Genomic DNA, 144,179 nt, shown 5'->3' on the forward strand with positions numbered 1-144,179 from the left:
ATAGCCTGAAGTCAATTCTGGGGGGGCAGTGAAGGGGGGGGGGGGGGGTGGGGGATAGTGGGAGAGGGTACAATGAACCAAAAACTTTCAGGTAGTCATTTCGGCTGACTTGTATTCCTTGTTAAGGGTAAAATCATTCATAACTTTTAAAGTTAGTAGTTTATTACATTCTTTTGTATTTATTTGAAGTAATTCAGACATGTGCAGTAAAAACGTGACTACTGGGACAAATCTTCAACAGTGAAGGAGGTGTTGTTGGAATGGATTATCGAATTGAACATTTCGGAACCTCCACCCTCCACAACCCCCCCCTCCCCCACCTCTTTCCACCAGTCTGCATAGTAGCAATCACCCACTTCAGCATAACTTCCTTATCATTGTTAGTATTTTATGAGTCACAAATGTGTTTTCTACGCATTGACGTCTGTCATAACTGATATAAAAGACATCGCGAGTCCCCCTCTCGAGGAAGAAATCCTCAACAATTTAATGTTTTTTAGTCGGGTGTTGAAAGGTGGTGAAGTGAAGAAGGAATTGATTAATATTTCATGCATGTCACAGATAATGTTTAAATAATTGTGTTTTTTATGAATAAATAGAAATGAAAAACAAAGTATGTTGTCTCTTTGCAATTCTCTGATGTGATAAGGCTAGCACCCCTTATATTTCCCAAAAGTAGTGTCTATAGTTTTGTCCCTACAGGGCACCCCTAATATTTCCCAATAGTAGTGTCTATAGTTTTGTCCCTACAGAGCATCCCTAATATCTCCCAAAAGCAGTGTCTATAGTTTTGTCCCTACAGGGCACCCCTAATATTTCCCAATAGTAGTGTCTATAGTTTTGTCCCTACAGGGCACCCCTAATATTTCCCAATAGTAGTGTCTATAGTTTTGTCCCTACAGAGCATCCCTAATATCTCCCAAAAGCAGTGTCTATAGTTTTGTCCCTATAGGGTACCCCTATTAGTTATCAATAGTAGTGTCTATAGTTTCGTCCCTACAGATCATCCCTAATATTTCCCGATAGTAGTGTCTATAGTTTTGCCCCTACAGGGCACCCCTAATATCTCCCAAAAGTAGTGTCTATAGTTTTGTCCCTACAGGGCACCCCTAATATTTCCCAATAGTAGTGTCTATAGTTTTGTCCCTACAGGGCACCCCTAATATTTCCCAATAGTAGTGTCTATAGTTTTGTCCCTACAGAGCATCCCTAATATCTCCCAAAAGCAGTGTCTATAGTTTTGTCCCTACAGGGCACCCCTAATATTTCCCAATAGTAGTGTCTATAGTTTTGTCCCTATAGGGTTCCCCTATTATTTATCAATAGTAGTGTCTATAGTTTCATCCCTACAGATCATCCCTAATATTTCCCGATAGTAGTGTCTATAGTTTTGCCCCTACAGGGCACCCCTAATATCTCCCAAAAGTAGTGTCTATAGTTTTGTCCCTACAGGGCACCCCTAATATTTCCCAATAGTAGTGTCTATAGTTTTGTCCCTATAGGGTACCCCTATTATTTATCAATAGTAGTGTCTATAGTTTCGTCCCTACAGATCATCCCTAATATTTCCCGATAGTAGTGTCTATAGTTTTGCCCCTACAGGGCACCCCTAATATTTCCCAATAGTAGTGTCTATAGTTTTGTCCCTATAGGGTACCCCTATTATTTATCCATAGTAGTGTCTATAGTTTTGTCCCTACAAGGCACCCCTAATATTTCTTCCATTACCTCTGACTTGTTGTGAACTTGCATGGGTGTCAAACCTCGCCTTGATCCCCTCTTCCCAAGTTTGACACAATCAAGAACCATTTCTTGAAACCTGATGGTAATTTATTTTCACTTACTGAGAGCGCTTGAAGCTTAGTTTTGTCAGTTGCACAGCCCCCTCATATCAAATGTTGCCTACGTCATGGGATTAATTTGACTATACATAAAAAGTAGCCTTTCACACCAGAGGCATCCAGAAATGCGTTCTCCCATCTCGCCAGGCATATTAATCACCCGATTTGATGACGAGGAAGAACACGAAGAAGAATAAACACACAATGCATACGGATTCAGATTCATAATATAATTTTAATAGTCTTTAATGCAAGAACCAAAATTGAAAATATTGATGTTTATAGAGCAACGGAAAAGCTACTTCGAAAGGAATTCTGCTTGCCTAAAGATAAATTTGGCAAATAAAGAGAGTGAACGACTAATTTGTACCATGACTTAAAACAGGTTTACAATACATAACAGCATCTGGAATAAATTTGGAGAAGACTCATAAAATGCCAGAATATGAGTTCCGACACAATCACATGGACCAGCCAGCCGGGCGATGCCGTTGCGCGTATACAACTGTATGCTCATCTATTCTGTGTTGGTCTGTCACGTGTACGGAGAGAGGTAATGATAGCTGTCCAGCAAGTGACACTTTTGTGAAATTTCCTGCTCCACAGTTTACCTAACAAACTGCAGTGTATTCAGGGCCCTATCGATCTTGAATGACGACAACAGCGGGCTGATACCATATGGGACCATGTTGTACGAACGCAACAGCCGTGTGTTAGTAGTGTGATCATATTTCAGCCCTGTTGCACGAGTACATGAGTGTTGAGAACACATTCTGAACTACAGTATGTTGTGTGAATACCAAAGTGGTGTGAATATATTTTCAGCCCCATTGTATGAATACATGAGTGTTGTGACGACATTCTGAGCCATGTTGTGTGAATACAACAGTGGTGTAATCACATTCTCAGTCATGTTGTATGGATACAAGAGTGTTGTGGGGATGTTCTGAGTGCTGTTGTGTGAATACAAGTGGTTTGATTATATTCTCAGCTCTGCTGTTTGAGTACATGAGTTTGTGACCACATTCATGGCCATGCTGTGTGAATGAATAAAAACAAGAGGTGTGATCACATTCTCAGTCCTATTGTATGATTACAAGAGTGTTGTGACAATCTTATGTGTGCAGTTGTGTGAATACAACAGTGGTGTGATCACATTCTCAGTCCTATAGTATGAATACAAGAGTGTTGTGACAATCTTCTGTGTGCTGTTGTGTGATTACAACAGTGGTGTAATTATATTATCAGCCCGGCTGTTAGAGTACACGAGTGATGTGACCACATTCTGAGCCATGTTGTGTGAATATAAGAGCAATGTAATCACATTCTCAGCCCTGTTGTTTGAGTACAACAGCAATGTATTCATGTCAGAGCATTTAGCCATTTGAGTAATTTTACTTCAACTACTCAATTGCAAGGCGATCTTTTACATTAGCCATCGTGGTGAAACAGTAGGTAAATAGACACATTTGACCATCATCACCTAAATGCAATTCACTTAATATTTCCTACAAAAACAAATTTTCAATTGAAATTATTTAGAACTACATAGTAGCAAAGTATGCCATCAATATCATGAAATTAACAATTTAAATATATTACATTAACAAAAGGTCAAATTCAATATGAATTGTGATCAGTAGAAAGATCAATCCACAGCAAAGAAATAAGAAATGTACATTTTAATATGAAAATAGAATAATTTAAAATGCCAACAAGAAACCCAAAGGATATGCTGCCAATTGAAGGGATTAAAAATCCCTTTCAAGATAACTGTCTCAACAACATTGAATCATTCTTAATTCGGAAGTAAAATAAACATTCCCAAGGGCAGTCATGAAAAGTTGCCAATATCTCCTACAACCTGGTGAACTCCTACCCTCCCTGACCCTCTGCCAACCCTACCAACCCCTCACCTTCCCCTCAATTTCATGCTTACACTCTTCTTTTTACATTAGTAATCATCTTACCTCTGTAAATGGATTTCTTTGTACAATCATAGGTATTACACATCCTCCAATCTCTATTTCTTTTGCCAATCGTCTCTTAGATTCCCCATCCTCACAATTACATTTATGGATTCACAACTCTTTCTGTTTCAACTGAAGACTTTAAGAAACACCTCCCTTCTGTTTGATCTATTGCACTATTGAGGAACATGTCTACCAATTGTTCTTTTCTCTTTTGTTATTTTTCTATTGTTCCTTTTCTATTGTTCATTTTCTATTGTTCCTTTTCTATTGTTCCTATTTCTCTACCAGTGCCAAGGTGTCTTTCAATCATATCTGTTGGGGTTTGTTTTCCCCTCCTTTGACCAACAGTTTTCCTATCTATACCATCTCTTTCTCTGTCCTTCCAATCAGCTAATCATAGTCAAAACATTCGGATCTTGTCCTTGTGCTGCATATTAGAGGGGAACAAAGTATAAACTTATCCAATGTTTATCAACAACAAAGGCATATCAGCCATGCAGACTTCTCCATTGAAGACCAATTCCAATATGTATTATGACAACATCTGCAAACTTGAATTCCACTATGGTCAGAGTGGACGAGGGCTTAACGTCTTCTTTTGTGCTTAACACCCTTTTCAAACCACTTCATGAAAACACCATGTCTTTTACCCACAATTAACAAAACATCAGCTTCTCTTCCAGAAATCAAACTTGGTCACAAACTATGCAAATTTTGGTCCCAAAGTCCATTCCCATTGGACGAGGAATGTGGTCAAGAATTCGTCGATAGGATTTTCATGTCCTTCGAAAATGGCGTCTGGTACATGAAACCCCTCATAAAAAAACCTTCTGTGGTTATACAGATTAAGCGCAGGAAGAAAAAAAATAACCGGGTATACAACACTAACGAGCAAAGGATGCTAGAAATGGTGCATTTTTAAATGACAAACGGCAACGATGGTTCTCAGGTCTTGCATCACCTGGAAGTAAGACACTGCAAAAAACTTGAGTACAGAAAGCAGCTTGCCATAAATAGCCATTATATTCATTTCTATTGTTATGTATAAACATGAAAAGACCTCACAGTGGTATCAACTTTATGGGAATCAATATTGCCAACAGTTGTCCCAGAAATAACTATCACAGGAACATGTAATTACTGAAGACCGACATCCTTCTCTTATTGCTATCTTTAGTAACTTTTATTTTGTCTATTACTAACACTGAGAAATTGTGTTTCCGTTCTCTTTTTGTGAGTGGGAGTAGTGATGGAGATGAAGTTGGTCCAACAGAAATCCTTGATAACGCTTTATTTGTTTTTTTTTTGGGGGGGGGGAACAAGTCAAAATTGATCCATAATAATAATCTAAACCACTATCGGGCTAAGGACATCCCAATAAGCGATTTGATGCACAGCGCTCAAAAAGTTAAAAAAGTTTGAAATTTCAGATTGATTAAAGATGTTACATGTGAATAGTCACAGATATGAAACCTTGATGGCCGAGAAGCCCCCAAATTAGTGACCAACGAAATGTGAACGGTAAATACCAGCTTGGCTCACAAATGTTACACTATTTGGCATCGCATGGATGCTTATAGATATAAAAACAATCGGCAGTATGCTCACATGACCAAAGGGATGTATAAACTAACACAAACTTATCATAAAGTCACAAAAGGTAGAAATTATCAAAGATATAAATGCTATGACATTGTTCATATCATGCCATAAACTGAAATAGCTCGGACACTTTGAATGTTTAGGAGGATTGAAGAGGGGGTAATTCAATATTTGGAATGGTTTAGCAGTCAGGTAGATATACGGGAATCGTCCTAGCCTGCAGACCTATTGCACACGATCATCAATCGTCCGCTTTCTCCTCTTTGTCCACAAACGCCTTGTCAATCAGAACCGGAGGCGTGAAGGTCTTTCCGTTGCAGTATTTCTCAAGTCCCTGCAGAGGAAGAAACACGATTAGATGGCTTAGCTGGTTTATTAACTGATGCTATGATCATATTCTTAAAGAATTGATTTTTGTCTTAGCTTAGAAACATTTTATCTGAGCCTTATGTGGCATTACTAGTAGATAATATAGCGAGTTTTAGTATTAAAGCAGGTACCAAGTATTTGTTTTCTAGCTTAGTTACCTCTACTCTTACTTGCCCTTGTGGATTTGTATTCCTAATTGGTGGATTTTGAATAGTAAGTAGTAAATGGGTTCTAGAACAAGACAATGTACTTGTAGCCATGTTTGAACCTTGCACTCATAGCAATGGGGAACTCTACTAGTCTACACTGTTGTAACTACAAGCCTGTGGCTCACAAGGTAGGCTGTGATCATATTCCTAAAGAATTGATTTTTGTCTTAGCTTAGTACCATTTTATCTGAGCCTTATGTGGCATTACTAGTAGATAATATAGCGAGTTTTAGTATTAAAGCAGGTACCAAGTATTTGTTTTCTAGCTTAGTTACCTCTACTCTTACTTGTGGATTTGTATTCCTAATTGGTGCACTTTTGAATAGTAAGTAGTAAATGGATACTAGAACAAGACAATGTACTTGTACCCATGTAAGAACCTTGCACTCATAGCAATGGGGGAACTCTAATAGTCTACACTGTTGTACTACAAGTCTGTGGCTCACAAGGTAGACTGCGATTATCTTCTTAAAGATTGATTTTTGTCTTAACTTAGCGTTATGTAACTTTTACTGATAGATAACGTAGCGAGTTGTAGTAAACTGAGTATTTGTATACTAACTTAGTTACCTGTACCCCCCTTCCTTACTTGCCCTTGTGGATTTGTTTTCCTACTCACAGGATTTTGCTACTCCATGCTTAGAACCAACGGGGGAATTCTACTACTACACCGAAGTTTGTGGCTCACTACGAACACTCTATGACAAATTAGCAAACAGAAGCTTTCCACAAAATACTAGTAAAATTATCCTCCACCAAACAATGGTAGACAATGCTTACGCTTAAAAGTGAAATTCAAGGCAGCATTCCTTTAAAATGAATCTCCTTTTTCACTTGAATAGCAGAATAAAGATGTAATGTCATGATATATTATAGGCCTATCATTGATTTATGATGGCGGTTATATGTCCTTTCATATTAATATAAAACAAAAGGAAAAAAGTAAATAGAAACTGGAACAAGAAAATGGACTTTTACATCATTCTTAGAACCTTGCACTCATACCAATGGGTCCAAGAATCGTTCTGGTCAATGGCAATAACAAGCAAATTCTCAATTGAATATGTATATATATATATATATATATATATATGTATGTATGTATACATGACCTACCTCACCAGCATAGGATACCAATGGTGACACTTCACAGACTACTGGATAGCTTTCTGTATCATTTTCTCGGCGACTAAAAAGTGAAACGGAAAAATGAAAGATGTGGTAGTAAATCAAGCATTTACATCAGAGATGGCACTGTTAGAAATTCCAGTCTATTTCATTACTTCATTCTGAAAAATGTCACAATATAAGCACAACTAGTGCTGTAAAACATGCTTTACGAATCACAAATATCAACGCTTTGCAAGAGACTAACAGGACGTACCAAGGAAGTATATCTAGCTTATGAAAGAGAAGATATTTAAGTATCATTTAACAGGTTACAGCTTATTATCTACCTGCAGAAGATAATTGCCATGTTTTTGTTTCTTCTCTTTTTCCCCAAATTATGCTGTACTAATTACACAGACAAATAAGGTGAAAAAAGGGACAATTTCTCACCCCGGTAATATTTTAATGCAACTTTATCTTAGTAATATAAAAACTAGTCCTAAGAAGTGATAAAGAAGAAATCCTTATAGAAGAATGTTACTCATCACATCACAGATATTATAGTAACATATATCATAGACTTTTAGAGTAGTAATATCGTTCTAAACAGAGGAAACATTGAATCTGTGTTGCATATCAGCATCATAGTATCACCAGAGCGCTGTCATTAATCCTGTTATTACTCTCTCAATGGCAAAGTTATCACCACTTTTGGGCCTCTAATATATACCTTTTAAGAAAAAGTCGCCCAGTAAAGAACCTGGGCACGACAACCAAACTACCAAACGACTGATCCGCTCTCAATCCCAGTCCCCTTGCATCGGAACTGTGACTGTTAAATCATCGTCAGGTGTGCATCACAATTCCCCTCGAAAGGGAACAGATACTACACAAGATCTTAGCCAAAAGGTCTCTATTATAAATTGACTATTGGACAGGGTGCAACCATGTAAACATATAACTGCAGGACAAAAAACTATGGGAGTACAACAACATCCCACCCACTCAAACCCCCACTTACAGACAGAACCAATGTTACCAAACAACACAGTGTACAGTATCAAACAAACATAAAATGTCTGTGTCATACAACCCGTAGAAAAGCCAATAACATGGTTTCAAAAGTTGCAAAAATATTGCACCATTTTGGATCTTAGCAGCCTCCATTTTATCCTTCCTTTTACATCTCTCCTTGATGACACTGTAGCACCTTACCCACCCCCCCATCCCCCACTCCACGCAAGTGCAAAAATGTTGATTTAACTCCTACTTTTGGACCTATTGCTTTTCCTAACACTGCACTAGTAACTTGAATGAATGGATTTGGAAAAAAGAAGAGAGAAAAAGAATAACTTGGAAATGAAATGAAATGAAACTAACTGTTTCCTTAAGTCACTTTTTCTTGTCAAAAATTCAAAATAGGTAATGCGAATAATCATTTGTCTTAAACTTCTACTGCTTGAAGACAACAAGCTGATCTCATATTTCCACTCATAGTGCTACTACTATCTGGTTATTTACGATTGTTTTATTTCTGGCTAGGGTTCTATTGTCATTCCATTATCCTATGAAACTAGATATTTCCAATGGGGACTTGCAAGCTAACTTGAAAATATAGTTGCGTGCGCCGGTTTGTGGCTGCCCTATGGGACATCCGGGGGGAAAGGGGGGGACACATGGATGTGGTGTCCCAGGAGAGATTGATTGGATTGTGCACACTTTGGTGTGTAGGTGTGACAAGTTACCAATGACCAAGGTTAAGTTGTAAAGTCGTGTGGGAGCGGGCCTTGGCCTTGAACAAGACTGTAAACCCCCAAAAATATATATATTGCAATGGCTTCGATATACACACTGGGCACACAGTAAACTTTACTCTAAGACATATCAATGTCATTGCTCTGATCTTCAAAAAAATCAAAGTAGAAGATTTTTAAGTACTAATGACCCTATCCTGTGGGTGTTTTGTATGGGGGTGGGTGGTTGAATCCACTGGTCATCAGTTTGTTTTGAAACCGGTTTGAAGTGACACACAATGGTTGCATTACGAAACACAACACTGCAAAGAATCTGCGTGTTAAAGAGAGTAAGAAACATCCTAATGTAGTCTGTAAGCGGATGTCAAAGCTCTGTCGGAAAACATAATCGTTTCTGTAGAGTAAGATATCACTGGGGCTGTGACATCCCGGTTAATTCACAAACCGGATAACCATTTCTATCCAACTTGAGAGCTGAAAATTATTGCTGGAAATCCAGTCTTGGCAACTTTTGACATGCAGGATTTGAAATCAAATTGCGGTAATCGCCCAAAGCAACCATTAATGCGAATCCTGACTGGTAATTATCCCCTTCAATCGTACCACAGATCTTAAAAAACTTTTGTATGGATGCATGATAAACTTTTGCCATTGTTACATGATTTCCGGCAAGCAGCTGTTAAGGTCTATTTCGGGAAATATTTGATTTGGTGCTTGAGTAATTGGCTTTGTACAAAAACGGTTAAACTTTACGATGTACCGCGGACGTTTAGCTGGCCGTTGGGTCGTTTAACCGGTACAGCCCGGATACTACCAATCTATTTTTTTTTGTTTACTATCGAACTAATAATGTTGTCATTATGACGACGAAAGAGCGAGCATGAGATATTTAACCAAACTACACCTACGATATAACTGGCAGTATACATCGATATCACAGAGAGGAGAAGCAGGCACAAAAAGAATTAAGAAATTAAGCCAAGAAATCAAGAAAGAACATGGAATTGAACATTTAATTACAGTACTGTTGCATTTTGGTCTCTTTGCAATGCCCTGTCCATAATCAAATATAGCTTACTCCTTTCTTAAACCTTGTTTTAATCCATTCTGGGCAATGCTTCAATCATATAACGTCACACTAAGTGACATTCCTTGAAATAGCTACATACTTTCAAACAATCTTTTCCCTTAATTTTTTTACCCCTAGGACCTAGATTTACCACTACGTTACCTCCTTTCAACCTAAACCTTCACTTTTGTACGTAAATTCTAACTCTCAGTGTCTGTACTGTTGGTTTCCAAGATCCCCAGTTAAATGATACAGTAAACAGTTAAATCTTTGTAACCACATGTTTAAAATCTCAGCTTTAAAAAAAAACAAAAAAAACGGGGCAAATTTTTTAATGGTGATCTGAGACGGCCAAATTTTCTGTTCGGAGGTTGTCCCACAGACAACTAGTAACTTATATCAAATTATGATTATATTGTAACTAAATTTATTGAAAAAAAAATGGAAAACCTCCATCACTTTTGGAGATACAAATGTCTGGTGGTAGGCCTACGATCAAACCAAAGGTGGAATTTAATTGGTCCAATGCTGGCTGGCATTTTAGCCACCAAACCTACACATCTATCATACAGTGTGCATCTACATTGGTCGTTCTTAATGAGTTCGCTACATCTTTTCAGACAACCAAAGGAAGGAATCTTGATCGTCCAAGGGACGACCAGAGTAACTCTTTAGAATCTTACTCCGAGTACCGATGGGTTGAGTAAACCACCTGGAATATTATGTATGTATGTATTTTAGATCCTCCTGCATGCAAGAACACACTAAGAAGCCATCATTGGCTTATCAAAGCCGCAAGCTGACTGAAGTCAGTCTCTTAGATTAATATTTAACGTCCATGATTATGAATTGTCAACAACTCTGTAACTGGACGACATACATTAATCTTGGAGTGACTCGAACTCGGGACCTTATGATTGGAAGGCACCGGCGTTAACCACTGAGCTAACACTCCTATAACTATAACACTCCTATTATGACTGACCTACAGTAGTGGGAACAGATCATGTTAGCTGACTGAACATAAACATTTATGGTTGAACAATTGATTTGATTTTAAAGATGTGTATGGTATTAACTAGTTCAGATAGTCACTGAATCAGAAATGCACTTCGTTTTGATTGAATTGCAATAAAAAAAATAAGGAATGTAATATTGAATACTTGAAGAAAAATGCAAAGATAGACTGAAAAAAAAAAAGTTTGAAAAAATTTGGAAACATTTTTGAGAGTGAAAGTGGACAAAACTCTTGATCAGAAATTTTACCTGAGATTGACGGGGGAATTCCAACTGTGATCAAAATATGACATAATTCAAAGAAGAAAAAAAAATTGGTGAACTGAGAGTAATTTTCCTTTCTCAAAGAATATTTAAGAGTACGAATAGTACCCTAGACAGTCTATAATGTCCCCCTTTACACTTACAATACTGTTGACACTCTGTAGTGTTCCTTCTACCCTAACTGTAGAAATTCTGTAATGTCCCCTCTATACTTACTAGACAATCTATAATGTCCCCTCCCTTTTAACTGTAGACATTCTGTAATGTCCCCTCTATACTTTCTGTTGACACTCTGTAATGTCCCCTCTCCACTAACTGTAGACCCTCCGTAATGTCCCCACTACACTAACTAAACACTCTAACTGTAGACCCTCCATAATGTCCCCACTACACTAACTAAACACTCTGTAATGTCCCCTCTCCACTAACTGTAGAAAAAATGTAATGTGCCTTCTACACTTACAGTAGACACTCTGTAATGTCCCCTCTACACTTAATAAACACTCTATAATGTCCCCTCTCCACTAATTGTAGACCAAATGTAAAGTCCCTCTACACTCACTGTAGACACTCTGTAATGTCCCATCTACACAAATTGTAGACACTCGTTAGATATGCTGCCATTTCACTTTGATCACAAATCATGTATCTGAATCAAACTAGGGTTCCTGCTATAACCATTTAAGGGAACACAAACCCAGCCATCATCTTTGTGAAGAACAATGACCCACAATAACTAAGAAAAATCCTATTCCATTTTGGAGAAATCCTAGCTTCAAAGTCCTGTGAAGTCAAAGTGAAACTAGGATATGAAACCTTTCACTTTATTTTCCTTTCCATATTTTCAAGGTAGAATGTTATTTATCATTAACACTGAAACCAAAGCCATCACTGAATCATTTCAAAGAGCTTCACTATTTCACATTCTCCATTTACAAAACCAATCTCCTTTATCTTAAATAAAATATTGTTATAAATAAAGAAAAAACATACAGAACTAAAGCAAAACTGTGGCCCCAATGTTGTCATATCTAGAGTAAGTGATCAAATCCTTCAGCCCTGTACTTGAAGAGAAAGTTACCATTTTTTTTCTTAACCGTTTGTGGGGAAGTTGTTCTTTAATCTCCATCACATAGACCACTAATGATGGTTGGGATTTGGTCTCTAGCTACTACAAACAGAATCCTTGATAGATTTTACCTCGGTATGGCAGGTATTGGGGTTCCGTCACGGTCTACGAACTTGCCGCCCGCGTTCAGGACCCACCGATGGTGAAGCGAGAGCACAGAATGGCGGGACGTGATGGGGTTATCCTTCTCGGCCTTGAGGCTGTTCTTCAGGGGTGAAAATTCGTCTTCACGGAGGACCTCGAAAACCACAAAATCTCTGATGATTTCAAAAGTGTTTGATGCATTTTAATACAACTATGTACAAATGTGTGCTGATAAATAAAAAATGTTACAGATTTGTAGATACAAAATATGTTAGTTATTACAGGCCTTGCTACTCTCACCTCCTCATCTCCAATTCATGGTTGGAAAGGAGATCATGAAATACATTAGAAGCTGTTAGTGGAATTAGCTAACCATTTTTTAAAATTTATATCGTTATTTTTTAATTCTAAAGTTAATGCTCCACGAATATACCGTAATTCCTCTCTGCTTTCGTTTGGACACACATGAAGTTGATATCATATTTGTCATCAATCCTGGCACAAGTTTTGTGTAATAAAGTAACATATCAAGCTGCCCAGTACCTTAAGTGTCTTCCAACCTTGCACTAAGGTACCATATATATTTGCTTTTTTATGTAGCACTTAATACCAAGGATAGGTCTCAAAGCGCTTTACAGACATTATCTTACCCCTGGTCAATGATAACCTGTCCCAGAGACAATCCCTCCAGTCGGCAGCAGTTATATACTGCGCCCAATGACAAGTTACCTAACAGGTACCCATTTAACCTCTGGGTGGAGAGAGGCAAGTGAGATAAAGCATCTTGCCCAAGGACACAGCGTAATGAACTAGGCAGGAATCGAACCAGCAATCCTTGGATCACGAGTCTGACGCCTTAGCCAATTGGCCACCACCACCAGTATTATAGAGACCAACCCAACTCAAGTTACAACAGTTTACTGATCAATGCCATGTTTCGTTCATACAACACCTGATTGAAGTAGATGGATATTTTTCATCACTCCTGGTACAAGTTTTGTGTTTCCAAGTACCTCAATCTTCTTCCAACCTTGTGCTAAGTTAGCTTGTCATATATATTCAGACAAAACCAGCTCAAGTTACAACAGTTTACTGATCAATGCCATGTTTTGTTCATACAACACCTGATGGAAGTCCTTATCCTCAAGGAAGAGGAAAGATACAATTTTTTTTCCCCTATAATCTTGGAATATATGAAGCATTTTTCAGGCAAGATTTTTCCATTTCAAGGTTACTGGGAAGGTATGTATGTGTCGTTTCCCAATGCATGCGGTCTAAATCTTGTGACGGTCTTGGTCGTAAAACTACCTAGACTGACCGTTATATTTGAGACTGTCGGCAATGCTACAAATAATCAACCTGAAACCAGATTATGAATAATCTCTTTTGGAACTCAAACCTCACTCACTTTATCTCTTTAGTACATAATAATAATTATTATATAATAAAAATAATAATAATAATAATAATAACAACAATAATAATAATAATAATAATAATAATAATATATGAGACTTATATAGTGCCAAATCAGTAGAGAAAAGTCACTGCTCAAGGTGCTTTACAAAGAAAGTAAATTAACTTACAAAAGAACAAGTGAAAAGATGGGTCTTAAGTAGACTTTTGAATGTAGAAAGTTTAGAGCATGTTCGAATGTGATCTGGTAACTTGTTCCAGAGATAAGAGCCAGAGTATTCAAAGCTTCTGTATACAAAACTTAATGGGATGACCCAAAATGGCCAAATGATTCAGTGTGAGAGAAACAAAAACATTTTCATCAAATGGTCTTGGTGATTAATGGCAAGGCTAATTACCACAAATAGAGCCCACACACATTGGGACAAGCTGCTTCTAGGCCAAATCTAGCAGGCTGTTTGCTACAATTCCAGCTTATTAACTGGCTCACTTACTTTGTAAAAGTGAAGACATCGAAGACAAATTTCTCCATTTTGATGCCGTTGGGTTTCTCTGGGGTGTGCCTGGTTCCATTGTCATCAATGAAGGGGATCTTCTTCTTAGCGATGTGGTGACCGAGGAATGGTTCGTGTTTCCTACAGAAAGACATAATCCATGAAATTCAGCCAAGCTGTCTCTTTCCTCTATTCAATCTAATCACAGGGCAAACTTTCCAAAGAATATATGACCCATTTCAATTTTCATTTCAAATTTCAATTTTCAAAAGATAACCAACAGCTAGCTGTTTATTTCAACATTTCTTTTTGGAAAAAATTTCATGCTACTTCCTGGCCAAGAGATAATCCATGGATTATGCAGATGATGTACCCCTTAAATTCCAAACCTGCTTTAAAAGGGGTTACAGGATTTGCATAATCCATGGATTAACTCTTGGGCAGGAAGTAGCATGAAATTTTTCCAAAATAGATGTTGCAATTACAGTTCTGTGTTACATTTTATTACTTTCATGATATTTCCAGCCAAGAGATAATCCATGGATTATGCAAATGATGTACCCCTTTAAACCATTTTTGGATTTAAAGGACTGTGTTGCATTATATTATTTGATATCAAAATGGCACTTAACCAAAGCAGGTCACTCACTACCTGGACCAGTCTTACTTCTATGCAAACAATGCCTGTGATTCATACAAATATCAAAGTGTCTGAATGATGAAATTTCAAAAAGCAAGAGTAAGCTTAACTAAATACTTGCTGGTTCATAATATGTCGTAGGTTTCCTTATGAGACCCACAATTGCAGATTTGAAGTGCCAGTGTATGACAAAAGTGCAAATTTTACACAGACAAAAAAAAGCATCACAGCGGTTCATCACTTCTAATACATTCCGCAAAATTTCACGACATATTCTGGCCAAGAACTTTCTTTTTATTTCTCATGAGGAGGGACAGGATGGAAACAGCTCACAGAGCTCTACCCATTCAATGATAAAACAAATAAATTAGTTTTATCGCAAGCTTATAGATCTCAAATAACACAGGTTAATTCCCCCTTGCATATCTACAAATAATATTTCATGATTCATTTCTGGACTCTGCATAAATTTGCATGATTGCTTTTACGTTCCCATCATTCACTGGGGTCCGAATCACGACTGGAGTATGCCTCGCGGGTTATGGGGACAGACAAAGCCTCACCTTACAACGTCTCCAAGAAACTGGACCGAAAAGAAGTGATTACATATACTGCCGGCATTGAATGTCAATCTACCATCTTCACTGCGTCTCTCTGCTGTCTTGAGGGTGATCTCGCTGTACTCTACCACCTGGAACTGTCCGTCCACCCGACACACCACCCCGACCTGTTCCGTGGGATGGGATTTCTCACAGACCTGTGACGTCACAGAAGAGAAAACGAGAATGGTAATCGGCCACCAATCACCAGATCAAAGGATTGCGATTGGATGAAATTTGACGTTACTAAATGTTATACTGACTGCATTACACAGGGAAATGTCATTCTAGATGAGACTATTTTCCAAAGGAAAAGGTTACACACTAAAGCAGATATATAACAATGCAAAAGCAGCCTGCTTTTTTGTCACAAATAAATGTACACATACCTAGTGCTAACCTCAAGCTGATCTAAATCTGTCTTTCCTTAAATGTCAAATCTATACTAGCGATAAAATCTTTTCTTTGCCTTTTTAATAGTTGCTGTTGGTTTCTTACACTGATTTCCCCCGATTTGACCCCAAAAAATTAAGATTCATGGTAGATCCAAGATTTGAAATGGTGCGACCCTGTTTTTTCTTATAACCAATTCCCCATGTAGGGGGTCTGGAAGAATCTTCCCCATGTACAGGATCTGGAAGAATCTTCCCCATGTACGGGGTCTGGAAAAATCTTCCCCATGTACGGGGTCTGGAAAAATCTTCCCCATGTACGGGGTCTGGAAAAATCTTCCCCATGTACGGGGTCTGGAAAAATCTTCCCCATGTACGGGGTCTGGAAAAATCTTCCCCATGTACGGGGTCTGGAAGAATCCTCCCCATGAATGGGGTGTGATGTGGAAGTATCCTGCCCCAGGTCAAGTGCAAAGTCATGCTAATATGACCTCAGTTACTCCAACAGACGACAACTTCCCAGAGTTTTCTGCATCACACAAACATTCATTAATAGGTTAAACTGTAACCATTTCTAAACAAAACAGTTGAGACACTGTCTTCAAACCAAGGGTCATTTTTTCATTTTCACAGATAAGTTATGATTAAACATCTGTCAATGTTTGATGCAGTTTAAAAGCAGTTCCACTGGAGGAACTGCTGCTATGATTACTCAGTTCTTCAAGCACTCTCGAAACTCACTAACTTTCCATCCGTCTTGGAACACCTTAAACAATTAATCTTAGAGACTTTTAAAATTCCCTGGCTTCTGCTATGGGCGAACCTTGCAGTTTTACAAAAGGAAGGGGCAGAGGGCATTAAGTGCCCCACCGGGGTGGGGGTGGATCAAACAATACATGAGATGGACAAATACGACCTCGATGTTGCTGTTTTTCCCTGAATCCAGATTAAACAATTGAATTGAACTTGAAAAACTTACCCATATGAACAATAGGGTGGGTTTCTTGCATTCCAGGAGGGATGGTTGGGTTTAGGGAACCATTTACCATACCAATCACCATCCACTCATCCCCATTCATCCTATACTGACCAACTCATCCTGTGTCAATCAAGTTTAACTCTCCCTATGCCAATCACGTTCAACTCACCCTATACCAATCACCTTCCACTCACCCTATACCAACCACCTTCCACTCCCCCTATACCAATCACCCTCCCACTCACCCAATACCAATCACCTTCCACTCACCCTATTCCAATCACCTTCAACTCACCCTATACCAATCACCTCCCACTCTCCCTATACCAACCACCTTCCACTCCCCATGTACCAATCACCTCCCACTCACTCAATACCATTCACCTCCCACTCTCCCTATACCAACCACCTTCCACTCCCCCTATACCAATCACCTCCCACTCACCCAATACCATTCACCTTCCACTCACCCTATACCAATCATCTTCCACTCATCTTCTTCACCCAGCCTTAGCTTAGACCTTTACCGTAGTATATACATATCACTTGCCTTTGCTCCGCACTCTGCGTTTTTAGAAACGCAGAATCCTACAAATGAAGGGTCAGCCATGGTAACCAGGATGTTATCCACTCCGTAGACGTGAACGTACTTGACACCCCGCCTCTCCATGTCATCCAGAATTCCGTGTTTACCCAGGGCCCTGTACAGACCACCGTTACCATCTAGAAACAAAGATGAAATATCCTAATATCTTATTGAACACTTCTCAATGACTGTTATTCATGGGCCCTGCACAGACCACCAGCTCAAATTTAACTATTGTCCAAGACGACCAAACCTCACTTCGGACAACCAAACACACTGCTAATGTTGTCCGGCAGACGACTAACGTATCCCAGCAACCAGAAGTTTTAAAAAGTTTTTTTGCCCAATTTCATCCTTTGAGCCATGTGGCAAGACACCAACCATATCAATTTCAGGCTATTCTGAGAGGGTCGACGTGGGATCCACCTAATAATCTGTTCATTTGGAATGTATTGACCTAGCTGGAGTACAACGTGTATGCAGTTCTATACTGTGCATGTGGGCATACCACATGCTCATTTATGTTGCTGCAATGTACTTGCTGTATACCCTGGACTCGATCCTACTGTCTCTGTATTTTACAGAGACGGTAATCAGAGTTTTAATCAGAAACGATTATGGAAATCATTTTTCACTACCAGAGAATTCCTACAACCCGACATGATTAATCATGAACAGTGTCATACACCACATACTCTACTCATCAATGTTACTAGGATTTTTAAGGAAGCTAAAAGGTATGAACAATGTTTGCATCTGCTGAGAAAAACTTGCATCCCTACAGTCCTCCATGAGAACATGAACTTTAAAGTACCTCTACAGGAACGCACAATACTTAGTTATAATGATGACCCTTGGCAAACATTGACTTGTGTGCAACAGAAGCCTACAGTGCTATGTCTATAATGCACACAAACGAATCAAATGACTAAAGCTGTAACTAGCATACATACAGTGCATACAACAACAAAATTACTGTCAAATTCTGGAAGTTTGCCATAGACTAGTTACAAGTACTTTACATTTCAACAACATCCTTTGTATTCATTGAGAACTATAGGCACAAGAATGCTTGCAGACAATGGTAAGGTCTATCAGCCAATCAATACCACAGGATATTTGGAATCCACCATAGACTATTTTTAGCATGAAAAGCTCTGTACTTGCGGGTTGATTGTTATGGTTCATTAGTTTTCAAACAAATTCAATCATCTGTACAAAGGATTGGAATTTTGGTTCTTTTTAAACAGAAGAAGTTGTGGTTTTTTGAAAAGAAAGGAAGATATTAAAGATATTCATTCAAAAAATTGTTTGTTATGTTTTTAATAGACCTAGCTGTGAGTGTGTGTACTTGGGGATTGTTTCCCAAAAACTGTTTGCCGGACGAAAGCAATTTGAAGGTTTTGCATACCTGGCCAAAACATTGCGTCCCAGATACAGAATCCTGCGCTAGTGACATTGCTGTACTGTACACTACACTTCTGTCCAAAATGTTTGCAATGTTGATCTCCGTAAGACTAGTCACTAAGAGTAAGACTTAAGCCTCAGGCTGATAGACTAGGCCTGCATAGCCTAACGTTACGGTACTCACCTACAAGGCTAAATCAAAACATTTTATCTTAAGTACTGTACAGCTCTCACGCCATTTTAAAAATCCAAGTCTTGGAAAATTGCAGATCCTACGTAACTAACATAATAGTCCCTGGTCATATATTTATTAACTTTAATGCACACAACGTGCACTTTTCTGATTTAAAAAAAACATGCAAATTTGGTACAACTAGCCTATCCCTATAATTACTGTTATTGTTGGAGCTGTGTTCTTTTAGGAGAACAAACCATGGCAAAGACAGATGAAACAACAAAGAAGAAATGATGAATGAAGCAATGGGGCCTTTATGGTATCATTATTAGTTGTTATACCCAAGACTTTGGTAATATTGCATAGAAACTGTGACATCATACAAGTGGAACACAACGAGCTATACTGCTGAGAAGAATTATGTTATAAACTAGCATCTCTATCACTCTTCAAGGTTGTGCTTGCAACTCCATTAATTTGTCCACTCTCTGTCTCCTTATTCTAGCCTCATTATCATCTTATGTCGCCTCTCCTCTTCCCCCACCCCCCCCCCCCCCCCTGTTGGTTTCTTTCTTCTCTCCATCCCTTGTCTTCTATAAATCCTCTTACATGTATCTCTTTTGTGTTCACCCTGCTCAATATCATATCTGTATTCTGTGCCTGTATTTTGTCCCTTCTGTTACTGTTACTTGTCATTTAGCCTTTGAAGAAGATCCTGCTAGGATCGAAACGTCAGGCCAACATACTTTTACACATTCTCTTACACATGCTCTTTAGTGGAAAAGCAGTTTGCTAACAGTTTTTATTAAAATGTTTAATTCTAATTTTCATCATTTCAAGGTTATTAAAAAAATCCAGTATAAATATATGAAAGTATGTTTATTTATAAATAGGATATAAATAAGATATATCTCACCTGGCGCCCTTGAAATCTTCCATTTCTGATCTAGAATGATTTTCCCATCAAACGTCAAGCAGGGTATCATATTCTGTTCAAAGAAGACGATATTCTCCTCCTTCAGTCCAAAGAAGTCATGTTTCTTGAAGAACTCTTTGGTCTGTTCCTTTGTATATTCACTGGTCATGATGTACCTGTTACAAAGCAAGACATACATAAGACATGTACTGTATGTGTTGTGCAAGGGTTAAGAGCCAAGACAGGCTTACACTAAATGCATTATAACATTCCAACTGGTGTAATTTGTGGGTTTTTTTTTTTTTTTTTGGGGGGGGCAGAGTGATTGGTGGGGCTGGGGGGAAGGGGAGGTTTGAAATGGTTGGTATGGGGAAATAGGTGACCAACTCACTTGTACACGGCGGGGGCCGTGGTGGGGGAAGGGTTGGGAAAATAGGTGACCAACTACAGTTGTACACCACATGATATTCTTTCCATCAACGGACCATCCAGTAGATTCTACTCGTTGAGTATTCTCCATTCTTTGCATTGGTTGCCTGTTGAATTCAGAATTAAGTTCAAAGTACTGCTCCTGGTGTATAAGTGCATTCATGGAATGGCACCCGCCTATTTGTCAGACGATCTGTCCTTCCAGGTCAATACTCGTTATACCTTGCGTTCTAGCAATACACTCACTCTTCCCAGAGCTAAACTGAAAACCTATGGCGACCGTGCCTTTCCATCAGCCGGGCCCAAGCTCTGGAATGGTCTGCCCATATCTGTGCGGAGTTCTCCCACTCTTAGTCAGTTGAAGTCTTGCTTGAAGACTCATTTTTTCAAGTTGGCGTTCTATTAGGGTTGTACAGTGCTATTGAATACTTCGTAGATTTAAGCCCTTTATAAGTTAATTTATTATTATTATTATTATTAAATTACACAGCATTTTAAGCAAACTATCTTTCCTAAGGCCTCTATCATGTATAGTACTGGTATACTTCATACAACAGTGAATTCTACACAGCACTCCAGAAAACTCTGGATCAAACACCAATATATCAATGCCACCACTTGTAATTTCTTAACAGTATATAACATTTTTCATCCATTTATCCTCCCCCCTTGTTTTTATAGTTTATTTGGGGGTGGGGGGGCGCATTAGTAACACACAGAGTGACAATGTTTGTTCAATGTGTCCACAGTTTATTATACTGTGCTTATATATCACAAGTTCTTACTGTAGTTTCCATACTGCTTGATGTTAACAGGTTTTTAGTACTTGGTTCCTGTACAATGTTGCAATGACAACAATTTATCAGACTTTGTTCAAATCTAATGAATATTCATAGATTGTGACAATTTGACCCCAGTGACTTCTATCTAGGGTAATCTGTAAACATTTCCTGTATATACTGTAAATTGGCAGTGCTATCCAACAATATATCTAGGAATGCCAATTATCAGCAAACCATACATGTCATGATTAGAACAATGGCTTAGAACCCTACATCATAACAATTACAATATGACCTTCACAGTTCACGTGACAAAGAGAACCATTTTATTTCACAATATTGTTATTTCAAGAACTATTCTGAACTTGAATTGTAGTCTACATGTGAGTCTGACACAATGTATGGAATATTCTGCACTTGATAGCAGGTCAATATGAATAGACTTATCCAACGTATAGAGTATTCTGCACTTGATAGCTAGTGTACATGTTAGACTTATCCAATGTATAGAGTATTCTACATATGGTAGCTACTGTAGTCTATTTGTGACACTTATCCAATGTATAGAGTATTCTGCACTTGATAGCTACAGTATATGATAGACTTATCCAATGTATATATAGAGTATTCTGCACTTGATAGCTACAGTAGTCTATATGATAGACTTATCCAATGAATATATAGAGTATTCTGCACTTGATAGAGACAGTAGTCTATATGATAGACTTATCCAATGTTTATAGAGTATTCTGCACTTGATAGCTACAGTAGTCTATATGTAAGACTTATCCAATGTATAGAGTATTCTGCACTTGATAGCTAGTGTACATGTTAGACTTATCCAATGTATAGAGTATTCTACATATGGTAGCTACTGTAGTCTATTTGTGACACTTATCCAATGTATAGAGTATTCTGCACTTGATAGCTACAGTATATGATAGACTTATCCAATGTATATATAGAGTATTCTGCACTTGATAGCTACAGTAGTCTATATGATAGACTTATCCAATGAATATATAGAGTATTCTGCACTTGATAGAGACAGTAGTCTATATGATAGACTTATCCAATGTTTATAGAGTATTCTGCACTTGATAGCTACAGTAGTCTATATGTAAGACTTATCCAATGTATAGAGTATTCTGCACTTGATAGCTAGTGTACAAGTTAGACTTATCCAATGTATAGAGTATTCTACATATGGTAGCTACTGTAGTCTATTTGTGACACTTATCCAATGTATAGAGTATTCTGCACTTGATAGCTACAGTATATGATAGACTTATCCAATGTATATATTCTGCACTTGATAGCTACAGTAGTCTATATGATAGACTTATCCAATGTATATATAGAGTATTCTGCACTTGATAGAGACAGTAGTCTATATGATAGACTTATCCAATGTTTATAGAGTATTCTGCACTTGAGCTCTACAGTAGTCTATGTGTAAGACTTATCCAATGTATAGAGTATTCTACATGTGGTAGCTACTGTAGTCTATTTGTGACACTTATCCAATATTTAGTATTCTGCACTTGATAGCTAGTCTACATGTAATAGTCTCACCCAATGTGTGTCCATTCTGCAGTTATGACAAAACAAAAAATTTGCCAAAATTGAGCAAAGTAAACACAAACTTCATCTGTGCTGCCATCTAATGAACCTACCATGGAACAGTTCCCAATTCTCCAGCATAGGCTTCCGAAAGCTGCTGGACCCGGAATATCTTTTCGGCTTGTAGTTGATACAGGGTCTTCTGCGATGGCAATCCAACATTGTACATCCCCTTGGGACTGTTAACACCCAGTCTGGTACCCTGACCCCCGGCCATGAGAAGTACACCTACGTGACCCTTAGAAATCTCTTTCAGACCTGAAATTGTAAGTGTTTAAGTTGATCCACCTATTCTACAGTTGCGAAAGATTAATTAGTATATGTTTGACATGTGGCCAGAAAAAAAACATTAATGTCCAAGAAAATTAGAAATAATTAGGTCTTGTTGCAAAATCAAATTGGAAACTATTTATTAAGTTCTGTTCTATTGATCTATTACTGTACATACTTAATGATGAACGATTTTGGTGTGAAAAGGACACAATGAATTGGATAAACTCAAAGATGCATAACAAATTAAAAAGTTCCATTTTATTTTGTTTTTTTAACCATGACATACTGTACTGTACTTAGTCTGTATGATATACGAATACAATATATTGCACTTAGGTTTCATATGTACAGTAATATTTACACATTGAAATTACCTAAATCTGCAAGTAGAATTGAATTTAACCAAGAAATATTATTGGCAATCTATAAACACACTGCAAAATTGGTAACAATTTTGATAAAGACAGAACTTTTGCAAATGAATGAAGTGAGATCCATGGTATAATAATGTAACTAATAATTGAACTAAAAATGTTACAAGAGAATATTATCGTCTCATCAGATTAAAAAAAAAATAAAAAAGGCCTCAATGAAAGTACATAATAGAGCCCTATGGTATTTACTTCCCTGCCTGCAGATGTTAATGAAGACTTTAAAGTAAACTTGAGTTCACCTTCTCATATCCAGAGATCATAAACAAATTGGGTCATTCCACTTTGGTTATATGGGATGGTTGCTTTTAGTCATTTATACTGTCGATTAATCTAAAAAAAGCTTAGTTTTTCAGCAATCTGTATGAATTGTAAAATGTCACTTCTTTTCTTAGAATTAAATAACGTACACGTATTTAAATCAAAACGAGTATTATATTTAACTTTGAGAGCAACAACCTCGTGAACAAGACTGGTATATGACCCTCCACCATTCCCTACCATGTAATCACCACTTTAACGGTATCTTTAATTCTCACCTTGATTGTACCAGTCCTTTAGTTTCTTTCCTGACCTTGTGACCGAGCCAAGCAATTCTGGTGGTACAGGCTCCATCTTTTCATCAACTTTCCGTGTGGCATTTTTCACATTTTTTGTGGCATTTTGGTAGAACTCAATGATCTCGGGTATGTTCGTTCCTTCGATGTCATCATAGAGAAATTGCCTTTGCTCTTCTGAAAGCTCCTGCCAATAGTCCAGTAGATGCTCCTGACCCAGGGAAGAGAGCTTGTTTCTTAGGCTGTCTACATCCATTATGGTTAGCTGACTTTACTACGTACGGTACCTGAAACAAGGTCACAACTTTTATGAGTATACATACGTGTGTCAAAAGTTTTCAGGTACTGAGGACATACCTGTGTGATTCAAAACTTCTGCCTATAACATTTGGTCAAAAATGAAACAAATTTTTATGAAATAATACCTAGGAGTAGGAAAGGCTCAATACTTGCATTAAAGTTTACTAGTGTAATTCAGCTCTTGTGAGAAAAATCACAAAAGGGTCTTGCAATACAAAATTAAATTATGTTTCTCATTGAATTTTGATCGTTTTCGTTAAGGCTTTGTAGATTAAAATTGCGATTGCAAAGTGGTAACAATTTGACTAACGAATACACCAACTACCGCGCAGCATGGCCAAAACCTAAATTAGCCTACATGAATGATGAAATTAGCAACCACAATGCTGCAGTACAAAAAATACCAAACTAGCCTAAAGACTAAGCGCAAATTTTTCCAGATTTGCGGATTCCAATTTCGCCAAAGCTTTTGCAGGGAAAAAGAATCACAAGTCAGCTCAACTAGGCCTAGGCTTGTACTTGGTGATCCAGGTCCGTTCGCCCTATCCTACTAAGGCCTCGATACACGTACTGACGTTAGGCCTGAATTAACGAATTAGCCTAGCCTGTCCTAGGACAAACGGAAGGCTTATAATGCTAGTAGGCATCCTAGCCTAATTTAGATTTCCACCCGATCATGCAACCGAAAGATTGGATACTACTACTGCTTTCAAAATCCCACACTGCTATGAAATATTTCATTTTCATATCAAACACACTTACGAAATCAAGTTTTACATGAGTTCCTTATTTCGTTACTGCTCCTTGAGCCTGACTGGCGTTTCGGGCAATTTCAATTTGTAAAGCGTACGGTTGATGTATAATTTTTTTGTATAGTCCGGTTATGCTACGATTTTGTGTCTACTCAACAGGACACGTAGTTAAGAGAGGGCGTGACTCCTAAATTTGAGAAAGCACAATATTTGGGTTTACTGCACCTTGTAATACATTCAGCTTGCGCTGTTGTAGGAGGGGAATTCATTGACGCTTCAGTCGTGTTCAAGTTGACCGACTGTCAAATCGTCCGACTGGAGGTCCATGGTGGGCCCTAGTCGGGCTTGTGTCTAGCCAATTCACTTGCCGATCCACTGAGGGATTCATGTGACCCAATAACAGTAGGCCTACCTATATCACAATCCACTCCCCAGTAAGAATAAATATATCATAACATGCCTCTCATAACGCAATCAACAGTCGTAAGTTTTTGTAGACGTACTATAAGATTAAAACAGGAGCAAAATAGTTTTACGTCGACAAATACAGGCACATCCTAGATTTTCAAAACGATTGTATGTCACTTATCTGCTTCCGTAGGAAAGAACCTACGGCTCTGGTTCAACTTGTACATGTCTCCCTCTATCGACCTTTCTTTACAACTGCTTCAACATGGCGGAACAGGTTAGACCTATGAGAAACAAAAAGAAAGAAAATTACTAACTTTTCAAATTTTGCTTTCAATCCTCTGCACAATTAATCGCAAGTTATCTATAAATTACTCAATCTCCATAACGGAGGGAAGAATAATAAGGGTTTCCCCCACATATTCTTAGCTTTGTGTCTCACAAAAATCTGTGACCACATGCATCGGCTGTAATAACCACAGCTTTCCACGTTAGGCTGCACGAAGTTCACCGTGTACTAGTGTTGTGACTTGTTAGGCTAGGTTTAGTGATAGTGGCCAGTGTTCGTGTAAGTGACAGCGAGCTGAGTTGCCCAGTTGTTGTACATTGTGTAGAGTTTACAGGCCGTGATGCCTATAACACCATAAACGCTATGGCTCATAACCTTGTTTCTGTTTGGTTGTTAATTTGCTCTTATCAGATTCTGCTCTTAATGTACCTTTAGGCTATGTCAATAAGTGATGGCTTAATAAAAGTCCAAACATGGATTGTCGTTATTATAACTTGTTTAATTCAATTTATAATAATTTACACTGCACAATGTCTTATACATCAAGGTACAGCATGTTTACAAAACAGACAGTAGACTGAACTTTTAGGAGTTGAATGGGCCTAGCCAAATTCGGTCTTGAGATTAATACACTTTACCTCAACCCAGTCCTGGTTGAACGACGATTTTTAAATGGTACAATTATAGAATACAGGGCCATTCATTAACTCTTCCCAGCATCCGGATGCGCGGTGTGTCTGTACATGTCCGTACACGTATGACGCCCTCTAAAATTCCATCACGTATTTCATTTTGACTCCGCATCCGCGCATCCACCCCGGGAGTACTAGGAAAGGACTTAGATCATTTGCGAAAGTTTCCCCATATACGATATACCATCACGTATTTCATTTGACTCCGCATCCGCGCATCCACCCCGGGAGTACTAGGAATGGACTTAAATAATTTTCGAAAAGTTTCGACATACCATCACGTATTTCCAATACTGAAAGTCCCGTATGTACGAAGATATTCCACATCAATAGTGTGTCGTTCTTAAAAGGCATCCGTACATGTGTGACGCCCTCTAAAATTCCACCACAGAAGTACTAGGAAAGGACTTAGGAAATTTTTGACTCCGCATCCGTGCATCCACTCAAAAAGAAAGAACTGGGACTTTGACATTTTATACTCACATACGTACTGGGGTGAGACTGAGCATCCGCGCATCCGGATTCTCAGATAGTATCATCGAGTGGCCCTGTATTCTATAATTACTCCTTTTAAATTTCAAGTAAAGTTTTCACTGAAGGCCATAAGCTGTCCTGTTAGTAGTATTTTAGTATCAAAGTTGCAGAATACTTTTAAAAATACGTCATGTATCCTGGTATCTTATCATACTTTCAGAACGAGAGGGCTTATCAAAAGCAGCCGACAGTATTCCAAAACAAGAAGCGGATCCTTCTTGGGACTGGCAAAGTCAGAGACCAGCGACTCGTCAGAAATATCGGATTGGGTTTCAAAACACCCAAAGAGGTATATGGGTCAATCCATGCCAAATCAACAGTGGCCTCCACGTCGACCCTCTCAGAATCGCCTGAAATTGATATGGTGTCTTGCCATATGTCTCAAAGGATGAAATTCGGCACAAAAAAAATTTAAAAATTTTTCGTTGCTAGGATACGGCCCCGCCTAGCAACCAAATCCAGATTGCATTTTAAGAGCCCTAAATTTGTGTCAAGTTTGGAGGCATTTTTTGCATAAATGTAAAGTATTTTATGTCTGATATTGCAGATATTGTGGAAGACATGTGGCCAGTCTTCGAATTTAGCTAATTTTGAGGAAAATTTACGGTCTCAATTTTTCGTAACAAGTAATTAAAATGGCAGAAAATGAGTTTGGGGTCTTTTCTGGCCCTACTTTGAGTGTGCTCTATATTCACAAGCAAAGGCATGTTTGAGTTTTAATTTCCATAGGATCCTTGTCCGGTGGTAGTACTACGGGAAAAGTGCGAAAAAAAAGTCAAGCGGGTCGTACGTTTTACGAACAGCGCCCTCAAACTTAAGAAATCTCACTTCTGGCCCTAATTGGGGGTCCATTTTGGGCCTGTGGGTATTTTTTTTTTTTTTTTTAAATAGCATTTTTCAGGAGCGTATTGACCCTATTTTTAAAAACTCAAGTCAAAAAGTTGTGTATTTTGTGTTATCTACTCAAATTTACGACTCGAAAATTGCAAAAATCACTTCGTTCATATGTATGAATATGCTTGCACAAGCCGATTTGAGTAATTCAAATGACAACAACTTCTTAGCATTAGCATACAGGTGCTTAAAAATTAAGATGGTGGTCCACTAGCATAAGGACTACAAATAAACTGCATTTTCAGGGTCATATGCCCAACGATGCCTGTGAACAGCGCCCTCAAACATGACATTTTACCAATATTTCAATGTCTTTTTAAATATTTGCAATGTAGTGTATGCATTTGCTAATTCACTAAATTAAAAGACTTTTAATAATTTAAAAGAAATGTTTAACCAGTACATACATGTACAGAGTGTATACTGTACATGATTTTGGACAGTGTGTATTTAATACTACTTGGTGTAAAATAACACTGTACTCTGAACATATACACACATATAGTGCACACTGTATGTATGCACTGGTTCACATTCATTTTCTATTGTGATATAGGGTTGGGTAGAGGATGTGGGTGGGAGGGGTGGGTTACATGCATACAGACAATTTGAAGCAGAAGATTACCATACCAAAAAATTCAGTATATATACCTTAAATGCATGTTTATGCAGTCTCTATGCACAGTAAAAGTCAGTCACATACTGTATGTTTACAAATCTGCATAGTGCACTATGGGGAGGGTGTTGGGGGGGGTGGGGGGTGAGAGGGAGTCAAAGAGTATTAGACAGAACACTTTTAATAAATACATTTCAATAGTTTCTAATGTTGTTTAACATCTCCTTGACCTTGAATGAAGATACAATGTTACCACTGTTTGCCCTCGCAAGCATGTTTCTGTAGAGCTGATGTAACTCTCATATATGCCACTTTAAGCTGCTCATCAGAGCATTAATAACTAATATTAAAGATGTTTTAGCTCATTCTTTGCATCATAACTATACATATCTTACTAGTTTTGTATTAAAAACCAAAAATAAAACTTTTAATTGTGACCAAATTTGACCTTGAAATGCCCAAAATAGCCCAAAATATTGGTAAAATGTGATGTTTGAGGGCGCTGTTCACAGGCATCGTTGGGCATATGACCCTGAAAATGCAGTTTATTTGTAGTCCTTATGCTAGTGGACCACCATCTTAATTTTTAAGCACCTGTATGCTAATGCTAAGAAGTTGTTGTCATTTGAATTACTCAAATCGGCTTGTGCAAGCATTTTCATACATATGAACGAAGTGATTTTTGCAATTTTCGAGTCGTCAATTTGAGTAGATAACACAAAATACACAACTTTTTGACTTGAGTTTTTAAAAATAGGGTCAATACGCTCCTGAAAAATGCTATTTAAAAAAAAAAAAAAAATACCCACAGGCCCAAAATGGACCCCCAATTAGGGCCAGAAGTGAGATTTCTTAAGTTTGAGGGCGCTGTTCGTAAAACGTACGACCCGCTTGACTTTTTTTTCGCACTTTTCCCGTAGTACTACCACCGGACAAGGATCCTATGGAAATTAAAACTCAAACATGCCTTTGCTTGTGAATATAGAGCACACTCAAAGTAGGGCCAGAAAAGACCCCAAACTCATTTTCTGCCATTTTAATTACTTGTTACGAAAAATTGAGACCGTAAATTTTCCTCAAAATTAGCTAACTTCGAAGACTGGCCACATGTCTTCCACAATATCTGCAATATCAGACATAAAATACTTTACATTTATGCAAAAAATGCCTCCAAACTTGACACAAATTTAGGGCTCTTAAAATGCAATCTGGATTTGGTTGCTAGGCGGGGCCGTATCCTAGCAACGAAAAATTTTGAATTTTTTTTGTGCCGAATTTCATCCTTTGAGACATATGGCAAGACACCATATCAATTTCAGGCGATTCTGAGAGGGTCGACGTGGAATCGACCCAAAAATCTGTTGATTTGGCATGGATTGACCCATATATTTAACATATAAATTTTAAAGGCGTTTGGATTGGCTTTAAAGGGGTGAGAGTAACTTCTGTTCAATGATAGAGTATGTCGTCGATTTTGAAAAGAACATCCAAAGGAGACAGCATTTGTGATAAAAATAAATTTGTAACAAGTAGAGATAACATGTCATGGAAGCACAAGAAAAGTTGGTTTTTTCCCCTTCAAAAGTCAAAAATCCATTTTTCTTCCATCACAATTAGTTTGTATCCCTATAGGAATACACAACATACATCTTGGTTTATTTAGGTTAAGTTGGAACCCTATCTAATCCAACCTTGGTGAAAACAATTTTACAGCAAGTAATAAAGCAATTTACAATTACAAAAAAGATTACTCTGATATTACAACTATGACAACATGCCTGTCTCATCGGAGGTCACCCATGGAATAAACTGGGACAGCCTCGGTCATGAATATTTATCTATCGAATATGCTATATTTGAATTGCATGCCAACTCTCACCACAATGCGAACAGCGTGTACCTCGTTCATCTAGCAACCATGACAAATTTCCCGTGTAACACGCACTCTGTTAACATTTGAAACATGTCTTTAAGTTATAGCAGCATTGTTATGGTCACTGGTACTATTGTATCAGTAGTTTGTCCCACAAAATTTTCTAGTGTGGTATGTTTTCATATAATGATAGCTCTTAAAGAAGAAAAGTTCAAATAACAGCAATTAAACTGATGAAGAGGCTGAATCATGTGAAAGCACAGGCCAAGATGCCTAGTAGGGATCGTGAATCAGTTACATAGCCAACATCTCCATTATAACAAGAGCTGTGGTACATGTGAAAGATGCATTTAAGAGTAATAGTAACTGAGTAAGAATAACTAAATATTAATCCTTAAAAAGGCAACTACAGTGCTCGCAAGGCGCTAAAACATGAAACAAAATAAAATAAAACTGTAAGCAAACTGCTTATCCACTAGAGAGCCTGTGTAGGAGAATGTGTAAAAGTAAGTTGGCCTGACGGTTTGATCCTAGCAGGATCTTCTTCAGAGGATAAATGACAAGTAACAGTAACAGAAGCGATAAAAACATGCACATAATACAGAAAGGATAATGAGCATGGTGAACACAAAGAGATAGATGTAAGGGGATTAGTAGACATGGGATGGAGAGAAGAAAGCAACAGGGATCGAAACGTCAGGCCAACTTACTTTTACACAAAACATGGAACAGAAAGAACTAAGAAATAAAACTACAAAGAATGAAAACATGAAGAAGCAGCAGGCTGTACAGAAATGGCAAGAAAGGCAATCTAACATATAACATTAAAATAATGAGTTTTCATGCAGGCTTGGTATCACCATGGTGCCACTTTTAACACCACTAAATAAAACATTGGTCTGACTCCTCCCTTCCCCTTCGTCTCTTAATTTCAATTTTTAGGCATCATTGGAATAAAGCCATGAAATGCAAGAGTCGCTACTTTCACTGGTTAATGTTAAGCTCTCCTTCTCTACAGATTCTCTACACCTGGAGATTTCTCTTTTGTTTCTGTTGTTTTCCCCTTGAGAATCTGGACTTTTCATGTACATGGTACTTTTGAGGAAGTAGCCTATAAACTTGGCTGAAGATGATTAACAATATATATCGTATGAACGGGATCTTACTTGATGCCAATTTGGCTCGCAATGTTCTTAGCACCCTGGTTCCCACTCACCGTTGATTCGTGTCAGTATCTCAAATGATTTCATTTGAAAAAAACCCCCAAAAAACAAGAGAATGATCCTCACTTTGTGTTCTTTTCATTCAATCCGCAGGCCAAGCTCGGTACATACATTGACAAGAAATGTCCCTTCACCGGTAACGTCCACATCCGTGGGAGGATCCTGAACGGGATCGTGGTTCGCATGAAGATGCAGAGGAGTATCGTAATCCGCAGGGACTACCTCCACTACATCCCAAAGTACAAGAGGTTCGAGAAGAGACACAAGAACATGTCCGTTCATATCTCGCCGTGCTTCAGGTTAGCCAGTGAATTCCTACATTAACAACTTCAGTACGGTCATTGGGTAAACTGATATGTAGAAGCACTGATATACATGGATGCAATAATAGTTAATGGGGAGGGAATGACCAGTTTATTAGGTTTGGCAGAAAAGGTGAATGGAGTTCAAAGGACTTGGGTGGTAAGAGGGAGGCCACTAGCACGGAATAATATATCATGTATACATCATGTATAGGTCATGTATACATCATGGATACATCATGGATATATATATTACAAATAACAACCTAATGAACTTCCTAATTAGGGAACACAATAAATTAAATTACATGCAATCATGTTTTTGTTGTTGAAAAAGTATAAGAAACGTGCCCTCCCACACTCATCCTCGCCACGCCCTAGCACCCCTTCTTCCCAATTGCTTGAAATTCCACTTAATGCCTTGTGTCCAAATTCGCTGAGTAGTTGGAATTTCTTAGTTGTCATTCATCAACTGTTGTCCGTCCACATTTTTGATGATCCGAACTCTGTAATTTATGTATAATTCCCTAATGAATTTCTCCTTTAGGAAATAAATCAATTTAATAACATTTGCTTCATTTGATAAGTATAAAATTAATAAATAACTTACTTATTTTGCAAACGTTCAAATATTTTTGAAAAAGTGATGTTACCTCATAGTGATCAGTGTGTAGTGATCACGGCATTATCCTTATCATAGAATGTAGTGGTGGGCAGGCAGGGATGTGCTCAGGATTATTCGAGTTGTGGGCGGATTTGTGCCATAGTGTGTTCAACATCCTGGGTGAGGGGGTCTTAAGAGTAGGAGTTCCCCCCTCCCCTTTTGAATATGTTTGCAAATGAGGTATGCTTAGATTGCAAATGGTGCAATCTTTACCTTATTCTGGAGTTAACTTCTGCGGCAACTATTCACCCATATTCTGGTATCGGTAAAATTTGTCAAATTAATCATCACAAAAAGTGTCGGGCAGATATGTTTAAAATACATACTGGACGGCATTCAGAACTGCCGGTCGCAGCCACCCACTGCTGCCCGGTTTGAGCACATCCCTGGTCAGTTAGTTATTCTCGCAGGGCGCAGTACAGTTTTTGTAAACAATCAGCAGGCCTTATCCCCTTTTGGGAAGTTTCTTTTTCCTGTGACAAAATGGAAATATTATACTCAATGGATAATGTGGAAGTTTTTACAAACATTGTTCATCTGTTACTTGGATTATCCTATCTCATGAAGGCACATTTTGCATGTATGTCTATTACATGTTGATTCCTTTCAGCCGTTCAGTGAATTAATATCTTGTAATGTATTTATGGTTGAGTTTCATTAATATTCCCAAACTGGTTTAGCTTACCAAAGAAATAGAGTTTTATAAAACCTGTGGGCAGTTTGAAATTGATGTTTGAGGGGTAGTATGTCTATATGATGATTTGCCCTGTCAGGTTTTCTTACATACTCTCTGTTTTAATTTACAGGGATGTCAACCTTGGAGATTCAGTGACCGTCGGTGAATGCAGGCCTCTCAGCAAGACCATCAGGTTTAACGTTCTGAAAGTCAACAAGGCACCCGGGTCAGAGAAGAAACAATTCCAAAAGTTTTAATGGGAATGTTTTTCGGTTTAAGATGAGTCTTTGTAGAAATGTTTTCTGTGTAAGATGAGTCGGTAGAAAGTGAGAAATAAACGAAAAAGCGATACATTGCCTTGTCATCATCTTTGGATCATTATTTTCTTTTTTTTTACAGAAATTATTGAGAAATCAATATATTTTATTGAAGGATAATTAAACTGCTCTTGAAGTACAATGGACCCCCAACTAATTCAAAACAGTCTTTTTGGTGTGGCTGTAAACTCATTCAAAATCTGTTGAAAGTTTTCGAGAAGCTCCTTTCGTTTGGGAAAGCCTGGGAAATTCATGAAATAAGTGCAAACTGTGACGTGAAGTGTTGCGCTCATCAAAATGTTAGCCCTTAATAAGTAAACCCCTAATTACAAGCCCACATATCTCATTTGAATAATGTGATGTTCCTCCTTTCAAAGAAAGCAATAAGATATTTCACAAAATTGTCTTAGGCCACAAACCTGTGTTTATCTCTGTGAAATGAAGGTTGTAAAGACAAAGGAATAACAAACAACATTAATCAGTCACCCCCTTTACAGTACATAATCAGTGTGCATAATTAGCCAATGTTTATTCATAAATAACACTAGAAGTTAGGAAAGACTTGTAAAATGTTCAATCTTTGATGGAATTTTTTGAGGGAGTTGCAGCTAGTTTCATGATATCTGATGCCCATTACAGTGATTAGGACAATTTTGTCCATAGGTGTCCATAGACCTTTAAAGTTTACAGCTCCACACTTTAGTTTCAAGCACCAAGTTGCCATTACAAATAAGGAAAAATACAAGAAAATATGGAAACGTGACTCCATATTTGGTGTTTTGTTTGAGTAGAGAATTTGAGTACAAATGGAAATGAGCAAAGAAAAATTACAACTGCTGGAAAGGGATTCAAACTTTGACCTCTGGGTTGCAACCCCAGAGCTTTACCAACAGAGCTATTCAGTGCTTGATGAGGTGTTGATCCCCTATGTAGCCATTTCTTAGCTGGGAAGGGTGGGGGGGGGGCGATGAAGCCATTGTACCTTGCATGCTGTGATACCAGAGCTCATGCTCTAGTTTCAGGAAAGAAATTTCAAGAGAAATTAGGTATATGAGTCATAGAAACCTGATAGAAATGTTAGAAAATGAATCTTTGGCTAGAAAGTAGTTTTAAGCAGTGACCTCTGGGTTACAAGCTAGAATCAGGCGCGTAGCCAGGAATTTGCCAAGGGAGGGGCCAATCTGTAGATTCGGCATTGCAAACTATCTAAGCGTAGAAAATTTTGGCGGAACATGCCTCCCAGATCGCTGGAAATGGCACTTCCCGGGCCTTGTTAGTTGCATCTTAGCATTTTCTCTTTTGAAAATACTAGCGATATCATAAAATCATTAATTTTTTTTTTTAAATATGCTCAAGGGAGGGCGGCTGCCCCCTTCACCCCCCTTCACCCCCCCCCCCCCCTTGGCTACGCGCCTGGCAAGAATGTCTGGTGTTGTACTCATTCTCATGTAAAGAAATTAGAGGAGTTACGTATTAGGCCTTTGGGCTGCTGAGGAGGTGTGGAGAAATTGACAATCCTGGACAGATGAAGGTAAATATATTGGGATTGGAAATACTACTACAGTTTCCTTCCAACAACCAAAAATAAACTGACCTTGGTTCAGTGCTTGAAATGGAAAAATGCAAAACAGTATAACTGATTTCTGAAGAATACAACAAGTTCCCATACATACCCTGTCCCCTCCAAGCATCCTCACCCACCCCTACCCCATCAAAGCAGGCAGGGTTGGGATGATCAACCTGCACTTCGGAATTTGTCAATAACATTCAGTTTAATTTCACATTAGGGCTGTACTACCCAGACGGTTGCCAAACTTTACAATGGGTGAATAATTACGTCGAGAATAAAAAATTAATATATTATAAAAAGAGAATAGGGCATGTTGTCTAGGCATACCCGAGGAAGTTGCAAACTCTAGCAACTGGGTACCTAAAGTGGGCAGCTCAGAACCCTACTGCGTACCTTGGTATGAAACACGTGGATTATAAGCACGAAATAACTCCATATACATTCCGAGCACTAGCAGCGCAGGGTGATTCGTCACGCACGTACTGGAGTTTTTGTACATGCTATACCGATTTTGTGTTAGTTTAAGCTGAACAGAAGCGAAAGGGTGTTTTGTAGGCAGGTATATTCATCTATATTATAACTGGTTCATCGGTTACGTATCAGCAATACTTGTTTACCGTTTGATACTACTACTGTAGAAAAGTGGCCATATCTAACACAGCTAACACTGTACAATATCTTGACTAGGTCTTAGTCGATTATATGTACTCTAGCACAATATCTGTTTTGTTACTACTTACTACTAGTACTAGCCGTGGCCGTGGGAAAGACCGGGGGCATAATTTCAACTGCTAAATGTACTGACATTATGTACAGCATGTACCAGTTCCACTACTGTGATTCGCGCTGGGAAGTCGTATTGATTAATATAACCAAAAGCCTTTGAACTTTTTAAATTTGAGACCTTAGCTTAGGAAAATTAAGCGAGGTGAAGTAAAATCAGCAGAGATCGCAACAGGCATTTATTGAAGATTCTTTACTCATGGCTAAATAGTTAGGCTAGGACAAGTTGTTGTACTGTCTACTGTGTAACACTAGTAACAGATGGTCAAGGTTGGTGTAGGTCTAACTTTTACTTAAACTTACAGTGCTTAGGGTTGAAAATGTCTCCCCATTGCAGTGGTAAATGGACAGTTTAAACTTGATGCAGGGGCAATACTGTCAACATAACTGGCTAACCAATACCATGATTGAGTTAAGTGCCAAAGCTGAAACTTGGTAAGGGAGTAATTATAGAATACAGGGCCACTCGATGATTCTATCTGAGCATCTAGATGCGCGGATGCTCAGTCTCACCCCAGTACATATGTGAGTAAAAAATGTCAAAATCCAAGTCCTTTTTTTCTGGATGCTTGGATGCGGAGTCACAAATTTCCTAAGTCCTTTCCTAGTACTTCTGTGTTGGAATTTTAGAGGGCGTCACACATGTACGGATGCCTTTTAAGAACGACACACTATTGATGTGGAATATCTTCGTACATGCGGGACTTTCAGTATTGGAAATAAGTGATGGTATATGGGAAAACTTACGAAATGTATCTAAGTCCATTCCTAGTACTCCCGGGGTGGATGCGCGGATGCGGAGTCAAAATGAAATATGTGATGGTATATGGGGAGACTTTCGAAAATTTTCTGAAGTCCTTTCCTAGTACTCCCGTAGTGGATGCGCGGATGGGGAGTCAAAATGAAATACGTGATGGAATTTTAGAGGGCGTCATACGTGTACGGACATGTACAGACACACCGCGCATCCGCTCATCCGGATGCTGTGAAGAGTTAATGAATGGCCCTGTATTCTATAATTGTACCGGTTTAAGTAGATATGTTATAATATGGGAGTAATTATAGAATACAGGGCCACTCGATGATTCTATCTGAGCATCCGGATGCGCGGATGCTCAGTCTCACCCCAGTACGTATGTGAGTAAGAAATGTCAAAATCCAAGTCCTTTCTTTCTGGATGCGCGGATGCTTGGATGCGGAGTCACAAATTTCCTAAGTCCTTTCCTAGTACTTCTGTGGTGGAATTTTAGAGGGCGTCACACATGTACGGATGCCTTTTAAGAACGGCACACTATTGATGTGGAATATCTTCGTACATGCGGGACTTTCAGTATTGGAAATACGTGATGGTATGTTGGTGTAAATTTGCGAAAAAAATGTTTCAATTGATTGCAGGGTCAAGACAGGAGGGGTCTTTTTCACCTTTTTCTGGCTATCACAAACATGAAACATCTGTTTCACATACATAGCTGTAATTTGTTTATCTATAAATATGGTAGAAAAGTTTCTTTATTCCCAAGGCCAAGTCCTTCCATTTTAAAGGAAAGCTACCAGTCCTTTTCTGCCTTTACTGTATAGATACATTCAGTAAATGGACTGTTTTTTCTACCATACGTGTACTTACATTCATGGACAGTATTGTCAACCATATATTTATCTACATTCAGTAAATGGACAGTGTATTGTTTACCATACATGTATCTACATGCATGGACTGTATTGTGTACCATATATCTACATACAGTACATGGAGAGAAATGTCTGCCATGCATTTGGAGCTTAAAGGTTAAATGATTGTGATAAAAGTTCAATGCCATGTCGTTTATGAATAATTTTCAACAGATCCATGAGTAATTGTTCATATCATTTAGGCATTTTTTGTTTTCTTTTTCAGTGGCTTTGAGGTAAGAGGTTATATAACATCATGTCCAGGCATCTACGGTTTGTTGCTAGGACTGTGTTTGTGAAGAATGGTGATGTGGATGGAGCCTACAGGACACTCAACAAGTAAGGTTTTATCTTGGCTTAAAAATAGTTGGTTTTGTGCTAGTACTGTAGATTAACATACTTTTCTATACACTAGCATTCAAAACCATTGGTTGGCCTGTTAGACCCGGCGAATGGAATATGACCTCTAACCCTCACTATACAGTAGGAAACATACCAATCATGGAGGGTCATGTGACATGCTCACAGGTACTACTACGTAGTACTATATTATTTAACTCTTTGTCAGGTTCATGAGGTAATGTAATATTGTGACGAGCCCGGCTCCTCTGATAGTAATACTATATCGGGACTCGCGATAGAAAGGTACTGGGGTTATCTTGATGCCATATTTATGCTTCTTCAGGAGATGTCTCGAATGGGAGAAAACAATGAGTTCACAGAAAAACAATTTGACGAGATAGCATTTGATTAATGATTCGGTATAATTTCTTCTGTCGATTCTCTTACAAATAAAACAAAATTACAATGATTTGACGCCATCAATTACGCATTTAGAAGGAGTTATGAAATGGTGACGAAGCAATGACGAAGCGACGAACTGATGACGGAGTCACAAACTTATGACGGAGTGATAAACTTGCGGCACCATGCCCCCTTTTATACCTTACTCTACCGAAATCCCGCTGCGCACAATCAGTAGGCAGCCAATAACCTGACCATCCTGTATTAACTTAACGATATAAAAATAAGTGCGCTGGCACTGATCTGCCCTGATTGGTTGGAAGTTTGGAAGTCAACCCCTTTTCTATGGAAACTTCCATAACACGTGAGAAGAACCTTCTCGAATGTTCCACAGACATAATGGAATCTATTTTGGGAAAAGGCCCTGTAACAAGATTCAATAAGATAGTTAAAACTTCTCGTGGGAAAACTGAATCCATGACCTAGATAAATATATAAGGGGCCTGTAAGGTGTCTCGATGGAGTTTTTCGGTAACATCAAAGAGATGGTATCACTGTTTCATAACAGTAAGCGTTCCGTAGACAACACTACTATAACAAGCATTTATGGTAAATTTGGTGCCAAGAAACTTTCTTTGGTTTGGGTGATAAATCTTGATAAATAAATAAATAAATCTTGATCTGCATTGGCCCTGACTACTAATATAACTATTAGAACCGTATTGCTTACGGCGGTCACTCCTTTCATATCATACGTGGTTGCTTGAGTGAAAAAAGGGCAAGGCTCCTTGTGTTGCTAAAGGAGCAACAAATCCTTTGTCTGCTATTCGTTTCTATGTACATTTGGGCATTGTCCTGATAAGATGCGTGCGTTTCCAACTTTTTGAAAGAAAATACTCAAAATGAAAACTTTGGAATTGAAAATTGCGGTGAGCAGTGGGAAAATGTACCACTTAGCTAGATTCCATTGTTCAAGTTCGGTTGTTTTCTGTTCATTCATATTGTCTAGTTATGCAAGGAATGTCTTTTTTTACACAGGAATAGGTTCATCTGTGGTACAGAGGTTGGGTAGACAATTTCACGTGGGACACAGGGACAGTGCCATAAATTCCCCCTGCTTGTAGAAAAATTGGGAGAATCAGACAATTACAGTAGCCTAACATTGGTTTAAAGGGGCAGGCTTACGGGACCTGTGTATTTTCCTATAGAGCCTATTTAGTGTTAGAAGGTGATTTCACTCGGTCTAGCCACAATCACTGCAGGACAGTCTAGTTATTTTGTTCCTTATTTAAGGTTTCAGGTGTTACAGTTGTTATTTCCAGTACTTACACTATTGCTTACATCAAGCATACCGAACTAATATCAGTTGAGTGCATACAACAGTTTGCTTTTGTAAGGAACCTGTGTTTGTTAGGTCACGTGGACAATTATTGATCATTACAACGCGACTTGATTTTTATTATGGCAGAGAATCAAGGATCCATTTTGTTGACAGCGTCAGTGACTATTGACAGGAATTAAGGGTTTCGGACCTGAGTTTATAGCAATAAGTTTTATGCGTAGTCTCTTTGTTTGGTTCCCATCCTAATATTCGTTTGTTCAGAAAAATGGTGAGGAATGCTGGAACTGTCCTTTGTCTACAGAAACAGTGGGGAGTTCATGCATTTACCTCGATCTCTACAAAACAATGATTGTATGAAGCCATGTTTGTTTGTTTTACAAGTGTAAAATTGGAAATTTTAGATGGTCGTTCTGTACAGTAACTTGTTAACTTGTAATCTAACTTCAAGAATGATAATATTGGTTTAAAAGAATAATTGCAAATTCTTGATAATCTGTTATATTTTGATGAAAGATGACCATTTGGTTTGCTTTCTTAAAAGCTCTCTGTCAAGGGACAACATCATCGATGACGTCAAGAGAAGAAGGTACTTTGAGAAACCATTCCAGAAGAGGAGAAGATTGGAATACGAAGAAATGAGATCTATATATAACAAGGAGATGGCCAGAAGGATTCAGTTTTTGATGAGGAAAAACAGAGAGGAACCTTGGCCTTTGTGATCATCTGAACCAGGTTTGTGAAGCTTTATCCCAGGGTTGTCCAACCTTTTGCAGAGGAGGGCCACGTGGAAAGATTATGATGAAGGAGTGGGCCGCATGAACCCTACGCTTGATTTTTCTATTTTTTGCCCGAAGCCCAAGGCAACAAAATGTGAGCACTGTGCGCGGAGCGCACTGATTTATTTTCCTTCCTGATAAAACAGATTAATAAAGTTCAGCCGCCCCCCTCCGCTGAGAGTGTCACACAAACTGGCCTGTATGCAGTTTTTTTTACCCAGAAGATTCAAATGATTGATTATAGCTTCAAATTGTTATCAATAAATCTGCTCACTAAAATTTCGCACCGTAGAGCATCTCTGGCGGGCCGGATGCAACCCTGCGGCGGGCCGGACTGTGGCCCGCAGGCCGTAGGTTGGACAACCCTGCTTTATCCCATTTATAAACATGTCTGCTCATTCATGATCAATATTAATAAAACTATAGTAGATTACCACATGGTTATAATAATTCTTGACTAATACTAGCGTCCATGAAATGGGATGATATTTAATCCTTATTTAAAATACGAACACTAAATAATTGGTGTGTTGTACAATTCCCGCTAGACTTCATTAAAATATTAGCCAGATAAATACTGTTGGTCTGTTTAGGACTGTTGACTGTTTGTGACCTTAGTTGATAGTTGTCGATCGCAATGAGCTTTTAACGGACCCTAACACATTGAATAACTGATGAGTGCAAATGGCTATTTTCTTTTAAACACTGGCGTTTGTTTAGGTCACTCGTAAAATTGTTTTCATGTTATTGGTTCCATTCGTGAATCAGGTAAGTTTAGTTGTGAATCTACAAACACTGCTGACTGCCAGTCAAGAAAATGCTACATATTTTGTTTCACAACAGAATCGGAACTTAAACCAACCAAATTTTCATCACTCATCTCTATAAATGTTTAGATATGTTGCAGACTTGATTTATGTTGAATTTCCATACATTTCAAATTGTTGGTCTGGTACAAACTTCAGCTTTCAATCTCACAGTCTCAACTTTTCCAATTTAAGTTTTCTTCTTGTTCATATATCCTTTGCAGATATGGTATTTCCTTCAAATGTTCAGAGATGCAACTGCTGGTTTGATGCTTGCAGAGGAAACCGTGTGAATGTGAAAGAGAAGTTTCCTCTGATGTCGCAAGAAAGGTTGTAATTCCCTACAACAGGATGGCATGGAATGGAACATTTCAAAAAAAAATGGAACAAATAAACAGTTTTTTTTTCTTCTCAAATCCTAGCATTGGATTGATGGACAGTACGCTGGAGAGCCAGACTAATATTATCAATAGAAATTTTCATCTTAGGAGATCAATTACCTTTTGTGTTTGTATAGGTTGTGATGAAGAGACTTGGCCTAGAAGAGACTGCATAAGTATGTATTGGAAGGGCTTGATCCACTTATGTCACAATTTCACTTTATTACCCTTAGTAAGAGAAAACATTTCAATATATGTATATTTTCTTCTTACTTTGCAAGGTACAGGTAGGGGTGTGAGCATGTGGAGTAAGATTGTTTTGTCCTCTACGTCCATAAACTCAATATGAGGAGCACTGTATGGTTAAGTATTGAATGGTGGAGTAACAGAAGGTGGTCAGGTTGGTAGTATGGGGTGGCGCGGACGGGATGTTGAGAAAGAATATACTACTTTAGGTACTGATGTCTTTATTCTGTGATGAAATAGTATTGAAAGAGATACCCACTCCAGGTGTCAAATCAGTTCTTATTCCTGTTATCTGGTTATATTTCTATCATATTACAACCATGTCTCAAGCATGTTGGAAGCATGCCTTAACCATGCCTAGACCATGTGGCAATTATATCCAGGGTATGTAGGTACAGTCATTGATCATTTTCACATGTGCTATCAATTTTAATTTCACTCTGGAAGGTTAATCTGTGCCTGCTGTAAATGCAGCCACATAATTATAGGCTGGTTGAAGGAATATACTTTTTTCTGAGAATGTTGCAACAAGCTGATAATATATTTCACACTGTTTAAATAATCCGTCTCATTTTGTTATTCTTTTATTAGTCTTTCCTGACTTGAGTGGAATCAGTGAAACATATCACTGCATTCATCTCTAACGTGTCGAAATTATTGATTTAATTTTTATAAACAATATAACAGATGGAGACACAAGCTGGTAGTGAACACAACAATGGTCATTGTAGTTTTGGAAACCATTGACTGAATGCGATACTTCTTCACAGCTGGTTGGTTCTTCTTATGTACACATATCTATCAGCGAACAATACCAGAATTAAAACATTTTTAGAGGGAGAACTTTTAATTTAAGTGAAATTGTTTTGTCATCATTTTATGCGATGGTTAGATAAATTATGATTGTCAGGATTTATGCTAGTATTCCAATGCAAATGTGACTATTGTTATGAGTTACAGACCGGTCAACTCTCCCGGTTTTACCGGGAGATTCCCTGTTTTCACCCGAATCTCCTGGTTTCATATTCTATTCTCCCGTTTTTTAATGTTTTATCACTTGCAACATTTCTGAAAATAGCCAACAGTTAGTCCTATGCTAATTCGCGTAATAAGTGTAATAAAAAAATAGATTGATTGTTTACAAACACGTTACGACTGACAGTGCGGGACGCAATTTTTTCCCCAAACTGAACTTACACTGAATTATTTCCTCGATTCTGATTGGCTCTCAGCGAGCACGTGATATACTTAAGTATTCAACATGGATCCCTCCATACTCTGTCGATATCAGTATGATCAACATGAACAAATTCAAGATATTCACATTAGCAACTTTCCAGCACATTTGGTAGGTTTATATGAACGAAAGTATATAGTGTTCTTAACACATTTCATTACATTCGAAGTTGCGATACTTTGTTTTATAACCATAAATTCAAAATGTATTCACTCAATGAATCACAATAGGCCTAGTCGAATATGCAGTGGCCATCAAGACGGCGAGCAAGTGTGTGCCAACCATTGAGTGTATACAAAACAGGATTCATTGATAAAGGCAGACTACCATTCCGGTTTGGATCAGCCAATCAGAATCGAGGAAATAATTTCAGCGCCAGTTCAGTTTGGGGGAAAAAAATGCGTGCGGGACTCTCAACCAATAGCAGGCTGCTTTGTAAGTTCTCGGACTTCGCGCAAGGTTGTTATTGTACGTTGGCCTAGCCCTTGGTCGAGTCCTGAATAGTAATGTTCGCATACATGCTATTTGTATACGACCGATCAAGGAAAGTATCATCATAACTGCCGACGTTTCGTGAGGGAATTGTTTTTTGTGGATTTCTAACTTGGTTTATGGAAAAAAAAAACATAACTTGATATATAATGGATTACTCACGTGGGACATACTAATCTCCCGTGATCAGTGCCAATACAGGGACAAACTAAAACGAATGACAGCGAATGACAATTGACTTTGTACAGGGTTAATTATCATTTACGAATGACAACGAAGGACAGTGTTGAGTGGAGATAGAATGATTAACGGAGTGGAGTAAATGCGGTTATTGGAATGAAAAAAAAATGATTTGAGGAAAATCGCATGTTACGTGGTTGCAGGGTTTTGGTGTAATTTACGGATAGAAACCACAGGGAAAGTTTTTGTGTGAGAATGCGCTTGAGTGCTGTGCTTTTTACCTCTGTAGATTTATATAGAAAGATAACTGAAGCCGTTTCAAGGTTATAGTATTGTTAGTTTCTAACAATTAATATCGGAAAAATTACGTTAAATTTACTTTTTTTAAATCAGACTTACAATTTCGCTTACTATAAGGTGCGTTTTTTTCTTGTCCGTACTTTAGTAGATCTAGATACCCACGAAGTCTGAACTGTGATGTCCGGTTGAAGCAAATGGCTGTGCTGTCATTACTGTCATTTGTTTTAGTCAACGAAATTTTTTAGTGTGTACAACATATTGTCATTCGTTATGTGTAACGCAATTGTCATTTGTTTTAGTAACACCCCCAATACAATTGGAGACCTTTTTCGTGCCGCGATTGAACAGCCTTGCCTAATGTTACAGCCCCGTACTGGAGTTGTGTGTAGGCCCAACTACAGTAGTCAGTACTAAGCCTGGCTACGCATGACAATCGGTCCCAGTTTTAGGCTTGCTGTAGAGAGACTGAGAGCCAAATTTTTGTCAAGCTGATCTAGAGTAGACCGAGGTAGATCTTGGATGGTAAGAAAGTGACCGCCCAGGATAATGGCAGAGGATCAGAAACGACCAATCGAACAACCTAACACTGATGAGGAAGATGAACAAGTTAATCCCATTCAGCCCAGTACTAGCTGCAGTGGGTGGCAATTTGAATAGCAACGTCAGAAACAAGGCTACATCATCATCAGGCTCAACTAAGTATAAAGTTTCAGATAAATTCGCTTGGACTAGTTCATACCCTATACGGTCTGTATCGAATGACCCGCACAAGTTCCATTATATTCCTCGTGGTAGGAATGTGTCATGTGGTCACCAAGGACTAACTGATGTGGAAATTTATTGTTGCAGAGCAAGTCATAAAACAAAGGTGGATTCTTGAAAGAAACAAAATACTTTTTTTTTTCAAGTGTGAGGAATATGTCACATGACAAAAACGTGTTGAAGGCTGAAGTATAGTGACTAATTTTCTTGTTCATCATAATTTACCTCTAGCAACTGCAGATCATCTTGGCCCATGTTTAAAGAGGCCTTCCCAGACAGCAAAATTATAAAATCTTATGCATGCGCCAAGACCAAAACAACCGCAATCCTCAATGAGGTGCTTGCGCCAGAATGCCATGAGTGTATTGTTCGGCAATGCAAAGTGAATGCATATAGTGTTGGGACAGATGGATATAATGACACTAGAGTTAGGAAAATGAATCCTTTTAGTTTACAAATTGTTGATGTGAATCGATCCAAGATTGTCATTAACCAGTTTTTTGACATGTGTTTAACGGAAGGAGGGCACAGTGCTAAATCTACAGTACGCACCATCTTTAGTGCAATTGAGGACCGCTTTGCCCAAGATATGATGCCGTGGAATAACTGTGTCGCTCTTAGCATTGACGATACTAATGCTATGATTGGCAAGAATAATTCTATTGCTTCTCGCTCCACGAACAAAAATCCACAAATATTTGTTGGTGGGTGCCTATGTCATCTTGCCCACATCGCTGCTAGTCATGCCAACGATTATTTCAGTGATACTTTGGGGCTAAATGAAGAAAAGAAAAAGTTTGCATAGACTGTTACTACTGGTTTGATAAAAGCTCAAAACGCAAAGGAAAGCTCTTAGAGTACTTCGAGTTTTGAGACCAGGAGTAGCGATCCATTTTGAAACACCTGTCAGTGAGATGGCTATCCCTGGAATGCTGTGTGTCAAGAATTCTGAAGAAGTACCCAAGCCTAAAGTCATAATTTTTAAGTGAACATTTTGTTGATGCAAGATTCCAAAGACTGCATGACTGTTTTTCAAACCCCGTGTTAGAACCTGCTCTGCTGGTTCATTGCAGCAACAATGCCCCTGTTTACAAGTTTCAATATGCTGCTTCAGATGGATGAACCCACAATCCACATCTTCAAAAATTCAATGAAGAGTCTGGGGCGCAAATTGGCGAACCGTATTGTCCAGCCAGAAGTCATGAAAAAAGTGCAATCGGTCACTGAACTAGACCTGGATGATGAAACAATCTTCAGAAACACAAAGGACATATTCCTAGGTGGCACAACCAAGTTCACTTTAACCAGTCTACTTAATGATGGAGGATATAAGTAACATTGAATATACAAAGTTCACAGATGCAGCTCAGAGTTTCTTCAAATACTTTCTCAAGTATATTCACTCGAAGTTCCCACTAGATAACCAAGTGATTAATAACGCTTTATGGGAAGATGTAGAACGGTTCACGGATATCAACTGGGGCCACATTGCGTGTTTTCTGCAAAACTTTTCGTCAACAACAATAGTACAGGATACGAACGTTGAATTTGATGATCTCTATGATGAATACTGTGATTATGAAACTCTCAGTGATGAGGACATTGGTGACGCCGCTTGGGAGGAAGCTAAGGTTATTGATTGCGCGGTTTGAAGATGGCCCTGATACAGTGCATTACAGAATGGATGTTTTGTGTTGGTATCTCGCACAAATGAACATGCCTAAAACCTCAGAGAAAAAAATTCAAAATCCTTGCAAAGATGGTCAGCATCGTATTAGCAATTCCCGATGCAGTAACGCTGAACAGGAAAGGCATTTGAACAGTGTAGTTCGCAAGAACAAGACAGACAGTCGGTCAAGTCTCAAGCTTGATGGGACTATATCTAGCATACTAGCCATGAAGTCACAGTACCCATAGTCCACTGTTCCCTGTTTCAAATGGAAGCTTACTAAAGACACCCTGGAGAAAGCGAAGCGAGCTGCTGTAAACTACAACACGAAACACTGATTGGATGATTCTCTCACTGTATTGCCTAAGTAAACTATACTTATTTATATCCTTTCAGTTGAAAATTACCAACTTCCCTATTTTCCCCTTATTCTCCCTATTTTTTGGGCCCTGAAAAATGTTATTCTCCCTATTTTGGGGTCAAACAGGTTGACAGGTCTAAAATTTTCACAGATATTTTCAAAATCTGCATGAATTAGCAGTGAGCAGAAACTAGGTCCTCTTTGGAAGCATAATAAGAAATTTGTAAAGCGCTCTTATCCAGAACGTGGAATTGGCTCAAGACGCTGTTCAATGTAAAATGAAAACAAAATATATCTCCTGATCAAAAGCAAAGTTTGAGAGGGTGAGCCTTTAGTCTTTCTTTAAAAGAGTATTCCGGGGTAGCAATTTTATTATGCTGAACCAATGAGTTTCAAGTCTCGGAGCAGACAATGTAAAGGATGAGTCAGCATGGTAAGACTTTGTTGCAGGTTGAACAAGATTAAGACTGTGAGGAGAGTAGACTGCGACCAGGTGGTGTGTAGACGGAAGTAAGACTAGATAGATATAATCAGGGGCAGTATAGCATGCAAACACCGTTATGTCAGAAGTAGGTTTAAACGATGCACGGTATCTTAAACGAGTATCTTAAATGATACACAGTATCTTAAACTATACACAGTATTTTATTGGTAACCAGTGCATACCTCGATATAAGTGTTATTATGTGATCATCCATTTGGTAGTTCCACTCATGACAGTCGCGATTTGCACGGTTAGACTTAGTTAATGATGATAAAAATCTTTTGAACATGATTGTCGTAATCGAGTCGAGTAGAGAGGTGATAAAAACATTGACACAATTGAATAAGCACTGAATGAAGTACACAGTTCTATATTTAAAAAAATAGTCCGTACAAGAAAGTAGGGCTTTTTTTAATGATAAGTAGTTAATATGTGACTTCACAGAAATGTTTCGGTCGACAGTAATAGCCAGGTCTAATTGTGTACCCCTGTTTGATTGAATACGATGTATTCATCGCAGCATCACATCACAGAAAGTGAAGCTTCAATTGATCTGTAGGGACCCTCATTTAACCTGATTAATATATCATGGTTTATTAATTTGAGACGATTAAGTAGTTCATGTTTGTCGTATCTAATGCATTTACATTTCACCTCTACCCCTCTCTTACCCCCACCCCCAAACACCCCATGTCTAATATTAATAGACAAGAAGTCATACTCATTAAGTCAGCTTGTGATATATACAATATTGTATGCTTTATTAAATTGATGTCACATGACTTATTCACATCTTAACTCTACCTTAATATACCCCATCAGTCTCTCTCTTCCTTCCAATGATATTGTGGCGGTTGATATAACTATTTCAATGCCTTCCACCATTTAGGATGGTTTTCTTTCTTTAACATTCTACATTACTTTAAGAACAAGTATTTCACATTTCCCTACCACCCCACCCCTTCCTTCCCCAAACCCACATGTCTATAATATCAATAGACAAGTAGTCATATTTAAATAATAATCATCACCTCCCCCCCCCCCCCCGCTCTGCTAAGATTGTATATAGTTGACATAACTTTTTGAATTTCCTTCTAAGAACCCCCCTTTCCCCACTTGTGTTATTCCTCCCCATTCCGTCCTATCAAAACATATACTATGATCATTAAATACTAATATCACTTACTTTTGTAGTAATATTTGAATGATCAACATTTAATGACGTAACAATAATGATTACAATATCAACCCCATAAGAATATACAGATGGTCCATCCTTTATACACAATGATATACACAGTAGGTTTCCAATAAAGCAAAGCCAGTTTGCAAAATAATTACATTAATGTACCAAAGTAGTTACATAAAAAAAGGAAATAACCTAACGTAGGTATAAATCCATGTACATTATTTCACATGACATAGTATATTCAAGCTCCGACTGTTCATGATGAATCCTCATTGACGGTAAGCACTCACATATGTTGTCATTCATCTGGCCATGTATGTCATTGTATTGTGTATCCCAGAGAGAGTATTTCTAGATACAGATAATGAAAGCTGCAGTAATCACAGTTATGTGATGTTTGTTTGACCCTCAAACTATTTACAATCATGACGGCAGTTGCTGCAACTTCCTTAGTTATGTTGTTGATAAAGCAATTTACATTAGACGCTCATGTGTCTTCTATATACCGAGAGTATTTTCAAGGACAGGAGAACCAGGATTGAGGTTGTCTTCAATAACCTGTGTATGCCGTGTATTCACCTATCATGATCATTGCTTCTGTAGAAAGTAAAGAAAAAACAATAATACAAAATATGAGCTTAACTATTCTATGATATAAATATTGACGGGGATATCTTTCCAACAAACTTTGTCTGTGTCTTAATTGTGACATGGGATTAATAATTATAGATGAATTTGTTTCACAACAATCTACGCATATAAAGTCATTACTAGAAATAGGCGAATAGGTACCATGTGCATACTACAGATTTGGTGGTTATAACTATTTGTTTAAAGTTGTTGATTTACCAATATAGTGGGATCCAAAATGAAGTAAATGTTGAAAGGAACATGCATTTTACATTGCTGTAAAACTTCATTTGGGTTATTAATCATATACGCAAATTAACTCGGGGAAAACTAACGGGTTAATTATAACAATGGAATAGAGCGAATTGGTTTATGACTAGAACAAGATTCAAACCAGTGACGGTTGAGTTAAAACTCGCTGGTTCGACCTGTTTTAGTGATCAAGTTGTTACTTCCCATTATTTATAATTTTACAGTGCTATAGATATCCGCTGTTCATCCACTTGCATAGTTTTACTTGAGAAACCGAACTTATCTTGAAATCCCCTCCCTGCCGGTTTCTAGGTTGCATTGCGTGAAGCTAAGGGGGGGGGGGGGTGGTGGGGGTGGGGGGTTGATCCATGTTTACACGGTATGGAAAGTAAATTGACATCCCTACTGTAATATATCCATTGTATGTCTACTGATATTTATCTACTACATATTTTAATCTACAATGTCCTTGCAGTTTGTTTATTTATGACATTTATGTGACATTTATTGTAACTTACAGCTGTCTCCATCTCACTGAGTATATCATTCCACGCTAGGGTCACAGTCCTCTCAATAAACATTTATTACCATTATGATAATAATACTACTACTACTACTACTAATAATAATAATCATAATAATAATCATAATAATAATAATGAGGGCTTATAAGCACATCATGACTCTAACTTTAATATTTTCCTGTTATTTTTCTTAGTGAGTTAAATCACTGATGTCTTCCCAAATAGTACCTACTAAATACGTGGTACTTACCAGCCAACCACCAGATTCTTGATCGAGCAGATATTGCTGATCCCACTTACTGGTGTCAGGAATCCAGAACACTGAAAGAAAAGAAATCGGTATGTCAATGAAATAATATATGCACTGTATATGATGAATGAAACAATATTATTTCATTATTGACGGCTGACGTTAATTGTGCGTAACGATCTACAAACACAAACTTGAGCATATCAACACTTATACGAGTAATTGTATGCCTAATAATCACAGAAACCCCATCAGAAGCCAAATTGACTATATCATAGCCCCATTAAACTTCAAATCTATTAATATCGAAGCTCGAGCTTATGATGGCCTTCATATTAACACTGATCACAAAATCATTATAAGTAGTTTCACCCTAAATAACTCAACAAGAAGACAAATTTATCCAGTCAATAAGACTGTTGAAAGTAGTAACTCCTGCTATCTTAAATCAAACAAAATTGACTATAATAAAAACGTAAGTAAGACATTAAACGAAACCACTTTTTCCCAATCACCAGCTACTTATTTGAATGAACAGTCAACACTTTGTTTAGACAATGCCCAAAACTTAAATCCACCCACTAAAGGTACGTTTTAATAATACTAACATAGCAAACTTATCCAAGAAACAAAAAGAGCTTAGACTCCAAATTGATGACTGTAAAGATATTGATCAAAAGAGAAAGTTAAAAACTAAAATGAACAAAATATTTAAACAACAACATTCTCTAGTCAAAACTGTACATGAAGAAAAATTAATTGACGAAATTTCCGAAATTGAAAATTGTAAGGATGACTCCCACCTTTTCTTTAAAACAATAGGAGTAGTACAGCAAAAACAAGTAAGAGAGACCCCATTACCGTTAAAATTGGCGATAAACACATAGGAGATACCGACGCAAAAATTAAAGAAATCAGCAAACATTTCGGAAAGACTTTAAACTGCAATATCCCAGATCCCAAACCAAACGTGTTTCCAGAAAAACTAAACACGCCATTTGATGAAGTTGAAATTAAACGAGCAGTCTCATCCTTAAAAAATAATAAAACCTCAGGTTGTGACAAGGTCACATCCGAACATCTCAAATATGCCCCATGCACACTCAAACACATAGCAAATATCTTAAATAGTAAAGCCGAATCAGGAGAATTACCAAATTGAAATTAAACAAGGAATCCTAACTCCTATCCAAAAACCGGGAAAGACTAAAGGTCCACCAGAAAACTTAAGACCAGTCATTTTCTTATCAACACTAAGGAGAATGCTTGCGGTTTGTGTGGCCAGGAGGATTCGTCCGTTAATTGATGAGCATGTCCTGCCAATTACTCAGACTGCCTACACTTCAGGACGTTGCACAGCTGAACTCGTCTTCGCTTTCAAAGAGCTAGCAAAAAAAGCTATAGCATCCGTAGGTTACATTATAAATCTATTGATGCTAGAAATGAGCAAGGCGTTCGACACAATTCAAAGATGAACCTTTCTTAATGACCTAGATCAGGTTCTTGACAACGACGAACTTCATCTGATATCACTGCCAATCAATAACGTCTCCTACACCGTCAAACTAGAGGACAAATTCGGACTTCTTTTTAACACTAACATTGATTCACCACAAGGATAACTTATCTAGCCAACTCTTTAAAATAAGATGATAATGATATCGATGCAGTTATCCTGCCATCTGATCATGATTACAGCACAACCACCATTTTAGTTTTCAAATTAGACCAACAATACGCTGATGATATCTCTTGGGCATCAACTGGTCAGCATATACTGCAAGATATCGAAAAACGAGTTTCTGAGAAACTGGCAGGACGGAATCTGAAAATCAGTTGCACAAAAACTGAGATATTTTCAATCACAAGAAAAGGAAATGAAAGTTGGAAGAAGTGTAAATATATTGGAAGCTTGCTGGGAAGAAGATATTACCGAAGAATTGGTATAACCAACGGCGCTTTCAACACACTGTCAAGTATTTTCAAAAGCAAGAACATAAGCCGAAACATTAAGCTTAGAATTTTCGAGGCTTTATTGAAGAGTATTTTTTTTTGTACAATTGCGAACTGTGGGCACAACGAAGGATCTTGATCACAAAATTGACACTTTTTAAAGGAGAATACTTCGTAATATTCTCAACATTAGATGAACCAAATAACAATTGGTTATTAAAAGATGAGCTATACCAAATCAAACACCAACCAAACACCTTGGTCATCCATAGTCGCACATAGAAGATTGATATTTTTCGGTCATGTAGCAAGACTCCAGGAGGACGCTCCAGCAAAGGTTGCTCTAAGAGAAGCATTGAGACATACTGCTAAACCAGTAGGAAGGCCCGTGACTACCTTGCTTGGAAAAATAAAGTCGCAATTTAAGGACGTTAACATTAACAATTTCGAGGAAGCAATAAACCTTGCGCAAGATCGTGATACGTGGCGGAGGTTAATCACTGAGCATGTCTGATAGACGAGATTCAACTTACTACTTACTACTACGTTAATCAATCCAACGAGAAACCGACGTGAAGTTATATTGGAACCTGGTGTATACATCTAACATGTAAAAGTGATGTCATAGCTTTGGGACTAAGCAGGTCTTGATTTATACTCGTGAACAAGAAATGTCAAGTGAAAAATATACTTGAAGTATATAAGCAAAGTAATAATAATAAAAAGAAAAATAATATTAAAACAACAGCAATTGTTCAATGTATACTAATTATATAAGAGTTATCCCCAAATAAATAGTTGGAGAGGATAATATAAAGTTTGAAAATATAATTGAACGTCCCTAAATACTGTACATATTCACACACTGCCCAGGAGTCGGGCATTCCTTACAATGTAAACGGACATTGCACAGGTGTACGGCAATGCCTGTGTACCTAACACATCTCGGGTGTCGGGCACTTCACCGAGGTCGGTCTCTGCACGGGTGTTAGGCACGCTTTACATGTAATCCTAACAATGGTTCTACATTTTTAATACAAAAAAAAATATGTTTATGGCTGGCTGTTTCACTTGACCACAACGCCTGGTATATATATACCTGCAGTTAAGATCTGACCAATCAACAGTCATTATTTAACCTGTCTGAATCGTGACCAAAAGGGGTCAATTCTTCAATCTATACGTCGTGCATGTCTTAACATGTCCCAAATGCATGTACAGGCTATTATCAGGGAGTTATTTTCCGTAACAACTCCCTGCTATAAACCACGTACTCTAAGAATAGATACGTTGTCTCAATACGAGCTAAATAGAAAGGTTCCATCTAAAATTAGCTTTGGTGATAACATATAAAAAAAGAGGTAATTCCCGCTACAATATGATTAAAGGTTCGTCATCTCATTTCAAGTACACGTTGTTCACTCTCTAAATGCCTTGATTGTTAACTTTTGCGGGGATTTCGCAGAATTCATTTTAGTTTTGTTTTTCTCTATTCAAGTGTAAGATGTGCTAATTCTGTTTCATATTTATTAACAAATATTCCTGATGATGAAACCGTACTTTAACTAATAACTACAAGCGTCAAATTGTAGAACATTTCTAAAATAATTTTGCCAAATCAATAATTGTTCACATTTTTTTAAATATTATTAAATGATGATTCGTCGCATTTCAATGCAGATGGTTCACTCTCTATAAATTACTTAATTTTAACTTTATTCTACCGAATTCTGTATTTATTGGCCAATCTAAGTGCAGATTTGCAAATTAATGTTCATAAATATTAATTAAATTTCAATTCAGACTTGCATTGGAAGTAGAATATTTCAAAGCATTGTTTTAGTTATTCTTAATTTCAGACTAGTAACAAATGTCGCTTCCGTTCATTTCAGTTATTTCGGTGTATCATAATTCTAAAGCAATGTTCAGCTCGCAAACTACAGAACTTGATGAACCGCGATCGTGACTTTACGGAAAAATGGATGATTTTCTCTAATAAATGGAGGGCGCATGTGTGCAACACACATCTGACTATGGTCGTCGTTGTTCCCTATACTACATACATAAGTAACTCTCACACTCAATCACGGCAGAATAGTTGCTATAAGCCTTAGTTATCTCTCATATATACTGATTAGAAACATATTTTGTCAATTAAAATCGCTAATCTACTGCGATTATCATTTGATTATTACGGTGGGGGGGGGGGAGGGGGGTGATAACTTGTATAAGATCTAGTAATTTCTTGCGACTTTGAGAAATTTGCAAAACAAATGAGGTAAATATTAATTGTTTTGCAAACTTTCTTATATTTCTGTCCTTGTGCAAACGTCAAAAACGCATCAAGCGGAAATTAGTCATTTACTAAAAATAACTGGCTCAATAAAAGAAATATCTCAATTACACCCTAGTTTGTTCCCATTTATCATAATCCATTTCGAAACGATGTGTGATTGTAGTTGCTACTCTTATCCACAAGAGATGACGACACGTGTAAACAAAATACTGTACCATGCATACTGAGCAAAAGATAGTATTCTTTGCTGGATTCGCTCGTTATAAATGATTATCCTTAGTTTGTCAGTTTCATTGTATTTTATATTTACGTATGTGAGTAGTCTTTGATGATATCCGTGTTTAACTTTCCATATTTGATGAAATCACGTTGAAGCCTTTTCTTTGTCGTACAGGTATATACGTCACATATTTTTGTATGTTATCTACAAACAGTAGAGATGCTTTTACTCCCAGTAATTAAAAAAAAAATACCAATATAAACTAATTTGATCAAAATGTAAAATATACCACACCTTCAACACCTCGATATTTCAATGCGGATAAAGATGGTCCAATAGATATAGACGAGGGCAGCAGACAATCAAATATACTGAAAATCACAGAAAGAAAAGAATCATACAGTAAAACCGTTCAGCTTATAATATAATACTTGAAAACTTTAAATGAAAATGAAGAACAGACATATTCTCGTGTATCGTATCATAAATTAAATTAAATAATAACCTCTCAAATTTGAGATCGATGATCATAAACAATACGGCAGTATCAACAGGTTAGTTCTGCTACGTACGTACATGGGTGGAAAGTGTCTTTTTTATTTCCTCTGAAAAAGACCAAAGACAAAGCCTACGATATTTGTAAAAGTATGTTAATTGTTCAAATATAAAAATAAAAAGTATATATTCTTTAACAAGGTTACAGATTATGCGTAGCTTCTTCGTTCTTGACAGTTTTAATGTCGGAGTACTAACATTGGGAATATCATAATACAATGATTGATATTATTAACAATGGAACTTCCATTAAAGAAGCCTCCATCGAAACCAACGCTAACGTCGATGGAAAACTCAAACTATGAACATGGATGTAATTTCTCATGGATTGAGACCTGTTCTAATACTGTGAACAGATAATCCCCCAACACCCCCACCGGACCTTTGATGAATTATGAATAAGTAGTTCCGTCCGTCATTACGTGATCTGTCTTTTGTCATACATATCATGAACCTATGTACAGAAAAGTATCTACATCTTGTTCATTGTTCTACGTCAGGAGACGGAAGGATACTAAGGGGAACTGGGTGATGACCCGGAAGTCGGTCAGCAGGGGAGCTGTGCTTAATGCTACCAATGTTAGCATGTTAGGTAGATGGTGAAATGTACGATTTGAGAGGAGAGAGGTAAAAGAGAAATAACTAAATTTAAAATGCTCTCCAAATTATACTATAGCATTATTAATAGACACATTCATAATTGAAAATGAAAAAGTTTTTAAATTTCCTTGATGAAAGTTAAGTATCAATCTTTTAACGTAAACAATGTTAATGGAAGTTTGTTGTGTTTCCCCTAATCATCACTTCTATAATTTGACAGTTTTAAGTATATTATCTCATAACAAATATCGGTTAATATGGGAAATATGCCTTAACTTTCTCATAGGGCTTAAACAACGTTTCGCCTTATAAACAGTCTATTCACAACGCGACACTGTTTTCATCAGATTAAAAATGAAAATATTTACATTTAAATAAGATTCAAACAAGCGTGAATGAAACTCTAATCATCGAAGTAACGAAAACTGGATTGATACCTTTTAGCTAACATAGTTGTAAAACAGAGATACCCGTTTATCGATTGCCAAGTTGACCTTCAGAGCTGCATTTCTTTGATGTATTTCTTTGACAAATACCCCCCCGGGAGATTACCCCCCAGTCAATAACCCCCCGGACGATTACCCACCGGACAATTACCCTCCGGACAAATAGCACCCGGACAACTACCCCCAGGACAACTACCGCCCGGACAGATACCCCCGGACATATACCCCCGAGGACAAAAAACCCCCAGACAACTACCCACCCGGACAACTACCTCCTCGGACGAATACCAACTAGACAATTACCCCCCCCCCCCACCCCCCGGATAAAAACCCCCGGACGAATATCCCCCTGGACATATGCCGTTAACTATAGGGGGCGGATGCAGTGACGGATACGCAGGTCTTTTTCGAGTTTAGTTTCCCGCGGGCCTCAACATATACCCAGGTCCCTCTGGCAACTGCGACAGCATATTTACAATTGGGTCAGGGTGCCGGTTAAACTGGCACCACTAGGGTCGTCGTGTGCATTGGTCCTTTTAACCCCCTCCCGAATTTTTAAAAAGATTCGAGCTTTTCATATATAAGCCCCCAAAACTCCTGGTTAGGGTTTGACAATGGACCGAGGCCCGGGTCAAGATAGGTGGGGACGGCGGTTGAAGAAGCACGAGGGGGGGTGGGTTGGGTATAGGTCACTGATGGTAGTAACTATTAATTTACTATCATTTATAGTGACACTATTCCACTCTGCTTGTAAGTCAGACAAGCACGCATGATTTCGCCATGGGGGTCGAATTCACAATACTGATCTGTATCCTGTGGGAGGAGTCTTAGGGGAGGGGTGGCCCCTTAATTTTCAATATTTGATGGTGCCAAGTGGGAAATGATGGTCGTCGGAACCATCATACCCCCACCCCCAGCGTATGGGCCGGTATATCTCATTTTTCGAAATGCCCTTGGATGCAAATCGATGCAATCAGTTACACATCCATGTACTAAATAGTTTTTGATCCCTCGTTCTTTTCACAGTCGCTTTTTGCGATCCGAAAATTTCTGATGGTATTATTTCCTCTGTCCCCCGTATGCTACGGCCAGTAGTCTTTCCCTTATATTGGTAGAAAGAGAGAGAGGATTTGTTGATTTGTTAAGGTTTTACGGCTTAGTTTCTAACCAATTGGTTTAAGTTGCGCCGGCCACGGCCTTTTTTCAGTTGTGGCTCACTGGCTTGTTTTCCCTACTCCATTGCTTGGGCACCAAGCACAATAGCAGTAGGTTCCATTTCGGTATGACCAGGCCAGGAGTCGAACCCCTAATTTACCCCGGCTGCAAGTCGGATGCTCTAACCACTTGACCATGCAGTCGGTCTGAGAGAGAGAGAGAGAGGGGAAGGGGGGAAGGGCGGAGTACAACTAACGACAAATGTAAAGAGGTTGTCGGAACAATTTGCTTTTGCTATTTACAAGCGTGTTACTCATATAAGTCAACGTGGAAGAAAAACAACACCGAGTTTTGAACTACTAAATGTTTGAACGTCTATTAGCCCATACTATGAAACGTTTTGGATTACTAAATAAGATTCTAACGATTTGTTGATGTTGAAACTGAAACTTAAATGTAAACATAAACACACGAAATTATCGAAAGCGGCAAAATTATACTTGTCAAGTTACATATGAAAGAAATGACAATATCTAAGGTTCTTTGCCAAGACATTACAGCAAAATATATAACTTTTGATAAGGGTGTCTAACCAGGTCTCTTACCAACATTACTGGTAACACAGATATTTATATTTGATGGAATTCACTTTAAGCCCGGCCTACTTATTAATATGAATGAGATTGAACAAAAGAAATAGGGTACATCAATTCACTATGTGAAATCTACCTTCTAAGTCTGAGAATAATCCCACTTACCAATTCTGAGTTTGCCTCATTAAAAGTTCATTTTTATTAAAATAGTGTTTAAGCCCCGCCCCTTATGAATAGGAATGAGGCCGTAGTCATGTCACATATGGACATATATATTCGTACTACGGGGTTCACCAGCTAAAGGTCCACCTGGTTCACGGGCTCGGGGGGGGGGGGACTGGGCGTATTCTGGTTTAGTTCGGGTAGTAACCTGGGGCGGTATCTGTGCCGGTGTATTTGGCGGGTGGAGTTTTCCCGGAGGTAATTGCCGGGGGTGGGGGTAATTGTCCTCGGGGTAATTGTCTGGGGGGGGGGGGGTACTTATCATCTTGGTTAGTTGTCCCGGGGGTAGTTGTCCTCGGAGGTATTCGTCCTCGGGGTTTTTTGTTAAGGACTGTTATATGATTGACAGGTTATACACAAAGGAAACAATGAACTTGATGTAGTAAAGACAATAATGAAATGTTAATATTCTTGAATTCATCTCAGGTACAGACATAATGATAAATGTAAACAGTGATATAATGTAGCCTACGCTGTTATAATTACAACACTATGTATATATGATAGACGGCGACATAGGTAGGGTACGGTCGTATGTGCAAGGAATATGGAAGGGAGCAGGCAGGATTAACAGAACAAAGTACATTTTGAGAAGGGTGAGATATGAGAGAGGGGGGGGGGGAAGAGGGGAGGGGAGAGAGCGGTAAGAAGGGAGAGAGCGGAGGGCGAGGGCAGAAGGGAGAGGTATGAGCAGAGTTGAAGGAACCCCGTTGAAGCAGCGTTGAGATCAAATACATGGGTACTATTCGAAACAATTAAGTTACAAGAATCGTTCATTTATCGGACAATGAGTTAAGACCCACCACAAGAGGAGCAGGGTAAGGTGAGGGGGGGGGTGCGTATGGGTTTAGGAAACTGGTTCTAGTATGAGAGGTTCGAATGCATAAATGTGTGAGTGGGACACAAAAAAAAGGTTTTGATAAGGCAGCAGTTATAGGGTGTAGGGGAAAAGCTGTGCTAAATAGGGTTGTTGTTTAACGCAAAGGGGTTTGTAGGGTTGATGGGTACATGTTATGGTAACAGATTAAGATAAACAGGGCTTCAAAACAAAGGTAACATTTTTGTTAATGTGTGTTTTTATGTTGCTATGATTTGTTTGGTGAATTTGAGATGAAGTAGGTTTTTAATTGTTAATATGCATTGACAGCAATTATTTCTTTCTTCCAAAATATTTTTTTTTTGTTTTTTTTTTTGGCCAAACCATCTACAGATAATAGTTAAACAAATAAGCGATTTATATTTCGTTCACGGATTTGTAATATTCTTTCTTTGTTTTTGCCAGTTTCGAAAAGTTTTTAAACTGGCAGGTGAGGGTAATTTATCTTTGCTGGCTTATTTTTAGTCTCTTATTTTCTTTCGTAGTTTCTTTTTATTATTTATTAATTTGGTTTAACCTAATACATTAGGTGGCTCCGCTTCTCACTATCTCTTATTTTATCTGGTTTATCGTTTCAAACGTTGATGATCAATTATTTGTCTTAATTATAAAACAAATCTTTATTTTCATTGTCTACAAATATTCTAAATACGAATTAAGTAAATGCCTTATCATATTCAATAAATCATTTGTCGATAATTTATATTTTTGACACAACAGTAATTTAATTTCAATCTCTTATTTTTTATTCATATATTTTATTTCAATAACTTTAACTCAATAAACTAAATATTCAGAAAATTCACACACCAGTTATTACTGTATTCATCATAACTATATATATAGGTATATTTCAAGATATTATATTTTATAGAAATATATTAACATCTTTATTAATTATACTTACTAAAGTTTCTTGAATCTTTGAGAGTATTGCACATAGTTTAATATTCCATTAACGTCATGTTTATTCAATTCTCTCCCAGTCTCTGTCTGTATGTACATCCTCTCTATTGATGTTAGGATTGGTAGAGAGAGACCAGAGGAGAGGATAATGTTCCCATCTTCATCAATCTTACTAAAGGACCAGTCTAGACTCACCTCGTATATGGGAATCTGAAGAAAGGAAAATAATAAATATAATTAATATCATAATGTTTGTTTACATGATTGATATATGGAAGTAATAAGTTATTCTTTTGTGAATATTTATTTTACTTTTTGATTTTGATTTTTACAATAACAGTGTGTTTATTTTACTCATTTTTTGGATAGTTTGTGTTATTTTCATGTTATTCCTATATATCCAGTCAGGTTAAATAGTTAATAATGTTAAATTATGTTTAATACAGAGTCCGGATGAATTTATTTTAGTTTGGTTGGGTCGAGATAAGTTGTTCTATTATTGGTTTATATAATGAAAGTAAATAAACATCATTCACAGTAGTTGTATTATTTAATTCACTAAAACAGTGTAATATGGGTGAGGGAGGGATGAACATACTGGTTTATAGGGGTACAGAGGGGTTTGTTGAGGTGCAGAAAAACGTTTTATGGTTAAGAAAGGGTGTGTAGTTTCGTTGGAGTGTGCATACACGGTTATTTTCTCAAGGGTTATTTGGTTCCTAAAAGTATTTATCGAGCACAAGTTAATTTTTACACTAATGTTTTTAATATATCCATGTGATTAGATTGATTAGATGGGTGTGGATAGGGTGATGACATATTTAACATGTTTACCAAAACGAAGCATCTTTCGTTTTATTTTAAACGGAGTATGGGGCTAATAGTTAACTTTATCCATATGAATCTTTCTCATTTTTGGTGGCCATTTTCTATGAAATTGGATTTAATTTAATTTATTTTTTAATTGTTTCATTTGGCTGAATATGTAAATGGTCGAAGGGGTTGATGGGTATGCTGGAAATGTTGAGTTTGGTGTTTTCATCATTTTTAAAAGTTATATAGTTGCATAGATGATATATTAACTTCATTGTGCTTAATGTTATTCTTGCTTTCTTATGAAAATATGATAGATAAGCAATGTGTCACAACTTTTAAGTTTAAGCCCTTGAGTTTCTCCATTATGTATTGAAAACATAGTATTAATATTGTCCCTCCTTTCGGTAGAGGGCTTCGTTCTAACATATTATATACCCTTTTAAATAATCATTGACACAAATTAGAGTTGAGTTGAAAAATAAATTTCTTAGTTCACAACATTTGGAAATATGTTCAAAACTCATTATTGATTATTATCCTACACACAAGAGGCTCAGTACTTTATTATTGTTTTCATATTTATTGTTAGTCTTTAGGTGGTATTTTAATGTTAAATTCATAAACACGTAAACATCTATTGATTGATGTATTTATTCTATATATCACTTTATTTTTTACTTACGTCATGATTGGATGCTTCCACCAGGAGCTTTATGACTGAACTCTGTACAGAATCACTGGTGTCTCTGTGGATGACCAAAGTATCTGAACACATCTCTGTAATAGTCTGGATGTCATCGGGCTATTGAAATAAATAAATAGTAATTATTTCATAGAACAATATTAATTAACAAAACATGCGTCAATGAATATCAGAGTGAGCGCTGTCACTATGACCATTAGAGGATTGCACAGTTTAAAAAGGAAACCATTCATCCAGAAAGAAAGACAACCGTTCATCGATTACAGGGACGTAGCCGGGGTTTGGGGGAGGGGGTTGACAATGGGAGCGATCGCTCCTCCCCACTTTGAGTACACCCGAAAAGTAAAATATCATTATTAAAAAGCCATTTTTCAGGTTTAAGGATCTTTCCCCTGAAAGTTCGTCTGCCTCGTAATAAAATATTCCTATTATTGTTTATTTCATGCAACATGGGAAGCATTTTGGATAAAAAAGTTTCTTTGTTCATCATTGTGCTCCGTTAAGTGCAATAATGCTCCCTTTGTGAGAATTGCCCATCTTAAAGTTCTGCACCCGCTCTTTCTTTTTCATGTCCCAGGTATCATTACATCTACTGGAGCATTTAAATTGAATTGAATTCAAACTTACAAAAAAACATTAAAGGAAACAGTTTCAAGCACATGTGCTATAAGGAAATTGCATATTTCTATAATTATATGATTAATTTAAAGAAGTAAAAATGGTTAATCTGGCAAAAAATACATCACCTTCACACAATTATATCTACTATAGGGTAAGGAGCAAGATATCGGAGATAAGAAATATGGCATCATTTTTTATTTACTGTAAGTATCACATTTTCTGCCTCTGGAATATTCCATTCCGTGAGACAATATACATGGTGACCATACAGGTTGCTGGCTTTACTTTGATAATTGGCCACACCTTTTTCTGTACCCTAATTCAACTTTACATCTTACTACATAATGCAACGAATACAACATTACATTTTTCAACACCAAACAATACCAACCTTTCTCCATTTACCAGATGTTAAATCAAGATAAAAGGCGTCACGTGATGATATAACTGTATAAGAAAATATGGATACCAAAAAAAAAAAAAAATTAAAAGCATAAGCATATAGAAATAAGTAACATGTTATTTCAATATTGCTATATATTTCATATTTCATTTCTCATAAGCGTTTCAGTTAACAGTAACAGACAGTGAAACTGTACTAGAGGGATTTTCTCTCATCAACTAACTTAGACTTATGGTGTGTGTGGGTAATAACTCACACTGAATTTAATCCACTGATAGCCAAGAAGGGGTGTAGTTGTGGGGGGGGGGGGGTAATCATTCTAATAATGTGTTCTCTTTGTTTCCTAGGCTAATACCTTTAGCTCCTTATTTTTATTTAAATTTTAACATTTTAGAGTAACTAATAGTATTTCAAATATATAATGAGATTGGTTTTTATACGTAGTTTTTTTCTCAATAGCCTGTACAGTAACTAATGTTTGTGGACATTCAGGAAAATGTCATTGGGAACTTGATGTTAGACAATCGAGTTTTCAAGTACTTGTGTGTTTTGACAAGTGACTAACGTTTACAATTCTAGGCCTTTGTATCACAGCTTAGATTACGATTCGAAGGTTATTTCTGCAGATAAAAGCACGAAAATCAACCCTTCCTACATAACCGTTGCAAACTCATGATAAATATAGTGAAACATTTTGTTTCAAAATAAATTACCTAAATGATTAGTAAATGCTAATATAAAACCAGACCTTTGATATTCCTTGATCTTGATTCTTCTGGAATGATATCTGGCTTGATCGATAACGGCAGTTTATAGTTGTAAAGCCTTCAAAGGAAAAGAAAAGAATGAGGTTAATAAATACATTTACATGTTATGAACTGAAAGAATATGTCTTGTCATCACGGTAATGAATGAGCTGGATATTAATGTAATTAATTGCATCCTTTCAGTTGTGAAGAGAGGTGTTTGTCAGGTATGGATGTATCGGCCCACTATTGGTGATGATTAATCGAGAACAAACTCGTGATAGTACACAAAAGGTTATATAAATCCGCCATGCGTAAACTTACAGAATATTTTAATAATACAAACAATCCGTCATTATGCCTCATTCCAGTAATATGATATATTAACACACAGTGCAGTTAAATAGAGATTCATACGCGACCCTGACTATTTTACTAATATAAAACACAGGTATCTAGACCAAAAACTGAATAACCCTCATTGATAACATGGACGCTCCTCTCAATGGATTTAAGTAAAACAACGCACGTCATTCCCACGCTGCCTTAACTATTTTACTTTTATAAAAAAAAAACAGGTATATGGACCCAAAAAAAAATGGACAAAATGGACAAAGTTACAACGTGTTGTAAAATGCACATTAACTATTGTAAAATTATGAGTAGCAAATCAACATTTTAAGGTATTTCCTATACTGAACAATTCCTTCAAAATAGCGTAACAATATAAGCTACGCGTTTCAAATATGACTTGATAAACTCAACAGGTGTAGAACATGACTGCACGGGCCATGTTCCTAGTCCCCTCATATATGTACCTTTATCGTCAACCCTCTCACTTACCCGACCCCTCATCCCACGAAAGGCAAGCATTGTGATTTACCACCTACCATAGTTCTTTGAATATTGGTGATTTTATTGCATAGTTTATTAATCGGATCACTTCTTCCTCTGTAATTTCTTGCGTCTCTTCTGCATTGATGGATATCTTCTCTACTGATGATAGGCTTGATAAACAAAGACCGGACTCAAGTCTGATATCTTCACCGTCAAATCCACTGAAGGACCATTGTAGGTTTAGATGAGATATTGGTATCTGAAGAATAGGAAAGAAAGATCACAGTTTTATTATGTTTCCTTCATAATAGACAAATTCATGGTAAGCCTTTAGCGAACAGTTCATATGTATGAAACAAATGACGAAATAATCAACGAACAGCTATACATTTAAGTTAGCAAGTAAAAAACAAATACATGTCTTGTATTAAACAAATTATCTACGTTTTCACAGAATAAACTTCAATTTAATGATAACTTTATTCTGAAATGGCAGTTAAGTTGTACGCACGTTTCATTCAATTCAATGCAAAAAACTTAAAACTGAAACGCTCAGCACTGTATCCACGTTTGATACTAACTGTAATGTAACCAAATAATGATGTTAGCATAATGTTTTATGCCATTTAACGTAACAATATAAAAGCGCATTTATGTCTAAAATCTTATCATTTAATCCATATAAATAATTAAGACCCCGTACCAATGTTATTCTTCCTACAGTTATAATAGTTGATCCTGTCAACAGATACATGTATTACTACAGCCAAACCAGCCGAGGCTAGACAGCATTCCTGCCGTGAATGACCTGCTACAATCGACTTCTCTTCCCGATAGCTGCAGTTCATCATTTATAACTAAACTGAAATTACTGATAGCAACGATGTCGGTTATAACACTCACATTGTACCCAGTGTTACAACATTCACAATATAAAATTGTAGGCACCAAATATGTTGTATGACAACATGTTTTTATTCAGTAAATCTAGCAACCCCCAAAAATAACAATAATAATTATGTTCATGAATACATTAGCTCCCTCCCTCTGGTTATTGTTTCAGTGCGTTTTAATCGATTTCCACTTTGCATATTAGTATAATATTACAGATACGGCTATTCCGGGCGTTGTGAGTTGCCCGCGACAATGGATCCGTTCCCGGGAGTCAAAATGCTTAGAATGATTGTAAGTTGGCCTATTTTAATTATTCATCTCATATTTCCTTTACTTGGTACTTTGTTGGTGTTACTGTATCTGTTATCAATCAGCCAGCACCCATTCACGCTTTCCAGCCTTACAGTGATCTAATATAGATCCCCGTTACTTTAATGGTATATGTCACAGTATTTAGTAGAGCGAATAACATCAATATTGGCCAAGGCAGACAGTTATAACAATAATTTTTTTCTCGGATTAAAACAAATCAAAACGACATTTTAAATGCAGTTAGGCCAACTGTATCATTCTGACAGAAAATAATCTACTCGTTGAACCATGTATTTATTTGAAAGAAATTGACCTAGCCTACGTCTAATTGTCGTCCATAAGTTAGAGTCAGTAATCGAAGCTATATTGCAACCCCTAGTGATCAAATATAAACAAAATTACCGTTGCTGATAATCTCGCTTTCCAAGTGATTTATACTACAATCGTATTTATAAGGCACCAGGCCTACATCGTTCACTTTAATTACACCTACTTTCAGTTTTTTTTCTTCTAAAATCAGCAAACCATAAAAAATATTCTCGCTAAAAAGACGTAAATCCAGTTGTATGTCAAAGGGAACGACTGACACACTAGCTAAACATACATACTGAGTGTTACAATGCTAACACAATATGTACGTACGTAGATCACTGTATACGGCAGGATTGCGTGTGCTTTGAAAACAGGTGTATATGATCGGAATGTAAAGATAAAAGGAAGCTTCCTGGAATGTTTTATTTTTGTTTTAACTGTATATTTGTTTTATGATAGCAAATAATAGATGGCCCGCTTCCCAAACACGAAACTTCCTCAGAAATATGTATTGACAAAACTACAATCCTTATTTATATGAAGTTGTTAAATGAATATAGTTAAAAACTTGTGTTGAATCCGCGTGATAGAGAAATGAAATCTCTGAATCACGATTTTTTCCTCTAGTCGTATAGAAGGACATTGTAAATGGTCGTGTTTGAACTTTACACAAGTATAACAACTAGTTATTCAAACTGTTTATAACAGACTGAAAGCTTTAGAGATGAGCACTCAAAAGTATTAAGAAGTACATTTCCGTCAACAAATCACATACTAACAACTGACACTTTATTCGTTAAAAAAAAGCTATGAACATGCCGATATAGACTTTAACATTTCCCGGCGTCCAAATAACGTCCGAACACGGGCACAACCAAGTTTACTCGTGCTAAACCCCCAGAATAACATCAAGAGGGGCTTACCTTTTCATCCTCCTCCGTACGTCCCCTTACTGAGAAACAAACACTTATTAGAATGAGGGGGGTGGGGGTTGTTAAGGTTCAATGGCGGTCCAGCGAGTGTTATTTTTACCTTAAAGGTTGTCTTTTTGGTTATTTTTTTGGAGGTTCATAATTATTTTATGACATCTAAGATAAAATTTGGACACTGTTGCAGTTCATTACATACAATAATCACATATTCCCTTATACTAGTTTTATATTTGAAAGGTAACGTCAAGTCAAAGGTAACGTCAAGAACAATTTCAATGAATCATACGTCGAAGTTGATTTGATCCTACTATTGCTGTCGGTAGATGTGAAGTTTAATTTTGTTCACATTAAGAAATGTATTTCAATGTTTGTGATTGTATTCTATAATAAACACGTTATTGATGGAACGTTACTCACCTGATTTGTTGATGCAACATCTAGTATTTGTATCGTTGATCTCTGTAGTAGTTTACTATCTCCCTTACTAATGAATGTTAATTCAGACGAAACTAAATCAGAAACTGATTTTAGAAATCTGTCAGTTCTGTCTTCCTGTTCTAGCATGCACAGAATTGACAACTTTTTACTTTCTTTTTTCTGCTGCAGGAATTGGATAATTTTCTCCCCGGCAGTGTTGTTAAGTCCACACGCAAATCTGTACAAATACTGAAGGTCAAAAGGATCTGAAGTTTGCAGAAGCTCGTCGATACAATTAGTATTTCCACCAGATAATTGTTCTGCAACGTAATGTGCTGCATACCACTCACAAAAGGTTTTGTGATAAAAATGAACCTCTGTATTGTACTGAATGCGGTTTTGTGTATTTGGCGTATCCACAATATTGAATACTTCTTCTTCCACGAATATACCAATACAAAGATACTGGTCGTATAACTCATGTCCTAGCTGATTCCGAAGTTGCTCACGTTTCCAAACGAGTTTCTGATCCTTTCCACTCAAAGCTTCAAAAGCGATGTTGTGTAGTACTTTGTGGTCATGTTCCAATAACTCAAAGTTTGTGACATTTTGGTCTTTCATTTTATTCTTCAAATGACTGTGAAAACAAGATATCATATACCGGAAAAAACTAGTTACAGAATTGAATGTTAAAATAAGTTCGTCTTCGTAAGTCATGTGCGCAAACATAACAAAGAATAGAGGAACCTGACAAAGGTCACCAAGAACGGGATTTTCCTCCAATTTCCTCATTATTCTATCCACTGCTTTTCCATTTGTTCCAACAACAGCCTTTTCAACATACTTTCTACGCGCCTCTTCACCAAATCCTGTAAGCCGAACATGATCTGAGTAAGGTGCAAAATCTTTTGGTACACAAGATGGTCTTGTCGTTAGAATGATGTTAAATCTCTGAAACATATTTTTCTTTAATATGTGATAAATGTATGTTTCTGTACTTTCTCGATCGGGATACTCATCGAAGCCATCAAGTATAACCAACACGGAATTCATTTGATTCAATATTTCTTTTATATCTTCCTCTTTGATATCTGAATCCATCGGTAGAATGAATTGTCTAATCGCACTGAATAAAGATTTAACACCTCCAAGCTGCCGTAGACGTAAATATATTATAACGTCTTTTCCACGTAATGGGGACTTGTAGAGAGAATTGCACCAGTCATAAAGTAACTGTAAAGTCAACGTTGACTTGCCGTAGCCAGGATCACCTTCAACGATCTGTCGCTTTGTTTTTAAACATTTCTCTTTGACTAATTCTTGATAGGATGACAATTTATCCCACTGTGCCTTTCCTTCAGATATACCTGTCATGTATTCAATACCGCCCTCAACAAATACCTTGTCCACGCAATACATCCTATCTTTAATGTAGGGGATTGGTTGAACAGATTTATAAAATATTTCATATTTTGCTTTTAAATGTTCAATGAAACTCTCAGCTTTCTCCGAGTAATCTGTGATAAAAAGGATCATGGTTAGCATCGATATGATGAGTTTCAAATATATTGACTCGTTAATAACTTGCAATAAAATGTATTAAATTTACCCTTTTGACGGGCAGTGTCACTCTGAATTAACAAGACTCTTCACAATATGGATTTTAGATAAACACAAAATATCAACATATCCATCAATGACGTGTGTAAGATATCCTTTGCAAGAACGACATGAGAAGTATCATTAAAATAGCATCCACCAGAAAAAAGGGGCGTCTATGTGTGTACTTATAATTTAGCGACAATGCGCAGTATCTTGGAATCATGTAGGATTACATAATTATCACTACAATACAGTGTATACGATGATAGGTGCTTACAAAATGTTGATCACATCATGACAAGTTACATGCTCTTTGTTTTGTTAGTGTAATGTATATGATAAATTTACGATATTAACGTCAAGTTAATATTTTCTGCAGCACATACCATTGGTATTTTTCATCATTGGGATACCCTGTGAAAGAGGAAAACATACCACTGGTTTTATTATACTTTCAAACGATAACATAACGTCTTATATTTTGCATCAATAATACTTCCCATAGCGATCTCCCCTTTCTACGTTTGATTTTTATATATAGCTAAGTGTCTAAAATTTGTTGAATTTAATGGAGGCTGTTTGACACACCTTGTACAGTTGTCGATACGATGTATTTTTTTAGCGAAGAATGTATGCCGAAATATTACAAAATGTGACTGTTGGTTGCAAGAGGGACAACAGCAATATTTCCGACAATGTCGAAGATTCATTTATCGCATATATTTATATATATCAAAGTGTAAAATGCGCTTCAATGTATAATGAATACTTGCTTACATCTTTAGATGATGAAAGCGATAAGACAGTTTCATGAAAAAAATAATAATTACAAATCAACTCCAGTCAAGAACCGCAAAAAAAAAGTAACCTTGTTTGCTGCTTTAAGAATATAGTGACTGCCTAGTTAGTTATAAAAAGAAAGTACATTACTAAACATTACCTCACTTTCTGTATCACCAGGCTTAATTCGTTTCATTTTAATTTTCCTCGCTGAAAACAATACAAAAATTTATTAAAATATGGCGATATAGAATGTTGTGGGTAGCTAAAGATTTTGTCATGGAAAGAAAATGCTTACTTGACTTTGAATCTTTTACAAATAACAATTTTCGGAAAATCTGAAGTTCAGTTCTCGTACAGAAATTAATGCAATTATAGTGGATCAATTTGACCCTAAAGTAACTGTGCAATGCACCGTGCATCCTCCGTTCTATTTATATAGAGAAAGAACACATCAGGAATGAGCATAGGTTATCAGAAAAGAACTCTCGTTATCCTTAATGTTTCACTTTAATGAAATCATAATCTTGAAAAAGAGTTGTTCAGTGTTCTCTCTACCAGAAAGCAACTTTAAGACGACTATTTGTGCAGACGTCATGTGTACTTTACACGATTGACACGAACATTCAATTTCATTCATTAGTAAAGGAATTTAATTTCACAAAGTTTTCTGTACGTATTATCATCCTTATTACCATGCTTCCTATGTTGACACATTGTAGCTACGTCTAGTATGCTCTGTTGGTGTGCATTCCTGTTGCAGTTGAAAAATACTGATATACACATATAACCAAAATATGTATAAATCATGTTACATTAATAGTAGTATGTACCTCTTATTCTGCATACAATCACCACAGCGATTACGATGAATATGATCATCGTGACCACCAATACGGCGATTATGGTTATTGTGGAGGTGTATGATCTCTGTTCTGTGGGAAGCACTATAAATAAAACAAAAATGTGGAATGGTTAGAAACAAAACAAATAATCACGACGGAAACACTTCACAAAGCTGCGCATTTAATGTGACGTGTATTAACTTACCATTTGGAAAGAGCAAATCAATCTTCGTAGAAAGGCTGAATAGTTCAGCATTCTCCCCTACAGCGCGACACTCTACGGTAACTTTATTTTGAGTTGTTTGAGTAAAGTCAAAATTAACTGTCAGAGATATATCATACAAGTCACCCATCTGTGTCTCCTTAAATTGATGTTGTGTAAAGTCAATGGCTGTTTCCTCTCGAACGGCTCTCCATTCAAGAACCACTCTAGGTCTTATTCCCAGCACCGAACAAGTCAATACGTCCTGAGGTTGTTTCTCCAGGACGCAATATTGTTGGTGATTACATCCATCTATGACGGGAAAAACTGGAGTTGGATCAACTGAAAGGAAATAATACATCAAATATATTATGTTTGTATATTTGTTGTTAGATCTCGAGTCTTTGTTTCCCGAAACTATTATGAGGTCGAATGGTATACAGCATTCAAGGAACCAAACTATGTGCCAAAGCCAACAAATATCTTGCGATACTGCATTTTTCTATCAACATTAAGAATATATATGCATAACAGTTTAACATTACATTACAGTACAAACTCTGTGTTGACACATGTCCAGGTATCTATAGATAAATGCATAAGATTTGTTTTGCATGTGTAAGTTTACTTGCCACCTCAGTGTAGAGTATCAGAGTGCATTGTTTACCAGTAGCATCGTATTCGCAGCAATGTTCCCAAGTTATTGATAGACATGCAGACATTTCATAAAGATAACCCAATGGAGACTAAAGTGTCAAAGGGAGGATATGTTATATATGCATATAGATTTCACTTGTACTGACATGGATAGTGTTATTGGCTCAGTGTTTGCCTGATAGCAATCAAATAACAGGGAACTGAAGAAAAAAAAATCAACACATACAGGGATATTTGGGCAAGATAATATTGGTAAAGTCCATAGCATAGTCGTCATTGACACTGATTCTGAACTTACATAGTAACAGTTTGATCCTTTGATGGAACAAAGTATTATGCAAATTGGGAAATGTATATTTGCAAAGACCCATGTACTTATGCTAATTTGGTGATACAGTAGAGACTGAGAAACATAAAAGATATAATGACATATAAACCATCTTACCCATCACAAGCACATCGTACAACACAATGCCACCCCTGACACCGTTATCGTAAACACACGCGTAGAGTCCTTCGTGTTCTACCAACGTGTTCTGTAAAGAAAGACTGCCCTCATCTTCTAGCTTGTATTCCTTGTTGCTGATTTTTGTGTGATTACTTTTCTGAAAGATGCTAACATACAGAGTTTCAAAAGCATCTTGTTCAGGTAACCACTTCCAAACGACTAAATGTAATCCAAGGTCTGTACAGGATAAACTCATCGGTGAATGGATATTCAAATATATACTAATGGGAGTTGCCAAGGAAGTGTAATCCATCTCTTTTTCAATCAAAACAACGTTTTCTTCTTCCACCAGATTCAGTGGTACACTATTCGCTCGGCAGACCAGAAGACTTAAAACAGATGACTCCCCGAAAGAGAACGACGCTGAAACATGTGATGTATATATTACGTTATCAGTTGTAAAATTCCTGTAGTTTGATGGTATGATGTGATCGCCATCATGCGTTCTTATCTTCCAACTCAATTTGACTGCGGGACGGCTATCTCTGACAAAGCAGTTTACCTCAACGGAATCGGCTGTAGACTTAACACAGGTAGTACCGTATGAGTTCGAACACTCCTCGATGACGGGAATGGTTATAGCTGGTTTCACTATGAAAAAAAATCAACGAAGAATGCATTCTCTAGTAACAATCACATTGATTATTGATACTGTGGGCACGTGGCTATATTTGAAAGTTATTGAATAACAAGACTGTTCCATGCGAATAACAGTAGATTGTTTCAGAAAGATCAGTTTGATATAGTTAGTTATTTTGATACTCCAATGCGTGAAAGTTTCTGTTTACTAAAATTGCCTGCAAAGTTTTCTGCCTCTTTGGGTGAACATTTTATGCTATAGCAGCTCTGAACATTTCAAATTTGGGGACATTTTATCAATGCAACAGCTGAGTAAATGATACCATATTAAAACTTGAGCTAACAAAATCATTCACTAAATTGTAAACAATGTATTTAAATCAATCATCCAATGAGGAAAAACAATATTATATATTGTGATACAATAATATTACATGCGCGTAACAATTTAGGTCAAATTACAGATATTTGCTACAGTATACAGTACACAAGTAGGCAGTAGTACCCTGCTTGTAGTGAGACCTACGCTCAGCATCCCACCCAATGACCTTACTACGTAAATTTGGGAGAGACACGAAATGCATAGACCGATAAAGGAAATGAGTTTTACCGTTACATCCAAATGGGTAATACAATTTACAGTTCTTTCTTGGTAAAAAATGTAGACAGGAAAAAATCCATTAAGCGATGCCCTAACGGTGTCAAATGTAATAAGATGTAAACTAACAATACTGCACACTGTTTCCCATCTTACAGGTAAAATGTCAAACATGTGAGTGGCTATCATGCATCATTCAGCATCATTGTCTAATTTTAACATGAAAATCTCTAAAATGGAGTGTTGTTAACCCTGTGCAGTTGATTGTTATATGGGTCAATCCATGCCAAACCAACAGAGGCCTCCACATCTGGGTATTGTAGTTCAAGGTCATTCAATTCAATACTGTGCATATTTCAATGGCATATTCATATTTGCAATGTAGGGTCTGTTTCTGTTATAATACACTTAATTAAAAGACTAAATATTATAAAATGAATGTTTGCCAGTACAAACATGTACAGTGTGTAATGTACATGATTGTTTATTTTTGTTGCATGGTGTAAAATAACACTGTACTGACCATGTACACATGTACAGTACAGTGTGTAATGTACATGTGTGAACTGGTTCACATTCATTATCTATTCTGATAAAGTGTTGGGTAGAGGATGTCGGTGGGGTGGGGGGGGGGCTACATGCATACAGACAATTTGAAGCAGATATTAAACCATACCAAATAATTCAGTATACATTCAATGCCTGTGTTATGCAGTCTCTTTGCAGTAAAAGTCAGTCACATACTGTATGTATACAAACTGCATGTCTTAATCACATACTGTATGCACAAATGTTCATAGTGCACTATGGGATTGGTGTTGCGGGGGGGGGGGAGCGAGGCAAAGAGTATAAGACACTTTTAATTAATACATTTCAATAGTTTCTAATGCTGTTTAACATGGTCTCCTTGAAGATACACTGTTTGCCCTAACAAGCATGTTTCTGTAGAGCTAATGTAACTCTCATATAACGCCAAGTTAAGCTGCTCATCAGAGCATTAATAACTTATAAAAGAGATGTTTTAGCTCATTCTTTGCATCATAAGTATTCATGCATTACTAGTTTTGTATTGAAAACCAAAATAAACCTTTTAATTATGACCAAATTTGACCTTGAAATACCAAAAATATTGGTTAAATGTGATCTTTGAGGGCGGTGTTCACAGGCATCGTTGGGCATATGACCCTGCAGCAGTTTATTGGTAGTCCTTATGCTAGTATACCACCCTCTTAATTGTTAAGCACCTGTATGCAAATTCTAAGAAGTTGTTGTCATTTGAATTACTCAAATCAGCTTTTGCAAGCATTTTCATACATATGAAGTGCATGATTTTTGCAAATATCGAGTCGTAAATTTGAGTAGATAACATTAAATACACAAGTTTCTTACTTTAGTTTTCATAAAAAAGGTCAATACACTCTTGAAAATTGTATTTAAAGAAGAATTGAAATGTACTCACAGGCCCTAATTGGACCCCCAATTAGGGCCAGAAATGAGATTTCCTAAATTTGAGGGCGCTGTTCGTAAAACATACGACACGCTTGACTTTTTTTGTGCACTTTTCCTGTACAACTACCACTGGACAAGAATCCTATGCAAATTATTTCTCAAACATGCCTATGTTTGTGAATATGGAGCACACTCAAAGTAGGGCCCAGCAAAGGCCAATATCTCATTTTCTGCCATAGAATTACTTTTCCTCAATTTTTTCTCAAAATTAGCAAAGTTCGAAGACTGGTCACATGTCTTCCACAATATCTGCAATATCAGACATTTATGCAAAAGATGCCTTCAAAATTGAGGGAAAATGTGGTTGCCAGGCGTGGCCGTATCCTTTGAGACATGTGGCAAGACACCGTAGCAATGTCGGGCGATTCTGAGAGGGTCTACGTGGAATCGACCCACAAATCTGGTGATTTGGCACGGATAGACCCATATATTTATTTTCAAACAAACTCAATGGTTTGAAGGATTCAAAGGAAATTTTGATTCTTATCAGAAGAAGTTGTGGCTTTTAGAAAAGAAAGAATGAAAGATGTTCATTCAACAAGAGCCCAAGGGCACTATGGTTCCTTGCTTGTAAGGAATATTTACAAGGGAGCAGCCCTGTCTTAAAATTGTTATGTGGTCCGATATACACACATAATATTATTGCCAAAAATATCACAAATCAACCGTTGGTCCTTTTTGAGAACCTGTTGAGGACCAGGTGTCTGATATGAGCAATAGTTGGCTTTTTTTAACAGAATTCACAGAATGAATCCTAACTGTACTTATAAAGAATTTTAACAAAACAAAACAAACCTTGATCTCGAATGACTTAGCACACAAATGTTGCAGAGGAGTCAACTTATGGACAATTTAGATCGGAATATGTCCATGGAAATTCAAAGAATCGACTTGAAAGAAACTATTACAGGTCACTGCAGGTCAACCTGAGGTCAAATGTTACCCAAATGCAGGTCGACTATTGGATTACAATAGCATAACTCCCAACCTTCATGGACATTTGGTTCTCAAGTTATTTCAAAAATATTAGTTTTTGACCACTAATTGACCTTTCTTGACCTTGGATCACATGACTGTATGTTTCGAAACGATCCCTTTCCCCATTCACAACTAGTCCACAAATATCAACCATGTCAGCCCCTGTCAGTGGTAGTTTCACAAGTTATTGCCAAAAAAAGTCACATTTTGACCCATAATTGACCTTTGGTGGCATCACGGATCACATCACGGTTATTTTGGAAAATGTGTCCCTACTTCATTCACAACTTGTCCCAATATACTGTATCAGCCATGTCAGACTTCGTAACTAAAAGTTGTTGCAAAAATTAGCATAAGTTGGCAGTTTCTTGCACATTTAAGAAAATTATTAATGACCTTGGATGACCTCATGGTTTGCATAACAAATATTCCCATTGATGATGTGCACTCTGTCCTAAAATTGTTATGTGATCCAAATGTACATACACAAAGTTATTGCTAATAAGTTATCAAACCAACATTTGCCTACTCGTAACTTGAGTACCGGGTGTCCGAATGAAGCGGGAGTTGGTTTCCTCTATAGTTTTGCCCCGTATCTCCTAAAATGAGCACATTTTTTTTTGTTCAAATTTGACCTTTGACCTCACAGTCAGATGTAGTGTGACAGGCTGATTCCCAAAAAACAACATAACAAGTCTGTACGACTATCCTAACTGTACTGTACTTTAAAAAAAAAAAAAAAAACACCTAACCTCTGATAACTTCGCACACGAAGGTCGCACAGTGGTCAACCCATGGACATCAGAAGGTACCTTATAGATCCGATTATGGCCCCAAAAATTCAAATAACCAAAAAAATTAATACAGGTCACCAGAGGTCAACATGATGTCAAAGGTCACGTAGATGCAGGTCGACTACTGGATTAAATAGCGTAACTCTTAACTTTGACGGACATTTTGTTCTCAAGTTATTGCAAAAATATTAGTTTTTGACCCCTAATAGACCTTTGTTGACCTTATGTTTGAAAATGATCCCCTACCCCATTCACAACTACTCCCAATATATCAAACATGTCAGACCCTGTCAATGGGAGTTATTGCTGTTTTTAATATTTTGGTTTTTGGCCTCTAACTGACCTTGGGTGACCTTCACAGGCACCAAAACCAATAGGGATCTTCCTCTTACTATGTGCTATCCACCCACCACGTTTGAGATATCATGTACACAAGCCAAGCGTCACACACACACGCGCGCGCCAAGTTGAATGCATAGGTTCCTTGCTTTGCGAAAGCAAGGAACCAACACGAGGTGAAATAATGTAGCAACACGACATAATGAGGGAGGGGGGGGGGGCACGATGAGTGTTCCCCATCGTTCTGGTCGAACAGTGGCCAGGAGGCCTAGCCTGAGATCCCTTTCCTTTTCGTTGACCTTCTGTCCGGTACAGTACGCAGCAAAAATGTTGACAGTTGGGGAGTACCGGAGTGGGTAGTTATACACAATAAACAGTAGCAGCGGAAATTTCCTTGGTTCTGAGTTTTGAGTTCGTGTGTATTATCTGGGTCGGTATTTTTATCAGGTATTATTTTACCGGGTAGTCAATGTTTGTTAAGGATATACCTGGTATATTTGGTATATTCGTTTATGACAGATTTCAATAACGTTGGTATGGGTATGAATGAAACACCAGGTATACCTACTACATCACACATGATACACACACATGATAAGCTTAGGGGGACGACGTAATTATTTTTCTTCACTTCGCTTCTTGCATCTAACAAAACCTCCTGTTATCCATGTTTAACGATTAGAAAGATCTATTGTCTTGACTAAATATAAAACCAAAACAAGATACTTGTAACCACTTGAGCCGTTTCACCGTACGTGAAAACAGGAAAGTGCAATGATAACATTAGGCTTTGTTCATTGTGAGTTATACGTACATTAGGCTAATCTGGCTAGAGAAAGGTTAAACCTCTCAACTGTTCAGTTTGAAAGAGCATACTCCCAAGATATTACAAATGATATAAAAGGATGAAAGCAAGGCACCAAATACTCCTTAAAATGTTTGGCGACAGCCCTCAGTAGTTTTACTGCATTACAGTACTTTGTGTTAAGGCAAAAACACTTACTGTACGCATATTTTTGCAAAAAAACCCGAAGCAACTTTTTTCCCCTGATCTCATGTAATATACATGCTAAAATAACCCCTTTGCAGTAACTGAACTCCTCAACTGCAACCGACTTTAACAATTTTCTAGCGACACGTGCAACAAAGTCAATGGGACTTTAGTGTGTGATTTCTCCCACATGTAGTTAAGCCAATGGACAAACGCCATTAATTTACTGTGTAAAATTGTTTGAAACAACGTGCGATCGTAAGGGTTCCCTCATAGATGGTAATCATTAAAAACTAGAACCATGGTCTCAGATTGTTTGATTTTTCGATATCAAATTACGGGACTACGAATATTTCCTTACACTCTACTATTCAAGTTGGATTTGCAACACTGATAATGGTTATAAAACCAGTATAATACCAATATTGCAATTCATCGTTGTAAACGTACAGCGCCCCATGTATGTATTAAAGTGTTCTTTTTTTTGCTCCGTTCAACTTTAGTGTGCAACGTTAAGTCGTTCATTTAAGTTGTAAAATATGTGATAGTATACAGGGGCGTATCCAGGATTTTCCAATAGGGGGGGGGGGGGAGCGTCAGGCATGAATGATCGCCGTCCTGGGGGATGGGTCTAAGGGGATGGGTGGACAAGTTTTGCTTTCGAAGAAGGGCTGAATTGCAAAATGGTGCCATATGCATGGGCGGCGATCCGTACTTCCGAGTGGGGGGGGGGGGGGATATGACCTTGTTGACTATCTAAGCGTAGCGCCACCATGGGTTGGCGCGAAGCGTAAAAGAAAATTTTGGGATTAACAAACCCTCTAGATGGCCGGAAACGGCACTTCCCGAGGTTTCCAAGCGGCATATACCCAACTTTAAATTAGGGATGTCATGTCCGAAATATCTCATAATCAGGATCCAAAATACCTTTTTCTTAATTTCGGGTGTTATTTTGGGAAAATTGCCCCTGTCAATCTTGTTTCAGGCGCTACGTTAGAATGTTCGAGAGCTCTTTTATATTATTCGATGAAGAAAATGGCCTCATGCAGGCTATTATAGGCCTATACACAATAACACATAGTTACATTCCTAGGTACCGATTGCTAGGGCATCCAGGTGAAACGTGTATTAAGCATTACCCTGGTAACATGAGATTCTCAGCTGTGCGAGGGAACATGTACGTGTGTAGGCCTACTATAGGGCCTATATGAATACTATGAGGGTGCATATATGTACTATATCAATACCGTGGGCGCAATAATACATTATGTTGTTATAGGGCCAATGAAGCCTACAGTCAACTATTCTTGCTTTATAAAGACGCTTTATTTGAAAAGATCGCACTGCGTTTATGGTAGGCGAGAAATGAAGCTAAAAAAGAGCCGTACATTAACGATGATGCATAAATGTAGGCATGAAAATACTCTTATCCCTGGCATTTGGTGGGGGGGGGGGATATGGTGTATTACATCCCCTCCACCCATTTTCATGGGGGATATATCCCCCCTCCCCCCAGGATCGCCGCCCATGGCCATATGTGATCCATTTTTCGACCTTAATAATAAGCAACATTTCCAGTAAATATGGACACACAGTGCACAAGTTAGTATGGCTGGCATGTCACTTAGTGTTTATAGTGATAATACAAACACAATTACCATCTATGTTTCTAAAACTATTATGCCGCCGAACTTCGCCAGAACCTTTTTTTGGCAAACAAAAAATAAAGCATACGGGAGGGGGGGGGGGGGTTGAGCGATCACCGACAACTCACTTAAAGGTCGTCATCAATTACTTTTTTTTTTTTTTGCTAAACTTCTTTTTTTTTTGGTGACGGCCAATAGGGGGGCGCGCTTGTTGCGCCCCCCTGGATACGCCCCTGGTATAGGCCTAGAAGTTGGTAATCATGCATAAAACTTTTTCATGCATTAGGTCAGTTTTATGAAAAGGATGAAATAATCGGTAATCGGCCCAATTGTCACATGACTTAATCGGTAATCGGTAATAACCAATTATCATATCATGGGTCGAAAACTAGTTTACACACATTGAAGCATGTTCTTATCCTTCTGCTGTTTGGCTAAATCATCTAGTATACATCTTAGAGAATATAAACAATGTTGAGATCATTTATATATTTGACCCATTAACCCATGATGCTCGGACCGTGAAAATGGCAAGCTCCACTGTGATTTTGTTTAAAGCAGATAACAGCAAGAATATCAACTCGTAAATATATTTAAATTCTTGAATGACTGTATGTTTTGTTATAAACCTATAGATCCCATTCAAAAATCAACTGAACTGTTATTGACTACACTATGTTCACCAAACGGAAATAATAGCAGTGGGGAACTCTGAGATTAATTGTAGGTTTAGTTCTGGAGTTTTTATGTTTACAAGGTTTGCAGACTACCAAGTAGGATTTCAACAAAGATGTATTATTTGAGTTAACGTGTTTACAGGGTTTCAGACGTTGGCCCCTTTTGACCTCAAATGGCATTTGACAGTCGCAGAAAAGAATGTAGTATATTGTACACAATACGACGGATCTATATACCAGGTATGACGCTAATCCACATTGAATTTCTTAAAACCACTTTTACAAGCAAGTATCACTTACAGGAATGCATACACACAGGGACAAATTGCAATATGACATAATCATATTAATCAACACTGTTAATATACTATATTGTGTGGAACGATCAGTTGATGATGATTGCTGTTCTCATTTTAATTACGTATTTCATTTCCGTTCTTTAAAGTCTACAATAATTTCAATATCAAAGCTACATACCTGTTGTGTGCACACAGATAAGATTCGTAAATATTATACCCGAAATGGAGATTGCCGTTGATATTTGGAATACAGATTCATGGCTCGCAGTCACGTTATTTATAAGTAACGATCCGTTAGGATAAATATCAAATTCTCCAGATTTGTAGCCATCTCCACTTTTCTCCCCATGATCGAGTAACAATATGTTCTTTGCTTCGTTAACATTGTACCAAGATATAAGAGCGAAAGAGCTTCCATTACAGGAACACGGAATGAGTCCCACTGTACCAATTTCAATATATTGTGTCAGTGCGCATTCTGTACCTTCTGCCGAAGTTGCTGTGCAAGGGAAAAAAGGGAATCTGTTATGTCATAGGTCTCAAACTCAGCGATGGTTGTATTTACTTAAAGCGTTATTTTTTTCAATTAAGAAAGAATAAAATCAACAAATTAGAACAAAGAACTCCAGAGGGAAAACACTCCCAGCGGTTACTTGCATTTAAATGCATAATATATGCAACATGATAGAAGTTTGCAAGCTGCCAATGACTGAAGTTCATACTGCAGATGAAGAGCAGTATAAATCTAAACAGAGTCAGTGTTTACATGGTTTGATGACTGGGAATCGTGCGACATAATACTACAACGACGAATGAAAGACAGAAGGACATTGTTTGCTGTAAATACTGGTTTATGCATGCTGTCTCAAACAGCAAAGATCTAATTTTTCCTTTTTAATATAGTACCCGATGATATTTTCGCCTCTGTTGGCTAAAAATTACCTTTGACCTTCAACCAAATAATAGGGTTCTCGTACTCATTATAAGACACACGTTCGCCAAATATCAGCTATGTTTTGTAAAATATCTTGGGATAACGTGTTTACAAGGTTTATGCTTGTAAAGATTAACAGACTGTCACACTTGATGACCCAAATGACATTTGACCTCCACATAATATAAAAACAATAAGGTCGCTGTACTGCTTATTCGAAGCTTCATGCAAAAAAAAATATGTGAGCCAATAACCTTTCTTATCTGGATATATCGTGTTTACAAGGATTTCAAGTTTTGAGACCTGGTTAGAAATGAACATTAGCCTACACCAAACTGTGTGAAACCTTACTCTTCATAAGGCTATACTACCATGCATGTATGAGCTAATCACGTTATGTTCAGGTTCTGGATAAATATATATTTTTGAGATTTTCATATATTGCCCTTTGCTGACCCTAAATGACCTTTGACCCCAAAGCAAACTATTCTTGGTCTCATTATAGAGCAGCGACATACAACATATGAGAATTGCAGACATTACCAATCTTGAGATATCTACACATAGCAACTTATTCTTACAGAGATTACAGTAACTATTGTAATTCGTATTTTTTTTTAAATGTCAGAAAACTGGATCGTGCTGATAAATATGATAAATCGCTAGCATGTATTATTAGGTTACAGTAGGAACTGAGGATATGTGGATTTCCAAGTAATTCATCAAACTTGATTTGTTGGAATTACACATTTCCTCAGTTCTTACTGTAATCCACAATAACACATGCTACCGATTTATAGCACAATTCAGTTTGTAATCTGGTACAAAACTTAACGATTGTTCTCAGTGTGTATTAGATGCACATAAACATACTATCATGACTACATAGGTTTCTCTTATCATCAAAACCAAAAATGGAAATACCAATGACGTGCAGGTGTATACAATTCTATGTGATAATTTATATCTAAGCTCTTACAATATTCAGGCACGACAGTACAGCTACTAGTTAGTACGTTATGAATGCTTCTCCACTTTTCACTTGGTTTACTCACCTGACGATAGTGCAAGAATTATCGTGAATGCTAAATGGAGTCCTGTGTCGAGAATCGCCATGTCTTCTCATATGCCAGAATCTAAAAATAGAATGACCATACGTAACGGTGACGGTAAATGAAAAGTACAATTTCAAGGTTACTGGTTATAGTGATAGATACTATAAGAGTTAATATAAGAGTTACATTGGGCCTCACTTAAATTCAGAAGGGAATCATCCATAAAGATTACAATATATCGCACAGGCTCATTGTAATCAACAAAGATGGCTACCTGAAGCCAATGACTACCACTACACTCAGAAACTACCATCCTACAAGATTCCAGCTTCTCACAACATAAAACACTAAAGGCATTTATAAGTACTCCTTTATGCCAAAGGCAGTTCGGCTTTGGAATGCTCTTCATGTGGGCGTTATCACTTCACCATCATTAGACGTCTTCAGAGTAAAGGTTTTCTCCAACTATTCCTAATTGCTGTTTTACTCGCACCTGTATATACTTTGCACAACCATTCTCCAGCATCACATGCACTCATGGTTTGTCACCCTCGGCGTTATATCCTGAAGTGGACGTTGCCAAATACCAACGCAGAAGTAAAGTAGAAGTAGAAATAGGCCAGTTTGTGTGTCGTTGTTGATCTTGACCACCGATACTTCCGCCAGCAAATCGGCCACTACCGAAGGCACAGTGAAACGCTGGCACACCTATGAATACTTAAGACATGTAATTGATGATGGACCTATACAAATGCTTCACTACCTCTCACCAAATTAAATGACGACGCTACGGTAAAAACGCCTAATATATATCTATAGTAATAATAGTATAAGAAGTACGCGTACACCGACTGCTATAAATGATTATTCGCTAAACTGATGCCGTGCGCACTAAAACTCGGCATAGTTGGCACGCGCGTGAGCGGTATATAATGGCTAGCGAAATAGGTTTTTCATGGCACCATCCATTTTCCGTATCATGACCATGATCCGAGAGGAGGCTTTAGCGCTTTCGAGGGCTAAATCTCTTCGAAAACGACTAAGTCCGTGATCACTGAGAGGTTGACAAAGTTTCGACCCCATGGGAAGACGCCCCTAAATTCATACGACGTTTAGAGGGTGTAAACGAAATGTATCAAAACCTCCATAACCGGGCTAATTCCCTTGTTTTAAATGTGCAAGGGGCCGTCAAGCAGGTTAACTTTGTCAATTTTACACCCATTGACTTTGTACGTCCGTGATCACTGAGAGGTTGACAAAGTTTCCACTCACCATCTAGTTTTTTGTGACTTGCATGTTAAAGAACATGAATGGAAGTACATGTGGTGAGAAAATTGGGTCAATTGAGGCAATTTTAGACCACTTTAGGCCTCCCAGGAGCAGCGTAGGAAAATTGTTTACCACTGAGTGAAGAGGCTTGTTTACCATTGACGAAAACTTCCGGCTCGGATAGCAAAAAATCTAAGCCCAAATGGTCATGATACAGAAAATTGATAGTGCCATGAAAGGCCAACTTGTCAGCTATCCGATGATGGGTAGCGTTTAGTTTGTGAAAACTTCTATCTAGACTTAGAGACCACATTACTTTTGTGATTTAGTGTGTAAGTCAATGAGGCTTTTAATGGGCGTATGCTATCATATATATATATATATATATATATATATATATATATATATATATATATATATATATATATATATATATATATATATATATATATATATCAAGAAGTGAGGTCAAATGTCCAGGACCATTCCATTAATGCATACCGTGCAGTTGACACGGACACCTCCAAATCAACATAGGTGAATGAAATGAGATCCACTTTAGTACTATCGCCATCGGCCTCAAAGCCTGGAGAACACATCTAGCTGGTTAGACTTTTGATACAGTACAGTCCCCTTGGCGTATGTATACAGTATTTCGTTGCGAAGGCAAGCTTCAACTTTTAAGTTTATTTTCATATACCTTTCTACGTGTCTTGCTGGCGACCCAACGTGACGCCAAGCACACTTCAGAAGACATCGCCTGCCAATTCTTTACAGTTTCATTGAAATACTAATATAACAATAATCATCATTGTTAAGGATGCTCATCAGTTACTCATCAGTCTAGGGTCTACGTGATAGTAGTCATTGTATTAGCCCAGGGCAAGGCCTACCTGCTACTCACTATTGTTTCTCGATCATCGTACCGTACATACAAATATCAGAGTTAAAGCTTGCGTAGAATAGGCCTATCTAATTTAGGCTAGCCTAACTGCACGAAGGCACAAGGCACAAGTCTCCGTTATACTACAAGTACTACGTACTATAAATGCACAGTATAATCTGGCGGAAGGCTCGAAACCTATGGCGGAAAGGTACATTTAGGAATGTATTTTACGTACACTGGTGTAAAGGAATGTATCCGGGACACTTTTTTCTTGTAAGGCAGAATCATTTCATTTGAGGGGAACATATTGACAGTACGTTTTACATCGCTGTTTCCCAATCGATATGTCAGAGAATTGTCTTAACTCAACTGACTCCCACATTATACATATCTTACCCAGGGTGCGGTACTGGTTTACGACCATGAGTCTGAGTCATACATTGGTAAAGATTAATGGGGCTTGTGACTGGGTTGGGGCAGGATAGGTTCGAAATCGCAGTCTGCAAATACTCCTATGATTTGACTACCACGGACAACATTGTTCAGGGGTACATCAGGAAATTGATGGCTTTGCCGAGGCTACCATTGGATACCATACGTGCCCAATGTTTAGTGTTCTGAAGGCGGAATCATCGAGTAAATCCGTCCGAGCCCTTTGCATGTACATGGAGGAGACCTGGATTGGCGAAGGTATGTGGGCACCTGTTCATGGTGTATGTTCAGGGGGAACATTCGGATAAACAATGATATCAAGGGTATGCATCACATTGACATTATGGTATTTTATCTGTGTGAAGGCAATATGTATTGTTCTATCTTTTTAATCCAGGATGGCAGTGACACAATTCGATCCTTGTACAATTCAAACCAAGATGCGGTTCTATGATACAGCATCAAATAACTCCATCAAATTACACAGTTTTATGTTTCTCCATGTATGTGTTCTTTTCAACACTATTGTTTTATTTTTAATATCCAGGATGACACAATTCACTGAATGTTAGAGAGCAAGCCAAGACGCCATTTTATGACCTGCTGCTGGTTCTTCACGACGACGCAACATTTGTTAATATACATGTACTACTGGTTTCAGAAGGCAAACTGCTGCGGCTACAAAAGAAGGTTGACAAATCAATATTGGCTACATTGTCTAGGTACTGGGATGACTACGATGCCGAAACCAGACCAACGGACAGAATACCGAGAGTTGTTCCAAACTGTTTGGAACACGCAATGAGTAACCTGATTAGAACTCCTCGCCAGCTCACGCGGGACTAAAACATGGCACGGGCAGGGCCCAGGGGAACTGCCCCAAGGCCCACATTTTACCAGGAGTCCCAGTTGTTAATAATTACATATGGTACAACGAGTCCGTTTTATTATCGGGTCAGTTGGTTGGAATACTAACAATTTCCATCATTTTACAACAATTACTAATCAGTGTCATACGTGCACTTCCGTTGATCAGATAGTTGGTTGCACAAATAGGCTTATGTCCATGTTGTTTGTTGATGGCCTAATTAATTTATCCTGGTTTTGATAAAGTACACATGTATGGTGGTTGTCATGTTGTTACATGTATCATTTAGTGCATTGTTACTGTTTAACTTTTAGTTCACTATGGGCATTCATACGAAACAAATACAATCCTTCGATATAACCCAAACACTTGCCTTCTAAACTTCCATTCTGTTCATCAGTTGACATTTGATATACTCCTTGGTGTGTTTTCCTCCCCCCAAAAATAACACCATGAACAACTAAAACTTCCTTGCTAATGCTGCAAGAACTCCACACACACACTACAATATGAGTATTTGCATGCAAATGCAGTTCTGGTTATTTATTGCTTGGCTCTGAGACGAACGTGGTAACAAATGTTACACAGTAAGAACTGTAAGCTGTTATATTTATATAGTGTTAATTCCGAAAGCGAACGACCGGTGATAATAGGCTATATTTTCTTTATTCTGAAAGAGTAAATGGGAAGCGAAGAAAATTGTGACAGCAAACTGTAAAGCTGTCAGACACAGTCTAGCAATAACTTTGTAACGGTTTAAAACAATAACCAGCTCATACCCATAAGAAACTGATGAGAGTCGGTTCATCTTTAAGTAAAATACGTTTCAAAACAATTCTGACGAGTTCTTTAAACTGAGGGCACAGTTTGTAACTTCCCATAGTCAAATTAGGTGGTTAGGGTAAAGAAAAATACGTGTTTATTACTGTGGGCTATATTATTGTAAAATAACGTCACTTCTCACACTTAAAATTTGTCTTTGGTATTTTCGGAATATACCATGTAAGTACCAGTTGTCACAGCCATGTGGGCCCGTGGGTTTAATGTGGAGAACGATGGGTTAACGCGGGTGTGAGATTACTATGGAGTACCTCTTTGGTGCCAAGGTTGTGTTGGTACTATGTTTGGGCAGTGGTAAGTGGTGTATCTTTCACATTCCCGCTATTGTCAAGTGTGAGTTGTATGGTGGGCTACAAGTAACGTGACTTGATCATGTTGAGGGAAAACATTTTCTTGAATATTTTTTGGGAAATTCAAGTCTACAAAAGCTCAAGCTCGGTAAGAGATCTTTAAAAATCGTTGCATTATTTAACTGAAAGGTAACTCGTAGTACGGAAGCAACCAAGATCTCATTATTGTTGTTGATGCAGATGCTTAGAAAATAGGTCAACAAGCAACGCGGTTTTGGATAGAACTTCCCAAATGTATTTCTCTCTACATTTTTTGACTATTTTCGAGATGTATATTTTTCAGTTAAAAGCCGCATTTCAAGTTATCAGAACCTTGGAAACGTTGTTAAACGTGCAAAATTCTTCCATAGATAGGCACAGTACATCGCAGCAGTGGAGATTGAGCAGTAAGAAACTGTTTTGTTGAACCAAGTTTTTGTTAATAGAAACATGACAAAGATTCCGTTTCGGTACAAGGTACAAGCCAAAAGTGGCTTTTATGTATATATGTGTGTGGTTGCATGTCCCCAGGTATAAGCATGCAGCAATATGTGATGAACTGAGTTACATCGGAGCTCCAACTACTGTAGTAGCTCTATTCAAGAAAATTTATTACATTAGCATGTATGTAACTGTTGTCTGTATCTATTAGCTGTGATTGTTTTATGGCCTTATCATGTTGTGTTTTGGTTCAAATAATAACTATTCGGTTATCTGGTAATATTGTTCATGACCATTATCTCATACATAAATATACTGATTTGGTTTGGGTGGAATATGAATGCATAAACACGTTTCAGTCCGTGACTACATGTAACCGAAATATTTTATAGGTACTTCTGACAACATCAACGATAGTGGCATTAGCTATGTTAGTATTCGGTTTTATCATAATTATTTCAATAAAACAGTAAATGGCATGATTGTAACACTTAAAGGAACATACTTTGAACGATCAAAAACGATAATTTCATGAGATAATGAGTGATTTATCTTTCAAAAATAATTGAACTTCAACTAGCGCAAAGTATTGAGGTGTAACTTAACAATGTAAAATGTTCATCTGTGTGTCTTTTATGTGTGCCATCATCTGCAGAGAGATTAGTTATTTGAATGAAATTATTTAAAACTCGTAGCGTGACATTGAATAAATTAAAAAATGTCATTTTGTGATTTATAATTATCATGAAATGTGAGTTCACTGACATTTCCGATATCTTGGCGATGCACAAATGATTCCACGTCAACCGATATGGAGTCGATTTCAAGTCGACAAATCTAAAAACCATTTTTAAAGCTACAAACATGTGTTTACTTTAAAATGAATCAACAGGGACGTTTGGATTGATCATGTTCTTACTTCCAGAACTCAAGAAGTCTGAAGATATTTTATTGACTACACCGAACTATCCCAACATCAACACCAAATTTACTACGTTCGTACACGGCGGCTCATCACCAATCGCAGTTTGTATTTCATGTTGTGCAAATATATGTTTTTTTTTAACCTGCAAGTTAATGTTTAAGATATATCCGTTGGTATTAAAAGGAACTTCTCCTTGATTTCAGAGTGCTATGATTCGATGGAGCTCTACGATGAAATTGATATCAATCTTGCCGTAGTTGACAAATTGTTCTTACTTCGAACAATTTTTATGGTTGTTTATCTCATTGTGTCTTACGTGGGGACTTTTATGATTATCTTGATTTGCCCAGCCCTGGCCTAGAACAATTGAGAATAATGAAATTACAGAAACTTACCTGCACTGATGTAATTTGTCCGAATATCCTTTGATAAAAGTTATTTGACAGGGGTAAATGTGATTTTTGCGTTTCAATGTCGTTGATCCACGGACGCGAGAAGGTCCAGGTATTATAAGATATAACGAGTAAGTGTATGTGAAATACCGAAGTTTGTAGCAATCCAACTGACGTTGGTTAATTTCAATCGGAACATAACATTCATATAATCCGTTTTCAATAATTTCTTTAATATTGACTATTTACTACCACAATATCTAAATTACTCAAATAGGCTCGTAAAGACACTTTGCTGAATTTCCGTACATATAACAGTGTCTCAAATACGGTAATACTTAAATATCCCGAAGAAAATAAAATCGTTGGTCAACGTGTACACAATTAGATATTTAGGCAAAGGATGGCGAAAGCGATCACAAATGATTGTTTACCAGTAGGCTCACAAAGCTTCCAAAACTTGTCCAAACCTATAAATACTAATTAAGTTTTTGGAGGTATACATATCTTGAGAATTATAAATGTGACCGAACCAGGTAACTAATAAGTTCCAAACAAGTAGTGACATACCTCACCCTTACTGCTTTCCCGATAATAAGTGTCCTTCTATTCCTACGAAGCCTAAATTTATGAGCACTACGAACAAACCTGTGACCATGTAGGGTTATGATTCGCTACTGATAATATGCAAATTATTATTGGTATACAATGGTGTGTGACAATATCTATCGAGAAAGGTGACGACTTGTATGCTCAGTTCGATGACGCATATGGAATCTACCATTTTATGTTTGGGACATGTTAAAATTCTCTTCGAATATTCCTAAGAAATACGATTATGGAACCACTTTCTGTGATTAGATATAAATATCATGATATGCAGCACGTGCGACCGCCAACAGTGGTGCAGTTATTTCTCTGACAACAGACAAACCGTTTAAGACTTAAATTATAAATCCACCTTTACTCGATCATTTGCAAACGGTGAGAACTGATTGAAACTATACCAGAACTAGTCAATCGTGACGTTTGATTTTTCTCAGCCTCGCAAGCCTTAGAAGAAAGAATACAAAAGCCAGTTTTTTGTTCAACAGTGATCACGACTTTTCACACGTATTCCATTTATAAAAGCTAAGATATATGAACTTCACAGCTGGAATTATATACCACAAGAATAAGTTACTTGATTTCGCTTTGGTCCTATAGGTATCGCACAACAATTAATTGCTCCCAGTTATTTCACACTAAACTCGTCAATTTCCAAGGCCGATATGACAAAGAGAAACGTTTTCAACTAACAAGTCCTAACCACCATTATGGTGGCACCATGTGGTAGCTAATTGCTTGGGCTTTTATCACACATTCAACTTTTGCCACCATGACAGCTTAGATGTTGAGCTAGACTAGTTAAAGTTTATCAGAGTGCTCCTCTTCCCAGAGTGCTCCTCTTCCTATCTGCCGCTTGTCGCTTCGGAATCATCTGGTTTCACTCAAGATTATATTTAATACCTTAAATCACCTTCAATCCTTTAGAACTTGTCAATCGTGATCGTCAATCGTTGATCTTTGTTAAGCCTCGCAAGCCTTCAAGAAAGACTTAAGAAATCCAAATGCATGTTCACCAGTGATCACGCCCACTTTTCAGTATTCAATTTGCTTCTGTCTTTCACGTAGAAAATAATTAATATATGAACCTCACAGCTGGATTTCCATAACACACATCAATAAGTTATTTAATTGCGATGTGGTGGCCTGTACAGACACATACGTATAAAATGTGTGTATTACATACGGGATTTTTCTGGGATATTTACAGTGGTCGATGATTATTACAATCCAATCTGCCAACAAGAGAGAACTTTGGCGGAAGTTAATTGTGAGAAGTTAGACCAGCAAACCGAAGCAAAAACAAACATAATTTTTGTGTGAATATCCATCAAATGCCCATAGGTTATAGGTTTTCAGAAGTTTGGACATTAAATTTATCTATAAAAGCTATTAACGTATAAATCCAACCTTCACCTCTACCCCCATTGCCATTTGAACTTCCTCTTTTAGTCCATAATATTAGCATTTAATTTTGAAAACAGCGAACAATAATGCAATCCTGCTAACCACTACTAATTCATTCATAGTGCGTGTAGTCTGTCTTATTCAATGATGTGTGACGATCGCATACAGCAATTCTATTAAGGTGTTATTTCTTAATCGGTAAGATAAACCAGGACTGGTATTCATCCCCAGGGTAACTGAGAAACTCGCATAGAAATTATGTTATAATGATTCATTCAGTCGTGGCGTTTTGGTAAATTGCACTCAAATGGTTCTAGACTTGTTATTAACAGCAAATTATAACACGTATCTATTGCAAATCGAAACTTAACTTATAGTACACACATGGAACGTTGTGTGCCGTAATTACGTATGTACACCGATACGACTACATCAAAGGAAACGATATTCACTATTACGGTAGTGATGTATCACACAATAGGCTAGGAAAGGTATTAAAGGCAAAGTTTCAAAGTTTTGTATTTGTAGCTGATTCGTTCAAATAGAAGTACACTTTGAAGGTTGGGGATATATGCTTTTAGGACACCAAAGCAACCATATTTATCATCGTAAATGACTATGTCCAACATTAATTATTAATATAATTTACGGTAGCAATTATTTCTTTTGTATTAAATGATATTTGAAATCACAACCCCACCCCCCCCCACTCTCCTCGAATTGCACATTGAACATAGACCTAGCTGTATCCAACCTATAATTCAGTGTCGCGGTGAGCTACACCCTATTAATTAAATTGTGTATGTATTGGAGAGAGCTATAAATGACTTTGCAAGTATACAGTCTTGACAGAACCAGATACCTGTTATATACAGAAAGGGTTGACAATACAAGCAGAAGTAGGAAGACATTGTCAGTTCAATAAGAATAATACATAATTTAATAGCTCGCGGAAACATTGTAGACCGAAACAAGAACGTCCACAATTTCTTGAACGTATTTCTACTACGAAGTTAATGCATAGTTTCTTCTCTGGTCAGTACAATGACATACGGGGAATTTAGTATATATATTATTCACTGTGCGTTATATAATCTTTTGCCTATTCTTTAAAAAGGTTAACATCATCGTGCCTCGGGTCAAATAGTGGAAGGTTATGCTAAGAACTACTTTTGTTAATGTTGTTGAAAGTAGCGGTGTATGTATATATATATATATAGCAGTGATCCTATATTCCCCTCCTGTATTTAACTGCCACACTCTATCCAATTAATATATATTAAGACTAAATTTATACGTGCCAGTTTGCTCTCTCGCAATTGAAAAAGATCCAGGGGTATCAAAACTTTGGAAAGTCTTAACCTTTTCAGTAGTTAAGCTAAATCTAGTATATGTTATCCTCTGGTAAAGATTGCGCCAAAGCAATCTGTTATCTCTAAGTATTCAGGAGTCCTACGTGTTCCTAAGCAGTATTACAGAACGCTGTAACCTTTATTTTGCATGTTCCTTTTTTTTATTATTTTAAGGAGAAAGTTCCTCCTCAATAAATACCTATTCACTTAAGAAGTTGAATTTATAAAACTTGTTCTGCATCATTAGTTGGTTGGAGTATTTCTTTTTTACATTGCATATTGATTTTGGATTGCATCCTACTCACTATTTCACGAAATGCGTTGCAACAATGGTATTGACAACACTAGCGCGCTTCTAGAAGTATGATATTTTTTTGGTATATTGTAGCTTTAACACACATATTCCGCTCTAAAACCTGTAAACCAATTACAATCCCATCTTAAGTTTTTTCTCGAACTATCTATTCTAATTTGATATACTGCGAAAGCATAGAGGGGCTTTATATATATATATATATATATATATATATATATATATATATATAAAGCCCCTCTATGCCCCTATATATATATATATATATATATATATATATATATATATATATATATAAATATGACCGATAATACTAGACAGTTCCAAACAAATGATGACTTTCCGTTAACACGTTTCCTTCGAATCCTACAACGTTTTGATGGTAATGATTCGCTACTGATAATATGCAAATTATTGTTACTATGCATCGGCGTGTGACTGTTTCTATCCAACAATGGGACTTTTCGCATTGCTCATATTTATGACGCACATGGAATCTACAGTTTGTTGTTTTACGGCATGTTAATATTCTCGTCGAATACTCCTAGCAACTATGATTACGGTTTCTATGATTAGATTTAAATATCTTGAAATAGTTTATTACTTACATTACCAATCCACCTATTCTCGCTCATTTGAAAATGGTGAAAGCTGATTGAAACTATACAAGAGCTAGTCAACGGGACGTTTGATCTTTGTTCAGCCTCACCAGCCTAAGTAAAGAGAAATACAAAAGCCAGTTGTATGTTAACCAATGACCATGCACTATTCTGCCGTACTCCATTTGCTTCTGTCTTTCACATAGTAAAATACTTATAATAATATAAACTTCACAGTTGGAAGTCCATAACACACACGAATAAGTTATTTTAGTTCGCTGTGGTCCTGTACCGGCATCTACGTATCACATAAAATACCATGGCATGTGTGTATGTTGTCGTATTTGCATAGGGGGATTTTATCGGGGATATCTACAGTGGTCGATGAGAAGAACCTCCAACCAGGGAGAACTTCGGCGAGAACTTAATTGTGAGAATTAAAACCAGCAACCCAAAGCAGAAACTAACACAACATCCATGAAAAGCTCAGAGAACATCTAAAGAAAATCAAGACAGCAGACATAAAACAGTCTTCAAATATATACTATTAAGTAAACATGTATTAATAAGAATCTAATCAAACTTAAGGTATTACACAACTTGTAAGGGTACCATAACTAGCAGAATGTAAGAAAATTGCAGCTAAACACAATATTTAGCGTCTCCGATCTACTGTTTGAAGCGTGAATGGTGCGTACGTTAGTTGCTTTGTTCAGCGAAGACAACATCGACGCATGATGGCAGTATTAATTCACCATAGTTTATGTTAAACAACTTTTACACAGCACGTCTATCTTCTACCATTTTTATTCATTTCATTGGTAGGTCGATGATTACAGTAAACTCACGACTGACATGAATCTCATATTACGTCCTTCGACCAATCAAGAAATGTACATATGCTCTGTTTAAAACTTCCACCAGCTGAAAGGGGCTTCAAGAGTAAGGGTAATTCTAAAATATACAGATATATGTATATCTCACGGTTAAGCAGTAATGTTGTACAGTAATGTATAGGAATACGTTGGGATGACTGTCTTTCTGAAACAGTTGAACATTAAATGTGTCCTAAAAGACTAATACTGATTAAATCCAACCTTCAACTCTACATGTCATAGTCATTTGAACTTCCTCCTTTAGTCCATATTATTATATTTAACTGTTTAGAACAGAAAGAAACACAATCCTGCTAGCCACGACAAGAATTCCTTCACAATGCTGTCTTAGTCAATAATTTGTGACGGTAGCGTTTAGGTGTCATTTCAAAATCGGTTGGATACAACAAAAACTGTTATTCATACCCCAGGGTAACTGTTCATACCCCAGGGTAACTGAGACAATCGCATAGCAATTCTCTTATAATTGTTCAATCAGTCGTGTTCTAGTGGCACGTACTATACACGTCTATATTGCAAATCGAAAGTAAACACAATGCACACATCACACGTTATGTGCGTCTATTATATAGTTACATACAAACGATTGCATCAAATAAAACTGTATCCAATAAAACGGGTTGTGACACATCAGCCTAGGAACTTATCGAAGGCAAAGTTTCTGAGTTATAGTTATTTGTACCTGTTGTAAATATTTTTGAAATTTATTTTTAATGGAGGTACACTTTGCAGTTTTGAATATATGTTTTTAGGAAACACGAAACATCCCTTCTTAACAACGTATTGATTGTGTCTAACATTATGTATTAATATACTTGACGAGAACTATCATTTCTTTTGTATGAAATGAGGACTGAAGTCACAGCCCCTCCCCTCCTTCCCCTTCCCCCTTCCCCGAATTGCTATGTGAAGCCCTAGTCCTAGCTGTAATCTACGTATACGTCATTGTCGCGTTGAGCTAAACAATAGGTATTTGAATTTTGCATGTATTCAAATTGTGCAGAAAGTGTGAAACGGCTTCTTATACATGATAACATTATGTAAGTGTCACATGAACTGAGAAGACAATTGTGGAGAGAGCGAGACTGATATTGAAAGTATACAGACTCAACATAACCAAAGGAAGTTTCCATAATAAAAGGTTGACGATTCGAAGACCAATAGTGACACATTTTCAGTTCATTATGAAATATAAAATAATTACATCGCCCAGGGGAATCGTTGAAGACCAAAACAAGAACTGCCACATTTTCTTGAACGTATTTCTACAACAGGTTAATTTATTGATTCTTCTCTGGTCAGTTATATGACAGAATTTTAACAAATTTTAACAAGGTAATTTAACAATAACTCTAATAGATATATTCTTCAAGGTGCATTAAATAATCGATTTTTTCTCTCTCTATATTTAAGAAGGTTAACATCATCGTGTCTCGTGTTAAATATCATTTCAACTGTTCGTGGAAGGCTAGCAACTACTCTTTGCTAGCGTTATATATATATATATATATATATATATATATATATATATACTAAATAAAATATTTAATACAAATATAAATCTACGAGGGGATGCGTCATTCGACTACACTACTATGTAGTGTTAGATATATAGCTCCAGAAGTAAGAACTTCTACCATGCCATGAACAGACCGAGTCAGAATTCTAGTTATGAATAATAGTGTAATATGGAAAAATTGACTTGAGCTGACTTACGTTAGTTAAACTGATTGTCTACCAAAGACAGACACCTGTTCTGAAATGTTTACCCTTGATAAACTGAAACTAGATTGATGATTTGTAGATACATATTGGTACATTGTAGAAAACCTACCGTGAACACTATGCTAGCTGATATTCCTTTACGAGCAAATGTAAAAACAAAATTGGTTAGGCAACACGCATTTCAATTATTGATTATGTGGTATTAAATATTCGTATCTATCAGGTATATTACTTAAAATAGGTACCCTGATGCCCGTCGGTTCGTCATAACTGTATAACGTAATTCAATAGTTCTTAAGTATTATATAATACCACATTCTTGTTGCAAATTTATACAATGTGCTTGATATGCCATATGTCTTCTGATGGTATATCAATCGTTATCTACATAGATATCAGACGTTATAAAAAAAAAAAGTTCAGGCACATTATTTAAGAAGTTGGTGATGACATAGTTTTACAGGATACTGTAAGCATATGTTCAACACTTAGAGAGTGGTAATTATCTGTAGAAAAGTGGTAACAACGGGCGGCACTTTTTTTTACTAAAGGCGATGATTAATCAGTTCCATTTCTTTAGTATTGTGTATTATAGATTGCTTCGTCGTCTGACCTGAACTACAATACATACATACAAATCATGTTAGATATCTACATGTTAGTATAGCTGTAGACGGTGAATATTAATTTAGCCCATCAATAATTAAACTGTACATACGTATATTATCATGTTTGTAGCGTCTTTATTGATAATACAACATTTGAGACCGGGGGTGCCAATGGGGGGGGGGGGCTAAAGTATGAAACAATTAGAAGTTTTTACATGGTATTGTAATAAACCCGAATAATCCATTTCGGGGATTAGTCAGGAGAATAAATTGTTAGGACACAGAAAATTAGTTAACATATGCTTCACTACATGCAGTAGTGGCAACATGTATGTGTTTGTCGTTTCCATGACTGTATCTGCTCTGTAATATCAAAAATTCATAACAATACCGTTGTACTCGAGAGTGTAGCAACGGCTCAGTGTAAGAACAAAACGCAATAAGAATAAGCACACTTTCTTAAGCAGAACGATTCGAGCGAATCCTTCTCCTTTGTCTTGTTTTTCTTGCATTAGCTTAGTATTACGTATGTCTATGAATTCAGATTATTTTAAGCATGGTACGGTTCAGTAGCCAATCATAGTAAAACGTTAACGGTTATGACTACGGCTTTGTTGTTACTGATTACACATATGTACAATCTGCTTTTTTCAAACGTTCAACGGATAGCGTTACACCACTCTTCTGAGTATCAAACCATTTTCAAAACTATAAAAAACAAGTGTACATTGAAGAGTTCAAGTTCAAGTACTGAATAAGTTCGATGCAGTTACAAATACCTTTAACTTACCGAAGATCAATTAAAGATGAAACATGTAAGAAACATTATGTTCGTGTATGTTTGAATTCTCGAGACGAGTGATCTGTGACTGGAAATGTCGTAAGAAATGGCCACATTATCTCATACTCCCTAGTTCATGAAATACATTGCAACAAAGGTATTTGCACAAGGGCGTAGGAACCGGGGGGCTGGGGGCCCCGGGCCCCCACCCCAGTGAAAAAATATGGAGGGACTGAAGTATCATTCCGCCCCCGCTTCGCCAGTCAGAACCCTTTTTCATTTCCAAATGGAGAAAAAAAATCTCATTTGGAGCACCAAATTGCATCTAAGGCCATGTGAAAATGCAAAATTATTTACAAAATGGAGTGATTGTTGAAGTGTGCTATATTGCACCAAATTGCATTTGAGTCCACCTAGAAATGCAAAGAAATTCCAAAGGGGAGGGGGAACCCCCTCCCCTTACACCCCTCCCCAGGCCAGCCATCAGTGTTCAGCACCCCACTCAAAATTACCTTCCTACGCCACTGTATTTGCATGCAATGGTATTTGACAACACTAGTGCGCTTCTAAAAGTATGACAATTTGTTACCGTACAGTGTTGATTTAACACACATATTCTGCTCTACAACTTGGAAGCCAATGACAATCCCGTATTTACGTTTTACTCCAACTCACAATAATTTATCAAATAAAATCTGAAATACTGCGACAACAGAGAGGGGCTTTACGATGTATGACAATATTTGTCTAACTAACGTGCCCTAAAGTTAAAGATATCACCGATTGATTATGTTGAAAATAATTGGTTCAGTCGCACACTAAGTGGAAAGTATATTGAAAACAAAAGGTCAACTCCAAACTCATCAGGTTGTAGTGTTTTGTAGGTTAATGTTTACAATACGTTATTCCGAGTGTTCATTGAAATATGAGATGTCCATCTTCTTAAAGGTTATATTAAGTTAGTTGTGTTGCACTTCTTCCAAATATAACAGAAGTATTGTGATGCCTGACAAAGTCGTTGTTCTATTCACTCTAATCCTATTGAGTTGCTCACAAAAATTAGTTGTGCTGCTTGAGATCGTGTGTGAATATATCGGAAATGTTGTGTGGTCTTGCGTGTGAATATAACCTCAAGCAGTATGGTGTCTATTTTCTTCAGGAGGTAAAATGAAAGTAAAATCAAAAGTTTGACTAAAAGTATACTTCTCATACTGGCAATGTAATTTTGTATGCATCTCGATGTAAATGCTGCTACGTGTGTTGACACACATTTTCTTTGTTATAAAATGCAGAAGGTGAATACCGTTTAGGAGATCCTTTTTTGTTTCATGAGGATATCCGTTACGGCACTAAGGCGGGTGTCTGTATATGTTTGATTGGGAGCCCAGTGTGGCTGCACTAATATGTTCTCCTGATTTTTGATATAATATCATGTGTTTCATGATAGTTTTGCTCATGAAACTCGCACCAGTGTGTAGAGCTAAGCTCCTAGATCAGCATTACCAACTTTGTTTTGCTGAATGATTCTGCATTTTGGTGAATTTTTGGATCATTTTTGTGACCTGTGATGTTCAACTTGGCCTATGCTGGTAACACACAGTGGACTGGATATTGATTGTTTTTTGCTTGACTAGCCACCTTCACACATATATGGCTAAACTACATGTGTACACTTTTGTGTTGCTGTTATTGATCTATATGATCACGGCTGTAAACACCGGTATCTGCTATTCAAGGAAAGACCTACTGAGCTTGAACCCAGGCAAGGGGAGACTATCCAGAGATGTGTACAATACCTTGCTGGACTTAAACATATGCTCTGTGAGACCAACACGAATAGGATGAAGAGCTGGTAGGGACAAGCAAAGGCCTATCTCGGTCATTATCAATCAGAGACCAAACGAGGTAACTGTTAGTAATCATACTGCCTCTACTACTTGTACAGGACAAGTTCATGTAAACTTGAGCACGGTGCCTCCTCATAATAAATCAAAAATAACATTTTGCTGTTTGAATGTTCAATCACTTAGAAACAAACCAGATGAATTTAAAGACCTGGTATTGGATAACAAACTTGACATTGTTGCCATAACGGAAACTTGGCTGTACCCAACTGGAGATGAAACAGCTATTTCCCAGCTCACCCCGACTGGGTACACATTTCAGCACATTCCAAGATGCAAGTTATCTTACCTAACTGACACTAAACATTATAGACGTGGCGGAGGTGTAGGAATTTTGTACAATTCCACTTTAACTGTGAATATCAAGAGTGATATTTATTCCTACATGTACTCCACTTTTGAGTGTATGCATGCCGAAATATGTTGCAACTCAACATCTATGCACCTTGTAATAGTATATCGGCCTGAAGAAGATAGTTCAGGACATAAACAGAAATTTTGATCATTCCTTGATGAGCTTGAAAGCATGGTTGTTGATAATCTTCTGCAACTCTCTGATTTAGTCATTACCGGTGATTTCAATGCACATTTTGAAGACCTATCGGACAGTGAAGCAAATCGATTTAAGTCCTTGCTGTCCTCAAATAGCCTCTCCCTGCATATAACAGAACCAACGCATAGACTGGGTCACTGTCTTGATTTGCTTATTACTCGTGAAAACTCAGAAATAGAACCTGATTCAGATGTATATCTCCATCCAGGTTTGTCCTGGCACCATGCAATCATGTGCTCCTTAAACCTTCAACGACCAAAAGCACATACTGTGTCTATCACTACGCGCCGGTTGAAGACAATCAACATCAGTGACCTCTGTGCCGATTTAAGATCAACTCTAGCGGAACTTGATTTTGCATCAAAGGATGTTGAATCTTGTGTTGAGAGTTATAATCTTTCGCTATCCAACATCCTGGACAATCACGCCCCTACGCAAACGCGAACGGTTAGACTGAGATCAAATAGTCCATGGTTTAATGACGATATTTGGTTGGAAAAACAAAAGAGAAGACGCCTGGAGTGCAAGTGGAGACGCACAAAGCTTGAAATTGATCTACAGATGTACTGTAAACAGAAAAACACTGCTAATAAATTAATTGAACAAGCTAAAATCAAGTACTATTCTGGTCAGATTAATGACAAAGCAGGTGATCAAAAACAATTGTTCAATGTTGTAAATGATCTTTTGCAAAAGAGATTCATATAAAGTTCTTGCTGAGCAATTCTCTGAGTTCTTTAGTAGAAAGATAATGGAAATACGTAAACAATTTCCTAGTAGAGTCACTGAACCATTTTCATATGAGACTGTTTCTAACACCAGTGTATACCTCACTAACTTTGAGCCTACCAGTGAATTGAAAGTTAGAAATATCATTTGTAAATCACCCTGTAAGTCTTGTGAGTTGGACCCCTCCCAGCTTCACTGGTGAAAGATTGTATTGATGACTTAGTTCCTTATATCACCACCATTGTAAATAAGTCTTTTGCTGAAGGTACTTTTCCATCCATCTTAAAGACTGCATACATAAAACCATTGTTAAAGAAAACTGGACTGGACAAGGAGGTGAACATATATAAGTCGCGAGATCTTTTTAGCACTTCTTTTGGTCTTCTGATAGTAGTTTACAACCTCATCTTCCAGTTATTTTGAATATTTCCGCTTTGCTATTTTCCGGTAGCAAACACTACGTTCATTTTGGCTGGCTTTAAGTCAAACATCGTCTTTAATTCACTCTGACAGAAGGTCTGCTAGGTCTTGCTTACCTTGTAGAGATACATTTGTTTTACATGTTAATAACCCCTTTCCCACATATACACCGCCGTCATGGGTAGGCAAGTAAGTCAGGAATAGTATAAGGCAATTTTGTAAATATTAGCCTATACAATGAGTAGGGCTATATATGATTAGATTGAAATCAGCTTACTGGAAAGAAAGAAATTCAGCGCAAAACAAACTAAACTTCATGGCGTACGAACGTCATAGTATTCTCGATCTTTTATTTTATCTAGTTGATTTGCTGACGGTCGTACCGTCATCCGTTATAATATATCCAACTTCGGTAGATATGGCAACCATAGTTGTAAACGTTTATACGAGAAACTAATAGAGATTCACGTTTTAAGGGATGCTCCCTAATTGTACCAGAAAACAGAATCAACAATAATGAATACTCATTACTGTGGGAGACACTGCACACAAGAAACATGATTATTGACAAAATATTCTAGACTGTCTGTTCGACGCATGCCGGGTTTACGGCATAAACAAAAGGGCGCCATACAATAGTAGTGCGATGGAGTCGGCTGTGTTATACAACTTCGGAAGAATAAAACAGACAGTCTAGATCAATACTAGATTCAAAGGTTGAACGTAACTTATGTGAAATATGCGGTAATTTTTTATAGCACAAACTTTATCATGCGAAGCGAGAAGTTCCTGATAACCAAGGGACATAAGGAAATATACAGAATAGGGGAAGTTTTCGGTATGTCAGTTTTGTTAATATTGGGGAATTAACTTATGGCACAAACTGTACATCATCATTACGGCTTAATAACTCAAGTGATAATATAAATCAATACCAGTTTATGATTACTCTTATACATTCTTATTTGTTGTGGCAGAGAGGATTGGAAATAAATATCCTAGGTTGAGTGGCATTATTCGTTCATTTTAATTATATTTTGTAATAATCAAGGTGGTTCCAGATGCCAGCAAGAAGCAGTTTACATACAGCGCCCTCATCGAAAACAATGCAAAAGCAGGCCTACAACACTAAACAAGGAAAACTAAATGTAGAAATTACTACTATTAATTGTAATTTAACCCTGTAAATATTGTGTGCCGTAATACTGTGTTATTAGGTAACCACCATAAACGATTGAAAGGGAACTTATTCTTTCGATTACATTTTGTGACTATCGAAGTTATACATTGATTGCGTAATTGAACTTCGATTATAATAAATATAATTGAAACGAATTGATAATGTTTACTGTTTTACTGTTTGTTTACTGTTTTACTGTTACGTTTACTGGACATAACACGTTGAACTCACGGTTTTACATATACAGCGAACTAACTTACAACCTGTCTCTTATTTCTCATGACGTTCTTTACATCGGTTTTTAAATTTTCTTATTTTGGTAATTATACAATCAATTGTGAAGAAATCTTCAATAATTTTTTCTTCAATAGGATAGAGGGCGCCCAATATATTGATATCAGCAGCAAAGCAACTGTTATACTACACCTATATGGTAGGGAGGTGGAGAGGAAGGAATTTTTAGAGGGCATGCCATACTCGGTAGCCTCTTGGGTGCTGCATATATTACTGAAATACATATACAACTATTAACTTGCCAATTTTCTAGTCTGTTTTTACTGTTCCTTTCACATGCCTGCAAGCTAGACTCCCTTCTGCTTGGGCCTGCATCGTCGGCAGAAAATCCCGAGTCTTATGTGTGACCATTAATGCACAGAGAGTCATGAAAACTTGAAGAAGTTTTCATTCATCCAAAGTGAGAAGCAAAGTCTTGTGCAATATCTTTCTTGTGACTCTTTGAAAGACGATACCTTATTACATGTATTGCTTACTTTGCTCAAATTGAGTCCTGAGAGCCTGGAATGAGCTCATGCCCGGTCTTGAAGGAAAACATGATGTAAAAATCAAATATGTCTGTTGAATGTAGGTCGGTAGGGGAATTACTAGACACAGATTGGGGCAAAACTGACACAATCACCTAGAGGATAAAATAAACTACTGATGATCTAAACATCTGGAGGATTGACGGTGAATTAAACTATTTTAAAAAATCTTGGGTGGAACAAGAAGATTCCAGCGACAGCTGGGTCGAGAAGCACTATAATAGACTTTGGGCTCTTCTAGCCCAAAATCTAAACAGTCATGGTGGCACAAGTTTAATGTGTTGTAATAGCCCAAGCCATCATCTATCATATAGTGAGTAGAACACGTCAGTTAAAAAGTGATATCTATGCGCAATCGGCCTTGGAAAGTGACGAGCTTAGAGTGTAAGTTAATAGGAGCAATAATTGTGGTGTAATACTATCAGATGGTCTAAATCTAGACTAGATCAAAGGCGAAACGTAAATTTTGTGAAATATGCTGAAAATGTTAGCAGCACAAACATTAACATATATATCAAGCAGAAGAAAAGAAAGGTGACAACTCCCATTAAATGCTAAATTTACACTATGAACTAGTGTGCGCTATAAAGTAACCATCATAATCGAATGAAAACGATTTTAATCTTTCGATTCAATTATACTTCGGGACTATCGAATTTATACCATTAATTGCTAAATTTACTTCGATTATCAAAAATTCAAATAAAATGATTAAATAATGTAAAACATTTTAGTGAACATGACGCTCTCCCGTTTAATTTTACAGCGAACTAATTTACAACATGTATCTTATATCGTATGATGTTCTTTAACAAGCCACTACCAACGAAATGTCTGTGAATGTAAAGGCTACTCATTGTAATTACTAATGAACTAATTTACCAGTTACACATATCTATGATAATTCCTATCTACCTAGGGAATGCATTCATGAATATGTGTTGTCAACAGCAATAATCGTCTTCAATCTCTGCAATAACATTGGTGTATCCCCACCCCTAATATTTTAGATTTGCCTCTGAATGTACAATTCGACGTTTACATTGTTAAAGGATTTTAAGTGTAGGACCCTATTCGGTCTGCTAGCTCCATAGAGATTCACGCCCCTGTCTTGATCAGTCAGAGACAATGTTGGTTTTCTTATTTATTAGACCTAACCTACCGTTTAGACATACTTTATAAATACCAAAATAATTGATTCTACATGCCTAAGGAATCTATCATTTAACTTTAAAGTTTACAATTTTTGTCTGTATGATGATCCTCAGATTGGGCCGGCCTCAATGACCCCACAGCAGGACCCCTCCTCAATATTAGAATTAATTCGTATATGGACCTCCCATAGAGATGCAGCTCACTTCTAAATCAGTCGGGGAATTTTTGAGTTTATTATTGTTTGTTAGCCCAATCATGCCTTAAGAGCTAACCAAATGGTCCTAAATATCACCAAGAATTAAACTTTTTTTTTTCTTTTGGTCAAAGAGAGAGCTGGGGTGCTACATAAACATCAGCTCTAATTACCCCCCGGAAATCCCCCTTCTAAGTGTATAGCATCTGTCATACACCTGTGGCTCTTCCAAAGATGTTCCGTTTCTGACCTAAATCAGTCAAGGGAAATTTGAATTCTCCGACCCCTCGGCCCACAAATTTGCAATCCTATATTTAAACAAACAAGGTGTCAAATTATCATAATAGGCGTCGCTTATTGTAAACGTTCCGGCGATTGCTACAATCGAGGGTCTACTAATACACTATTAAGCCCAATGTCACGTAGTTTACAGTTATCTCATGCGATATGCAACTTCTGGCGAACGTACATAACTGAAAAGTGGCAAGTTTTCGTAGTGACGTACCTATGGGGCTTTTTGATCGCTGGTCTGGTGTCGCCACTCTACCTGAGGTATTAACATTGGCATTGGTGTGTTGACATTATAATAAAGGATTTGTCATCTTAGAATTGCATTAGAAGTGCATTTAAAGACCACAATTTGACATTAAATTGTTCAAGCTATCGACCGTACACGTTAGTACACATGATATGTACGTACCCGTAATGACACTGTTTGCTAGTGTAGGCCCATTTAAGTCTGACTGACTCAGAACACTTGTATTAATTATTTATTAATGTGTTGCACCACCTCCTTTTTACAATATCCATTACCTCCAGAGTCTGGGAAGACGACAGTGACTGAGCTTACACTCACTCATATTCTTAAATAACATCTTCTGTCATTTTAGTAGGATCAGAGACACTCACTAGACTCGCATGTGAATAGCCTTGTAAGTGTACTATGCGTACGTAAGTACTTACAGTTCGTACTTCGTGCGTGTAGCTGACTGCGTAACGTGTATCTAAGTGGCGTAACACACACGCTCTGCCTGCTATGCTTACTTAGACATATCGAAGAGTAAAAAAATGCTCGACCCAGTTATTGAACAATATCCTTATTACTTCCTGAAAACATGTGATGGTTAATAATGCTGTTCCCGTTTTTTTTTTCACTGTTCACGTTATGATTGAAGTGTGAGCTTTTACTTTGAATATTTTCTTTCCTATTTTGCTTCGATCGATCGATCTTGATACACAAAATGAGAACTTGGGTTTTAGTTAACAAGTTAACTATAAGGATAGTTAATTCATTCGTAACTTGCTTAGTTTAGTTTAGTGTTAGTAGAAAGAAAAAGAATCACGAGGACGACTTGGGAAAGAACAAAAACCGAAGACAAAAACAATCAGACCCGATTTCAATGCTTAAAATGCTTGTCCAAAGCATTTATAAAACCCATTCACACTACTTGCAAGTACAACTTCCAAGATAAAAATGTTTTGCCGAATATTAATCCTACTTTGTGACTTTTGGAGATTAAGACAGTGACCTATGGTACAACTACTATTAGCAAACATGTAAACAGTAAAGGATACATTTTAACAATCTTGAAACTTGAATGAAGTTACCACGTATCCTCCTAAGCTCCATTTGTGGTGAAATTCATCAGTTGTAACCGCCTATATTAAGGAACAACTTTTAAGGAACTAGTCATCCTAGAAACCCTCCTCTAGACCTTCTCGAATATTTTCTTATAATTAGCAAAATATGGGTTCCAAGCCTGCACAACATACTCCAGGTAAGGCCTAACCAATTGCTTCTAAAGTCTAACAATTATGTCCAACATCTACATCTCATTTAGTGAGCTTGTTACATCTTCCATAAGCCCAAGAATATTAGTGAGGCAACACGTTTTTTGGCAAAGGTCATGTTAAGACTGTCTGAGCAAGAACTGACTACTGAAGTGACTGACCATAGACCTTTCAACAATAGATTCCATGATCTTACAAACAACACTATAGTGAGACTAACATGCCTGTAACAACAGGATTAGACCTATAACCCTTTTTCTCCAGTACTGAGGAACATAACCTCTATTCGTAAATTTACTAATGACAGTGGAACGCATAAATGGTGTGCAATAGTCTTCAACAAATACGGACGGATTGCATCAGGCCCAGGAGCTTTTGAAACATTTACACAAGCAGCTCCTTTTAGACAACCTCATCCGAAAATAAGGACGGATCCAATTTAGGACCATTTAGGACCATTGAATTTAAACTGGGCCAAAGTGATTCATAATTAGTCCTAAACAACTTCCATATTCTACGTTTTCTTATTCATCCAGGGAGTCATATTGCTTTTACGACGACGATCTTCCAGGGAACATGATTTCCATATTGACCTTAACGTTATAAGCTAAACAGATTCAAGACTGAGAAGCACTCATTAATATTGTTTAAATTTGTTTGAGATCATTTTTATGGGAGAATTATTCGGCATCCGTAGCTTAGTGAGTACACGGCCAGTACACGTTAATAGAACGTCGCTCTGTTAGAATTTTACTGATTGGTATATTCCATGCTAAGACCATGATGTTTGGTGCACACAATATTTCAGAAAGTAACATGGAAGCAACTATCTACGTATTTTTTCAAGTTTTCCTTATCCTTAACATGGTCTATTCTGTAATTCCAGCTGGTGTATTTTATTACCAAAAAGCGGTTAATGGATCTGTTTTGTTTAATGTTTGTCACAACGAGATAGACAACAAACTTGGTTGGAAATTTCAAGGCAAATTTCTCACTTTCGATGGTCTACTAGTGCGTAATCCATTGAGCGAGAATTTACACTTGCTTCAAAATAAGTCATTACACATCCAGCCGATCTCGTTGCTAAATATTGGAAAGTACGAATGCACCAAGAACCGGGAGACTTTGCTAACGTATTCCTTAGACGTGGAAGGTTTGTACAAGTTTATGTTGTCACGTATGTCAGTAAGCCACCACATTTATCATTCTAAATTCATTATTTTTGCAGTTGTTTTCGTATTGAGGTAGTAAGGATGATATCCGTTAGGGTTGTTGTTTTAAGTGGCGATTTGTACACTTTTAATGGTGAACACTTTACATAACAGGTTAATTCATTCTCCGATCAAGCAGATATAATATATCGTCGAACGCGAAAAACTTAATTTTAAATCCTCAAGCATTTCTATGACCTAAATATTTTAATATCTACTTGTATTTCCTTTAAATATAATCTTTCTTTGAAAATTGTTTCTTGTAACCATCAGTTCAACCGACTTTATCTATGACTGTAGAGGGGCATTCCTACCGTGATAATGGAGATATGCTTTACATACCTTACAATACAACCATACCTGTATCATGTTACGCTACTGGTAGCAGACCTGCAGTGAATCTTTCTATTTATTTGGATAATGAAGAAATATCACCATCAGATTGCAATACTACAACCAATGCAATTTTGAACGGCACTACTTTTTCCACAAGGATGAGGTTTTCACTGCAAACAGCCGAAGAAACAGGGAATCTTTCGTGTCATAGTAACGGTTTAGGCTACTACTCAGAACAACGGCTGGATGCCACCTACTCAACTTATGGTAAGAACATTATATAATAATGTACCCTTTTTAATAAAACAATTAGCAAATTACCGGTTTCTTTTTTAACTACGGACGTCCTTCGCTAGGTTTGAGCTATAATGTAGCGATAAGCCACATTGTTATAAACTCGGTGCTTGTTGATAGGGAGCGTAAATGAGGGAATTGGATATTTTTTTTCCAACCAAAATGCTAGTAAGGAAGCCTAAATCGGGATTTCGTGCTCTATGTTATTTCACACATATTGAGACCAATACAGTCAGAAAAAATGCACATGTTGTGAAAAGACGACGGAACATTTTATAGTAGTATTATGTTTTAAATTAGGCGTATTTATAATATATTCAATTTTCTTGATGTTACACAAAGACGTTGTTTGCTCATTGATGTTAAGAATCGTATTTCGACCTAAGAATATTTTACATATGAAAACTTACAGGAGTTGCGAAGTAGGGATAACATTGTGAAATTCAAAGGATTACAAATGAGATTTTTCACTTCAAGTGATTCAAGAAATATATGAATTTTGAGAGGTGTTCATGCGTTCAAACTCACTATTTTCCCGTAAAACCTACATTAACATTTTGCCTTTATGTTAGAAAGTACACATTATTGTGTATCGGCGACTCTAAGTGCTTAATGTCATTACGTTTAATTTTAAGTACCCCATTTTGATTTTTCCGTATCATGTTACGAGACAGTTGATTCATCATCGTGTACCAATTCCCCATTGAATGCAAATATTCTACTCGCTAGGGAAAATCTACTGGATGAAAACACGGGGGATATTAATTCCAATATAATATTTGTTATCCTTTTTTATTATTGCTCATACCTTTTAATGTCAAGACACATTGCGTTCAACGCGAACTGCCTAAATTGTTTGTTATGTATGGGAATGAGAAATTGTATCGCTTACCACCCATTTGATGATATTTAGCATAATACATTGTATAAGTCTGCAGTTATAGAAGTGGCTGATGGTTCTAAGCTTGTTTTTATTTGAACAAAAATCATGTAGTCGTTTGGACACATTTGCTTTTCTTTCTACGATGTGATCTTTTTGTGTGGAATATCAATTACGCTTAGAATAGAAGTTCTTTGAGAAAACATGGTCATATAGTTTCATACATATGGGGAATATTCTAGAAATATTATTTTTTTCCTATTAAGCATTGTTACAAAAAAAATGCAGATTGATTTTTTATTGACGAAGTATAAATATTACGTATTTCACAACAACATGCATGAATAAAAAGGTTTAAGATTGTATTATTTTCAAAATAAGCTAGTATGCCTACTCTTAGATAATGTTACAAATCAGAGCTGTCGTCTTTATTGCCAGTTTAATCAGTACTTATTATTCATACACTTGTTTGATAGGTTTATAATTGGTATTATCAGAATGCAAGCACTGCTCATGTATCTAACTTATCATACATATGCTATTAATCTCTTTCTTTCAGTCTGGATAGTAAAATGCGCATGTGCCAGTTTGAAATAGTAATGACTGAACGAAGACTGTTACTGTAAACCTTAAAGTTTTGTATTGAAGTAAACACTGGATCGTGCTATATAGTGCTATAAAGTGGGCCCAGCACTCCTTGATGACAATACCTATATGCATGGTGATACTTTCTTTGGCATGCTTTGCGATTTTCACATACAATATATATCTCTAATAGTACGTGTATGTTATTTTATGCTTACGTACTTGTGTTCGCAGTATACCTTTTTAAACACTTTTTGTCAGTACATAGCGGATTTCATGAACACCTTCTATCTACAAAGATATGTAATCTTTAAGAGAAGAATCAGAAAATCACATTTATGTCGCCTTAGCTAATTTCATCTACAGCACACAGATGTGCCATATGCCTGGAACCCATTGATTTCACACGCTTTACAAATGTAAAAAGAAACAATGTAACCATTGAAACCAGGATATGATCCTGTTTTCTCCATTTCATCACTTACACTTTTCACTAAGAATAAGGAAGTGATTTGGTTATTGTGTTCAACGTATTTTTCCTTTCTGAGTTTTGTAGGGTAAAAGCGAAATGCACAGTTTACATTCACTTTCGCTCAGTGCTTAATATTCTCAAATGGGTTTCTTTTTTTAATGTTATTTTTAACCTTTCAATTTGTTTTCTTTCAAACCTGGTCTTTTATTTCAAAACACTGCAATAATGAAAGCTAAAAAGATGGATTAACAAATTTCCGTGTCATGCTCAGACCTTCCGTTTGGCAATGATACAGTAGTATCTTGCCTTTCGGTAAAATGTTTATCTAACTCGAGGCTCATCTGCTACAAATTTTATGGAATATTTCATCCGCCACTTTACAGTCGTTTCTTCAATCCGATATGAAATAGTGTACTGTTCGTAGTGCAATGTTATTAAGTAATACTCCCCAAAGGATTCACAAAACAAAAAAAGTTAACATAAAGATTGTACTTACCAAACATTAATTTAAATTAATATCTAGCTCATATGTAATTCGAGATAATATTTTACAGTATTTTTTAGCCATGGCTTTTATAACGTTATTAACGTTTTACGGTTATTAAATTGGTCATTTTAAAATGAGTTAGACTCATCATAACCCATGACCGTAGCTCTGTTCATACCGTGACAAATAACGTGACGTCATGATTTCTCATTATTACCAAGAAATGCATCTTTGACAGAATTCACAGGCTAGGTGAACAATAGCCCATCCGTAGAACCCATTAGTTGAGGTGTAATTTCCAGACATGAGGTCAATTCATCAAACTTGTGCTATGTAAAGTAAATAAGTCATGAGTCATTCAGTCAATAGAATAATTAAGCTCTAAGCTGGATGTTGTTTTATGTTATGATATATTGGATGACATCAAATTGAAATGTTATTGTAACGATGACATAAGTTGCAGAATTTTCCATTAACTTCAAGAAACCATGTTTTAGCTCAAAATATATCTGCAGTGACTGACATGTAACAAGAAGAACAAGTTACAATCTCACGATAAAGCAAAATAGTCTCACATATAAGCAGTAAGGAAAGCTCCGAAATAATTTCCTTAACTTAAAACACTTTCAAAATCCTAAAAAAACTCCTGACTACTAAGGTGTAACAAACATAAGTAAATATGCAGTGTCTGGTGAACATGACAATATAAAATGGAGGATGAAAACCGAGAAATGAAGATGCAGCATGCCCTGTACAGTGGAATTTAATGAGCTAGTGACATGTATGTATGGAAATAAGGTTAGTATCTCGAATAAGTATCTTAGAATTAAAGACGTTATATTTACTGTTAAAAAAAAGCGAAAAAAGGAAGATAAGATCCAATAGATATAAAATCAAAAGTTGAACTTAAACAAAGCTACAACACTTGCATGAAATTAAATTACACTATTTTTGTTATTTCGGTGAACTACATTAAAAATGCACTGCATATATTAAGCTATTCAACATCCGGTAAGCATCATCAGTTTGGTCTCACGATCCTATTTTCTCTCAACAATAATCACTATAAATTTGGAACTTTAGCTCGAGAGTTTTAGGTTTGTGTTGTAACATTATTAAATGTTATGAGGTTTCTGTTTTCATTATTCATGAAGTTATTCCAAGTTAGCTTCTTCCATGATGTTATTGCATTGTACCAGTGTACGCTAATAATAATTTTGATTCATTGTTTACTGCTAAATCTAAAATTAGCAACTTTAACGGGAGTACTTCTATTAGCAGAACGACAGCTAGGCCTTCTGACTACAGCAAATGCGGTAACAAATTAATATTATGCATGAGCATATACATGTATTGTATATGCATGGAGCCACTAAAGAGTTAGGATCTTCCATTAATACAGTATGCATGCTTTACCAATCGTTGTCTCTAACGATATTAGAAGTGGTTCTTGATTACTGAAATAATAAAATATTCTAATAATCTTAAAACTTGATTCATAGCGGAATTACAATATCACTTGCTTAACAATAAATTGGAATGGCGTTGGCTAATGCCTAAGGATAAGATAATTGATGATAAGCCACATATACGCCATGATCCTTTTCAGCAAACTTGGTATAAGTTCACCTAAATAGTCGGGGAATAAATGTCATCCATTTACTTTAACAGGTGCAGACCGAGAAGGGTGTAGACGTTAGAAAAGGTAGAAAACAACATTACTAAAAAACAACAACCTTGACGACACAGTATCGATGACTTGTTCAAAGTGCAAGATAAAACTGTGAACCGCAGTAATTATTAATATTTTGAGATGGTTAGACTGGCGAGTGAGTATCACACACCCTTTTGTGGGGTAATGCCTAGACAATGTCTGTGGAGGGTATATACAAGGTTGATAATAATGATTTGTTACTGAAATCAGGGAAATTGTTATCTAACTGCACACTAATCTGTCATGCTATCAAACATGCATAGTATTGGTGAAGTGTGTAAGAATCACATGAAGTGTTATCTTCTTGTACGGTATAGCCATAATATCGAGTACACGCTGGTGTAGATCTTTGAAGTTGATACTGTTAGTTCATATGCAGCTACTCTGATCATTTGAAATCCAATCTTTGTGAGTATATAAGATATACTACACAACAACCATGTTACCAGCAAACTACTCGTTAGGAATGTTTTCATGCTATTCCATCGTATAGATTATATATATAAGTGTTTGTGCATTAGCTTATTCCGTTGTATTTTACTTTTTGAATAAATACATGTTTCTTAAATCTCGTAGAAGTCGGGTAAGCCTCCTTCGAAAGGTCTGGATTTCATCGTTCCAAGAAAATGCCATAGACACAACCGACCGATTAGTATACACAAAGATCGTGTATTATACAGCCATGTCCCTACGAGACCCAAGGAGAAACAACGTGCTTAACAGATGAACTCTTTAAAGGATTTGGGTGAGACAGTTTTACGGAAGCGAAGGTCTAATGGAATCTTATATCTCTAGTAGGAGCTCAGTGATGTTTAAGACATGTTAACGTTTAGGTCCAGATTAAAACAAAAGGTAGTTGTACAGTCAGTCTCATATCAAGAGCATCCTTACCATCCCAATTCTTTGGCATAAATATAATATAAGCCATAGGTCTAAGTCTGCTATATTGTGCGTTTGAGTAACCCCAAAACTCACTGGTTTGGGTATTTACGAACGATGTTACTCACCTGTCTCCTACAACACTAACGCACATTTCCTAATCTACCTAGACGCCACTGGTATAATTTTAGCACTGCGCCCCCGGTGACCTCTCCCATAGGTCACCGCGCAATCTCACTTCCTTCCGGATTTGCAAGATACCGCTGTGGCCGTTGTGACCGCAGCGGGGAGGTACGTGTCGGGTGGGAGACCCAACCCGAAAGAGAGTGCGAAATCCACGCCGAAGTGTACGTAGCCTGCTCAAGGGATGAACGGTAATGTGAATCAAAGCAAAAATACGAGGCACAAGGCACTCACCTGGTGAAGTTTAGGTTGAGAGTGTAGATGGCGTGGTTCGTTCGGTGTCCGGACTGGATGGATATGTCTTGGTGGATATGTCCGGATGAGTATGTCCGAATGGATATGTCCGGATGAGCATGTCCGAATAGATATGTCCGTTTGAATATATCCGGAAGTACATGTCCGGGTGGAAGTGTCCGTTATATCCGGCCCTATCCAGCTGTAGTGGTAATTACTATTAAGAATTTATGAGAAGTAGGATCTACCAGAAACAATTGAACAGCCTAATCGATTTATTGTTGGCGTTGTGTCGGGTTCCGAGTCCCGTGCGCGGCGGAGGGAGGCGGGTGAGACAGGTAAGTATCGTCGTTCGTAAATACCTAATCCAGTGAGTTATAGGGCCCTTACTTCACTCCTCTCTTACCTGTTTCCTACAACATTAATGCACATAGTGTCACTGCTATCATGGTGGTAGGCCCAACGGATGGTACCTGCCCGGGGTTTTCCACGAGGAGGCCCGGAGGACATCATCCACCGGGACCCCTTGGAACAGGGTCTTCGACGCCGCCTGGCCCCGAATGTCGTGGGCCCTGACCGGTTGGTCTGTCCCCGCATGAAGGCGAACTGCCTGCACCAGCCATCTGCTTATTGTGTATTTTAAGGCAGCCGAGTTAGGGCTCGTGGGCAGTATGAAGAGTGCCTATAATGATCTCAGGTCTTGCGTCTTGTGTAGATACCATTTGAGTTCCCTCACCGGGCACCACAGTTTTTCCTCCGCAGTGTCGGAGGCCATTGACAGCTTCGGGAGGAAGATGTCTGCCGGTATGAAGGCGAGCGTCTGGTTCTTAGCAAGGAACCTGGGGTCCGGAACCAGGTGCACGCCTTGGCCGTCAAAACGGATGTGTCCTGCCGCCGTGGAGAGTGCAGGCATCCTCCTGGCAAAGGCAGTGGCCACCAAGAAAAGTGTCTTGATGGTGAGGTCCTTGGGGAGGGATGAGCCCATTGGTTCAAAAGGCGGGCGGGCTAGTTGATGAAGCACGCCGTTGATACTCCAAGTTAGTGGGAGTTTACGACGCGTGGGCCTGCGGTTGGCAATACCCTTGAGAAGGGCAGATAGCTGAGGGCAGGTGCCTACCGATGATCCATCTGAAAATCCCGAGTGGATCGCGGCGATAGCCGATCTGTAATTTCGAAATGTGTTCGGTTTTTACCCCACTCGAAGAGGAGCATGGAAAAGTCCGCTAGTTGTGCCGGAGAGGTAGTATCCGGATGGATCTGTAAACGGGTACACCATTCGAAGAATCGCGCCAGTCGGGAATCGTAAGTGTGGACGGTGCTTGGCCGCCTGGCTGACGCTGCCATGGCGGCAGCGTCTGGAGAAAAGCCGCTCGCTCTGAACCGAGCCCGGACAACGGCCACGCAGTCAGGTTCAGGGACCGTAGGTCAGGTAGACTGACTCGGGCCCGGCCTAAGCTCACTGAGTGGGGTGAGTCTGGAAGACTGCGTGGGGTTCCTGGTAGAAGATCTAGAAGGATTGGGAACCACGGTCCTCTCGGCCAGTAGGGCGCGATTAGTAGTAGTCTTGTCCGAAATAGGTTCACTTTAAGCAGCACTTTGTGTATGAGGCAGAGAGGGAGGTATACGCCTCCATCCCCTCCCAGATGATAGAGAATGCGTCCGACGCCCACCCTCTCGGGTGGAAGGTCCGTGTGCAAAAGACTGGGATATTGGCGTAGGTCGCCGAAGCGGACAAGTCAATGTTCGGGGTCCCGAACAGGCGGAACTAGTTCCAGCAGGTGACTAACTGTAGGGACCACTCCGTTTGGGTCTGGGACCCCTGGACATGGCGTCTGCCGTTACGTTCTCCTTCCCTGCACTGTGCGAGGCTCTTAGAGAGATGTCGTTTCCTCGGCACCAGAGCAGAATGTCCCACGTTGCGGCACACAGTGCTCGGGACTTTGTCCACCGTGTCTGTTGACGTAGGCCACTACCGTCGTATTGTCGTAGAAGGCCGTGATGGCATGGATCCGAAGGTGACACTCGAAGTGGCAGAGGGCTCTGGATAGTGCCTCCATCTCGAGCGCGTTAATGTGGGCCTGTCGCCAGGACGGTTCCCACTCCCCTGAGATCGTCATGTTGTCCAAACACGCTCCCCAGCCCTGAAAGGAAGAGTCTCAGGAGATAGAGATTAGGGACTTTTGCTCTCAGTAGGGGCGTCCCTGGACCCAGTTTTCCTTTGCCGTGTTGAATCCGTTCAGGGGAACTCGCGTGGCAAGTATGTCCTGCTCCTGATCGTAGTGCTCGAGTAGGCGAAATTGGAGGGGTCGCATTCTAAGGCGGCAGAATGGTACCACGTCCACAATGCCTGCCATGAGGCCAAGGGCTCTCAACCGCCTGGTCGGGGAGGACCGCCTGTTGAGCAGGTGGCGGACTGTTTGTTGGGTGTTGGTGACCCGCTCTGAGGACAGTCTCACCCAACCGGTGTGAAAGTCTAGAATCGCACCCAGGAACTGAATGCATTGAGTCGGGATGAGCTGTGATTTCTCCCTGTTGATAACCCAACCGAGTTGTTCGAGGCGCTCGGTTGTGCGACCTAGATTGAAATGAGCCTCTTGGTGCGATCTCCCCGTGACGAGTCAGTCGTCGAGGAAAGCATAAAGGGTTACTACGCTTCGGCGTAGGTCTGCGACCACCGATCCCACTTCTCTTGTGAAGACTCGCGGTGAGGTCGAGAGGCCGAAGGGTAGCGACACGAAATTGTAGTACCTTTCTTTGTATGAAAACGCAAGGAATCTTTGTGAAGTGATTTCGGCGGGAAAGTAGAAGTATGCGTTTTTGAGGTCGACGGATGACGCCCGCATGCCCTTCGCGAGGTTCGGGATAACTATTGCGATAGTCTCCGAGCGGAAATGAGTCGGCCGGACGTAGCCGTTGTTCAACGGTTTTAGGTTGAGAATTGGTCGCCATGACCCGTCCTTTTTTGGCGTTAGGAAAGACGAGCGGAAGAGTTGTCCCTCCCCTTCCGTCGCCTCTACTATTGCCCTCTTTGTCAGTAGCGCATGGAGCTCGCTTTCGAGGGCGAATCTCTGGAACGGGTCGGTGGGTATTGGGTGTCCTTTCCGCGTCCAATCTCCGGGGGAGTCCGAGAGAACTTGATGGGTCATCCCCTCGTGATCACCCGCAGGACCCACGGAAATTCGTCCATCTCTTTCCAGACGTTCTGGTATAACTGGAGCCTGCCCCCCCCACCGCCGGGTACGCTGTAACCGTGGTAGGGTGGGCACTCTTGGGGCCCCGAACGATGACCTAGGTGGTTGGTCGCCCTGACGCGGTCGTGGTCTCTCGTTACGCGTCGGCCGTACTTCTGCACCCGAGGGGAGCGTCTTGGTGACCAGTCTGGCCCTTCGCCCCTTATAGGCGTTGCCGCTGTCCCGTTTCGGCACTGTGAGTATATGGGCGAGAGAAGCCCGACTTTGTTAGTGTCTCTTGTCGGTCCAGTTCTTGTCTGAACGTATCACTAACCTGGCCACTGAATACGTCCTCTCCCAGGATGCGGAGGGTCGCCAGTCTCTCTTTCGCTTCCCCCTCTGGCCAGCCTACTGCTCCCAGTACGTTGCGTCGGCGGGATTCGACCGACCGGATCGCGATTTTCGTGAACTGGTTGTAGACAAGTAAGCTAACGGGCCCAGAAGCTACATAATTTGTGCGGCTTCGCGGTCCGGGATCTAGTCCGGGACTTCTGGCAGCTGCTAGTGGTGTCGCATGAGGACTTTCGCTGCCAGAAGGAAGGTTGATGCGAACTTCATCCAAACTCGGGATGACTGGTCAAGTTTAATAGGGTATTTCGAGTCGCTTACGGTGTGGATCTTTAGAGTTCCTACCCCTCAAACCTTGTTCCGCCTGACGGCGGTACGTCTCGTCCCTAGGGATCGGAGGAGGGCGGAAGAGGTTCTTACAAGTCACCTCAGGCACTCGAAGTGCTCTATCCTGTTTTGCAGGGAAGGTTGTCTACCTCCGGTGTTTCTGTAGAACCTCCACCCGTTCAAAACAGAGTGGGTCCACATGGATGAAGGTGGAATCATCCTCTGGCGTTTCGTTAGTCGACCGCTTGTACGATGACTTTGGGGCTGAGGGTCCTGCTGAGAAGTCCTCGAACCCCAACCGTTGTTTAAAGATTTCCGCGGCCTTCGCGTTGAGGTCGGGTGTTAGGGTTTTATCCCGCGGTAGCACCTCCTCTTCTGATTCAGTTTCAGGAAACCGATCGCCCTCGAAGTCTTCGAGGCGGTCTCCGAGTTCTGAAAACGCTTCAGAGACTTGAAGCTCTAAAGAATCGGGGTCAAGAACGATAGAGGAGAGGTTCCTCGGGACCCATGGAGGTACGTTGCCTAACTGGACGGGGTACTGTCGGCCACTATTGATCCCATCCGTTCTGGGACCGGCTCTGCCGTCGCGGAGGTCAGGTGTTGGACCAGCGGCGATAGTACCGATGTAAGCTGTGAGAGCAGCCACGCACAATCTAAGGAAGGAGGTCCTGTAGGCAGGGCCGGTGCCTCTGCAGACCTACGACGTTATGCTCTGCGTGTAGCGGCCGGGGGTTGCTCCTAAAACCTGTGTCCGAGTCTGCCGAAGATTCGTCGGGGATTGGTGAAGGACGAGCGGCGAGCGGCTACGTGTACCAGGTTCCTTTGGAACCGACGCAGACCTGTGTGTCTGGTCTTGACCGTCGGAGGGTACAACAGAGGCTCCCGCAGTTGGAGCGGCCCTACCCTTTATACCAAACTGGTTTTCGGTGCCTTACCTTGCTCTGTTACAGGTCCTGGTCTTGACCTTAGCCATAGGGTTCGAGTTTTTCCCCGTTCTCGAAGCTGTCTCCGGGTCGGTTGTCCGCGAGGTTCGCGGCGTGTCATCCGGAGGTTTGTTTTGGACCGTGGAAATTAAAATGAAAGCCTTACCTTGACACAACGACATATGGTAGAACTTTAAGCAAAATAGCTGCTACACTACCATCTCCTCAAAAAGGAAATGCTTCTACGCATTTACAGTATCAAAATGAGAATAACAGAAATTTACTTTCACTTACTACATCCTTTGCTTTTCTCTTCCCGTTTAGACATCTTCAGTCGTATTTCTGGCACTCTTCTCAAACTACACGATTGAAGGCTCCATCTTCTCCCAGTGCTGTTTCCGTGGTAACCAGATACTGTTTGCCTTCGGTTATACGCACCACCTTCCACGCAAACGTTGTTCCGTGTGAATGCAAAAACCTTGCTATTTGTATGAATTTTTGTCACCTCCTTCGGGGTCTTCGTTTCGGGATCAGCAGATATAAAACTAGGATGAAATAGCCGCTGGTCGGGGGTTAGTCTACCGGACGTTTCCCAGGGCATCACCTTTGGGGAACTAGTTTGTCTGGATATAGGGAAGCACGATGGACTGCGGGGGTTCGCCGGCTGATTCAGTTGCGTTACAGGGCTGCTGAAGAGGTCTTCGAGGACAGGGGCATAACTGAACGTCCTCTGTACTTTTGGAGGAGAAGGCCTGTCTTCCAGCGATCGACGCTCGTTCTTTCTGTTATCGTGGTGTCTTTGTTTTTCTCTGCTCTGGTGGTCCCTTCCACCAAATGCTCTTTTGTTTTTGTTCTTGATGTGCTTTACCAGGTCATTCTTCCGGTCTGTCCGATAGCAACACTCACTGCAGCTTTGTCGTTTGCTTTTCTTGGGGTGCTTCTGTTCTAGGTGTTGTTTTAGATCCTTAGGTTGTTCATTCTCTCCTTGCAGCCCTGGCACCTGCATTCCATGCATGCCTCCATCTCTTTTTTGGTCCACCAAGGGGATTATAGTTCCTCTGCCATAACTAACTTGGGCCCTCTCTCGAATATAAAATCAACTGGCAGGTCTAATTCTCGACCCAGCATCATTTCAACATGGAAATCCCGGTCGTGTCATGTACCGACAAACGGTAAGCAATCTTGACCAAAGGAAGACACTTGTCCCAAATCCTTTGCCCTGCATGCACAACTTTATACAGCATATCTTCCATGGTTTCATTGAACCTCTCCGCAGTTCCGTCACTCAATGGGTGGTACGGTTTTATCCGGTTTTCTCTACCCCAAGCAGCTTAAACAGTTTGCAAAACAGGTGTGATTCGAAGTTGCTGCCCTGGACTGTATGGAACGCTAAAACGGACATTATTCAGTGACTTTTTATGCAGCTTTTACTCCTTCTTCAGTGGTAAATTTTGTGTCACAAAAAAAATTAACAGTTATTATGCAATGTTCTTTTTACGCAACATAATGAGCAAAGCTTGAATTTGTATTGGGCAGTCTGTCAGCTGTCAAAGGAAGGTCGCTATATCGGAAAACAATTATACTGTACTTATTATGCAGTTTGTACTGCCGCATAATGACTCCAAGAAAAATCGTAGTCATTATTGAAAAAAAAAAAACAATTTGCTGTAATGTTTATGTCAAATAAGGACTAGATTAAATCTTACTCAATATGTGGCAGTCTTTACTGCAGCAAAACGACCTACGTTAACATACTCGTTATTTGGCAGCATTATAATGCAGCAGAATGACTATAGCACTCGTCAAACTGAATAATGTCCGTTTTTGCGTTCCATAGGTCTACGTGGACCAGTCTCGGGACGCCAAAGTGGCTAATATACTCCAAGACAAGTAAGTCTGCAACGGATTCAGAAGTATGATTCTTTAAAGGATTAGCCTCTACACACTTGGTAAAGTAATCCGCAACAATCATGACTATCTGTTCCCTCTTTCGGTGATAGGTAGGGGTCCTAAGATATGTTTTGCTATTCGTTCAAGAGGGGCAACAACTTAATACTGTAACTTAACACGAGTCTTCCTTTTCGCCATTTTTCTCGAGCAGCATTATTCACAGTCTTTGCGCCATCTCTCCACAGACCGACGCCAAGAATGCCAATAGCATCCTTTGTGACAGACCCGAGCAAATATTCAGATCGCTTAGAGCAGCACGTGGCCAATCTACATCCAGCAATAACTAGGCCGTCACGTCACACCAGCCAGTTAGACAATAATCTACAAACGTGTACACATGTGTGAGTTTGCACCGACGCAGTTCGTAAGGCGCTACATTCCCCGTACAAAGGACAATATCGTGTAATTAGCAAAGGCGATACATTTTTCAAGTTAGATTACATCACCAGAAAAGAAATTGTTAGTACAGATTGCTAGAACGTAGCATACTTAAACAATGATTTCAGTAACGAACTACTACAAGATCAGTCATCACGACCTAGTGAGCCACTATCTGGGAAGCCATTAGCTAGTAATCCTCCAGTACGATCATTGCCTACTCCTATACTTCGTAAACAGAGTAATATTTCTTCTCCGCCTCAAGTTAATAGACCAGATAGAGTAGAACTCGTAGTGGCCGACATGTTCATAGGCCGAGCAGATACATCCATGTAGCTAGTAGCTAGTCATTTCAGCAACGCAGTCGTAATCGATTGCCTTCCATTTTATTATTAGTAATCTAGGGGGAGGTAGATGTAGCGACATATAATACACTGCAGTGCAAGCTGGCCTAAAGAGTATTCCCTCTTGCAAAGTGGAACAGTCTACGTATTTTGTTGACAAACATTATATTGCCCAACTTTCTTGTTAATCTTTGCTCCCAGAACCAAACGAGCGTGGCCTTATCGTATAAGATACAATAGGACAGGTGTTCGACGAGAGACATTTTCGTAATATAAGTTCACGTGTACAGCTACAGTGTTTTAGTAACTTCGTTCAGTGAATTGGTCAAGGAAGGTCGCTTGTTAGTCATGGTATTACTTTAGTAGGATATCACTACAATATATATAACATCATCTACACGACAGTGGTAGCTGGCTATTCAAGGCTAGGTTACTGCATTGTGTCCCCGATATTCGGATATTCATCGGTAATCCACCGGACAATTATGTTTGGGATGTAGCACTACAACCCTCCAATTACTAGCATTCCAGATTCAATTTTATGGATTAATATTATTGACTCAGCGCCCAGCCCGGACACCACTCTCGGAAGAAGGCGTGCTAGTCGGCTATCTGGGAACTGGCAGATCGAGTACCCTAGACCGACATACAAGGACGGTTAAACAACAGAACTATTATTAGAGGTTAGTAGTATTGCTATTATTAAAAAAAACCTCTAAAGACTCTCGTGCCAAGGCGACAATGCCCAACGTCAAATCTATGCCTTAATAATATCCACCCTACCAAAGAACTTCCTATGGTAGATGAAGACAGAACAAATAAAAAAAAAATGCAATGGTCAAACCTACGTCCGGATTCATGGGTTATGGACGTGGTTTCCTAAGGTTATCCTATCGTGTTAACCTCAGTAGAAGAATTTTGTTCGACCCAACCATTTTCGGGTGGAGATACTGTCACTTGTTATTCATTAATTCAGACAGGGCCGGTGGTCTTTGACGTGAAAGACGTTTACGGACACGTACTGATACACAGGGATATCAAACGATTCCTGCCAATCAGGAACAAGAACATCGATTTCAAACTTGCCAATCTGCCGTTTGAACTGACTACATCCTCAAGACTGTTTACCAGAGTAAGAAACGCTGTGTTTACACATTTGACGACTGAATTATCTTAGAAAACTCGGAACGAGACGCCGCACACAATACTCAAGTCAATGAACGTTGCTCGTGCAATTCGGATGGATGATAAATTAGCAGAAGTCACACATTCAGCCATCCCAGTCATCCAATAACCTGGGGACTTTCCCAACTTCAAGGAGAGCTGGGTGCTTCTGTCTCGGGAAATGGCCGAAAAACTAGACGATACGGCTAGTCAAAACCTAGAACGTTAAACTTACAACCTTCAGGACGTTTCACTCTCTAGCAACGGACGCTACATCGATCAACAAAAGGTTCTCCTTAAAATTGCAATTACTAGAACGAGGACGATCCTCATCGCTCAAACCAGGGCCAATATGACCCTGTTTCCCACGTTCTCTCGACCTGCTAGTTGATAGCCCTTTGATCACTCAAGACTCACCGGATCCGCTTTTTTAGGCTCGGCAAAGTTTGGTGGTATCCAAGATACGATCACTCAATCTAACTGCCTTAAGATTACAATGCATTTCTCGAGACGATGCCGATGTGGCCGTAGCCGCCCGAAGACATTTGACGTTTCCAAATTACAATTCAAGACTACAAAAATTATTCCAGCTCCTCGCTACATATAAATCCAAGCAAAGTTATCACCAACAGCGATAGTTTTGTATATAAGCTCAACATACCTTAACCATCCAGAACTACATTTCTGCCATCGTCGCTTTTCACCAGGTTTTCTCGGATTGATGAGTGGTGGGCTCGTACACCGCGTCTCTGCAGTAGTGAGAGGAATTTTGAACCAGAGATGGGTCCAAACGAAGATGCCGCACACATCCTCATAGCATCCGCAACAACGAGGAGACCAAGCTGCCTTCACGCCCTAACAGTGATGTAGGTACATATCCGGTTCGATGCACATGATGTCAGACTAATCCTACACCCGCAGTTTATAGCCAAGAATCAGACCTTGGAGTTCGTCACGGGTAATATCTTCATATCGTCTGTACGAGAGGGTAAAGGTAGTGCCCCGTTTGGGCTCTGTTTTAGTAACTGGCGAAGAAGAAGGAGTTAAGAACACCCCTGGTTGTTCACCCAACTGAGACGCCTACATACGTGAGCACACAGGGACTTTGAGATGATTATAAATTGTCATTCCTCCTTACGCCTCTCATGGGGAGGGAGTTAGGGCCCACAACGTTAACAGCCAAGCATCTTCTTAGGCACTCTTCACATGAATCAATATTGAAGAGATCCTCATTAAGAATTCCATCTGTATTAAATCGGTGAGTGATATTTTCCTTTTTGAGTTTTATTAATTCATCATATGTGTATCATTATGATGTTCGCACCCACCTGTTCTCTTTAGTTATCACTCACAGATCTCTCTTTTTCTCTGGCGCTCTTGATTGACCGAGGGATGTAACTCGTACATAACCGTTCTACCTCTTTACACAGTTGCCTAGAACTAGAAGAATGGGTAGATCAGGAAGGAGGAGAATAGTGACATGAGAAGGATCATTGGGGCACATTGAAAGAATGTTACGTAATGTTATTAGGGTACATAGGTAAAGGAGACAGGTAAGTACCGTCATTCCTAAATACCAAAAACCAGTACATTTTGGGTATTTAAATGGGGAACTTCTTAAGTCCAAGATTAACCCCAACTTGCCCATGTATCCAGTCATAAACTAAAATATGTTGTCTGTAACATTTGATGGTTATTTGATGGCACAACACATTTTCACGGGCTGAAATTTAAGTAATCAATGGTAATAATCATTTTTATTATTTCCTTTTTAGTGTAGTGCTATTTTGCCATTGATTCAATGAGGGTACTGCCGGAATACGTCTGCCTGCTGGTAGTAGAACCACTTTGATTGTCATGCAATTTCATGAAAACAAAAGAATAATATCCTATAGTGGGTGCAAATTATATGGCCGTCTTTCGAAAGGACTAACCCAGATTGATCCGATGGTCGGGGCAATCTTGTTTGTCTTCCAGGACCAATAGTTTTTAAATTGGTTAACACTTGAGGTGGAACAAATCTTATGTTATTCAGTAATTTCATTATTATTTGTTCAGTATGTGAAATATGGACACAAAAAACGTCGCAATACAGGTCCAGGCCTAAATACTCGAAGCACGATCATAAAAAAATAGTATTGTGACGTCACTTCCCTGTCTGGTGGGGCAGTCTTAATAGATGGGGTTGGCGAAAGAGAGTCTCGACATTAATATCACAATGGAGAAGATGTTAAAGTGCCCGTGGCATAGTGGTACCGTTTATTCAGACCTGCATCTCCTTACTTCATTCTTACACTTATTCTTGTGTTACGCAGAACGTAAATGTTAGCGCAATTCATCAACGCGGCGTCTCACGCAGCGTATAACGCAACGTACAACGCGGCGCCCAACGCAGCGCCAAACGCAACGTATAATGCGGCGTTAAATGCAACGCCAAACGCGGTGCTAAACGCAACGCCAAATGCAACGCCATCGCTGCGCCACACGCAGCGTACAACGCAGCGTCTAAATATGAAAACAGATTCAAAGCTACAGAGTTAACTGAACGGTGCCTGCAATGCCATTAACTGATGTAAATATACTCAGAACCAATCGATGGACTAAATGGCAGTAATGTATCTTCCTGAATAGCTGACCTAGGCTATCCAATAATAATCCTAATTACGGACTAACTGAAATACATCCAATCACAGCAGAACACGGGCGGAGTGTATAGCCTAGTGGTTAACGCCGGCGTCTCCCAGTCATGAGATCCCCGGTTCGATTCCCCGCCGACAGCAATGTGTGTCGTCTGGCAAGGGTGTTGTTCAATAACAACTTTCCGACATGGACGTTAAATGGATGTGTGCCGAGAGATTGGCTTCGGTCAGCTTGCGAGTCAACAAGCCTCCATGGCTTCTTTCGCGAGTTCCTGCTTGCGGGAAGATCACATATACATACATACAACACTGATCTCTACTAAAGTACACACATTGTCACGCAATTCAGAGCGCTACTAAATAACGTAAAATGATATGAATCGGTCAATAACGTTACTCCTAAATAACTGGGGGTAATCTCCCTCAGTGCAATATCGCAGTTTACTAACAAGTTATACAACCCACAAATGTATTCAATAATATTCTGAGCGCTTAAAATATCTACACGGTGCCTTGTTATTAAAAAACCTATCAACTTGGATAATAGTAAACTATGTTATAACGTACCGTACGTAGACGTCTTGAGAGATTTTGTCAACGAATCCACGTATCATCAGTTCCTTGTATACTAGCCTGAACAATGGCTTTACGCGCGAGATAATATTCAACTTTAAAGAACATCGCCCCAGAGTTACGGTCACCAGACTTCCGGAGACCGAGAGACCAGGTGCACGATTATTTACGTCTTAGTAAACAACTTAACGGGGATTTCCCGACAAAGAATTATAACATAACTCAAACAGAGTTAATACAGCTTAAAGAATAGCTATCAATGTTAAAATACCACCCAAGTTTGGTTACATATATATATAACGAATTAATGTTTAATATATCTACCAGGTTACCAAACAACTTCAGAAATACATCTCCGATTACCTGATGTATATCTTCCTGCAACCGTCAACAGTAAGGGTAGAATTTGGCTCACTTCTGTAAAACGACCTAGGTCCGTCGATATTGACCCCCCCCCCCTCCCCTCCAGGATGTTGTACTTCCGCACTTAGTTGGTCGCTTTGTGTTTTAAAATAACTGTTTTGCCGGCTGATTAATCAAATTGTAGAAGAACCTTGGAAAACAACATTGATGATACCAACTATTGTGAGATTCACATTAATTTACCCATTTATTGCACTAGAAACAAGACAAGTATTGTAAATGTTCAATCTGTGATGTATTTTATAATGAAATTGCAGCTAGTTTCATAATTTTTGAAGCCCATTACAGTGATTAGGACAATGTTGTTCATATGTGCTTTATTGTGCTATATTTAATATATTTAATATATATAGCTCCATACTTTTGATTCAAACACCAAGGTGCCATTACAATTAAGGAGAAATACAAGAATATATGGAAACGTGACTACATATTTGGTTTTTTTTTTTGGGAGTAGATAAATGAATAAAACTGGAAATGAGCAAAGAAAAGTTCAAAGTGCTGGAAAGCGATTCCAACTTGGACCTCTGGGTTGCAAGCCCAAAGCTCTACCAACAGAGCTATTCAGTGGGAGATAAGGTATTGATCCCCGATGTAACTAATTCTTTGATGGGATGAAGGGGGTGGGGTCATTGTACCTTGCATGCTGTGTAGCTACAAGTAATGCTCCAGATTCATTCGCTACAAGCCAGTGAGCAGCAAGAAGGTGATTTCAAAATAAATTAAGTAAATGAGTAATAGAAAACTGACTGGGAAATGTTAGACAATACAAAATAGCAAATGAATCTTTGGCTAGAAAGTAGTTTGAAGCAATGAGGTGTGGGTTAAAGGCTCGGAGGTTTGGTTTTGTACACATTCTCATGTAGATAAGTTAGGAGTGCTATGCATTAGGCACTTGGGCTGCTGAGGAGGTTTGACGAAATTGCCAGGCAGAACAGATGTGGGAAATATATTGGGATTTGAAATACTACCACTGCTTCCTTCCGACCAAAAATATACTGACCTAGGTTCAGTGCTTGAAATGTGATAATGCACAGTAGTATAACTGAAGAATACAGTAAAATCTCATACATACCATGCCCCCTCCAAACACCCCTGCCCACCCCACCCCTTACATTGTTATTCAATTTCTATAGCAAAAAGGCCTCGCAACAACAATGCATTCTTTGAAAACTTCCATACGAGACATTTATCCAATTAAGGCAGGCAGGGTTCAGATCATTTTGATGCACCGGAATTTGGTCAATAACTTTCAGTTTTATTACAAATTAGGGATGTACTACTCAGACAGTTGCTAAACTTTACAATGGATGAATAACTACGTCGAGAAAAAAATATATAAAAGGAGAAAAGGGAATGCTGTCTAGTAATACTCGAGGAAGTTGCAAGATCTAGCAATTGCATACTTAATGTGGGCAGCTCAGAACCCTACTGCGTAGCGTGGTATGAAACATGTGTCTTCTCAGCACCAATTAATACTCCATATACATTCCAAGTACTAACAACGCAGGGTGATTCGTCACGCACGTACTGAATTTTGTGTACATGCTACGTCGATGTTGCATTAGTTTAAGCTGAACTTAAGCAAAAATGTGTATCGCAGGCAAGTATCATCATCTATAGTATAACTGGCTCATTAGTTACGCATTAGCAGTACTTTTGTAACGTCTGATAGTAATACTACTGTAGAAAAGGTGGTCATATATAACACAGCTAACACTTTAGAGTATCTATGCTAGGCCTTATTCTGTTATATGTACTAGCACAATACCTACTAGCCGTGGGAAAGTCTGTGGCAAAATTCCAACTGCAAAATGTACTGACACTATGTACAGTATGTACCAGTTCCACTACTGTGATTCACGCTTAGAAGTCGTATTGATAAGTATAACCAAAAACCTTTCCAAATTAGGCAAATTAGCGAGGTGAAGGAAAATCAGCCGAGATCACAATACACATTTATTGAAGATTCTTACTCATGCAAGGCATAGTATTAGCATGACATAGTTTTGTCTTATCTGTTTAGTTAGGCTAGGCCTAGGTACTAGCACTTTCGTGTTAATTTTGGAGTAGGAGGGAGTGTGGGGTTTCCATCTCCGTTCTCATCCAAACACTGATTATTAAACGTAGATATCAGAGCAACCCTACATGTAAAGGTGGTTATGGACTAATTTTAGATATAGTAAACTTGCCTCGCCAAAGTACCATTTCAAGTTAAAAAAAAAAAAAGTTCTGGAGGATCTGAAACACCCTACAAGCACAACTTGGGAATGAAGAGACATACTTCTAATACAACTAATCGATGAAATCAAGTTAGGCCTATTGTGTAAAATTCTTTTAATAACTGATGGTCAAGTTTGGTGTAGGCCTACAGTAACTTTGTAGTAAATAATGCTTAAACTTACAGTGTTAACGGTTGATGCTTACTATTTTGCACTGCTAGAATGGACTGCAGATTATTATGCTCACAGTCTTCCAGGAACGTTATTTACCAACGGTAAGATGACATTCTCAAGAATTTTTTAAGCAAACGCACTAATTTGGTTGCTACAGAGTTAAATGTAATTTGTGATGAAATATTCAAAAACATTTCCTTTTCTACATTACCCAATTTACACACTAAACATTAAAGCAGCATTTTGCATTGGGTCGGTTTTTTCCATCTTTTTAACATGTGCATCGATTTTTTTTACATGTATCAATCATAAAACAGCAAACTAAGATACCATCCAAGTTTCACCCTGCCAAGAGCGTTAATTAGCGAGTAATTAACGATTTATGTCGATAACGATTAAAAGTGTCCCGACAAAGTTTTCATATCTCTAAATCCACTAGTTTGAATCCCACCAATCAGTGAATAGTATGTTTATTCATGAGCATTTTGCGTTTGGTCGCCGTTTTCTACTTTTTTGACAAGTCCATCGACTTTTTTACATACATCAAATCACAAAACAGCAAATTTAGATATTAGCCAAGTTTATCCCTGCCAAAAACGTAAATTGGCGAGTATTCCACTTACAAAATTAATCGTATTCAGTTCCCAAACCCACTAGTTTGAATTCAACCAATCAGAGATGCAGGTTTAGTTATGAGCCGTTGCTAAAAATAGATTCAAGACATTGCGTTGGTACAACCAGGGAGTTGTTATGCAACTCTTTGGTACAACTGCCATATAGACTGTACACAAATCAAGCGTCGTGTTATATTACGTATCTGTCAATGACGTTCGTAGTGTTTAAATATTCATATTATGGGCGAGGTTTATTGGGTTCCCAACGGAAAATATCTTGGAGAACAAAAAAGTTGAAAGTTGCAATTTTTTCTACTTTTATGCCACCATTTGAAGTAAAATATAAATAGATAAGCTAGTAATGTATGTCGTTATGGCATAGTGGAATCAGTGAGGTTGAAAAAAATCATAGTCGAGGACGCAAAATGCTGCTTTAATTGTATCATTGGCTATGTCATTGTTATAACCTGTTACCCGTTTCATCAACTCTCTTGCTGCAGGTCTGTGTCCTGTGTATGTTAAGCAAATGAAACAAACTAGAACGAGATTTCTTGCTGGTGCAGGCATGTGTATACTGTCGTTTATATAACAAATGTGAAACATCTGTATCACACACCGTAGTTGTCATGTGTTTATCTTTAATTATTTTAGAAAGGTTTCTCTATTCCCAAGGCCAAGTATTGTCTACCATATATGTATCTACATTCAGTAAATGGACAGTATTGTTTACCATATATATGTATATAAATAAATGATCAGTAATGTATACCATAAATCTACATACATGGATAGTATTGTCTACAACATATGTATCTACATGGACAGTATTGTCTACCATATGTATCTACATACATGGACAGTATTGCCTATACTATATATATGTATCTACATACATGGAGAGAAATGTCTACCATTTATTATCATCAATGGCATGTCGTTTATGAATAATTATCATCAGATTCATGAGTAATTTCATATCATTTAAAGGTTTTTTTTCTACTGTGGCTTTTAGGTAAGAGGTTATATAACATCATGTCCAGGCATCTACGGTTTGTTGCAAGGAATGTGTTTGTGAAGAATGGTGATGTGGATGGATCCTTCACACAGGTCACTCAACAAGTAAGGCTTTATCTTGGTTTAAAATAGTTGGTTTTGTGTTACTATAGATTACAATACTTTTCTATGCACTAGCATTCAACCCATTACGGTTGGCCAGTTAGACCCGACGAATGTAATATGACCTGGAACCCTCACTCCACAGTAGGAAAACATACCAATCATGGGGGTCATGTGACATGCTCCACTTGTGCTGCTAACATATTATTTAACTCTATTTCAGGTTCATGAGGTAAGCGTTTCGTAGACACAGAATGCTACTATAACGAGCATTTACGGTACATTTGGTAAAACTCGGTTTGGGTGATAACCTTGTTGTAATTTACATTACATCCCTTTAAAATCATGATCTGCATAGGCCATGGCTACTATTAGAACTATTAGAGTCGTATCGATTGCTTACGGTGGTCATTCCTATCATATCATACGCGGCTGCTTACGTGCAGAAACGGCAAGGCTTCTTGTGTTGCTAAGGAGCAACGAATCCTGCCGTCTGCTATTCGTTTCTATGCACATTCGTTCCTATTGGTATAGTCATGGTAAGCTGCGTGGGTTCCAGCAGCAGATCAACTTTTTGAAAGAAAATATTCAAAGTGACAACTTTGAATTGGAAATTGTGGTAAGCAGTGGGAAAATGTACTACTAGCTAGATTCCATTGTTCGAGTTCCGTTGTTTTCTGTTCATTCATAAATAATGTCTAGTTGTGCAAGGAACGTACTTTCTTTTGTCACAGGAATATGTACATCTGTGGAACAGAGTTTGGGTAGACAATTTCACGTGGGACATTGCCGTACATTCCCCTCTGCTTATAGAAAAATTGGGAGAATCTGACAAGTTTTATTCATATCCATAGGAGAGTTTTTTTTCTTTTCTTGTAACGTTAGGTTAGTTGTAAGTTTGAGTAATTTTACATATATATCTCTTCAAAACTTGTTCTTGTTAGATCAAGTTCTGAAGTTATGCCAATAGCTGTTGGGTCAAAGTTCATTGTCGGGTTTCATAAAATGGGTTTGTTGATATGCGGGGCTTACATGTGGAAGTCGTTTGCTTTTGGAGAGTGCATTTTCTGCATGGTTATACACCGAATCTAATAGATAAAGGGTTGACGTTCTGCATCAGGAAAGTTGGGTCATCCTTATGAATGGATTAACCATCATATATTTAAGTTGATTTACTGCAATACATCTAGATCACAATGAGAGGAGATCAATTGAATATGCGACCATAGCATGAATGAGTTCTTCCTATGTTTACTGTGTGAGTGTGTGTTACTATTTGCACGTGTAAGGGTGACAAGGCTTATTTTGAAGGCATACTGTGTGACTTGACGTTGACATTGGCTATGTCCTGCTGCATGAAGTTTAATTCATTTTTGAGGTTTCTTCCTAGCCTAGCGTGAATATAGGCAAGTATTCTGTGCAGTTGGATAGGCCTAACATTGGTGTAAAGGAGCAGGCTTACGGGACCTCTGTATTTTCCTATAGAGCCTATTAGTTAGAAGGTGATGTCATTCGGTCTAGCCACAATCGCTGCAGGACAGAGTCTAGTTATTTTGTTCTTTATGTGATTGTTTCAGGTGTTACAGCTGTTATTTACAGTATTTAAACTAATGCTTACATCAAGCACGCCGAACATATATCAGTTGAGTGCACACAACAGTTTGCTTTTGTAAGTGACCTGTGTTTGTTAGGTCACGTGGACAATTATTAGTCATTACAATGCGACTTGACTTTAATATGGCAGAGAATCAAGGGTCCATTTTGCAGCGTCAGTGACTATTGACACAAGTTAGGGTTTCAGACCCGAGTTTCTAGCAATGATTTTTATGTTAAGTCTCTTTGTTTGGTTCCCATCCTGATATTTGCTTTGTTCAGAAAAATGGTGAGGAATGCTGGAACTGTGTTTTGTCTACAGAAGCAGTTGAGAATATATATTTACCGCGACCTCTACAAAACAACGACTTTATGAAGCCGTGTTTGTTTGTTAAGTGTTAAATTGGACATTGTGGGTGGTCATACTGTACAGTAACTTGCAAGTAATCTACCTTCGTGGGTGTTAATTTTGGTTTATAAGAATAATTGCAAATTCTTGATAATTTGTTATATTTTGATGAAAGATGACGATTTTGTTTGCTTTCTTAAAAGCTCTCTGTCGAGGGACAACATCATCGATGACGTCAAGAGAGAAAGGTACTTTGAGAAACCATTCCAGAGGAGGAGAAGATTGGAATACGAAGAAATGAGATCTGTATATAACAAGGAGATGGCCAGAAGGATTCAGTTCTTGATGAGGAAAAACAGAGAGGAACCTTGGCCTTTGTGATCATCAGAACCAGGTTGGTGAAGTTTTGTCCCATTTATAAACATGTCTGCATCATTCATGATCAATATTAATAAAACTATAATAGAGTACCACAGAGTTATACTTATCCTTGACTAATACTAGCGTCCATGAAATGGGATAATTTTTAATCCTTACATAAAATACGGGCACTAAATTATTGGTGTTGTACAATTGTTGTACAAGACTTCATTTAACATAAGCCAGATAAATACGGTTGGTCTGTTTGAGACTATTGACTGTTTGTGACCTTTGCAAGTTGATAGTTGTCGATCGCAATGACCTTTTAACTGACCCTAATACATTGAATAATTGATGAGTGCAAATGGCCATTTTCTGTTTAACACCGGCGATTGTTTAGGTCACTCGTAAAATTGTCTTCATGTGATTGGTTGCATTCGTGAATCAGATAAGATTTAGTTGTGAATCTCCAAACACTGCTGACTGCCAGTCAGGAAAATGCTACATATTTTGTTTCAACAACTGAATTGGAATTAAAACCAACAAAATATTTATCACTAATCTCTATAAAAGTTTAGATATGATCCAGACTTAATTTATGTTGAATTTTCATACATTTCAAATTGTTAGTCTGGTATAAACTTCAGCTTTCAATCTCACAGTTAGAACTGTTCCAATTTAATTTTTCTTCTTTGTGCATATATCCTTTGCAGATATATTATTTTCTTCAAATCTTCAGAGAGAGCAACTGCTGGTTCGATGCTTGCATAGGTCTCCGTGTCAGTCTCAAAGAAAAGTTTCCACTGCTGATGCAGAAAAGGTTGTTATTTGTAACAACAGGATGGTATGAAATGGAATATTATAAAATACAATTGGAACAAATAATACCAGTATTTCTGACATCAAAGCACTGGATTGATGTACAGTAAGCTGGAGAACCAGACTTACATAAGCACATTGAATAGAAATGTTATCAGTTTTGTGTAACTGGTTCATCTTAAGAGATCAATTACCATTTTATGATTGAATAGGTTATGATGAAGAGACTGCATAAGTATGTATTGGAAGGGCTTGATCCTCTCATGTCACAAGTTAACTTCATTACCCTTGGTTAAAGAAAACATACCAATATATATATATTTTTTCTTCTATTTTTGCTAGGTAAGGGTGTGAGCATGCGGAGTAAGATTGTTTTGTCCTCTTTTATTACGTTTATAATTCTATATGAGGAATACTGTTTGGTTAAGTATTAAACGGTGGAGCAGCGGAAGGTGGTCAGGATGGAAGTATGGGTAGCCGGACGGGATGTTGGGAAAGAATAGACTATTTTAGGTACCGATAGCTTTATTCTCTGATGAAATAGTATTGAAAGAGATACCCACTCCAGGGTCAAATCAGTTCTTTTTCCTGTTATCTGATTATATTTCTTATCATATTACAACCATGCTTCAATCATGTTGTAACCATGCCTTAACCATGCCTAGACCATATGCCAATTATATCCAGGGTATGTAGGTACAGTCATTGATCATTTTCACATGTGCTATCAATTTTATTCTCACTCTCAAAGGTGTAATTTGTGCCTGCTGCAAATGCAACCACATAATAATAGGCTGGTTGAAGCATGGAGGTAAAAGAGACCTCCATGGTCGAAAAAATATACCTTCCATGAGCATGGTGCAACATGCTGATAATATATTTCACTCTGTTGGAATAATCCGTCTCATTTTTGTATTCTTTCATTAGTCTTTCCTGACTTGAGTGGAATCAGTGAAACATATCACTGCATTCATCTCTGACATGTCGAAATTATTATTATTTTTTTTTATAAACAATATAACAGAGACACAGGCTTGTAGTGAACACAACAATGGTCATTGTAGTTTTGGAAACCAGTGACTGTATTCAATACTTCTTCACAGCAGGTTGGTCCTTCTCACGTACACATATGTATCAGTGGACAATACCAGAATTAAAACATTAATAGAAGATTAACTTTTATTGAAGTGAAATTATTTTGTCATCATTGTATGCGCTGATTAGAAAAATTATGATTATCAGGATTTACTTATTATTTTTTATTATTAGTATTCCTATGCAAATGTACCTATTGTTACACTACACTAAGTTTCACACCCGTCAACTCTCCCGGTTTTACCGGGAGCTCCTGGTGTTTTACCCGAATCTGCCGGTCTCCCGGTTTCATATTCTATTCTTCCGGTTTTTAAATGTTTCATCACTTGCGACATTTCTGAAAATAGCCAACAGTTAGTCCTATGCTTATTCGCGTAATAAGTGTAATCTAAAAATAGATTTGACTGTTTACAAATACGTTACGACTGACACAGTGCTGTGCGGGACGCGATTTGTTCCCCAAACTGAACTGACGCTGAAATTATTCCCTCAATTTTGATTGGCTCTCAGCGAGCACGTGATGTACTTAAGTATTCAACATGGATCCCTCCATACTCTGTCGATATCAGTATGATGAACACGAAAAAATCAAGATATTCACATTAGCAACTTTCCAGAACTTTTGGTAGGTTTATATGAACGAAAGTAAATAGTGTTCTTAACACATTACATTCGGAGTTGTGATACTTTTAGTTTTATAATCATAAATTCAAAATGTATTCAGTCAATGAATCATGATAGGCCTAGTCGAATATGCATTGGCCATGAAGACGGCGAGCGAGCGTACGTGTGTGCCAGCCAGTGTACAAAAAAAAGGATTCATAGAAACACGCGGACTACCATTCCTGTTTTGATCAGCCAATCAGAATCGAGGAAATAATTTCAGTGTCAGTTCAGTTTCGGGAAAACAAATCGCGTGCGGGACTCTCAACTACGGAAGCGTGGAAGGGACATTGCATTGACAAGTTACCAACTTGACAAAACAACAATTTTCTGCAAATTGACGAGATGGTAACGTGACAAAATTCAGAAAATCGACGTTTTGAGGAGATAATGGATGTCGTCAATGCATCAATTTTCTGCAAATTGACGAGTTGCACACTTACTACCATCTCGACAAGTTGACAAAATTCAGAAAATTGACGTTTTGACGAGATAACGTATCTCGTTTTCTGAATTTTGTAATCTTGTCTAGATGATATACGTAGTAAGTGTGCAACTCGTCAATTTGCAGAAAACTGATGCATTGACGAGATCCGTTATCTCGTCAAAACGTCAATTTTCTGAATTTTGTCATTTTGTCGAGATGGTTGTAAGTGTGCAACTCGTCAATTTGCAGAAAACTGATGCATTGACGAGATCCGATATCTCGTCAAAACGTCAATTTTCTGAATTTTGTCAACTTATCGAGATGGTAGTAAGTGTACAACTCGTCAATTTGCAGAAAATTGCTGCATTGACGAGATCCGTTATCTCGTCAAAACGTCAATTTTCTGCAAATTTGTCAATTTGTCGAGATGGTAGTAAGTGTGCAACTCGTCAATTTGCAGAACATTGATGCGTTGACGAGATCCGTTATCTAGTCAAAACGTCAATTTCCGAATTTTGTCACGTTACCATCTCGTCAACTCGTCAATTTGCAGATAATTGTCGTTTTGTCAAGTTGGTTACTCGTCAATGCAATGTCCCTTCTACGCTTCCGTACTCAACCAATGGCGGGTTGCTTTGTAAGTTCTCGGACTTAGCGCAAGGTTGTTATTGTACGTTGGCCTTGGTCGAGTCCTGAATAGTAATGTTCGCATGTAGGCTATTTGTATACGACCGATCAAGGAAAGTATCATCATAACTGCCGACGTCTCGTGAAGGATTTGTTTTTGTGGATTTCTAACTTGGATTATGGAAGAAAAACTTAACTTGATATAATGGATTACTCACGTGGAACACACTAATCTTCCGTGATCAGCGCCAATACAATTGGAGACCATTTTTGTGTCGCGGTCGGACAGCCTTTCCTAATGTTACAGCTCCGTACTGGAGTTGTGTGTAGGCCCAACTACAGTAGTCAGCACTAAGCCTGGCTACGCATGACATTCGGTCCCAGTTTTAGGCTTGCTGTAGCGAGACTGAGAGTCAAATTGTTATCAACCTGATCTAGAGTAGACCGAGGTAGATCTTGGATGGTAAAAAAAAGTGACCGCCCAGGATAATGGCAGAGGATCAGAAACGACCAACCGAACAACCTAACACTGATGAGGAAGATGATCAAGTTCCCATTCATCCCAGCACTAGCAGCAGTGGTGGTGGCAATTTGAATTGCAACGTCAGGAACAAGGCTACACCATCATCAGGCTCAGCTAAGTATAAAGATTTATATAAAATCGCTTGGGCTAGTTCATATCCTATACGGACTGTATCGAATGACCCGCACAAGTTCCATTGTAATCCTTGTGGTAGAAATGTGTCATGTACACGGTCACCAAGGACTAGCTGATATGAAATTCATTGTGACAGAGCCAGTCATAAAACAAATGTGGATTCTTTGAAGAAAAAGAAAACTCCTTTTTTTCAAGTGAGGAATATGTCACATGACAAAAACGTGTTGATGGGTGAAGTACTAGTGACTAACTTACTTGTTCAACGTATAATTTACCTCTAGCAACTGCAGACCATCTTGGCCCATTGTTTAAAGAGGCTTTTCAGACAGCAAACTTGTAAATATTATGCTTGCGCCAAGACCAAAACAACTGCAATCCCCAATGAGGTGCTTGCGCCAGAATGTGATGAGTGTATTGTTCGGCAATGCAAAGTGAACGCATATATGTTGGGACAGATGGATCTAATGACACTGGAGTTAGGAAAATGAATTCAGTTTGTATAGGAATTTTTGATGTGAATCGATCCAAGACTGTCACTAACCACTTTTTGACATGTGTTTAACAGCAGGAGAGCGCTAGAACAGTGCTAAAGCTAGCACCATGTTCAGTGTTAATATTGAGGACCACTTTGCCCAAAATATGATGCCGTGGAATAACTGGGTCGCTCTTAGCGTTGACAAATACTAATGCTATGATTGGCAAGAATAATTCTATTGCTTCTCGCTCCACGAACAAAAATCCACAAATATTTGTTAGTGGGTGCCAATGTCATCTTGCCCACATCGCTGCTAGTCATGCCAACGATTATTTCAGTGATACTTTGGGGCTAAATGTAGAAAACGTTTGCATAGACGGTTACTACTGGTTTGTAAAAGCTCAAGTTTTGCGACCAGTAGTACCAATCCATTTTGAAACACCTGTCAGTGAGATGGCTATCCCTGGGATGTTGTGTGTGAAGAATTCTGAAGAAGTACCCCTAAAGTCATATTTCTTAAATAGGCATTGGAAGACTCGCCCCAAACCGTGTGCGGCCATCTGAAAAGTTAACTTTCTGTTGCTTGCAAGTGACGTTTTGTTTGTGTCGCTACAAAATGCAGACATAAATGAAACGTGATACCTTAATTGTTATCTTTAGCTGGACCTGAGATGTCCATCGCCGTATCGTTTGTATACTGTGCTGTAGGTATTGACCGCAGCTGTATGTACTGACTGTACACTAGTACGGTAGCAAGCTTTGTTTGTATTTTCTGGTATCGAGGGTAGTGTTTAACACTTCTGTTACACCTCATTCGAAACTAGGTCAAATTACCGGCATTAGACGTTTCTTTTTAGGCGAGTCTTTAAACCTTTTATGTGAACATTTTGCTGATGCAAGATTGCAGAGACTGCATGACTGGTTTTCAAACCTCATGTTAGAACCTGCTCTGCTGCTCCATGCAGCAATGCCCCTGCTTACAAGTTTCAATCTGCAGCTACAGAGGGATGTACCCACAATCAACATCCTCAAAAATTCAATGGAGAGTCTAGGGCGCAAATTGGCGAACCGTATTGTCCAGCCACAAATCATGAAAAATGTGCAATCGGTCACTGAACTAGACCTAGATGATGAAACAATCTCCAGAAACACAAAGGCCATATTCCTAGGTGGCACAACCAAGTTCACTTTAACCAGACTACTTAATGAGGGGGATAAAAGTAACGTTGAATCATGGGGGTTTTTACCCCTATGGTTGAATATACAAAGTTCAGAGCTTCTTTCAAATACTCTCTCAAGTATATTCAGTCGAAGTTCCCACTAGATTTCCAAGTGATTAATAACGCAGTTTGGGTAGATGTAGAACGCCGCACGGATATCATCTGGGCCACATTGACAATGTTCTGCAAAACTGTTTATCAACAACAATAGTACACGATATGAACGTTGTATTCGGTGATCTTTATGATGAGTACTGTGATTATGAAACTCTCAGTGATGAGGACGTCGGTGAAGCTACCTGGGAGGAAGATAAGGTTATTGATTGTGCGGTTTGAAGATGGCCCTGATACAGTGCATTGCAGATGTGGTGGTATCTCGCACAAATGAACACGTCTGGAACCTTAGTGAAAAGATTCAAAAACCTTGCAAAGATGGCCAACATTGTTTTAGTAATTCCCTCACAGTAACGCTGAACAGGAAAGGCCATGTAGTGCAGTTCGCAAGAACAAGACAGACAGTCGGTCAAGTGTCAAGCTTGATGGGAATCTATTTAGCATATTAACTATGAAGTCACAGTACACAGCATACACTGTTCTTTGTTTCAAATAGAAGCTTACTAAAGAAACCCTGGAGAAAGCGAAGCAAACTGCTGTAAACTACAACAAGAAACACTGATTGGATGATTATCTCACTGTATTGCGTAAGTTACTATACTTATTTATATCTTTTCAGTTGAAAATTACCAACCTCCCTATTTTCCCCTTTTTCTCTCTATTTATTGGCCCTGAAAAATGTTATTCTCCCTATTTTGCGGTCAAACAGGTTGACAGGTCTGGAGTTTACATCTTATGTTCAAAACCTGCATGGTTAGCAGTGAGCAGAAACTAGTTCCTTTTTGGAAGAATAATAAGAAATTTGTATAGCGCCCTTATCCAGAACGGGTTATTAGCTCAAGACGCTGTTCAATGTAAAACGAGCACAAAATAGATCTTCCGATCAAAAGCAAAGTTTGCAGAGATGAGACTTGTTGTCCTTTGCTAGCTTAGCCCACCACATAGAGGAAAGCCAAAGAAAGAATATCCCGGATGAAGAGATCACAGAGGCTGTGATACGTGCCATCCAGCCTGGCATCAGCCTGCGTGGCTATTTAGAAAGTCTTCGTGGCCAGACAATGGCGTCACTGCGGAAAATCCTACGGTCCTACTACCGAGAAGGACAGGCTACTGACCTATACCTCCACCTGTCCAATGGATCCCAAGAACCAAAGAAGACCCCCTTACACTTCCTTTTAAGAATGCTGGAGCTACGCCAGAAGGTAATCTTTGCTTCGCAGGAGGCAGACTCAGGGTTAAGCTATGAACCTCGTCTGGTCCAGAATATGATGCTCCAAATGCTGCTGACAGGACTTCATAATGACTTTATTAGAGCAGAAGTCACTCCACTGTTGAAGAAGTCCTCTGTGTCTGATGAGAAGCTCTTTGAGAGCTTCAACGCCGCTTCCAGTGAGGATGACGGGCGACAGAAGAAACACCAAGCGCTGGGAAAGTTATAAAAGTGAATGCAGCACAAGTGACCAAGGAAGTGGAGAAGCCAGTGAAGGCGGAAACATCAGTCCAAACACCTGCCCCGTCGGAGATGGAAGCCTTAATTAAAAGCTGAGATGGCCAGCCTGAAGGAATTGCTCCTCCAGACTGTTCTCAGTGGGAAAGGGAGCAGAGGCTTGAGGCGACCCCGAGGTTGCCAGTCTTGCAGATCAGCAGGACAGGGTGAGTCGTGTAGACACTGCTACAAGTGCGGCCAAATCTTTTTGCCAGAGAATGTTATCAGAGACAGACCTAGGGAAACGGCAGCGGGTTACCATCGGGGGCCAGATGTAACCCCAGAATCAAATCAGCCCCATTTCACTTCAAGCATCAACGGCTCTGATTACAGAGTTTCCCGGACCTAACACCACGACAACAAACGAGACTTGCAAAATTGGTTGGAAGACGCTGTTCGATTCAGTGTAAGCTGAATGGATCTGTTGTAAAGGATTTTGAGACACAGGCGCCCAGGTGTTTATAGTGTCTTTCCAGTGGTTGAAGGAGAAGCACCCGAATGCGGGATACATCAGATAGAGGAATTATTAAACGCATGGGACCTGGACCTGAAAGCAGCTAATGGCACCACTATGCCCTTCCAAGGCTGGGTAACATTGATGTTTAGTCTTTCACTAGCTGATGCTGAAAGGACCCCGAAGATTCAAGTTGCCTTTCTTGTGAGCCAATCGACCACTGATGACATAATCATGGGTTTTAATGTTATTGAAGAAGTCCTAGGCACTAGTCGGACCGACGGATGTATACAACACCCCCTTCCACAACTGTCTTATCTCTTCCCAGGTTAAGTAGTTGCCAAATTAAAGAGGTTGCTAGCCTGATCCTTGCAGACCGGAGTGAACAGCTATGCAGTGTCAGATTGGGAAAGAAGGAAGTCTGCGTGCCCAAGAATGGCATGGTTGAACTGTCAACAACGTGGACATAGGACCAGTCAGCACACCCGAAACTGTCTTGTTTGAAGCTGCTGTTGAGGGCCTACCAGATTTGCTTGATCTTCCATCGGTTGTCATACAACTGCCTGTCATCCCTGTCCAGAGGGTACCCATCAAAGTGTGGGTCATCAACCGCAGTTCATTTACCATTATCTTGAGACCAAAAACCGAGTTAGGTAAGCTCAGTCAGCTTGATATGGTACATCCTCTATCCCAACACCAGTCCCAGGAAGTTTCCTTACTGACAGTAACAAACATTTCAACCACTCCTATCATGCAAGAAGCTAACTCAGAGTTTGAGCCTGCTGTAGATCTGAGCGAGCTAGATCTACGACAAGAGGAAATGACCAGAAGTATGCTTCAACGTCATCCTCTTCTGGCCTTTTCTCGAGAGACGAAGATGACACAGGCTGCATCAAGACCATGAAGATGAAGATCAACTTGACCGATGAGATACCAGTGCAGCAGACCTACAGATCCGTTACCAAGGCCCTGTACAAAGAAATCAAAGATTAGTTAACAGATTTACTGAGAAGGGGCTGGATCCAGAAATCTTCGTCTTCTTACCCCTCCCCGGCAGTATGTGTGAGAGAGAAGGATGGGACCTTACGCCTCTGCATTGATTACAAGGAGCTAGACATGAAGAGTGTGCCTGATCGACAGCCATTACCTTGAGTGGATGATGTGCTAGAGGGTCTTGGCGGTAACAAATGGTTCAGTTCTTTGGACCTCGGGAAAGCCTACCACAAGGGGTCCATGGAAGCGGAGAGTCAACCACTCACAGCCTTTGTTACACCTTTGGGCCTGTTTAAATGGAACCGTATTCCGTTTGGCCTGATGAACGCACCTGCTACTTTCCAGAGGGGAATGGAAACCTGTTTGGATGGACTTCTTGGCGACATTTGTATGGTCTACCTTAATGATGCACTGATTTTCAGCCCATCCTTTGACGAAAATGTGAGCCGCATTAGTCAAGTCCTGAGTCAAATAGAGGCATATGGAACCAAACTGCGCACAAGAAAATGTGAACTATTCAGGGGGCAAGTTCGTTACCTCGGATAATTCTTGGGCTCTTGGGGTACTACAGGCGTTTCATACCTGATTTTCGAGGATTGCCAGACCTCTGTACAATCTCCTGTCATCGCAAGAAACACCCAAAGCCAAAAGCAAGGTCGAGACTCGGAAAAGATTGAGTCAGAAAAAACGGCAGTAACCATCTTCCACCCCAATATGTTGGACTGACCAACACCGAGATGTGCTGATCCAGCGGTTGATAGACTTACCAGTCCCCCGGTAATGGCCTATCCCCGATTTTCACGAAGAGTTTGTGCTTCACAGAGATGCGTCTATGGAAGGTTTTGGGTCTGTGTTATACCAACATCAGGAAGGTAAGTTAAGGGTCATCGCCTATGGTTCACGTACTCTGACTCCCCGGAGAAAAACTACCACCTACACTCTGGGAAACTGGAGTTCCTGGCATTAACGTGGTCCATCTGCGAAAAATTCAGACACTACCTCTATTATGCCAAATCTTTCACGGTTTACAGCGACAACAACCAGGTGGCTTATCTATGACCACTACCAAGTTGAATGCTACAGGATATAGGTGGGTGGCAGAGCTAGCCGACTTTAATTTCAACATCAGATATCGCCCTGGAAAACAGAATATTGATACTGATGCATTATCCAGACTGCCGATGAATCCAGAGGGTTATATGCTACACTGTACCCAGCAAATGGCAAAGGAGAAGGTTGATGCAACAATGGAAGTTATTGTTGCCCAGTCACGGGAAGGGGACGTATGGGTTTCAGCGGTTGTCAATGATGAGGAAGGTCACAAACAGGTCAACAGTTGCCCAAAGCCCACTATCAAACCAGTGTCCAAAGAGGAGATAATCAAGTTGCAAAAAGAGGATCCAGACATTACACCAGTGCTGGCACATCTTAACATGGGAAGACAGCCAACCAGGAAGGAGAGGAAACAGCACATAAGAACAGTGAAAGCTCTCCTTCGATATTGGGAACAATTGCACATTTATGATGGCATTCTTTGGAGAAAACCAAGGCGAAGCGCCAAATAGTTCTCCCAGCTAGTCTCAAACCGGTGGTACTGAGAGAAATGCAATCAGAGATGGTTGCATGTTAGCTAACTTTCCAAATTTATAATTAAAAAGGTGTTCATATTTCCCAGTCCAAGAAATTAATCTCTTTTGGAAACCCAAGAGAAGTATCCAACATTTAGTTAAAACAACCTTTCTGTACACATTAATAACGTCAATAAAAACAAACTCGGCCTAAAGTTCACATTGACATTACGAACATGAGTTAAGACTATTACATCTAAAGACTCATGGGCGCGGCCATCTTAAATACAAGTACTTCACTAAATAAGTTTACTATGACGTAAGAACCCCTGTTAAGGCTACAATGCAATTTGTTCCTGTGACGTACGTAGATTACGATCTTAGGAACCATTGAGATCATTAAGAATGGAGACATAAAATTATGATAAAGGTTGATTAAAGGTTCTGGAAAAGCAGTTATACTAATATTTACGAACTCTTAATTCAGCATTTTACAGAAATATTGAATTGAAAAGCTACAAAGTATGCTGAAAAGTTAAACCTAGGCTATACTACTCAGGCAGTAGCCTACCATTGTAATAGTGTTTACAGTACGAATAGGGCCAACTGTGACTCTGACCTTGATTGAGAGTAACAAAATCTAGTCGATTTATTATGAATCACAGAACCCTTGTTTGCTTAAAGATATAAAAAGAAGAGAAAGTACTATTTAATTACCTCATAGAGCTATAAAAGAAACCACTTCAATGTGCTGCAAAAGCAGACAAAAACGTAGCTAAAAGGTAAATAAAAATTCTTGCAGGTGTTGTGTTAACTAGTTAAAGTAACGTATAGTCTAAGAACAATGGATTTCAAGGCTACCCCACGCCCTGAAGGATCTCCCAATCTGAACGGAAGGGTTTGACCAGTTCATCCGAAATAAGGCAGGCCAGCTATGCCAAAGGGGCATGGCTCTACATTAGTGAATGATGATAAACATCTGCAGCGCATGACATTGCATAACCGAGTCAAGTAGAGAGGTGATAAACACATTGTTACAATTGAATAAACACTGAATGAATTACACAGTTCTTTATTCTAAAAATAGTCTGTACAAGAAAGTAGGCCTGTGTTTTTAATTATTAGTAGTTAATATGTGACTTCACAGAAATGTTTCGGTCGACAGTAATAGCCATGTCTAATTGTGTACCCCTGCATGAGTGAATACGATGTATTCATCGCAGCATTACATCACAGGAAAGGGAAACTTCAATTGATCTGTATAGACCCTAATTTACCTTTTATAATATATCGTCGTTTACTAATTTGAGACGAATAAGTAGTTAAAATTTGTCATACCTAAGATATTTACATTTCACGTCTTATATTACCAGACAAGTAGTCATATTCATTATGCCAGCTTGTCGTATATACAGTATTGTATCCTTCTTTAATTGATGTCACATTCACTTCTTCACCTCTTAACTCTACCTTCAGATATCTCCAATACCTCTCTGATATTGTGTAGTTGTTATTACTATTTCAATGCCTTCCACCATTAAAATAGTGTTCTTTCTTAAACATTCTAAATTACTTGAAAAGTCTTAAACAATTAAGCACTTCCCGCCCACCAACCCCCGCTCGAAACCTCTTTTCTAATATTAACAGGCAATAAGTCATATTTAAAGATTAACCTAGTCATATCACAGACACTTTCTTCAATTGTCATTAATTTACACCCTGCAAGTAACTACCCACACCACCACTACTAGCACCACCCCTACTCTAAGATTGTATATAGTTCACATAACTGTTGCCATCCCCTCTCATAACTTCATCTCGAAACATTCAATACGATCATTAAATAATAATATTACTTAAGTTTGTAGTAAGATTTGAATGATCAACATTTAATAACAAGAAAATTACTACATCAACCTCATAAGACTATACACGTGGCTCATACTTTAGACTAAAAATACATACCGTAGCCTTTAAATAAAGCCAAGCCACTTTGAATTATTGAAATATTATGACAAAATTCTAAAAAAATAGTTATAAATATGGCAATAACGTAAAGTAGCTATGATGTCTTGTACATTTCTACTTCTGGTTATGTCGTTTTGTATC

The 144,179-nt window shown here is 38.3% G+C and overlaps 5 protein-coding genes, 2 long non-coding RNA genes and 1 pseudogene across 12 annotated transcripts in view; 5 read left to right on the forward strand and 3 right to left on the reverse strand.

Annotated features, from left to right (window-relative positions):
• Positions 1-5,125: 5,125 nt before the first annotated feature.
• Positions 5,126-25,537, reverse strand: LOC139983839 (UDP-N-acetylhexosamine pyrophosphorylase-like). 3 transcript variants are annotated; one of them, XM_071997657.1, is made up of 11 exons: positions 25,398-25,537; positions 24,103-24,407; positions 22,913-23,117; positions 20,026-20,201; positions 17,492-17,664; positions 15,535-15,728; positions 14,332-14,472; positions 12,409-12,594; positions 11,194-11,217; positions 7,111-7,183; positions 5,126-5,750 (listed from the first exon to the last, which is right to left on the reverse strand). In XM_071997657.1, exons 2-11 carry the CDS (start codon positions 24,374-24,376, stop codon positions 5,658-5,660), a joined length of 1,539 nt encoding a protein of 512 aa, XP_071853758.1. In that variant the 5' UTR covers positions 24,377-24,407; positions 25,398-25,537; the 3' UTR covers positions 5,126-5,657. The 3 variants fall into 3 exon arrangements, with proteins under 3 accessions (XP_071853758.1, XP_071853757.1, XP_071853759.1); XM_071997656.1 differs by lacking the exon at positions 25,398-25,537 and adding an exon at positions 25,183-25,337; XM_071997658.1 differs by lacking the exons at positions 11,194-11,217; positions 25,398-25,537 and adding an exon at positions 25,183-25,337.
• On the forward strand, positions 19,003-33,694 carry LOC139983840 (small ribosomal subunit protein uS17-like). Of its 2 annotated transcripts, none has more exons than XM_071997659.1 (5): positions 19,003-19,038; positions 25,774-25,857; positions 27,256-27,384; positions 31,795-32,000; positions 33,474-33,694. In XM_071997659.1, exons 1-5 carry the CDS (start codon positions 19,018-19,020, stop codon positions 33,598-33,600), a joined length of 567 nt encoding a protein of 188 aa, XP_071853760.1. In that variant the 5' UTR covers positions 19,003-19,017; the 3' UTR covers positions 33,601-33,694. The 2 variants fall into 2 exon arrangements, with proteins under 2 accessions (XP_071853760.1, XP_071853761.1); XM_071997660.1 differs by lacking the exon at positions 19,003-19,038 and adding an exon at positions 25,614-25,655.
• Positions 33,695-35,635: 1,941 nt separating this feature from the next.
• Positions 35,636-42,537, forward strand: LOC139982932 (small ribosomal subunit protein bS21m-like). 2 transcript variants are annotated; one of them, XM_071996144.1, is made up of 4 exons: positions 35,636-35,789; positions 37,908-38,020; positions 40,309-40,499; positions 41,574-42,537. In XM_071996144.1, the coding sequence occupies exons 2-3, from the start codon at positions 37,938-37,940 to the stop codon at positions 40,484-40,486; spliced, it is 261 nt and encodes an 86-aa protein (XP_071852245.1). In that variant the 5' UTR covers positions 35,636-35,789; positions 37,908-37,937; the 3' UTR covers positions 40,487-40,499; positions 41,574-42,537. The 2 variants fall into 2 exon arrangements, with proteins under 2 accessions (XP_071852245.1, XP_071852246.1); XM_071996145.1 differs by having other exon boundaries at positions 35,651-35,785.
• A 2,542-nt stretch (positions 42,538-45,079) lies between these two features.
• On the reverse strand, positions 45,080-90,543 carry LOC139982926 (uncharacterized). Of its 2 annotated transcripts, XM_071996129.1 has the most exons (17): positions 88,500-90,543; positions 82,115-82,195; positions 80,304-80,624; positions 71,653-72,306; positions 70,554-70,892; positions 70,337-70,450; positions 69,664-69,713; positions 69,110-69,137; positions 67,122-68,638; positions 64,308-64,513; positions 63,420-63,496; positions 62,660-62,715; positions 61,627-61,746; positions 60,130-60,338; positions 55,069-55,145; positions 50,306-50,376; positions 45,080-49,246 (listed from the first exon to the last, which is right to left on the reverse strand). In XM_071996129.1, exons 2-17 carry the CDS (start codon positions 82,173-82,175, stop codon positions 49,238-49,240), a joined length of 3,909 nt encoding a protein of 1,302 aa, XP_071852230.1. In that variant the 5' UTR covers positions 82,176-82,195; positions 88,500-90,543; the 3' UTR covers positions 45,080-49,237. The 2 variants fall into 2 exon arrangements, with proteins under 2 accessions (XP_071852230.1, XP_071852231.1); XM_071996130.1 differs by lacking the exons at positions 45,080-49,246; positions 50,306-50,376 and having other exon boundaries at positions 55,122-55,145; positions 60,324-60,338; positions 88,500-90,541.
• A 15,728-nt stretch (positions 90,544-106,271) lies between these two features.
• Positions 106,272-111,028, forward strand: LOC139982935 (uncharacterized). The gene is made up of 3 exons (XR_011798433.1): positions 106,272-106,682; positions 107,014-107,343; positions 108,810-111,028. It is a non-coding gene; the product is annotated as an uncharacterized lncRNA (long non-coding RNA).
• A 1,057-nt stretch (positions 111,029-112,085) lies between these two features.
• LOC139982934 (uncharacterized) overlaps positions 112,086-144,179 on the forward strand; it is a 149,378-nt gene continuing 117,284 nt past the window's right edge. The window contains exon 1 of the long non-coding RNA XR_011798432.1: positions 112,086-122,961. This is a non-coding gene — a long non-coding RNA (uncharacterized lncRNA). The remainder of the gene's footprint in view (positions 122,962-144,179) is intronic.
• LOC139982876 (small ribosomal subunit protein bS21m-like) lies at positions 129,071-133,091 on the forward strand (annotated as a pseudogene).
• Positions 143,120-144,179, reverse strand: part of LOC139982927 (uncharacterized) — a 58,834-nt gene continuing 57,774 nt past the window's right edge. The window contains exon 17 of the mRNA XM_071996132.1: positions 143,120-144,179. This exon is cut by the window's right edge and continues 265 nt beyond it. The gene's annotated coding sequence lies outside the window, so the exon portion shown is untranslated.

Source organism: Apostichopus japonicus, chromosome 16 (genome assembly GCF_037975245.1).
Source record: "Apostichopus japonicus isolate 1M-3 chromosome 16, ASM3797524v1, whole genome shotgun sequence".
In the NCBI taxonomy this organism is placed as follows: Eukaryota; Metazoa; Echinodermata; class Holothuroidea; order Aspidochirotida; family Stichopodidae; genus Apostichopus; species Apostichopus japonicus.

What these genes read in the sequence shown, in the direction of transcription:
- LOC139982932 (XM_071996144.1), top strand. Translation starts at nt 37,938, where the DNA reads ATGTCCAGGCATCTACGGTTTGTTGCTAGGACTGTGTTTGTGAAGAAT. An exon ending in GCCTACAGGACACTCAACAA is followed by an intron (nt 38,021 to 40,308) that starts GTAAGGTTTTAT and finishes CTTTCTTAAAAG; the next exon opens with CTCTCTGTCAAGGGACAACA.
- LOC139982926 (XM_071996129.1), bottom strand. Translation starts at nt 82,175, where the DNA reads ATGGCGATTCTCGACACAGGACTCCATTTAGCATTCACGATAATTCTT. An exon ending in CTGGTGATACAGAAAGTGAG is followed by an intron (nt 69,138 to 69,663) that starts GTAATGTTTAGT and finishes CCTCTTTCACAG; the next exon opens with GGTATCCCAATGATGAAAAA. An exon ending in AATGATGAAAAATACCAATG is followed by an intron (nt 68,639 to 69,109) that starts GTATGTGCTGCA and finishes TTTTTATCACAG; the next exon opens with ATTACTCGGAGAAAGCTGAG.
- LOC139983839 (XM_071997657.1), bottom strand. Translation starts at nt 24,376, where the DNA reads ATGGATGTAGACAGCCTAAGAAACAAGCTCTCTTCCCTGGGTCAGGAG. An exon ending in GATGTCTTCACTTTTACAAA is followed by an intron (nt 12,595 to 14,331) that starts GTAAGTGAGCCA and finishes TGAAATCATCAG; the next exon opens with AGATTTTGTGGTTTTCGAGG. An exon ending in CCAATACCTGCCATACCGAG is followed by an intron (nt 11,218 to 12,408) that starts GTAAAATCTATC and finishes TTTTGATCACAG; the next exon opens with TTGGAATTCCCCCGTCAATC.
- LOC139983840 (XM_071997660.1), top strand. Translation starts at nt 25,629, where the DNA reads ATGCCTCTCATAACGCAATCAACAGTC. An exon ending in GCTTCAACATGGCGGAACAG is followed by an intron (nt 25,858 to 27,255) that starts GTTAGACCTATG and finishes TCATACTTTCAG; the next exon opens with AACGAGAGGGCTTATCAAAA. An exon ending in GTTTCAAAACACCCAAAGAG is followed by an intron (nt 27,385 to 31,794) that starts GTATATGGGTCA and finishes TTCAATCCGCAG; the next exon opens with GCCAAGCTCGGTACATACAT.